The sequence below is a fragment of the Felis catus genome, chromosome D4, assembly GCF_018350175.1.
Source record: "Felis catus isolate Fca126 chromosome D4, F.catus_Fca126_mat1.0, whole genome shotgun sequence".
In the NCBI taxonomy this organism is placed as follows: domain Eukaryota; kingdom Metazoa; phylum Chordata; class Mammalia; order Carnivora; family Felidae; genus Felis; species Felis catus.
Window position 1 is genome coordinate 1,751,092 of NC_058380.1, and position 141,743 is coordinate 1,892,834.

At 48.5% G+C, this 141,743-nt stretch overlaps 2 protein-coding genes and 2 long non-coding RNA genes across 18 annotated transcripts; 3 read left to right on the plus strand and 1 right to left on the minus strand.

Annotated features, from left to right (window-relative positions):
* The first annotated feature begins 23,535 nt into the window (after positions 1-23,535).
* PTPDC1 (protein tyrosine phosphatase domain containing 1) lies at positions 23,536-97,340 on the plus strand. Of its 14 annotated transcripts, XM_045042597.1 has the most exons (14): positions 42,538-43,141; positions 43,972-44,172; positions 44,832-44,986; positions 45,636-45,780; positions 53,566-53,779; positions 65,873-65,960; positions 79,632-79,803; positions 81,597-81,677; positions 81,899-82,017; positions 82,984-83,121; positions 84,867-86,101; positions 90,056-90,241; positions 91,797-91,907; positions 94,496-96,313. In XM_045042597.1, the coding sequence occupies exons 6-14, from the start codon at positions 65,879-65,881 to the stop codon at positions 94,610-94,612; spliced, it is 2,241 nt and encodes a 746-aa protein (XP_044898532.1). In that variant the 5' UTR covers positions 42,538-43,141; positions 43,972-44,172; positions 44,832-44,986; positions 45,636-45,780; positions 53,566-53,779; positions 65,873-65,878; the 3' UTR covers positions 94,613-96,313. The 14 variants fall into 14 exon arrangements, 13 of the variants coding, with proteins under 13 accessions (XP_044898534.1, XP_023098977.1, XP_019671223.1 ...); XM_045042598.1 differs by lacking the exon at positions 53,566-53,779; XM_045042600.1 differs by lacking the exons at positions 45,636-45,780; positions 53,566-53,779 and adding an exon at positions 76,214-76,344 and having other exon boundaries at positions 42,542-43,141.
* Positions 97,341-102,599: 5,259 nt separating this feature from the next.
* On the minus strand, positions 102,600-106,977 carry LOC111557586. Of its 2 annotated transcripts, XR_006588956.1 has the most exons (3): positions 105,801-106,977; positions 104,669-105,448; positions 102,600-103,472 (listed from the first exon to the last, which is right to left on the minus strand). It is a non-coding gene; the product is annotated as an uncharacterized LOC111557586 (long non-coding RNA). The 2 variants fall into 2 exon arrangements; XR_002737771.2 differs by lacking the exon at positions 102,600-103,472 and having other exon boundaries at positions 104,649-105,448.
* Positions 106,978-111,210: 4,233 nt separating this feature from the next.
* On the plus strand, positions 111,211-125,092 carry LOC123381650. The gene is made up of 3 exons (XR_006588930.1): positions 111,211-111,884; positions 113,047-113,221; positions 124,124-125,092. It is a non-coding gene; the product is annotated as an uncharacterized LOC123381650 (long non-coding RNA).
* A 5,901-nt stretch (positions 125,093-130,993) lies between these two features.
* Positions 130,994-134,421, plus strand: LOC109493659 (translation initiation factor IF-2-like). Its single transcript, XM_045043591.1, has 3 exons — positions 130,994-131,217; positions 131,325-133,637; positions 134,248-134,421. Exons 1-2 carry the CDS (start codon positions 130,994-130,996, stop codon positions 132,370-132,372), a joined length of 1,272 nt encoding a protein of 423 aa, XP_044899526.1. The 3' UTR covers positions 132,373-133,637; positions 134,248-134,421.
* Positions 134,422-141,743: the final 7,322 nt, after the last annotated feature.

The following is a 141,743-nucleotide window of genomic DNA, read 5'->3' on the forward strand; positions in this document are numbered from 1 at the left end:
ACCGGGGGACAGGGGCCTCCCTGAGGTCAGGAGGTGGTTCTGTAGGCCTGGAAATCGACTGCTACGTGGTGAGGGCCCTACGGAGGGGCCAGGGGACCAGGACCCCAGGGGGGCCTCCGGGAGCAGAGAGCAAGGAGGTGAGTGATGCCAACAGCCCGAATGAGCTTTGAAGTGGGTCCGTGGTCAGCTGGACCTGCAGATGAGGGCAGCCCGACCAACGGCCTGGGCGCCTTTGTGGGACCTCCAGCAGAGAACCCTGCCTGCACCCCTGGCCCACAGACACCCCGAGATAACGAGTGCATGCTGTTTGTGGTGATTCGTTAGGCAGCAGTAGAAACCAATTCGGTACGGAGACCTGTGCTGTCAAATGTGACTTCTGCTCTGGAGTAAAAAGAACACAAGAGGACAGGACACTCCTCCACGCCCCAGGGGCAAAGCGGGGGGGGGGGGGGTCTGCCCTGCCGAGAGATCACAGCATGCCGGTCCCCACACGCCTGCTGACACCCGGGGAGGCCCTTTGGCAGGGAGCTGGCCACAGTGGGCAGGACCTCTGTGCTGCTTGCTGGCCTGGGGCAGAGAACAAAGATCATTCTGGTCACCCGGTATCCAGATACCATCCTGCTGCAATTAAGAGTTGAGTGCAGGAAAAACCCTGCCCAGAGAGGGAGGCTGCTGAGCTGGCTGGTGGTGCACACAGGCAGGGGCGAGGGTGTCCAGTTCCTCTGTCTCCATCCCTGCTTGGCTCTTCTGGGCTCTGGGAGGCAAGACAAGGTAGCAAGTAGAATTTAACCCTCTTCTGAGACCCGGGTCTGGTGTCTGCACTGCCCCACCTGCCATCTGGAGCTGGGTCTGGGTCAGGTCACAACGCTCCCCTCCCCACTGCCCTGCAAACGCACTGCCCACAGGAGTCCTCCCCTCCCTCGTGGTGACAGACCCCAGTTGCGGATGCCAGTGTTTGCGTGAGCCTGGCACCGTGCCCTCGCTTCTCCTGTTCCCTGACAGGACCCTTAGGTCCTGGCAGGAGTAGGTGACTGGTACAGCCGTGCCTGGTGGGGGGTTTGCCTGCTCGGTGAGTGTGAACAAATGGGGCGTTGGGAAGGGTCTGAGTGCACCGGGGCCATACCACTATCTGGATGCTGTGGGGAGAACCCTGAGCCTGTGACCAGCTGGGCAGGCCAATTCTGTCCTGGCCCCCTGACACCACTGACTCTCCCAGGGTGGGGCCCAGACCCTCCCTGGAGTCCTGCAGCCCTGCAAGGCTCCTGCCTCCCTAACCATGAGGCTGCAAGGGCCTGACTGCCGCAGGCTGCTGTGGTTCCGCAAGTCCCTTCATCCCTTGTAAGCAGCGGCAGGCGTCACGAGGGTGGGGCATCGGCTGTGTTAATAGCCACCTTGTCCCTGGAAAGCCTTCCTCAAAGGGTGGGTGTGGGGGTGGAAAGGCACGGCCGGCTCTCCCGGCCTGGCCCATAGCAGGTGCTGAGTGAGCACAGCTCTTGCCCTGCGCCCGAGTCCCCTGCCAGAGCCTGTCCACTGGGGCGACCCCCTAGTCTCCTTCCGCTCGGGGCTCCCGCTGCCCTGGATCCCCACTCCGCTGGCCCTGCCTTCTGCTCTTCCTTCCTGTTGTCCCCAAGTCCCCCATCCTCAATCTCTTCCAGATCCCGATCTCCAGCCTCATCACTGGATGGGCGGCTGGTATCACCCCCGCACTCCCCCAGGGAAACTGAGGCTCTTCCAGGACCCTCCTAGTCTGACATTCTGAGACAAAACCAGTCCATGCTGCGTTTCCATGGTGGATCATAGCTCCGCAACAGCTCTGGCTCCCCAGCACTAGCCTGGGATTGTGGGCAAACAGTAGGACTTCTCTGAGCCTCAGTTTCCCTATCTGCCTGGGGGGGACGGTAACGTTCGCACATTGAGGGGTTACTGTGGATAAAATGAGGTGCTGTTTTCAAGGTGCTTAGCAAAAGGTCAGGTTCAGAGTAAGTGCTCACAAGACTGGAGCGAGGAGGTGGGTTTAGGAGCCAGTGGTCACTGTGGGAGCGAGCACAAGCCCGAGCAATTAGTACGATTGTCTTCGTCTTTCTGACGAGGAAGCTGACTGGAGGCATTCCCAAAATAGACCAGGGCAGCGAGTGAGGGCACAGCCAAGATTTGAGCCCTGTGCTAGGAGATCAGCAGGTGCCCAGGTCTGGGAGGGGAAACGAGTGGTCCGGCAGCAGAGAGGAAGCCTGTATATACTGGGAATAAGAGATGGAGAGAGGCCCCGACGGGCCCAGTGCAGTGGGCAGGGGGGAGGTGCGGGCGCTGTGCATGCGTCTGGAGAGGCCTGTGCGCAGAGATGCTGTAGGGGGTTCTCGGCACAAAGGTGGCGTGGCCTCCTCCCGCCCGCATGAGCCCCTGTCCGCGTAGGCCCCCGCCTATAGATGGCTGTGTGCTCACTGCCCAGAGCCCCTGGCCACTTGCTGTCTTGCCCTTGCCCCCCTTCTTGTGCAGGCCCAGCCTTGGGTTTCAGATCTTGGGGTGAAGCCAGGTGCCTTTCCAGGACAGGTGGGGACAGAGGAGATGCATGTGCCCAGGCTGGACCCTCCCTGCCTCTCTCGAGCCTCAGCTTCCTCCCCACCCCACCCCCATCCCCTGGAGAACCAGGGACCCTACGGGACAGGGGTGGGGGGCTTCCCCTCCTGTGGGAAGAGGAGGAGGAGCCCTGAGCACAGCCTGCCATCCACCCAGCAGGTTCTCAGGGACGCCAGGCCTGGGGCCCCTGCAGGGTGCTGGCACTGACCGCATGGCCCAACCGCCCTCTGCTGGCTGCTCGGGGAACAGCAACTTGGCCCGAGCCATCTTCTCTCCAGCCCTTCCCGCTGCAGACTGAACGTTTGCGGACGCGGTCGATGTGTATTGTGTCATCTTTGCCACAGGCCTTTAAGGTCCTTGAGAACAAGACTCACCGACCCCCACCTCCACCCCTGCCGAGGACTTCACGTTTCCAGGGGGACGGGGAAGGTCTGATCTTTAAAAATGCCGACAAGGAGGGTTCTAGAACAGGGCCATCACTGCCTGTGTGGCTTTCCGGGGCTCCTGCCAAAGCAGCCCCACACACGGGGCAGCTTAGAACAACAGAGTCCAGGGGCGCCTGGGGACTCAATCGGGTAAGCGTCGGACTTCAGCTCAGGTCATGACCTCGTGGTTTGTGAGTTCGAGCCCCACGTCGGGCTCTGTGCTGACAGCTCAGAGCCTGGAACCTGCTTCAGATTCTGTGTGTGTCTCTCTCTCTGCCCCACCCCCACTCACGCTCTGTCTCTCTCAAAAATGAATAAACATTAACATTTTTTTTTAAATAAGAAAAGAACAACAGAGTCTATCTTCTAGCTGTGCTGGAGGACCCCCAGATCGAGGGGTCGCAGAGCCTCGTTCCCTCCCAACACCAGGGGAGGACCCTTCCTTGTCTCTTCAAGCTCCTGGAGCCAGCCCCTGCTGGCCTCCGTGTCTGCCACTGTGGTCATTCCCATCCACGTGTCCAGGTCTCCCTCCTCACAAGGCCTGCAGTCATTGGGTGGGGGCCCACCCTGATCCAGCCTGGCAGAATCTTAACAAGTTATATCTGCAAAAACGCTTATTTCCACAGCATTACATTCACAGGGGATGGGGAGTTAGGACTTCAGTATGTGTCTTTGGCAGTCGCGATTCACCTGACACTGCCCACATAGCATCTTTGTACAAATTACGTAAAGACCACCCCTCGTGCAGGTAGGCATGGCGGCAGCAGCAGAGCACAGGCTGGGTTTGAGCCCCTCACATGCCCTCAAGCCAGGTACCCTTGTGCAGTGAACAATCTGCACAACTGGAAGCGGCAGCTCTGTTCTGGAACCTCTCATTGAGAAGCTTAACATCCATTCCAGATAAAAAGTCCAGACTGGAATTTCAATGTCAACCAGGGCCAGAAGGTGCTATGAAGCCCAAAGGGAGAGGCCAAGGCGGGGTCTGCAGCAGGCAAGGCCACAGGGGGTACATTGTCTGCGGAGAATTTAAGAACGATAGCAAAAGCTCGGTAAAAGTGGATCTGCTTTTTATTGTCCCCATGCACCCACGACTCTAAACAGTGTAACTCAAATCTCCTGTTGGTCCTAGTTCTAAGCGACCGCTACAGAGTTTTCAGATTAGTGCACGCTTATTACTTGTCTTTTCACGAACACTGTGGCCGGCACAGAAGTTGCTCAGATAACTGGAATTCTGCAGCCAGGCCAGACATTCACATCCATCTTGAGTGTGGAAGGCTCGGGACCACTGGCAGTCATGGCCCTGTGGGACTGCACACCCCTGAGACCCAGGGTAGTCAGTGTCCCTCGGGAAAGCAGAGCAACCACAAAGACAAAGACAGACAGACCCCCAGCTTCTTCAAATCTGCCATTCCGCAAGACCCCGGGAAGTTTTGATTAGTTTTTAAACCCTCCGACAGTGAGACGGAGATCCAGTGGGAGGTGAGAGCTAATAGTGCCATGGTCCGGAACACAGTGGTCGTTACCACACGAGTGATAAAATGGCAAGAACAGCACAAACATACCAACATCAACTTCCTGCTTTTGACGCTGGTTAACCCTAGTTAATTAACCTAGGATGTCACCGGTGGCAGAGTGGGATGGAGAGTACACGGGGACCTCTCTCTACGACCTTTGAATCTGTGATATGGTTCAAAATAAAAACTTAAAAAAATATGTATATAATGGCGGAGGGGCACCAGGGTGGCTCAGTCGGTTAAGTGTCCAACTTTGGCTCAGGTCGTGATCTCACGGTTCATGAGTTCGAGCCCCACATCAGGATCTCTGTCCTCAGCACAGGGCCCGCTTTGGATCCTCTGTTCCCTTCTCTCTCTGCCCCTCCCCCCCCTCACAAATAAATAAATGCTTAAGAAAAGTATAGGCTTAAAAAAATATATATATATATACATATACATATATATGTGTGTGTGTATGTGTGTGTATATATATATATAAAATGGTAGACAAGAATGATCTCAAAAACAAAAAACAAAAAAACTCCAAAACACCATGACGGTGCAGATTGTAGAGTGTAATCATTTTGTTTGTGAGTGCAAATTTATTTTGTACCTGAAATATTTTACTGAATTTGGTTATCTTTGAAATTAGAATTTATTATTCTTTTAAAATTATGCCACTTAATTAATTTTTATTTAATTGTTATTGGGGCGTCTGGGTGGCTCAATTAGTTAAGCTCCAACATCGGCTCAGGTCGTGATCTCATGGTTCATGTGTTCAAGCCCCGCGTCGGGCTCTGTGCTGACAGCTCAGAGCCTGGAGCCTGCTTCGGATTCTGTGTCTCCCTCTCTCTCTGCCCCTCCCCTGCTCACACTCTGTCTCTGTCTCTGTCTCTCTCAAAAATAAATAAACATTAAAAAATTAAACTGTTATTAAACCACAATAGACCAATGTGTAGGTTTAAGGTTTTCCCCTTTCAAAAACACTCAAGTAAGTCGAGGGTACTAACCTATTGGTTTCTTCCTATTTTGTACCATATGTATAGATAGATAGATAGATAGATAGATTTTTTTTGTTTTGGTTTTTTTTACTGGCATGAAGTTCGGTAAAAGTTTACTGTCTGAGTCCCTTTACCGCCATGTTGGTGGTTGATTCATGTCATTTCATGATTATTCCTGAAAACAGTTTTGTTGTGTCCCGGAGAGGGTGCTAAATAATGGAGCACAGGCATGCTGTATGCACTGCGGGGCCCAAACTGACCCTGTTAACTGCTTGGGGCCTGAACCCAGCTCTGCCCGGCGCCCTCCACCCTCCGACCTGTCTGCACATCTGTGGCTCGGCAGCACAGGGTAAACACAGGTGCCCCTGTGGCCCTGAATGTCAAGGACAGGCTGACTCTGCATTTGGTTCTTAGGAGGGAAGCAAGTTTCAGGAAGCTTTGTCCCCAAAGGCGACGGCTGCACAGTTCAGGTGTAATTATAAACACACCCTGTTAGGGGTGCTCTTGGTCATTTGGGACCCAGCACATATGGACCCCTGGGGGTCAGGCCGGCGGGCCAGAGTCCTTAGAGGAGCCATGTTCCCCCCGTGGCCTCCCGTGTAAAGGGGCCCATCGACAGACACTTGTCTACATGCTGCTGTAAGGAGCCAGTGGGTCACATGTGGGCGTGCTGTGTCCCTCCATCCTTGCCACCACATACATGTCACTCTGCTCAATTGCTCTCTACACTGCTCAAGGGCCACTTCACCCTCTGGGCCTCAGTTTCCCCATCTGTGATTGGCTGGCTCTCCAGGCACCTGCCAGCGCTGATGTCATTTTTGTCCCAGCTCTCATTGTCCAGGACCTATTTATTCCTCCAAGTGGCTGCTGGGTCCATCAGCCACTTAACCCACAACAGTCCTAGGGGTTAGGCATGGTCTTTCCTCCTTACAGATAAGGAGACTGAGGCTAGCTACGTTGGTAACTTGCCTGTTTACTCTGTAGTGAGCGTGGAGCTGGGGCTTGAACCTCAGCTCTCACAAAGCACACTAACCACTAGGCTACACTGCCTCCATTGCAGGCAGAAATAAACCTCAAGTTCCCAGCACCAACTGCTGCTGGTGAAATTGAAAGCCTTGTGTGGTAGTGAGCTCACTAACACTGCAGGTGTGCAAGCAGAGACAGGCCAATTTGTCAGGGAAGTCGCAAAGGGTCAGAGAGAGGATTCCTTAAGACCTGCATGCTTCAGTGACAACATTGTATTAGTATGGGTAGTATGGACGTTTTAACAAGATTAATTCTTTCCATCCATGGACATGGACTATCTCTCCACTGATTTGTATATTTTTCAATTTTTTTCATCAATGCCTGATAATTTTCAGGTTAAATTTATTCCTAAGTATTTTATTCTTTTTTGGTGCAATTTTAAATGGAATTGTTTTCTTAATTTGTCATTCTGATAGTTCATTATTAGTATATAGAAACACAACAGATCTTTGCATATTGATTTTGTATCCTGCCACATTACTGAATTCATTTATGAGTTCTAGAAGGCTCAGGGTGGAGTCTGGAGGGTTCTGTGTGTGTAATGTCACGTGTCTGCAAATGTGACAGCTTCTTCCTTTCCAATTTCGATCCTTCTATTTCTTGTTTTTTCCTAATTACTCTGACTAGGAGACTGTGGTTTTACATTTAAATGAATTTTTTGTAGACAACACATAATTGTGTTTTTCTTTTTTATCTATCTCTGCCTTTTAGTGTGAGCATTTAAGCCATTGACATTTAATTTTTGTTTGTTTATTTTTGAGAGAGAGAGAGAGAGAGAGAGAGAGAGAGAGAATGTGGGAGAGGGGCAGAGAGAGAGAGAGAGAGAGAGGGGGAGGCACAGAATCCGAAGCAGGCTCCAGGCTCTGAGCTGTCAGCACAGGGCCCAACGCAGGGCTCGAACCTACAAACTGTGAGATCTAGACCTGAGCTGAAGTTGGTCACTTAACTGACTGAGCCACCCAGGCGCCCTTAAACCATTGACATTTAACGTAGTTATCCATACAGTTGGATTTAAGTCTACAGTATTGATACTTTTTTTATTTCTCTTCATTCCTTTTTTTTTTTAATCCTTGCCTCCTTTTAAGGCAAATACCTTTTTTTTTATGATTTCAGTTTGTCTCCATGCTTGTCTTATTAAGTAGATTTCTTTTATTTATGCATTAGCATTATTAGTTGCTCTGGGATTTATGTTGATCACGATCTATGTTCAAATAATATCATATTTTCTCGTATATAATACATGAATTTTACAACAGTCAACTTACATGTCCTTTCCCCCCACACTTTGTGTGTTGTTATCATACACTTTAATCCTACATATGTTGTAAACTGCAAAATACGTTGTTGGTTTTTGCTGTAAGCAGTCAATCATCATTTAAGATTAAAAAATGGGAAAATGTGGAGTGCCTGGGTGGCTCAGTCAGTTAAGAATCCCACTTTGGTTCAGGTCATGAGCTTGTGGTTCATGGGTTTGAGCCCTGCATTGAGCTCTGTGCTGATAGCTCAGAGGCTGAAGCCTGCTTTGGACCCTCTGACCTCCTTTCTCTCTGCTCCACCCCTAATCACTCTCTCTCTGTTCCACCCCTAATCACTCTCTCTCCCCAAAATAAGTAAACATTAAAAAAAAATTATTTGGGGGGGGGGTTGCTGAGTGGCTCAGTTGGTTAAGCGTCCAACTTCAGCTCAGGTCATGATCTCCCAATTTGTGGGATCGAGCCCTGCGTCGGGCTCTGTGCTGACAGCTCAGAGCCTGGATCCTGCTTTGGATTCTGTGTCTCCCTCCCTCTCTGCTCCTTGCCTGCTTACGCTCTGTCTCTCTCTGTCTCTCTCTCTCAAAAATAAAAATAAACATTAAAAAAAAATTTTTAGTGGCAAAATGTATTTCAAATGTATCCACATAGTCGCCAGTCTGGATGCTGTCCGTCTCCTTCCTGTAGAAGCACAATGTCGTCCTGGCCCCATTCTCGTTCTGTTTGAAGCAATCCTCCCATAACATTTTCTGTCGTTCGGGTCCACTGGTGAGCTGCTAGCTCAGCACTTCTTTCATCTTTCTGGAAAGATGCTTTTATGGAATATAGAATTCTGGGTTGTCATTTTTTTTTTCTCTGAACACTTAAAAATGTTGTTTGAGGGGCGCCTGGGTGGCGCAGTCGGTTAAGCGTCCGACTTCAGCTCAGGTCACGATCTCGCGGTCTGTGAGTTCGAGCCCCGCGTCGGGCTCTGGGCTGATGGCTCAGAGCCTGGAGCCTGTTTCCGATTCTGTGTCTCCCTCTCTCTCTGCCCCTCCCCCGTTCATGCTCTGTCTCTCTCTGTCCCAAAAATAAATAAACGTTGAAAAAAAAAATGTTGTTTGATTGTCTTCTGGCCTGCACAGTTTCTGGAAAGAAAGCCACCGTCACTGTTACCTCTGATCTCGCAATATGCATTTCCTTCTCTAGCTGTCTTAAGTACGATGTACCTTAGTGGGGTTTTCTTTGTATTTCTGCTATTTAGCATTTGCTCAGTGTCATGGATATTTGGGCATGCAATTCTCCTCAAATTTGGAAATCTCAAGTATAATTTCTTCAAATATTTTTATGTTTTCCCTCTCCTTCTGAGACTCCAATTACTAGTCTGCCAGACCACCAGATATTGCCCCACAGCTCACTAAACCTCTGGGAGATTTGTTTGCAGTATCTCTTGTTTCCTCTGTGCGCTTTATTTTGGATACTTACAGTTGCTGGCTACGAGGTGTCTGATTCACTCTTCTGCAGAATCTCCCGTGCCCTCGGCCCTGCCCGGCTTATTGTTCACTTCAACATCATCCATCTTCCACTTGTGTCTTTTTTACACCTCCCGGTTCTTTCCTCATGATGTTCACATTCTCCCTTCTGGCCCTGATCACAGTTATAAGATTTTTAATGTAGTCGTTTAATATTTCCATCTATTAACACCATTACCTGTCACTTCTCCATCTGCTTGTATGGCCTGATTTTTCTGCTGGTCTTGGGCCATTTTTCTTGCTTCTCTGCATCTCTGCTCATTTGTGGACAGTGTAAGCTTTAGAGTGCTGTTCAGTGCTGTTATTTTTTTTTAATTTTTTTTAACGTTTATTTATTTTTGAGACAGAGAGAGACAGAGCATGAACGGGGGAGGGTCAGAGAGAGAGGGAGACAGAATCCGAAACAGGCTCCAGGCTCCGGGCTGTCAGCACAGAGCCGGATGCGGGGTTCGAACTCACGGACCGCGAGATCATGACCTGACCTGAAGTCGGACGCTTTACCGACTGAGCCACCCAGACGCCCCAGTGCTGTCATTTTTTTTTTTTTTTTTTTACAGAGTGTTACATTTTGTTCTGGCTGAAGTTATGTTACTTGCAGATGAATCCAGTCCTTTCGGGTTTTGATTTTGAGATCTACTAGACGGATTTCTGAGCAGCTCTGGTCCTACAGGTAACTGAACCTGGGACTAGGCATGGCCTTTGAGAACACACTACCTAATGCCCCAGGCATTATGAGGACTCTGGGAACACAGACTCTCCCCAGCCTCATCTAAACTCCAGGAATTGTTGTCTCCTGCTTTCCGGGATTTCTTTGCTCAGTCTGGGAGCTTCTCTGCCAAAGACTCGTTGAGCCCCTCTGCAGATGCCTGGGACTCTGTCTACAACACCATCCCCTTCTGCATTCTGTTCTGAAATTCCTAACCTTCTTGACGTCCCCAGAACTCAACGTCTGTGTCTGGAGCTCAGCGAGAGCTCTGAGTCCTGCTGGATTCCCCTGCCCTGCCCTGCCCTGCCACCCAGATGTCTGCTCCGGGCAGTGAGCCGGGACACCTGTGGGGCTCCCCTGCTTTTCAGCTTCTCCGCCCTGTGCTGCCGCTTTCCAGTGCCTGGAACTTTCTGGTGCCTGGTGTTGCAGATATTTTTCTCCGCCGTTCTATTTTTGTATGGCCAGAGGGCATCTCCCTTAGTACTCGATCCTTCACGGGCAGAAGTCGAAGGCATCCATTGAGTTCTTAATTTCAGTCATTATGGTTTTCAATTCTAGAATTTCTGTTTGATTGTTTTTAATGGTTTCCAGTTCTCTGAGAATCATTTTCCATTTTCTTATTGGATATGTCGAAGACATGAAATACGAAACTTAATTATTTTAAAGTTCATGTCTGATAATCCCAGGATCGGGAGCATTCTGTGAGTCTGTCTTTAGTCTTATTTTTTTCTCTGAACTTTTGGTCAATTATTATCTTTTTGTATGCCTTCCTAAATTTGGTTGAGGGCCAGACATCTGTGGTTTACAAACTATGAAGCCAGCTCGAGATTTTGGATTCTTTCTCAGACAGAGAGGATTTACTTTTGTTGCTAGCCAGCGGTTAGTGAGGGACAGACTCCCTCATTCACACGACAGATCGAGCTGCCAGAAGCTGCCTTTTGTCCTGGCGATCAGTGATCGGCTTCCTGTCTGTCCTCTCTCCTGGGGTGCACCCCTCCAGGGACCCAGCCGAAAGCCTGGGATGTCCTCTCCTCCTCGGCCAACTCTGAACAACGCTTGAACAACGCTGAACAACTCTGAACAACGCTTGTCCCCAAGCGCAAGGAGCCACCGACAGTGAGCCTTGGGGCCTGTGCAACAGCGGATACATACCTTGGGGGAAAAGGTACTGGAATCGGGCTCCCCTCCCTGGGCTTTCTGTCTCTCTGCAGTGCTGTTGAAAGACATTTAGTTGGAGACTGTGTCCATCTTTTCTAGTCGCTCTTGGTTCGAGGATTAGTTTGGGACATGCTGGTTCATGGTTATAGGAAATAAAACTCAGCACGGATTTCTTCATAGTAGTACTTTTTGAACCTGAAAGGGCAGCGGCTGTGGCCAGTGTAACTCACATCACCGAGAACTCCCCTGTAGTCAGGGCTGACTCCAACTTCCTGAACACCAGATCAGGGTGAACAGAACCCTCCACCTCTCCCTTGATGAAGCCAGGATTCGGGATCCTTGAATTAGGGCAAATAGTCATGGAAGAGATTTACAGCCGGGCCACGTGCAGGTGCCTCCTTAAACAGGGTGTGGTCAGCTAGGTGCCCAAAGCGGAGGGACCTGGTTATCACATTAAGGTCCCAGAAAAATCATTCAAGTGCAAGTTGCTGGCAAATGCAGGCAAAATGTAGGATTTTCTGAGGGCATGTCATAAAAATCTAGTCCAGTTCCTTGGACTGGACCCCGTTCCTCAGTTGCCCCCAGAACATCCCCCTGATGTCCAACAGCACCTTGGATGCAGGGGCCTGGGCTAAACTTGCTGTCTTCCCCCCAAATCCCTTTTTTTTTCAGAGAAAAAGTTCTGAAAGGACACAGATTAAACTATTTTTTTAACATTTAATTATTTTTGAGAGAGACAGCGTGAGCAAGCGAGGGACAGAGAGAGGGGGAGACACGGAATCTGAAGCAGGCTCCAGGCTCTGAGCTGTCAGCACAGAGCCCGACGAGGGGCTCGAACCCATGATCCGTGAGATGGTGACCTGAGCTGAAGTCGGAGGCTTAACTGACTGAGCCCCCCAGGCGCCCCTGTTGAAAACAGGGCCTCCCAGGCGCCCCTGGATGAAACTGTTTTAATGGGGCCACATCAGAGGAGGTCACCTGCGGAATCGGAGAACGGAAGTGGCGGCAACTTGCGCTTTCCACCTTTCGCTCCTCTATAGTCTTGAGAACAATTTTAAACCATGGATTGGTATCGCCCTTAGAATAAAACACACCTGTCCCTCCCGTGCTCCCTGCAATGCCCACGAGGGTAGCGCCCCCACCCATCCCCGCTCACTCCGCCCCGACCCCCTTCCCCGCCCCCCATCACGTGGGAACACGGAAGGAGGCCCACCCCCTCCCCCAAGTCCAGCTCCTCGGGTGCTCAGCTCCTGTTTAACTGACTCAAACGCCTGCTCGTCAGAGCAGCGGGTCCTCATGGCTGTGCCTACGGTGAAGCCCCAAGTCCTGGGCGCGGAGCAGAGACTCCCCTCCACCTGAACTCAGGCCTTCCCCGCTGGGTTCTCTCTCTGCTGCAGGCGGGCTTCCGGTCGGGGCGGGGCTTCCGGTCCAGGCAGACGGCTGGGCGGCTGTGAGGCCTGGCGGGTCGGAAGTTCACGAGTGCTGCAGGCAGGCCTGCGTGCGGGACTCGGAGGGCCAGGGTCCAGGGCAGGGTGCCCCAAGCACCGCTCCCTGCCTCGTCTTTCCCTCGCTGTTCTCTGGGCTGTGTGGCCCGTGCTCCCGCCGACGCCTCCGGCCATCCAGATTCCCAACACGGTGCTGCTTCTCCCGGCGATGGCATCAAAGTAACACAAGGTCTGGAACGTCGTGGGCCTGGATTGAATTCTGGAAGGTGGCTTACCACTGTGAGACCCAGGTCACTCTTCCAGAAAAGGGAGTTCCCGGAGGTTGGAGGACTAGGAAAGAAAAGGGCGAGGCCCCAAGCCCAGCTCCTGCCACAGCAGTTCTGCGACAGACGCCAGCCTGCCCCTTGTCCTCCGGGGTCCCCGTGCCCCAGCACCCTCTCCGCGCAGCGCCTCGGCCTCAGCCTCAGCCGTCAGCGCCCGACGCCTGCGTGTGGGCTCACAGCCTGGCCGGTCCGCATCCTTCCAGGACATGGGCCGCAGAGTAACTGACCCCCAACGCTGTCCTCGTCCCGATCTCCCAGACCTGCGACCATGCGACCTTCCTCGGCCAGAGGGTCCCTGCAGACGTGGTAGACTGGTCCTGAGATGAGGGATGGTCCTGGATGATCGGGGGCAGGGCGAGGCCATCACTGGGCCCCGATAATCCGGAGACAGGACAGTCAAAGAGGCAGATGCTGGAAGCCACCGTCAGAGTGATGCAGCCGAAGACTCTCCAACCTCCCAGATGCTGAAGAGGCCGGGAGACGGGTTCCCCCCCCTCCCCCCAGGCCCCACAGGGAACCAGCCCCAGCCACACTTGAGCCCATGAAACCAACTTCATGCTTCTGAGCCTCAGAAAGGTAAGATATGAAATCTGGGCTATTTAAGTCACCAGGTTTGTGGTAGTTTGTTACCAGCAGTAGGAAATTCGTGCGGGAAGAGTGAGAGCCGCACTCGGCACTGTCTCCCTACGGTTTGCTACGGGGGCAGTGGCCCATTTTTCTTAGGTCGTAGATGCATGTTTGACATCCTTGAGAAGGCAGGGCGGGGGCTGCTGAAGTCAGTGAACAGCCAGCACGTCTGAAGACTCAAGCGACACCCCACAGGCTTAGCGTGATGGCCACACGCCTCCTCCTGACCCCGGAGGTTGCTCTCAGGCCTGTGGTCCGTCACACCCGTCACACCTGCAAGGATCTTTTCTCACTGTGAAAGCGACACCTGCCCGCCCCCATGCGGGCAGCAGGAGGCGGGCCACCTCCTCCACATGGGGCCTCGTCTGCTGCTCCCACTCCCTCACACTTGTCTGCCGGTAAAGAACAGAGAGGCCCGGACTGGCTGTTCGTTTTCTGTAAGCAGAGAGTTGCAGGTATGGCCACAGAATGCATTAATTTCAGAATGAATTTCGTGAGTGACATGTGGTCCCTGGGGGTTATCTATTGCAGAATTTATTAAATCCCAGCATTACCAACCAGGGGTTTTTCAAAGTGTAGACTTTGTTAGAAATGTAAATCCTCAGGGGTGCCTGGGGAGCTCAGTCGGTTAGGCGTCTGACTCTAGATTTCGGCTCAGGGCATGATCTCACAGTTTGTGAGTTTGAGCCCCACGTCGGGCTCTGTGCTGACAGTGTGGAGTCTGTTTGGGATTCTCTCTCCCCCCTTACCCTTCACTTGCTCTCTCTCTCTAAGTAAATAAATAAACTTTAAAAAATTAAAAAAAACCCAGAAACATAAATCCTCAGGTCCCGTCCTAGAACCGTGTGTTATGGACTGAATGTTGAGTCCCCTCAAAATTCATATGTTGAACTCCTAACCCCGATGTGATGATGTTAGGAGGTGGGACTTTGGGAGGAGATCTGGTGACTTTGTAAGAGAGGGCCCAGAGAGCCCCCTCATGCCCTCCACCGTGTGAAGATACAGCAGGAAGTCTGCAACCCAGAAGAGGGTCCTCACGTGACCCACTGGCACCCTGATCTCAGAGCCCCCACCTCCAGAACCATCAGGAAGGAATGTGTGTTGTTGAGGCCGCCCTGTCTGCGGTGCTTGGTTATAGCAGCCCATGCTGGCTGAGACACCGCACGTCCCTGAATGCCCAGCGGTCACGTCTTACCAAGTCCTCGGTGAATCAGGTGCACACTCAGATTGAATACCAATCTGCCTTGCTCCTGCTGGACATGCTTCTGCAGCAATAAGGCTCCGTGTAGCCCCACTTGCATACCTTGAAAGCCAGGGGCTCACTACCTAAATTAGGTTTGGTCATCAAAAGCTCTTTCTTGTATTGAGTCAAAATCTGTCGCTGTGTCCTGAACCCGCGTCTCCATTCTGCCCCTGGGAGGCACTTAGAAAATAAGTGTATTCCGCTGATGTCCTTCCTCCAGCCACTGGCGCGCCCAGAGGGCAGAGTCCCCGGGCAGGTCTGGGGGCTCTGCCCAGGCAGCCAGAGGCCCCAAGCAGGGGTGCTGTGTGAACTTCTTGCCTTGCTGCCTATAGACTCCAGTGCCTCCTCTGAAGTGGGCAGTGATCAAAGTGGGACACAGGGCACCTGGGATGTCCACCTTTCCCCTCGCCAGCTCTCGCTCAGGTGGACATGTCCCAGTGGCTCCAGAGCTGTGCCCTCAAACCTGCCTGGGCCTTCCTTTGCTGTGTTCTCACTGGAGGCCCCTGTCAGTTACCCGATTCTGTCCTAGCACTGCTGAGGCTGAGGCTGTTTTCTCCCGGCATCAGACGGTCTTTGTGTCTTTGCCTCCGTGGCTCATCGTGGCTCGTCATGGCTCTTACGGCTGCTGGAGGTTCACACACCCTGGCTCCCAAGTGCAGGAGATGTGCAGGAGGGGGGTTCAGGAAGGAAAGAGGCTGCAGATTTGAGTGGCAGAAAGGGGCCAAGGTGGTGAGAGATGGCGGTCAGAAGGGCCTGGAGGGGGAGGGGGCCGTGCAGCATTGGGAGTGACACGAGCCAGGTCAGGTTTGGGGAGCCCCTCTGTTCGCTGGATTTGGTGACAAGTGCCAAGGGGCTGTCCTCAGAGGATGAGTGAGGAAGGGCATTTCTGGCCCAGGGAACAGGCCTGGCAACGTTCAGAGGAGAAAGGAAGGAGAAGGACCTGGTGGGAAGCTGTACCTCACTCTATGAGATTCGGATCCCGATTATTTCTTCATTACAAGCAGCTTCCAGGAGCACCGGTGTCCTCCTGCCCGGTCCACACTGGCTATGAGTGGTCGAGGCTGGACTCCATCTGTCCAGCTGGCCTCAGGCTGGAGGCGCATCCCCTCCTGGGACTCCAGACTCGGGTGGGGTGTGAGCCGGGGCCATGGTTTCATTCTGTGCCATCAACCAAAGTTCACATGACCAGCTGGCTGTCAGGGGCTCAGCTAGTGGAGATGCCAACTCTGGTCATAAAGAGAAATGAGCGTTTGGAAAAATACAACCCGCCCCAACCAGGGAGCCTGACCAGGTCTGGGGGTGGCGGGGACGAGGGACAGAGCATGGGCCTGATGGACAAGCAGACTACAAGGTCAAGTCCAGTGGCCCCCAAATGTCTTTTTTAGCTGGTTTGGGAAAGCCAGGCTCCAGTCGGACCCCAGGCATCAGAGAAGGCTGCCCTAACAAAGTGCCACGGATCGGCGGCTTTGACAACAGAAACAGATACTCTCAGTCCCGTGATGCAGGCGTGGGCAGGGCTGGTGTCCCCTGAGGCCTCTCTCCTGGTGTGTAAATGCCATCCTCTCCCCGTGTCGCCCCCTCCAACCCTCTGCGTGTGTCTGTGTCCTGATCTCCTCTCCTCAGTCATGTTGGGCTAGGGCCCACCCTCCCAACCCCATTAGAACCAATCACATCTCAAAGACCCTACCTCCAGATAGTCACATTGAGGTACCAGGGGTTAGGGCTTTGACGCAGAAATACTTTGAACTGAGAAAAATGAAAACAACACATAACAAACTATGCGAGGTGCCCCTACAGTAATGCAAACAGCATCTGATGCTCTGCAAGTGGGCATGGAGGGAAACGCATTAACAAAGTGCCACAGGCTGTGTTGATCTGCCCGGTATAGATACCGTATCTGGGGCAGCAGGTGACATCGGAGCCACCACCTGCCCACAGTCCTTCAAGAGCCTCTGCACAGGCCCAACCGCTGAGTTAAGTGGGGAGGCTTCATTCAGGGCTGTGATGGTGGCATTCATTTCTTTAGTCCCCAGGGACGGAGCACTGCTTCCCTGTTCTGCTGAGAGTGGATGCTCCAGGGGCTGCCATCAGCCCTCAGGGAAGAAGGGTCAGGGAGCTGATGTGGGGGCGGTACCGCTTGCGGGGGGGGGGGGGGGGGGGGGGAGGGGGAGGGGGGGGGTCTGTGCATCCTCCAGGCCTCTGGGAGGCCATGACTCGACCCATCACCCCGCATGCTGCCCCGACGTGTTCAGTCCCTGGGAATCAGCATCAGTACAGACACGGAAAAGACACTTCTTTTCCTCCGGTGCATGGTCACTTTAGCCAGCGGACTGAGGTCCCTTTGGGAGACGTGGGTGAGAACACGTGTGTGAATCCGCAGTATCCGCATGGGGTCTTCTCTCGAGAGATTCAGGGCCAGCGAACCGACTCTCCATTGTGGCACTTCAAGCCCGGTTTTTAGCCACCAGACCTAGAGGGTTTTTTTGGTTTTAATTTTTTTTTTAATGTATATTTTTGAGAGAGAGACACACACAGAGTGCGAACAGGGGAGGGGTAGAGAGAGAGACACACACACACACAGAGAATCCGAAGCAGGCTCCAGGCTCTGAGCCATCAGCACAAAGCCCGACGCAGGGCTCAAACTGACGAACCGTGAGATCATGACCTGAGCCGAAGTCGGACGCTTAACTGGCTGAGACACCCAGGCGCCCCGCTCCCTAGGTTTCTGACCCGCATTAGCAAAATCTTGAAAATCTTCCAGCATTCAAACTGCGTCCTCCTGGGTCACCTCCCCATGTTCCCTGCGATCATGCTCAGGTCTGACCTAAACCACGGGTCTAGAGGCAACAGGGAGTGGTTGGGGTGGGCCTTGAAAAGGATGAGTATCCCTTTTTGAGGCACTTGCCCAGGCGTCCCGAGATCGAGGGTGTTAAGCAGAAGCAGCTGTCTCCTTCGACAGCAAACAAGCTGTTTCCCTGGCAGTGGAGGCTCAGAATGATTTGTTGGTCCAGTGTTGTCAGTTTCATGTGGGTCCAACCAGATTTCTCCATTCCCAGTGTCTCCATTTCCAAGTTTCAACATTCCGTTCCTTCCCGATCAATACCCTAACTTTCACAGGGGAAGCTCGGCAAGACTGAATCTGGCTGCCGAAATCTAGCACCCTGCACAGCTAAACAATGTGCCTGATTTCCAGCTTCAGGGGCTGTCTTGGACCCTCTCTGGTTTTCAGAAAAGGCTTCAACTGATTATTTTTAATTTTTTTTTCTAACATTTATTTATTTTTGAGACAGAGAGAGACAGAGCATGAGCAGGGGAGGGTCAGAGAGAGAGGGGGACACAGAATCTGCAACAGGCTCCAGGCTCTGAGCTGCCGGCACAGAGCCCGACGCGGGGCTCGAACTCGCAGACCACGAGATCACGCCCTGAGCCGAAGTCGGACGCTTAATCGACTGAGCCACCCAGGCACCCCGACTTCAACTGATTATTAACACACCCGAGCTTCTTGTTTTCTCTCTGCAAGAGCTCAGGTGCCCCCACCTCTGCTGTAATAGTCAAGCACAAGGTCACTGGGATCATAACCCATCGCTGTGGTCCATGGTGCCTCACGGTCCATGGTGCTCCCGCTTTCCCTTGGTGAGGAGCTCAGCACTGTGCATGATCCTGAGGGTACCGCTAAACCAACCCCCGAATTCCATCTGTGCAGGTCTGCTTCCTGGGACCAGTCCCAGAACCAGTTCTGTATCAGTTTGGATCCAAGCAAGGGTCAGAAACCACACAGCGATTTCAACGGAAAGTTTAGTCTAAGGAATTATGAAGCTTTGATTAGGGAATAATATAAAGGTGGAAAGAGCTCTCTAAAGGGAACCTGTCAGCTGGATAAACAAACGGGTTCATCACAGGAAGAACACGCACGCCACATCGTTCTTGTGCGCAGCACACACAGGGGAGAGCAGACTTGGAAGGAGCCTGCTTCCCAAACCTAGGGCTCAGACATTGTCGGGGAGGTGCAGTGTGTGATTTTGCTGGCTGCCTGGACAGAGCTGGTCCACAGTCTCTGGCAGCAGGAAAAGACCCTCTGAATTTGCCTCCTCACAGACGAGACAGCACACGGTCTCCAGTGCATGGGGTTCATGTTGGAAGAGTTGCAGCCACATGGCCACCAGGCCAGTCCCCGAGGCACTAAGGTTGTGAGGGACACACGCTCCAGGGCTCTGGGCTTGTGGCTGGGGCAGAGCACCACTGGGGGTTCCCAGGAGGTGTGGCAGAAGACAGAAAAAGCTGGATACAGCATGTGGCTGTCAAGGGGAGGGACCCCTTGCCCCTGCACTGGCCCCTAGTGCCGGCTGCTGACAATTCCGGTCGTCACACCCTGCAAAGGTGAAATGCCGATGGATCCCAGGCTGTCACAGAGGAGGTGCTCCTGGGGCAACCCTGGAGCTCAGGGGCATATATAGATCTGGCCCATGCCGCAGTGTAGACACCACACCAGTGTTTATCAGCAGGTGAATGGATGAACACAGTGGGGCACGTCTATGCAGCGGGAAACACCACTCAGCCATAACAAGTATCCTATCACTGGCACACGCGCCACACGCGTATGTCGCAAGGACATTTTTCTGAGAGCCGCAGACACAGAGGAGCCCACGGCACGTGACTCTGTTTGTAGGAAAGACTCTACCGGCAAAGCGTCAGCTGGATGGGGCTCCCGGGAGAAGTCGCTGCCAAGGTGCACGCGCAACTTTCTGGGATGATGGGGATGTTCTGTTTTTACAGTTGTGCTGGGTAAGTGGATGTACCCATCTTTCAAAACTCATAAAGCTCTACACTACAGTGGGTGCGTATTTTTTATGTAAGTCACGCCACAATAAAGCTAGTTTTCAAAAGTTAGTGGGAAACTATGGCCTCTCAATGAAAGCAGGATTATTAAGAATTCAAACCGTCAGATGTTTGGGAGAGGACCCCCACCACCTGAGGGGCTGGCTGACAACAGAGTACACACACGCGATGAGGAGACCATGCAGATGTCGGCTGTGGCTTCAGGACCAGTTGTCCACACGAACGGGCTTCTTGTTGGCTGTTCTGGGGTGTGCGTGGAAACCCGGTTTTCCCACCTCCTCCGCCTGTTGTTTAGTCAGCAGCTTTGGCGGTGATTCATTTCCGTTATCTTTGGGGTCACAGAATTTCCAGTAGGACTTTGAGCCAGAACAGGAATGACCATTCAGAAGTTATTATGGGGCGTAATGGGACTTTGCGGTCCCCTCCCGGGGGTGAGAGTCAGAGGATCCCCCACGAAGCATGACTGCACCCTGTTGGAAGAGCGTGAGGCTTCTGTCCTCTGCTGAGCGTGACCGTAAACGCAGGTGGTGGGAGGTAGGGATGCTGGGCGCTACAGGGGCTGCGACGATGCTTGACTGCACGGGGCTATGGCTGTTGTCATTGAGGTCCACACCTGCCTTGTTGCGCTTTGCCTTTGGCTGCTGGAGCCGAATGTCTCAAGTCTGTGTTTCCTAGGGTCACCTGACAGCTGGCTTCTGGTCCTGAGGATGGGGAGCACTGGCAGGAGACACGAAGCTGCAGAGGGAAGCTCTGACAGCTCGGGGTAGCTCTTCGGGTGGGAGAGGTGTGGCTGTGCCCCAGGGGACCCAGGCAAGGGCGGGGGCGGGGGGGGGGGGTTGGGGCCTGGTTATCACTCCTTCCTTTTTGCTCTTCTGTACCTTCTTCGGCGTTTGTAACCAAGTCTCTGTATACATTTTTCTGTTTAAATACCTAGTAGAGTTTCTGTTTCCTTGCCCAGACTGTGACAAATACAATAATCCTAGTATCAAAAACACTGGTGTGGCTTAGCACAGTAAGCACAGCAGCCTTGCCCAGGGGGTAGGTGGAGACAGGGTAATCACCTGATACCATTTACACGGTGGTTTTAAAGTATTTGCTTAGCAGAAAGGGTGAGCGCTCTAGATAAATGAAGGAAGGGCCCGGAAGGAGGAACGGCTCAGCGAGCACCCCCAGCGTCTCCCCACCTCCAGAGAATTTATTTCTAGTCCCAAATCTGCATCCCCTCCTCAGCAAATCAAAGCCCTGCAGTTAAGGGCACCACTGTCTCAGAAGGCAATGTTTTGGCTCAGTTCCTCAGGACCCTCTCGTTCTAGGCCCTATTCAAAGATTCCTTCCCCCACCCCTGCCCTGCTATTTCCCCTGAGGGGAGATCCAGAAAAGATTGCTGTCTCTACCCTGCTGCTGCTTTCAGTGAGATTGGCTGGTCTTCCCTGGCTAAAAGGAAATGTGCTTTCTTTCCAAGTGCTCTGGAACTTTCCTGAGCCTTCTGGTGCTCCTGTGTACCTCCCCCCTCCCCGCCCCCCCCCCCCCCCCCCCCCCCCCCCCCCCCCCCCCCCCCCCCCACTGCCGCCCCACTCCTGGCTTCCCAGGGCCCCCAACATAACTGTCAGTTAGGCCATGACATAGAAGGTGCACAGAAGTTAGAAAAGTGCAGAGACAAAGGATTTAAATAAGAAACAGTGCCTCATAACATATTATGTCCAGAATATCATACAAAATCAGCAGTTAAGCCAAGATCCAGGAACATCTCCACTTCATCGAGAAAAGACAATCAACAAAAGTCAACACTGAAAGGATGCAGATGTCGGAATTATCTGGCAAGGATTAAAAAAAACTTTTTTTTAATGTTTATTCATTTTTGAGAGACAGAGCACAAGTGTGGGAGGAGCAGAGAGAGCGAGACACAGAATCCAAAGCAGGCTCCAGGCTCTGAGCCCTCAGCGCAGAGCCGGACGTGGGGCTTGAACTCATGGACCGTGAGATCATGACCTGAGCTGAAGTTGGATGCTTAACTGACTGAGCCACCCAGACGCCCTTTATCTGGCAAGGACTTTAATATAGCCATCACAAAAATGCTCCAAAGAGCAAATACGAACACGCTTGCAACAAATGAAGAAATAGAAAGTCTAAGTAAAGAAATAGAAGATGTAGAGAAGAATAAGAGGAAAATTTTAGAAGTGAAAAATACAAATGAAAACCTCAATGGATGGACACAATGGAAAATGGAGAGGAGAGGAAAGAATCAGGGAAGTTGGAGGTAGAATAGAAGAAACTACCCAACCTGAGCAAGAACAAATAGACTTGAAGAATAAACGAACAGAGCTCGCAGATCCTGTCGAACAATAACAAAAATCACACAATGAGACTTTAGAGGCTCAGAAGGAGAGGAGGAAGAAGGTGGCCTGAAAGATTTTCAAGGAAATCACTGCTGATAATTTCCCAAATTTAGCAAAAGACATAAACCTGCAGATTAAAGAAGTCGAGGATAAACAGGATCCACCCAGTGAAACCCACACCAAACACCACAGTCAAACTGAAAAGATATCTGAATCCGCAAGACAAGTGAGTGACCCCTTGCCTGTAGAGCAAACAAGCCGTGGACAGCAGAGTCGGAGTCAGAAACCACGGCGGCCAGAAGGAAGCCACGCGGCGTGCTCCAAGCGCGGACAGAGGACCACTGTGAACCCAGAATCCTACACCCCGTGGGGATAGCCCTTGGGAATAAAGAGAAGAGCGAGACATGCTCAGAAAGGAGAAGTTCAGTGGGTCGCCAGCAGACCCACTCTGAGAGAGCTGGAGACTGAAGCGACAAAGGAAAGATTTTGAAAGATCAGGAAGGAAGGGGGAGAAATACAGTGAGAGTACCAGCAACCCCGGTAGACTCTGTCTCTTACCTTGAGCCCCCGCATCGTGCTGGACAGTGGAAACAAATCAGTGTTCCCTGGAGTCTACCGGGGAGCAGGGACGCGGGGGGAGACATGCCCTGTCCTGGGGGGGAGGGTGTGGGGGGGGTTCCCAGGCAGTGCATACTTGATCAAACCGCCTACAAACAGTCCTGATACGGCAGTGAGCAATGCATGTAACTGTGTGTTAACGGAATACAAGAAATGTAAGAATCCGGACACAAAAGTCAACGGAAAGACATCCACCGGCAGAGAAGATCATAAATCCTCCTTTTTGCTCCCATTAATGTGGCAGTAAAGTACAGAGGGGAAGAGATCCATCTGGTCCACTCAAGTCCCAGGCTGTACCATCCGCCGTCAGCCAGCCGGGGTCCAGGTGGTCCCGGAAACCTCCAGGGAGACGTGGGTTCTTCCTGGTCTCCACCCCACCCCACCCCCTCGCGTTGGCCTCCACACCACCGACTCCATCAAAACTCTGGCATCTGTTTTTAGAGAAAGGTTTTCTCCCCATGTTCTGTTCTGAACATACACTTTGACCCAAGCTCCCACCTTGCAACATCAGAAAAAAGCTCTGTTTGCAGCCTCTTTCATCTGCTGTTAACATGAATTAGGTTGTAAATTAATCAACAAAGTCACTGGTTAATTGGCTTTCATTTCTTCCAGAAATGTCAGGAGAAATGATATTTTTCAGAGCTTAAAATGTATTCCCCAGCCAGAAACACTGGGCTACATAAGAAGGTTTCCTCCTAGGCCAGATGAGGGTGAAACGGGGCAGACAGATTTCTCTTGCAGCCCCCACTTCCTTGGTGGCGGTCTGTTCACAGGGACAGGGCAAGAGCCGTGCCCTGGAGGACCTGGCTTATCGCCGCGTCCTGTCACTAACGAGTTGTGGGAACTTGGACAAGTCAACGCCGTGAGCCTGGTCTGTAAAGTGCATACAAATCTACCCCATTTGGCCTTTGCAAAAAATTCCTTGTAAAATGCAGCATATCACAATGATACATTCCTTTCCAGGGGCTGGAACATATGGAGAAGTGCAGGAAGGTTGGAGAACCAAGCTGAATCACGAAGGAGGAAAGGAAAGGTGGTATTTTCGGCCAGAAGAACAAGGTGGCAAAGGTGAGGGAGGGCGGGGCAGATCCAGAAAACTGCTCCGAGTTTGCACAGCTAGGTTTAAGGACTGAGGGAAATGGGGGATGGGGGGAGGTATTGGAGCAGGCAGGGCAAGGTCACAAAGCCCTTCTGGTGTCACCCGAGGGAGTGTGGCCTTGGAGGATGTGGGGAGCCATCAAGGCATTTGGAGAGGGCAAGACCAGGTCTGTTGTGTGAGAGCTCCCTGGGAGTGGGGCACAGAGGAGGGACCTGGCACAGACTAGGCTGGAAGGCCCCCCCGCCGGGGCCAGGCATGTCAAGAACCCAACCGGGGGCTGTTGTACTGTGACCGAACGTCAGGTGGAGCGTCCAACTTCGGCTCAGGTCACGATCTCGTGGTTTGTGAGTTCGAGCCCCACATAGGGCTCGCTGCTGTCAGCCTGTCAGTCCAGAGCCTGCTTCAGATCTTCTGTCCCCCTCTCTCTGCCCTTCCCCTGCTTGCACTCTCCCCAAAAATAAATAAATATTTTTAAAAAGTGGCTGAAAACCCTGCCCATAGGAAGAGATCTTAGTTTTACAATGAGCTAAAGTAACTTTAGGGCAACTCAGGGGGCTTCTGCTCAGGCCCTCAGCTCCAACCTGGGTAGCTGCCTGTTCTGCAGAGTAGACACATTCTTTCCTTGCCTTCGTCCCTCCCTCTCCCTGAGAAGATGCTCCCAGTGTGTTACTGGGGTCGCTGCCTTGCAGCTGATATGGAACACACTGTACATCCAGTGGTTTTCAAACTCCCCACCCTCATTCCTCAGGATTTTTTATAAAAGAAAACCAAACAGGGAACCCCAATATTAAAAGCACATTTTATTTATTTTTTAAGTTTATTGATGTATTTTGAGAGACACAGTGCACTGCCAGCACAGAACCCGACACGGGGCTCGAACTCACAAAAATGCAGGCTCATGACCTGAGCTGAAACCAAGAGTTGGATGTTCAACCGTACATTTTAAAGGCTCTTCAGACAGTTTAAATTTTTTGTTTACATTTATTTTTGAGGGACAGAGAGAGACAGAGCACAAGTGGGGGAGGGGCAGAGAGAGGAGACACAGAATCAGAATCAGGTTCCAAGCTCTGAGCTGTCAGCACAGGGCCTGACGTGGGACTTGAACCCACAAACTACAGAGATCATGACCTGAGCTGAAGTCGGACGCTCAACCAACTGAGCCACTCAGGCGCTCTGGCTCTTCAGTTTAAATCTTCATCTTGCACAGTTCAGTTTGAAAAGTCTGATTCCCAATGATCTCTGCTAAGAACTCAGCTGCTTTCCAGGACGGGTCATTCTCTGCAACCTGTCCACTGCTCACAATGCTTGAGGTCAGGGATCTCCGTCCACATCCAACCTACGATCTCTTTTGTCTGGTTAAGCCCATTGCTTTTGGTTCTTGTCCTTATTAGAATCAGATCAATTTCTTGCTACAAGTTTACACAATAACAGTTTATGCCTTTAAACCTATGGTTGGACTATTTCAAACACATGGATAAAAAATTTAAAATATGGTTGTCCAGATGTTTCCAAATCTCAACCAACAATTATCATTTCTCATTGGTTTCCCCGTGCCTCTGAACTAGAGACCAAAGTTAAACTGGCCCAGCAGGTCCTGTGTGATACAGGTCCTGCCTGCCTTTTCAGCCTCGTCGGCCACCACTCCTCCCCTGCCATTCTGGGCTTCTCTGCATTTCTGGGATGCTCCAGGCCTTGTTTTCACTAACTGCTTCTTTGTGACTGTGCATAAATTGACATAAAATTCAAGATCAAGGGCAGAAGTGGGGTCACGATCTTCCACTTGGGTCTTAAGTTCCTTCATCTGTAACATGAGAAGGGTGAACCGGACCGGGTTGGACACCAAGAATGGGATCCCATGATTCCCAGGGAGCCTCAGAGACCTGCCTGGCTCAAGGAGCTAGGAGAACGGAACTTTGGCCCATGCGAAGCTACAACAGGAATAAATCTTCACCAGGCTCTCACTCACCAGGCTCATGTTTCCCTAGTTCCTTAACGAGGTAGGGGCTGTCGACCTACTTTACCATCGCCATTTTCAGGTAAGGAAATGGTCCACAGAGAACTGAGATAGGACCCTTAAAGCAGACCTGGGGATTAGAAGGCAAAATGAAACCAAAACCATGTTTCTTTGCTTTTAAATGGAATTATATGAATTTAATAATGTAACCAGGGCTGTCCAGTTAATAGGCTGGTGGCAGGGCAGGGGAAGAAGCGTATTCTTGCTTTCAGATACCTTTTAAAACATGACCCACCCAGGGAGGGGGATAATAGTATGCAGACTTCTTCTTTTTTTTTTTTTTAACGTTTATTTTTTTTGAGACAGAGAGAGACAGAGCATGTATGTGGGAGGGGCAGAGAGAGAGGGAGACACAGAATCCGAAGCAGGCTCCAGGCTCTGAGCTGTCAGCACAGAGCCCGGTGCAGGGCTCGAACTCATGCACCGCGGTGACCTGAGCTGAAGTCGGACGCTTAACCGACTGAGCCACCCAGGCGCCCCAGTACGCAGCCTTCTGATAAAGTTGGTAACCAGTGGAGTAGTTGCTTCATAAAGTACCTCAAAACCCACGAGGATCTAAGAAAACCTAACACATGGCGTGCACGGTGGTAATTAGCTGCCATGGGCGGGAGTGCAATTGTCAGAAAGCAGGAGGAGCAGGCCCCACGCTGCTGCCCTCACTTAGAACACCCTTTCTCTTTTAAAAATTCAGTCTTGGGGCGCCTGAGTGGCTCAGTCGGTTGAGCGTCTGACTCCGGCTTAGGTCATGATCTCGCGGTTTGTGAGTTCGAGCCCCACATCGGTCTCTGTGCTGACAGCTCGGAGCCTGGAGCCTGCTTCCGATTCTGTGTCTCCCTCTCTCTCTGCTCCTCTCCTGCTCACACTTAGTCTCTCTCTGTCTCTCAATAATAAATAAGCGTTAAGAAAAAAAAAATTTTTTTTAATAAAAAAATAAAAATTCAGTCTTGATTGTTCTATTTAGTAAGGACTGGCTTACTTGCACGAGTACCCACATAGAGCCCTTCCCAGCCTCCCCTCGATAACGCACATTAATAATAAAAACGGTGCACTGCAACTGACTTCCTACTCCCCACCCACCATTCTTTCTAGTACCTTCTGTCTCCCACTGTATTGGCATGGTGGCCTGGTGGCTGCCTTTTGAGCAGATTTAATAAGCAGGCATCAGGCTCTCGCTGAACTTGAACATGCCAGACCCTGTGGCCACTAGGAATCCCAAGCAGCCTGTTTAGTTAAAGCCACATGGCTGGGGAAGTGAGCAGCCCGCTGACCATCTGTTGTCTTCCTTCTCCAGGGGCCAAGTTGAAGGAATGTGGAAGGTTAGTGAGCTCTCGCTGGCCCACGTGGTCCTGCCCAATCTGTGGTGTGGGCCTTGTCCTCTTGGAAGATAAACACCCACATGAAATGTGTCAGGGGTGCACATGCCTATACGGTGACCAGAGTTTCCTGTGAACTTTCCAGGGGCTATAAGGGAATGTCAGAAAACAGCATGGGCTTTGTAATCAGACCGTTCAGGGTTTTAGACCTTGATTCCTCCACTTAATTAGGTAACTCTGGTGCGTCTCCGAGCTTCCTCTTCCTGTAAAATGAGGCAATGATAACATGTTTATCTTGTGGGGCTGTCGTGAAGATGACCTGAACTAAGTGTATGGAGCACGGAGCACAGACCGGCTGCTTTGATTGCTGGACTGTAACTGAGCTCCCTCTTCAATTCCTCTACGTTGGTTTCTTCAAACCATCAATCACTCATCCCATAAACACTCACTAAGTGCATGAGAACATGCCAGTGGCTAAGCTGCCGCCGGGGCGGGGCCGGACTGGGGGGAGCTGAGACAAGCAGGAGGATGGGGTGGGGACCCCACAGCGAGCAGGGCTCTGTGCTGAGAGCTGAGAATCGCTGGCAGACTAGCCCCAGCATCTGGATGTCGTCCTCACTTTTGCTTCTTCACTCATGCATTCATTCAAGAGACTTCAAGGCTCATAGGAGCTCTTGGAGACAGGCCAGCCGGGCTTGTGCCCCCACTTACTTCCCCCCTGCGGTGAGGATTAGCCACTTTCTCAACAGGAGCCTCCTGCCCTCAGCCTCAGTAGTACTGTTGTTTTTTTTTAATTTTTTTTAATGTTTATGTTTATTTTTGAGACAGAGAAAGACAGAGCATGAACAGGGGAGGGGCAGAGAGAGAGGGAGACACAGAATCGGAAGTGGGCTCCAGGCTCTGAGCCATCAGCCCAGAGCCTGACGCGGGGCTTGAACTCACGGACCACGAGATCATGACCTGAACCGAAGTCAGACGCTCAACCAACTGAGCCACCCAGGCGTCCCATCAGTAGTACTGTTTTTGAGAGCGATGGGGTTGTGGCGAGATCACCTGCCCTCTTACTTACGGGCCGTTATGGTTTGGTCCTTGTCCCTGGTCCTCTGATCACGTTGATTTATTTGTGTTGTCAATTCTGTCACTAAGTATATCCTCTTACATCATGTTGTTATAGCACACTTCCATACAATTTCAGGAAAAAGTGGGTACCACTGGAAATTAAATTACTCAGAGAACCACATGATGAGGACATTCCACAGTGCTAATTTGTTCTCTCTTTCCCCCAAATCTGTGGCAACGAGTGACTCATCTTTAAAATAAAATAGCTCTAGAGTTGGTCATCTAGAATAACTCAAGGGAAAAAAAAACCCCACAAAACCCTTGTCATGGCCTCCATCAAAGCAATCAATCTTACAGCACAATAAAAAAAACCAGGAAGGTTGTCAGTTGAACATGGCATTAGAGTGAAATTGGATGGCAGTCTTTGCACATATTACTCAAAAAATTGTTTTGGTGGAACACCCCATCCAAACTGTCATAGAGAAATGATGTTGACATAGTCCAGACTTTCCCCAATAGTGCTGATTTAAAATACCGAGTATTTAATTCGGGGTTAGAAAGTATGATCAAAGTAAGTAAAGAATACATCTTTCCAGGGACTAAAATACAATTATTCCTATCTAGTTCTGAGGTGTGAAAATGAAGTAATGAGACTTTATTGCATTGGCTGAGGAAAACATCACACCCATAACCCCTACCCTCGGTTGTGGTTTCCATGCAATTTTGTAAGCTTTTCATGGACCCACAAGGCATCCCCCTTGCCTGCTCTCAGGTGGGGATGTTTGAACCCCTGACTTTCTCTCTCACTGCTGGTAGATGATCCTGGCTTAGCTTGAGTCAACTGCCCGTCTGTTGGCTGGATGCCAATGGGTATCTAAATTAGGAATGGATTTGGATATTTGGATACCAGAGGGTATCTAAATGAGGAATACCACCAAGACTACACACAAAGTAAAGAAACCCCCAAATCAAGGAGGGAATGGCTGCAAGTGGCCACAGGGATGTGAAGTCCTTATGTGCATACATGACCAGTTACGTGCATACGTGACCTGTCACGGCAGGGCACCACCTAATTATTATGTTCTTTTAGTCCTCTCTTCAAACCCAGCAGTCACATAAGCGACACCCTTTTGCCCTACATACTTTTGTACTGCTATTCCCTACACTTAGCTTGGTCCTCTCCAGTTCAATTTTCAAGACCCCCATTCAATTATCTCTTGAGGCCTTCTCTGATGACTCCCTACTTCTTCCTTGCCTCCCCTCCAGATTGGATACCCTTCTCACATGTTCCTACACCACCCAGGGTTGTCCTGATGAGTTCAGATTGTGTTCTGGTCTTTCTCCCCATAGACTGTGGGCTCCCTACAGGCAGATCAATGTCTAATTTTCCCCACTAATTGTCAAAGTTTAATGCAGCAACAATATTTGAGAGGTATTTATTTGTATATTTATTTTAGAGAAAGAGAAAGAGAGAGAGAGAGAAAATCTTAATCAGGTTCCACATTCAGTGCGGAGCCTGATGCAGGGCTCAATCCCACAACCCTGGGATCATACCTGAGATGAAATCAAGAGTCAGACACTCAACCCACTGAGCCACTCAGGTGCTCCTGGAGAGGCCTTTAAACCAGTCTGGTTACTTATTAATAAACCATAGTGTGGGCACTCTTCTCCCTTGGACAAACTTGAGGAAAATCAAGTTCAAGTTTTTCAACTCTCTTTTAGACTCTACTGTTCATCAAAAACGTTTCCTTTTACAATCTCACTATATTGTTTTGGCACGGTAATATCTTTACATTGGTGTATTATGTGAGGCCTGCTTCCTGAGCTGCAGAGAGGAGTGATCTTGTCAGAGCTGGGTGGCCTTGTTGATTTAACAACACAAACTTATATTACTTGGGCCCATGTGTTTGTAGCACTGTAGAGCCGCCCACACCAGATCATCTGGTGTACGTAAAAGCCACCTGCGTTCTAGTTTGCCATCCCTGATCAGCGGTGTTGCGGAGGTAATCATGCCCACCTCGCAGGGTTGTTGAGAATTAAATGGGAAGATGTATGCAAGCATCCAGCACAAGGTCAGCCACAGAGCATGTATTCGCCTAGTAAGTTGTTCACATCCAGGAGGACTTATTTCTAAGGAACTGTGTGATATAGGACCACCTGCACCGGTTTAAACACACACAACGCACACAACACCCACCCACCCACCAGGACGTAGCATTCTTTCCCTCTTTTTTGGAAGGAGATTTCACCGCGGAGAGAAACGTGCTCAGACTCCATTTCCCGGCTGGGTGAGCTGCTAAGGTTAAGTGTGTAAGATGTGGGTAGAGGCTGTTGGAAGGGGCTTCTGGAAGGCCCGTCCTAAATCAAGAAGGTGACTGCCGGAGCTCCCCCAGATTTGCGGTCGGAAGCCAAGCCGTGAGGACAGAGCGGAGAGAGCCTGGGCCCCTGGGGTCCCGAGCTCCCCTTGCTCTTGGAGGGGAGGCAGCCTTGCGATAAGGCTCGGGGTGTTGGGATTTGGGGTTCTGCTACACGCAGGCGAACCCCATCCGCCGCGCGCTGGCGGAGCAGGTGCGGGCCCCTTGGGACACTCGTGGGCCGGTCGCGGCCGTCGGGGCGGGGTAGCTCGGGGGCGGGGCCCAGGTTCCGGCTCCCCGTCCCGCGGGCACAGGCTGGCCGAACCCGGGCCCTGCCTTCCCTTCCCGCTGCCGCCGACCTCCGAGTCGGGCCGGGAGGCGGGATCCTGCGGCCTTCCCGCGGCCCGCCGCCGCATCCCAGGCCGCCTCGGGCTGCCATTGGCCGGCGCGCGTCACGTGTGTCGGCGGCGGGGGCGAGGCGGCGCGCGCGGCCCGGGAGCGGCCCAGAGCGCCTGCGCCGGCCGCGGCCGAGGTGGGCGCCGGCGGTTGTGTGGCGCCGGGCGGAAGCTGCCGGGCGGCTGCGGCGGCGTCCTTGGCGGGCGCGGGCGGAGCGGTGAGTGCGGGCGGGCGGCCGGCCTGACGCGTCTCCTCCAGAGGCGGAGGTCGGCCCTGCGCTGCCGCAGCCCCGATCCCGACGCGTCGGCCGTTTGTGGGAAGCGCGTGAGGAGAATGGGGACCGGGCGGGGGGCGGGGGGCGGGGGTCGTTCCGCCGTCCGCGCGGGGAGGCCGAGGCTGGGATGGAAGCCCGAGCCCGCCACGGCGGTCCCGGAGGCCCCTGGGCGCTACCCCGCCGCCGGCGACTTGGGACCGCGCCGCCTCCCGGCTGCTGGTGCGGGTACCCCCAGGTGCGGATGCCTCCCAGGTGCAGGTGTCCCGCCGGCGTCTGGGACGCCCCCAAGTGCGGGCGCCCCCCTGGTGAGCGTCCCCCAGGTGCAGGTGTCCCGCCGGCGTCTGGGACGCCCCCAAGTGCGGGCGCCCCCCTGGTGAGCGTCCCCCAGGTGCAGGTGTCCCGCCGGGGTCTGGGACGCCCCCTGGTGCGGGTGCTCCCTGGTCTGGTGCTCCCCGTCAGGTGCAGGTGCCTCCAGGTGCGGGTCCCCCAGTTGCGGTGCCCCAGGTGCCCCGGGTCCCGGGCCATCTTCAGGGGCTGCACCCCGGGCTTCGGCGGGGACCAGCTGCTGACCGGGCCTGGCGCCCTGCCTGGTCCGCGCGGTCTGGGAAGGTGCCTTGTCCTCCCTTCTCTCCTCCTTTCCAGTGTAGCGCTTCCTCCTGTGCTCCTCTGACCCTCATAACAAATTCAGGCCCAGGACAGTTATTTTAAAGGTAACATTGGACGCTATGAAAAGGGGTCTGAGAAGCACAGTTTCCCCCAGCGCAACCAGTGTGGCAGAATCACTTCCACACCCTGCGGAATCCCCTACTGATGATGAAGTCTCCCCGGTGCTCCTCGTATGGATTGTTCAGGGTCCCAGCATTTAGGAAAATCTTCGGAGAGAAGGGGCTTGCACTTCAAAATTCCACTTGGAAATCTGGAAATTATCCTGAGGACAAACCTTAACTCACAGTTCTCTTAAAGGCACATCTCATCCTTTTTCCGACTAAAACTGCCTCAACATCTGAAGATTTTCTTTAGCTTTAAAATAAGCATCACGGTGGGTGTGAAAACGTGTACGTTGGAATGTTTCTTTGCTGGTGACTTTATCCGTTCTTTCTCACATCACTTCGGCCTCACCTAAAGATACATTTGATTTTTTTTAGTTTACTCATACATTTCCTGTTCTAAAATATGTAAGTTGAATAATCAAAACATTTCTTTGCAAGATATATTTTTTTAAGTTTTTATTTATTTTTGGGACAGAGAGAGACAGAGCATGAACGGGCGAGGGGCAGAGAGAGAGGGAGACACAGAATCTGAAGCAGGCTCCAGGCTCTGAGCCATCAGCCCAGAGCCTGACGCGGGGCTCGAACTCACAGACCGCAAGATCATGACCTGAGCCGAAGTCGGACGCTCAACCGACTGAGCCACCCAAGCGCCCCACTTTGCAAAATATTAACTGTGTCATTTAATGCACTTAATGTGTTGTTACTGAAAAAAGTGGAGTATTTTTTGGTTCCCGTGGAGGCAACTTGGGGCAGAGAAAATAAAGTGGGTTTTGGTTTAAGCAAGAACTCGTATTTTAACCCCAGTTCTAACACTTTCCTGACCTTGGGCCAGTGACTTCCTGGCTGAGTCTCACTTTGCTCATCTTTAAGATGGGGACAGTGCCTCCAGGGTTTTATTTGGGACAGCATATGGAAAGGCCTGGCAGAGTACTAAGCACAAGCAGTTTTGTCCTGTTCTCTTTCACCTTCCCTGTTTTCAGAGATTAGTGCGTTCCCATACTGCTGTAACATTCCAGGTCATTTTCATTTCCAAAAAAGATGCAATTCATTTTTGAGGACCTACTGCATGCAAGGCATAAAAAGAAAAAATCGATAAAAATAATAACGAGCCGTGGGGCGAGTGGGTGGCTCAGTTGGTTAAGCATCCGACTTCGGCTCAGGTCATGGTCTCATGGTTCGTGGGTTCGAGCCCCGCGTCGGGCTCTGTGCTGACAGTTGAAGCCTGCTTCGGATTCTGTGTCTCCCTCTCTCTCTCTGCCCCTCTCCAACTCGTGCTCCTTCTCTCTCAAAAATGAAGACATTTAAAAAAATAACAACGAGCCACCTTTTAAATATTTTTGAGAGATCTGTGGGCACGGGCTATTTATTTAGCTCCTAATCATGCTTTCCTTTCTATGACTAAACTCGTCCATTTGTTAATTCAGTAAATATTTATGAACAATTATTGGTGCCAGGCTTTGTGTTAGGTGGAGGGGATATACCAGTGAGGAAGGCAGACAGGGTCCCTGATCTTACAGGAATTATATGGGAAAAAAAATACAAGCAAATATAAAAACAAAGGTAAGTACAGATTGTGATAAATGTTTGAACAGTACAACTACAAAGTCTCTGAATGTTAGCATGATGAGGAAATGTGTTTCTGACTGAATTTAATTTGTAACAAAATAGTGGTTGGGAAATTCTCTTAAACTCTTAAAGTCTCAATTAAAAGTACATTGTGCGTTAGAAAATAGGAAACTTCAAGAAAATAAACGAGCACAGTTGAAGATTTCACAGGTCTGAAATACTTTTCACAGTTGATCCAAGAGATGTAACTTAAATTTGTTCCATAAAAATGTCAGTGCTTTGACAGTTCTTTGGCTTAAAGTTATAATCGTATTTTTTGTTGGAAATCATTCCCTTTAATGGCAATTAGTATGGGCACCTAGTTTTGTAGAAAATTGTGTCCCCATAAATCTTTCTGCATGATCTCGAAAATGTACTGATCCTCAAGCCCATGAGACTTTTAACACGAACAGTGAGTGTGGACTGACCATTAAACAGGTGTCTGAGAGAACAACTAGCCCATGACCTTAGACATCGCTTATAAGGTACATGTTTTTATTTTTCTAGTTGATCAAACAGCAATAGATCTGATGACAGCAAATTGAACAAATTGGATTTTTAAGGAAACTGACTTTTGCAAGTGACCAGTTACGATGATGAAAATCTGAAACTCCCTAACTACTTACACTTGCATGAAACAAACTAACAGAAATATTAACAGGCATTCTGCTTATCATTTTCTCAGTTCGTTATTAGTCATGTTTCCTGGGCTGTCTAGTTAAGTATTTGGACATAACTTTTTTGCCATGGTTTAAAACCTAACAGTTGTCCTCTTGGTGGTAAACCTTATGATTTTAGTCCATGATCTTTTTTTTTGTTTTGTTTTGTTTATTTTAGAGAATGAACAGAGGGAGAAGGGCAGAGGGAGAGAGAAAGAACCTTAAGCAGGCTCCATGCTCAGCGCAGAGTCCGACATGGGGCTCGATCCCATGACCCTGGGATCATGAACAAGTTGAAATCAAGAGTTGGATGCTTAGCGCCTAGTCCTTAACCTCTTGATTGGCAGGTTCCCCCCCCCCCCGCCCCCCCCGGCCATCAGCTAGCCTCCTTGTAGTTGCTATGAAAGAGCACTTCTGCCCTTTGTTCTTTCTCTGTGGGCACGAACACCTGTCAGTCTCTGGATCAGACCTCTGTGTCTGAGTGCTGTCCCGCTTATGAGCATAGGAGCCGGCCAGGTGGAGTAGGTGGAGACCAGCTAGGAGAAAGCCCGCTAATAGTTTCTTGAGGGAAATAAAAGTCTTTTTGGTCTGGGAGTCATTTCTTTTCACTATAGTTCAAGCAACACCATTTTTTTTCTGCACAGTCGGTATAGTAATTTGTGGCGTTCTACCCTTCAGAAGGAAAGATGTTTGGCCCTATATGTGAACTCAAGACTTTATTTCATCAAAAAAATCCTTTTAAGTTTATTTATTTATTTTGAGAGAATGAGAGTGAGCAAGCAGGGTAGGGGCAGGGGGGTGGGGGGAGAGAGAGAATCCTAAGCAGGCTCTGCACTGTTAGTGCAGAGCCGGATGCAGGGCTCGAACTCACAAACCGCGAGATCATGACCTGAGCCGAAACAAAAAGTTGGACGCTTAACTGAGCGAGGCACCCAGGTGCCCCAATTCTAGTTCTTTTTAAGCAGATGTTTTATTGCTAGAATAAGGACCAGAAGAATCCATTTATTGAATTGCTCTACAGGATAAATTTGGAAACCCAAACTGCCTGTCCAGGAACAAAATCAATTATCCGCTCCTTTCCTTCCCTAACCCTGGCCTCTCGGCCTTACTGCCCACCGGAGGGGTCTCTGTCGGAAGAGGTCTCTGAAGGAAGATTTATCCTATTGGTGACAGGTAGCACCTTCAGTTCTCTTCTTTTCAAACTTTGTCAGCCAATCCTTTAGAATGTTTATTTTTTACTTTATTTGCTAGAGGCAGAGCATGAAGAGTAGACTTGAGGGGATTAGGGTCAGTGTGGAAAAGTAAAATCACATGCTGGAACTTTTCCTCAGAATTGTAGGGAAAGGGGAGATGGCTGACTGAAAATATGTTTAGAGTTGAGTAATAGATATTCAAGTTTAAAATTTTTGTGTCCCCAAGAAAATGGCCCAATTTAAAAATTCTTTCTAGCCTTTTGTATATTACCTCAAACTTGGTAGCAATTTTGTTGTGTCTATCACTGATGGGCAAATATATTTGACTATTACATTGTGGCTGTTTTGAAATATACAATAGTTTTGTCTTTATCCCCCAATGAGAAACTGTGTATAAATTGACTCAGGCCACAGGTTAAATTTACAGCAGATATTAGAAACAATGGCAGGAATATATTGTAACATGTAGCACGAAAGTAAATAACTAAGGCTGTGTGTAATGTAATAACCATTACAACTATAGGATCTTTTGAAAGTCGAATTGTATTCCTATAAAAGTAAAACATCATGGAGCATAAAAATTTAGAAAATACTGATAAGCCAAAACGAAAAAAAACCTTGCAGTTCCAGCAGCGTTAGTATCGTATTAGTTGAGCTCGCCTTTGTTGATCTGCGGTGGATTTACTCGGGATGGTGGTAGACAAGCCAGCTGTCCCGTGAGCGCTGGACGCTGCGTCTCCTGCGAGCGCGTGTAGTGTGTGCTCTCTACTCTGGCTGTTGCGTGAATGGAGGCACTTATTCTAAGGTCAACACCTTTTGTCCACTCTTTTTTCCAGACTGTGACCTCTCCGGACGTCTTCAGACCTCTGGCTCCTCGGGAATCTTTAGGGAAGGGCCCGGTGAGCTAGCGTTTCAAGTCTGTGGTGGCCACCTGAGTAAGAACTGAAGAGTGGCCGAATATGTACTGCGAGTAATAACGGAAGCTGTAGGAGCGGGTCAGGGGAAGTCAGCCACCTGGTGTCTCTCAAGCGCTTTCTCTCCGCCTTTGTGGACGTACTGTGTGTACAGTTGTTGTGTTTGACTTTGCTTAGCGGGAATGCCTTTCCGTTTCCAGCCAGCTCTCTGCATGTCCGTATGGCCCGGAAGTGCTGTCCTGCAGTTCTGTCCCTGCAGGCCAGGCCGTCCCCTGCCACGGTCCCTCCCGACCCGCGGGCCTCCTTGTGCTCACCGCCGTCAGTGCTGTCGTGTCTTGAACACATCTCGGGCTTCTCGCTTCATGTCATCGGCCCACCTGAACACGCTCACCTTCCCCGTGCCCTGTGAACACTGGCGTCACGCTGTGCCCTCTCCTGCTGGCCCCCGTGGTTGAGCTCCTGGTCTCTGCCCCGAGCTGACTCGTGTCCACACGCCCTCCATAAGCCTGTTTTGCAAAGGTCCTAGCACGCACCCAGCTTAGCCTGTGTTTAATTTTGTGAGTATAAACCTGTACAGAATCAACTTTTCTTTCAGCAAAAGCTCATTGGGAGCAGAGGTGATAAGCAGGGGCTTTGGGGAGGCTTTCTCCTCTCAGTGGTCAGTTGTGTGTGTTTCCTGGTACATGTGGGAAAGCATTCTCATCTGGATAATTTTCTTCTCTTCCCTCTGATGCAGCCATTCCATATTTCAAAACAGAGAAACAATGTTAATTATGTGTGGAATTTTAAAGCGTTCATGCCCTTAATGGTCTAAAGTTCTATAAAGTGATCGTGGAGTATTTCTGCTTGTCATTTTGTGCTGTCCAAAGTCTTATTTTCTAATTGCCTATTACTTGGATCAGTGGTGGCCTCCTTGAGTCAAAGTACAGGACTCCCCCATTCATGTAGACAGAAAGAAAACTGAACAGTTTTTCTGCATGTTAAGTTTTAGACTTTTAAGTTCTGTACTTCTAAAACGCTAATTTCTCTAGTTGATTATAGCAATATAGAATGGAAGTAATATCCTTTTGTCACATAAGTGGTGAAATTGACTGGTGTCAGTAGAGTGAGTCCTGTTGCATTGGGCATTTGGGGAAGAGATCGTAACACATATTAATCACTTACTTGGTGCCAATGTTGACTCCAACTCAGCCCGTGAGGGTGTCCTGAGCCGTCCCTCAGGCCACGCACCTCAGGAACTATTTTGTCTTTGTACTCCCCCATGTTCTCAGAGCTCTTGGCACCTCGTAGGGGCTCAGATATTTACTATATTGAACTGGACTGTTGTTCGTGTGACTCCCTAAGCATTCTGGCATCTTCCCCTCTAAGGCATACTCTGGTTTGTCCCCCTGCCTTCCGACTTTGGGAAAAATATACCTGCACGGTGACACAATTTTGTATTATTGAGCATGTCAGAGGTTTCTGTTCCCAGGTAGATATAACTGAAAAGTGCAGTATTTATTTGTTGCTCAAATTGTTCCAACTTTACCATTAATAGCTCTTTCCGGTGGTTTCTGTTTGTGTTTGGAGCACTTGCCTACTTTCCGGCACTACAGGATGCTTCAGATTCATCTAGTGTATTCCCTGTTCCAGCCCTAAAATCAGCCATTTCAACAAGGATCCCTGGATCCTGGTATTAAAAGCCAGGATTTGCTCTGATGTGCTCATCGCTACTGGGGTGTCCTTGCTTTTAGGTCCTGTGAGTGAGCAGAGCTAGGAGATAAATATGTGGATATTTACTTACCTGTGTGTGCACACATCTCTGTAATATTTCCACTTTGAGTCATCGGTTTCTGTATTAAGCTAAATAGGAGTTCCGGCTGATGCCTCAGACTCTAATTCAGAACCCCCCCACCTGGTTCATTCTGGCCTTTTCCCCGGTGCTTACTTGTTATCTGTACCCTCCATCTGCGACAGCGAGAGACCCGGCTTCTGCCATTCACCATGTTTCTACTTAACTTCTCCATTCCAGGATACGTGTGCAGGAGTATTAAGATTGTTAACCAGCCCCTCCCTGAGAAGTCGCATTTCCAGCTACAGTGGAGTGTGTGGTTCCTTTTGACTTTAGTCTCCGGTCATTTCCAGAGTTACTCAGGTCCCTTTCTGCCATCCCCCGTCCTCCTCCCCATGAGGTTATTCACACATTTGTAGTACAATTAAATTCTTTTATCTGCATTCCCTGCTGCGGTTCCCCACTCTCCACCCTCCTAGTTGATTTTTTTTAGTTTGCATTTTAAAATATTGCATAAAGTTTATTCTTTGTGCTATAAAATAGTTCTGGGAGGGCTGACAAATGGATAACATACGTATCCATCACTGTAGCACTAGACAGAATAGTTTCATGGCCCTAAAAATTTGTGCTTTACTCGGTCGCCCCTCTGCCCTTTTCAGACGTCTTGCAAAGACTGTTTTGTCTCTTTTCCAGAAAGTCCTATAAATGGAATCTTACAGTGTAATCTTACATTGGATTCTTTTGCTTAGCGTGCTACATGTAAAATTTATCCACGTTGGTGCATAGAATAATGATCCTTTCCCTTTAATCACAGAACAGTGGTCTAGTAGGTTTTGTGACAGGTGGGTCATTTCCAGATATTGGCGATTACAAGTGAAGCCATCGTGAAGATTCACATATGTGTTTTTGAGTGGATGTGTTTTCAAATTAGTTGGGTAAATAGCTGAGAACAGTTTCTGGGTCTTACTCTAGGGCTGTGTTGAGCTGGCTGAGAGACCGCCACACTGCCTTCTACATGGCTGTACCGTTGCCCTCTCTCCCACCAGTGGTGAAAGAGGCTTCCTCTTGCCCCCCATCTGTGCCAGCAGTTGACATTGCTAGGTTTTCTTGTGTTTCTGTGTTTTGCTGTTCTGACATAGAGTGGTATATCATTGTGGTTTTAAGTTGCACTTCCTATACGAAGCATCTTCTCATACGCTTTATTTTCATCTGTCTGTCTTTGGTGAGGTGCCTGTTCACATCTTTTGCCCATTTTTTTTCTTTCGGCAGAAACTAAAAAGTATAATATAAAGGTTTTATTTTTAACTTCAAAATAAAGCTCAAACAATACAGAAGTGTATAAAGGGAATAAATAGGACAAATGCTCCCTTTTTTGCTCCAAATGTAAATCTCTTAAAACTGGTATTAACAGATTGACACATATGGCGCCAGTTTTCCCTTATGTTTCTAATTCACAAATGCATTTTTCTATAATTTTGAAGTTTTTTTAACACATAAATGTAACTTAACCCAAACTATTACTCTGCAACTTGCTTTTATTTTTTAACTTACTGCCATATTGCAGTCAAGTTCCAGCTCAGTGCATGTAAACATAACTTGGTGAGAATGTAACTGGCTTGTGTTCCGTGAGAAATGTATGCTAGAATTTGCTCAACCATTTCTTACTCAGAAGTATTCAAATTCATACCAGTTTCTTTTCTACAAGAAAAATTCTGCAGCAACCACAATTTACACACCCTGATGGCCTTTTCATTTTTTTCTTAAATAAAAATGCAATATGTGGGGCGCCTGGGTGGCTCAGTCAGTTAAGCAGCCGGCTTCAGCCCAGGTCATGATCCTGCACTTCGTGGGTTGGAGCTTGGCGTCGGGCTCTGCACTGACAGCTCGGGGCCTGGAGCCTGCTTCAGATTCTGTGTCTCCCTCTCTCTCTGCCCCTCCCCTGCTTACACTCTGTCTCTCTGTCTCCCCAAAATAAACAAACATTTAAAAAAAATACAATATGTAAATACCTATAATATCTCCAATTAACCAACATATGAGCAGGAAAGAGTAGTTATCAGTCATCCTGGGAACCTGTCCTCCCACCCCTGCCCTCTCTCCTCCCTTTCTCATTTTGCCAGTTTTTAGGAGTGCTTGGGTGGCTTGGTCGGTTGAGCGTCCCACTCTTGATTTCAGCTCAGGTCATGATCCCAGGGTTGTGGGAATGAGCCCCACATCAGGCTCTGCGCTCACAGCATGAAGCCTGCTTAGGATTCTCTCTTTCCCTCTCTCAGCCCCTCTCCCCCGTGCTCGCACATGCTCTCTCTCATTTAAAAAAAAAGAAAAAGAGTTGTCCTCTTATTCAACCTTTAAAGTTGTTTGCATGTGTTTGATGCGTGTCCTTCATCAGACATGGGATTTGCAGGTACTTTCTCCCAGTCTGTCTTTTCATCCTCTGTGGCTTTTACAGAGTTTAGGGTTTTCATTTTAATTAATTTCAACTTAAAAGTTTTTCTTTCATAGATTTGCTTTTGCTGGTATACTTAAAAACTCATCACCAAAACCAAGGTCATGCAGATTCCCCCCTGTACTTTCTTCTAGAAATTTTATAATGTCTGCATTTTACATGTAGGTCAGTGATCCATTTTGAGTTAATATCTGTGTGAGGTTCAGTTTGTTGCATATGTACTCCAGTATCTGGCATCACTTGTTGAAAAAGCTGTTCTTTCTTTATTGAATGGTCTTTGCACCTTTGTCAAAAACTGTTTTTGTGGGTTTGTTTCCAGGCTCTGTTATGTTCCATAACATGAGTTGGTTCTTTCACCGGTTTATAGTTAGTCTTGAAATCAGGTAGTGTGAATCCTCCAACTTTGCTCTTTTCCAGAATCAAATTGGCTATTCTAATACATTTACTTGTTCATATAAATATTAGAATAAACTTGAGTGTGTTTCCAAAATGCTGGCTGGGATTTCAGTAGGAATTGCATTAAACCATCGATCTGCTGACATCATTACTACATTGAGTCTTCCAAATACAAGAACATGAAATTCTAAATAAATTTTCAAGGAAAATTTATTTAGATTTTCCTTGATTTCTTTTGATCAGTGATTTCTGGTTTTCTGTACCCACATCCTGTACATATTTTGTTACATCTATACCTCAGGACGTCATGTGGGGAGGTGCTGTTATAAGTGTATTTTTTAAAATTCAAATTCCAAGTGTTCATTGCTGGTATATAAGAAAGCAGTTGTCTTTTTTATCTTGATTATGTCCCTTTCAGCTGTGCTAAATTCACTTATTATGTACAGGAGTTATTTGGTAGATTCTTTGGGGTTTCTGGATAGAGAGGTATGTTGTCTGTGAATAAAGATAGTTTTATTTCTTTTTATTTTATTTTTTTCTTTTTATTTTCTTTATTTCTTTTCTTTTCTTTTATTTTTCTTTTATTTATTTTTATTTCTTTTTATCCAATTTGTATACCTCTTCTTCTTGTGTGATTACACTAGCTAAAACTTTTAGTATGAAGGTGAATTAGAAGTGGTGAGAGGGAACATCCTCCTTCCTGATCTTGGGGAGAAACTTAACATCTCACTATTTAGTGTGATGTTAGCTGCGATTTTTAAAAATAGTCTTATTAGATTAAGGGAGTTCCCTTCGAAGTTTTCTGGGTTTTTAACATGAATGGATGTTGAACTTTGTTTCTCCTGCATGTATTAATATAATCATATATTTTTTCATTCATTCCATCAATATTATGAATTACATTGATTTACAGGTGTTGAATCAGCCTTGCATTGTTGGAATGAACCCCGTGTTACCATGTATTACCCTTTTTATATAGTCAGTTTGCTGGATTCATTTTGCTAATATATCTAAATTCATGAAAGATCTTGGTTTATAGTTTTCTTTTTTGTAATATATTTATCTAGTTTTGGAATAAAAGGTAATGTTGGCCTTACAAAATGAGTTGAAAGATGATCTCCCTTCTGATTTCTGGAGGAAATTGTAAAAGTGGTATTGTTTCTTCCTTAAATGTTTGGTAACATTCACCAGTAATACCATCTGAGCTTGGTGTTTTCATTTTGGGGGAAGATTTACCACTGATTTAATCTTTTTCAGGTGTAGGGCTGTTCATATTATCTGTATTTCCTGGGGTGAGTTTTGGTTGGTTGCGCCCTTCAAGAATTGGTCCATGTTATCTAGATTATCAAATTTAGGGGTGCCTGGGTGGCTCAGTCAATTATGTGTCTGACTTCGGCTCGGGTCATGATCTCACAGTTTGTGAGTTTGAGCCCCACGTCGGGCTCTGTGCTGACAGCTTAGAGCCTGGAGCCTGCTTCGAGTTCTGTGTCTCCCTCTCTCTCCCCCTCCCCCGTCTCAAAAATAAATAAACAGCGAAAAAATGAATTATCAAGCTTATGGGCATAGAATTGTTTGTGCTATTCGCTTAACTAACTTTTTGATGTCTGTAAGATTAGTAGTGATGACTCCTATTTTACTCCTGATTGGTAATTTGCGTCTTCTCTTTTTTTCTTAGCTCTTGGTTTGGTTTATTGTTTCCTTCCTTCTACTTGCTTTAGGTTTTGTTTTTCTTTATCTCATGTTTGAAGTTGGAAGCTTATGTTACTGATCGTCCTTTCTGTTGATCTTAAAAGTAAAACTGCTAGTTATTTTACTCTGTACAGGAGTAGAAGAATTGCAATCTAGGACGTTCAGGTTACTACAAACCATAGGTAAACTGAGAGAACAAAGCAGAAGAATGCACTTTTATGGATGAAAGGGGGATTTGCAAAGGCTGTTCTGCACAAAAGTCCAGTGGAGGTAAATGAGAGTTTCAGGGTGGTGCCCATCTCTCATTGGCTGGGCTGTGATAGTCTCTCATTGGCTGGGTTGTGACCTGTCTCTTTGGCTTGGCTGTGATCATCTCTCATTGGCTGGGCTGCGAACATCTCACATTGGCTGGGTATTACCATCTCTCATCTCTTATTAGCTGAGCTGTGACTCTCTCTCATTGGCTGGATATTACAGTGTCTCATTGGCTGGGCTGTGACACCTCTCATTGGCTGCCTGTGTTCGCTGTCATTGGCTGGACTGTTGCCAGGTCAGGAGAAAATCTTCCTTCATCTTGCAGGGGTGGTAAAGCGAACTTGGTCCTGACTGAATGCAAGGTAGGTCTCTTCCTGTTGCGTCTGCAAAGGCTGCAAGCAGTGGGGGAGGGGGGCATGAGTGCTCCCCCGTCTGACCCCCAACTCCACTCTAAGTAAGGTTTCCTTTACTCATTTTCACATTCCCCCTTTTAATCAAGAGCTTTCCCCAAAAGCAGCACCTGTCCCGAGTCAGGTTTTCTGTATTTAGTGGTTTAGTCCCTCAGTGGCAGGGAGGACCTCTGCTGGTTGTCATGTCCTACATCAGAGGGAAAATGCATAGCAGTTGGAAACCACTTCAGGCCACATTTGAGTAACGAGGAAGGTTAGGAGGGAGAGACTCTCGGGTGGTTTCCAACTAAAGTTTCTGTCTTCTCAACGTTGTAAGTGTTGGAAATCACCTTGAAGCATGAGCTAGAATCACCTTATTGGGTACATCGTTTTTACAAAAGTTTGACAGGTAATAAAATGCGAAACCTAAAAATAATTATACAAAACAAAAAAAGTAGTATGACAATAACAAATTACATTATAGTCTACAAAGTTTTCCCGTTGAGACTTCACGATGCCGCGAGTGAGTGTGACAACTCTGAGGACTGAGCATGGCGTGTACACAGTGCAAGTGTGGTAACATCACACGGCCGAACAGTGCACGCCTAACTAACAAAGCACCTGAATGGTGAAGTGGGTTTCCCGACCACCATGATGTGTGAGAGGGGCCCCCAGGTAGGAGTAATCTTCTTTAACAGAATTTTAGCCACAGAAGAAGCATTGGCCTGTCTACAAGACGAAGCTTCGGTCCGGTGGCAAAACATACAGACCACGACAAGAACATGTTTCTTTCCCTGAGGTAGGGAAGCCATATGAGATCCATTTGCCAAACCTCAAATGGTCCGTCGGACGGTTCAGAGTCTGGGAGAAGTGCGGTTTTCCCTGGATTATACCTTGGATGTGGGACGAGCGAAGTAGGCACCCTGTTATCTTTTCCGCACCGGTATTGGTCCACGAATGCCATCACCGTGTCAGGAGACCAGTGGTTGAAAGCACGTACAGTGGTGAGCAGTGGGGATTTTGGAACTTCTGTGGGCAGATTGTTATTTGGTCCAAACCAGAGTTCTCTCTTACTATCAAACCAACGATGACTAGATTTCTAATACTGTTTTTCCTTTTCTGGGGCCAATTTTTGGGGTCTCTGGTCAATTTTTCCAAATTATCATTTGAGAGAACATCCCTTTGGACCAGGGCAGAGGTCTGGCTGTTGGCCTCCGAGAGAACAGCATTTGGGGCAGAAATGTCAGTGAGGTGGTTTCCTTTGGCCTCCAGGGTCTCACGTCTGGAATGCCCAGGAACCTTGGTAATGGCCAGAGCAGCCCTTAAAAATATGGCACGTAATATATTTAGATACAGCCATTTAAAATTTTATCTCCATGGAGGTAAACCTCGCTGTTGCCATGCTATTTCAAAGTCCTGAGTTACTTACTGGAAGGGGTACCAGCTCTCGGTATAAATGCCTGTGGTTTTACCCTTGGCCAGGGTATCCAGCTCGAGTCCGGGCACGTAACTCAGCTGTCTGGCTGAAGTAGGCAGAGGTAAAGGTGCCCCCTTAGTGACTTCAAAAGGGGTTCCAGTAGCACTCCCAGCATGATATTTACCATTTTCATCCTTTAAATAAGAACCATCAGTGAACCATTAAAAGTCTGTATTTCCTCTGCAGAGAAATTCCTGTAACTTGTCACAGGGCCTCAAAAGGTGATGTGTCAACATCAAGCAGTCGTGAGGGTCTTGTCAATGAGGGAGGAGAGAGGAATAGCGGGGTGAAGGCTGTTGCAAAAAGGAAGAGTCACATGAGGAGCAGTTAGCAGGAGGATGGTAAGTGAGGCGACTGGCTGAAGAGTATTGAGTGTGGGGAGAGTTCAGGAGGGCTTCCACTGCATGGGGCACAAGGATGGTTAGAGGGGACCCCGTGACTATTTCCGCAGGGGCCTCAACCAAGAGGGCAGTGGCAGGAATGGCTGGGAGGCAAGGGGGTGGGGGGGGGGGGGGGGGACATCCCTGAGCCACAGGTTCAAGTTGTTGGGTATAATGCCCTACGGGACAGCAGTGGTGCCCGTGATTTTGGGGTGAGCGCTCCAAGGGCATTCCCTTCCCTCTCACATACCAAGAGGGAAAAGGGGAATTGAAAGGATGTCCAAAGGCAGGGGTCGTATTAGGCTTTTCCCTAAAGTCCCAAAAGCTGTGTCATCCTGATCTTTCCAAGTAACAGGGTCAGGTTGGTTGATTTTCAGGAAAGCATGAGGAGGTTGAGCTGTAAGAGAGTTTGGAGTCCAGTTTTGACGCAGTCAGCTAGGCCAAGAAAACCTCGTAATTGGTGCTGGTTTTAGGTTTAGGGATGTTCAGGGTGCCCTGAAGTCGGCCTGGGTCCAAATCTAGCCCTGGTTCTGAGGTCAGGGGCCCTAAGTATCGAACCTGAGTTTGAGCAAACGGCAGTTTTCCTTTGGTGACTTTATGTCCGTTTAAGGCCAAAGCTTTGAACGGATGAACGTTGCCTTCCTGTGAAGAGATCTGAGAAGAGGGGCAGAAGGGCGAATCCTCTGCGTATCGGAACGAAGTAGAGCCTGCAGAACACTTTCTATCGTCCGAATCGGCTTTTAAGTTTGTGAAAAGTAAGGACTCTGAGAAACCCTGGGGCATGACTGCGCAGGTGGATTTTAAGTCTTCCCCAGTGAAAGCAAAAATATATTGGCTGTCCTTATCTACTGGAATACTAAAAATACACTGTATGCATCAATCACAGTGAAAATTTTGTTTTCAGTGGGATTGGGTGTCGGTATGGATGGGGGTTAGTGATAACAGTGTGACATATGGTGTGGAGATCCTGGACAAACTTTCGTCCTCAGCCATTGAGTTTTCTCGCAGGTAAAATAGAAGTATTACAGAAACTAGTGCAGGATCACTGAGGCCCTGAGCCTTGTAACCTTGTGTTATGGGCTTGATGCCTTGAAGGGCTTCTTTATTTAGAGAGTATTGGTTAATTCTGGGGAGAGAGTTTGGAGGATCTGTTCGAATCTTGATGGGAGGTGCACTGTGGGTTCTGCCAGTTTCAGCTGAAGGTTTTGCCCGTGAGGAGAGTGGTAGCTGATCTAACAGGGACAAATGATCAGTGTCTTTGGACTTAGCTCTAGTTAGCTCGGAGAAGGAGCAAACAGAAGACGTTGAAGGGTCATTTTACTTACCAATTTGGCTACTTTGATTGCTGCTGTCAAATTCTAGGATTATTTCCCCCTTTGGGGAGGAAGGAGTCGCAGCATGAAATTTTTCTAAGACACCTCAGCCCAATAAGCGAATGGGCAGAGGAAGGAAGGAGAAAAGGGCGTGTGTCTCTCAGAGGGCCCAGACGGAGGGAGTGGGTTCAGGGACGGAACCTGCTGAGGTTTATTGGAGACCCCGCTCCGTGAGCTGTTCCAGTGCTCCGAGGGGAGGGCTGCTTGGTGGTGGCGGGAGGAGCACCGAGAGTCCAGACGGGCAGAGATTCACTCCCAGTCTGGAGAGTGGTTCCTCCAGGTCGATGAAGAGGGGGGATTGGGAAACGCCAGGAGTTCCGTGGACCCCCCCTCCCTGGGAATGAGGAGGATATTGGAATAGGTTGGCTAGAGGGTCGAAGGTGCCTGGATCACTCCAGTTGGCAACGGTCTTTCCGCAGCGTCCTGGCCCTTTGCACTAAGAGCAGAAACCATGAGGTTTTGGTTTTGTTTCGGGGCCTCCGTTCGCTGGAGCTGAAAATTGAGAATTTTGTGGTCTTCCTTTTAGCAAGCAGGTGTGCAATCCAGTAGTATTAAGTATATTCACATTGTTGTGCAAGATAAGTTGTATTTTCGTTTTCATTAGTTTAAAATATTTAAAGATGTCTCTTGAGACTTCCTAACCCACGTGTCGTTTAAAAGTATTTGTTCAACTTCCCAATATTTCTAATTGTTGAGCCATCTTTCTATTACCGATGTCTGCTTTGGTTCTGATATGCCACGAAGCAGGACTTTGTGTCACTCCTATGCTTTCACGTTGTTAAGATGTGTTTTATGTGGCAGCAGTGGTCTGTCCGGTGCTGTTCCATGTGCACTTCTGTTGGTGGGTGAATACGTACCAATTAGACCAAGCCGATTGGGAGTGCTGTTCAAGTCACCTGTATTCTTACTGATCTTCTGCCTGCTTGATCTATCAATTTTTTGGAGAAGCGTGTGGAAGCCTCCAACTATACATGGTGGATTTATCTATTTCTCCTTTCAGTTCTGTCAGTTTTTTCTCATGTTTGTAAAGTTTATGTTTTTAGTTCTTGCATTTGGGTGTATGATAATTTTGAGTTAATTTTTACATGAGGTATGAGATGTCATCTGAAGTTCACGTTTTTTGCACATGGATTTTCAGTGGTTCCGGCACACTTTGTTGAAAAGAGCATACTTTTTCTACTTACTTGCTTTAGCATCTTTGTCAAAAATGAGTTGTCCAGCGGGTGTGGCTATGTTTTTGGGTGTTCTTTTTTGTCCCATTGTCCCATTTATCTGACTTTAAGCTACTACCTCACTTTTTATTACTGTTGTTTGAAAGTAAGTAGTGTTAGATAGACAACTTTTTCTTCTTTTTCAATGGTGTTTTAGCTACTCTGGATCCTTTGCATTTCCATATGTTTCATAATTGGCTTTCAGTTTCTACAAAGTCCCCATAGGATTTTGGCTGAAATTGTGATGGCTCCATTGGTCATTATGGGGAGAATTGATATGTTAACTAGACTTTTCAACTATGAACACAGTAGATCTTGCCCTTCCTTTTAGGTCCTCTTTAATTTTTCTTAGTAGTGCTTTACAGTTTTTAGTATTCAAACTTTTTACCTTTTTTATCAGATGTAGCCCTAAATATTTCTTACTTTTTGATGTTATTATGTTTTCAATTTTAACTTCATTACTTATCCTTATTATATAATATGTGATTGGTTTTTATATACTGATATGTATACCACAGTCCTGCTAAATTGACTTATTGTTTCTAATAGATTTTTTTGTAGATTGTATCAGATGTTCTACATAGATAATATGTCATCCTTGAACAAATATACTTTTTCCTTTTCAGTATGAAAACCTTTCACTTTTTTGTTTTTCTTGAATTATTGCTCTGGTCTCCATACTGTGTTAAATAAAAGTGACAAGTGTGGATGTGCTTGTCTTGGTAGAAAATACATTGAGTTGAGGGGTGCCTGGGTGGCTCAGTCGGTTGAGTGTCCGCCTTCCACTCAGATCATGATCTCATAGTTTGTGGGTTGGGCCCTGCTTCAGATTCTGTGTCTCCTCTCTCTCTGCCCCTCCCTACTCATGCTCTGTCTCTCAAAAATGAATAAACATTAAAAAAAATTGTTTTAAAAAGAAAATACATTGAGTTGAATGAAACCTCAACGTACCAAAGTTTGTGGGCCACACCTAAAGCAGTGAGAGAGGGAGCAAGGCTGGTTCAGTATTTGAAAATCAGTCAGGGTAATCCACTATATCAACAGGTTAAAGAGACAGAAATTATACATTTATATCAGTTGATGCAGAAAAAGCATTTGAGACAATTAAGCAGTGACCATTATTAAAATTCTCAGAATGAGGTGTCGTCTGGGTGGCTCAGTCGGTTAAGCATCCAACTCTTGATTTCGCTTCAGGTCATGATCCCAGACTCATGGGTTCGAGCCCCTCATTGGGCTCTGTACTGAGCATGGAACCTGCTTAAGATTCTCTCTCTCTCTCTCTCTCTCTCTCTCTCTCTCTCTCTCTCTTTCTCTCTCCCCCTCCAGTCCCCCTATCCCTCCCTCCCCACATATGCACTCCCTCTCCGTCTCTAAAAAAAAAAAAAAAAAAAACAAAAAAAACCTACCAGAAAATTAGGAGTAAAAGGGAACTGCCTTGACTTGAAAAAGAGCATTTTTAACAGAATTTATAGAACTAAAACTATAATTCAAGCTTATAGAAATAAAATTGTTTTTGTGTATCATTCTTGTATCTTGCCAACTTGCTGAACTTGCTTATCAGTTCTCTGGTCTTTTTAGTGGATTCCTTAGAACTTTCTAAATATAACACCCTATCTGCAAATAGAAATAGTTTTACTTCTTCCTTTCCAATATGTAAGCTTTTTATTTCTTTTTCTTGGATCATTGCACTGATTGGAACCTCATTGCAATGTTGAGCAGACATGGTGAGAGTACATATCCTTGCCTTATTCATGATCTTAGGAGAAAGCCCTCCATCTTTCTGTAGATCATGATGTTAGTTGTGGGCTTTTCATAGATGCCCTTTATCAGGTTGAGAAAATTCTCTTCTGCTAGTTTATTGAGTGCTTTTACATTGAGAGGATGTTGGACTTGGAAATGCTTTTTCTGTGTCTATTGAGATGATCATGTGGTTTTTGTCCTTTATTATGTTGATGTATTACATTAATTGATTTTTTAATGTTAAACCAGCCTTACATTCCTGAGATAAATTCCACTTGACCATGGTGTATATACTTTTCTCTATGTTGTTGGGTTCAGTTTACTAACATTGTTTAAGGCTTTTTGTCTCTGTATTTGTAAGGGATGTTGGTCAGTGGTTTCTTGTGATATCTTTCCCATTTTAGTATCAGTGTAATACTGTACTTACCGAATCAATTATGACAGTCTTCTGTTTTTGAAAGAGTTTGAAAAGGTTAGTGTTAATTCTTTAAATGTTTGGTAGAACTCACCAGTGAAACCATTTGGGCTTGGTTTTTCTTTGTGTGAAATTTTTGAAATAATTTCTTTACTTCTTGTAGGTCTGTTCAGATTTTTATTTCTTGATGAAGGTATTCTTGGTAGTTTGTGTTTCTCTAGTAATTTGTTTCATCTCACTATTTGTTGGAATATTTTTCTTCTTAGTGTTCTTTTATAATCCTTATTTCTGTAAAGTTAGTTATAATGTCCCTTTTGTTATTCTTTAAGTTTATTTTGAGAGAGAGAGAAAGAGCGCGCGTGCAGGTGGGGTAGGGCAGAGACAGAAGGGAGAGAGAGAATCCCAAGCAGGCTCTGCACTGTTAGCACAGAGCCCGACACAGGGCTCAAACTTACAAAACATGAGATCATGACCCAAGCTGAAATGAAGAACCAGACGCTTAACCAACTGAGCCACTCAGGCACCCCATGTTATTCTTGATTTAGTACTTGAGTCTTGGTTAGTCTAGCTGAAAATTTGTCAATTTTGTTGATTTTTATAAAGAACCATATTTTGGGTTCATTGATTTACTCTTTTATTTTTGTTTTTCTCTATTTCATTTATTTCCACTGTGTTCTTTTTCATTTCCTACTTTCTGCTTGCTTGGGATTCATTTTTTTTTTTTCCCCAGTTACTTAAGGTGAAATAGTAGGTTATTGATTTGAGTTCTTTCTCCTTTTGTTCCCCCCCAGCAGACCATAATCTTTCCCTTTTTTTCATACATGCAGTTATATCTCTAAATTTCCTTTTTTTTTTTTCTCCTAATTTTTTTTTTCAACGTTTATTTATTTTTGGGACAGAGAGAGACAGAGCATGAATGGGGGAGGGGCAGAGAGAGAGGGAGACACAGAATCGGAAACAGGCTCCAGGCTCCGGCCATTAGCCCAGAGCCTGACGCGGGGCTCGAACTCACAGACCGCAAGATCGTGACCTGGCTGAAGTCGGACGCTTAACCGACTGCGCCATCCAGGCGCCCCTCTAAATTTCCTTTTTAAGCACTGCTATAACTGGTTACCCCACAAGTTTTGATATTTTGTATGTTTTCATTTCATCTCAAAATATTTTATATTTTCTGTTGTATTTTCTTCTTTGACTCATTGGTGGTTTAAATATATATTTAGCTTTTATATATCTATGACTTTCTTCTGTTATTAACTTCTAATTTAATTTCATTGTGGTCAAAGAAGATATTTTCTATGATTTAATTCATTTTTAATTTACTGTGATTTGTTTTATGACCTAGGATATGGTCTACTATAGAGAATGTTCTATGTGAACTTGAGAAGAATGCGTGTTCTGCTTTTGTGGACTTGAAGTGTTTTGTAAATGTCTGCTACAACTAGGTAGTTGTGGTATTCTTTAAGTCTTCTGTTTCTCTGTTGATCTTCTGCCTCATTTTCTCTCTGTTACTGAAAGTGGAATATTGAAGTCTCCCAACTATTTTTGTTGAATTGTCCCATTTCAACACAACCTCTTCAGGTTTTCAGTTTTACTTTGTGTATTTTGGGATTCTGTTCTTATGTGCGTGGATATTTAGTCATTATATCTTCCTGATGAATTGATTTCTTTTTTTTTTTTTTTTTTAATGTTTTTGTTTATTTTTGAGACAGAGAGAGAGCGTGAGTAGGGGAGGGGCAGAGAGAGGAGGAGACACAGAATCTGAAACAGGCTCCAGGCTCTGAGCTGTCAGCACAGAGCCCGATGCGGGGCTTGAACTCACAGACCTTGAGATCATGACCTGAGCTGAAGTCAGACGCTCAACCGACTGAGCCACTCAGGCGCCCCTGATGAATTGATTTCTTAATCATTGTAAAATGTCCTTATTTTGCCTCAGATAACAATTATTGTCTTACAGTGTTCTATGAGGTATTAGTATAGCTATCTCAGCTGTATTTCGGTTACTGCCTACATGGTATATATTTTTCCATCTTTTTTTCTGCCAGCCTGTGTCTTTGAATCTAAAGTGAGCCAGGTGTCAAGGGGTATCTCACTGTTTTCATTTGCATTTTGATGACATATGATGTGGAGCATCTTTTCATGTGCTTATTTTCCATCTGTATATCTTCTTTGGTGAGGTGTCTGTTAAGGTCTTTGACCCATTTCTTAAATCAGATTGTTCTCTTATTGTTGAATTTTAAAAGTTTTTTGTATATTTTGGGTAACATTTCATCATCAGATGTGTCTTTTGCAAATATTTTCCCCCAGTCTGTGGCTTGTCTTCTTATTCTCTTGGCATTGTCTTTCACAAAGCAGAATTTTTAAGTTGAGTCCAGCTTATTTACTTTTTCATGGGTCATGTCTTTGGTGTTGCATCTAAAGAGGCATCACCACACCCAGGGTCATCTAGGTTTTCTCCTGGTTTATCATGGATTTATAGTTTTACATTTTATGGTTCGGTTTGCCATCCATGTGAATTAATTTTTGCAAAGAGTGTAAGATTGGTGTCTAGATTTTTGTTGTTGTCGTTATGTGGATGTCCAGTTGTTCCAGCACCATTTGTTGAGCAGATTGTCTTTGCTCCGTTGTTCTGCTTTTGCTCCTTTGTCAAAGATCAGTTGATTGTGCTTCTGTGGGTTTGTTTCTGGACTCTCTCTGTTCCATGGATCTATAGTTTTGTTCTTTTGCCAATTCCACACTGTCTTGATTACTGTAGCTTTATAGTAAGTCTTGGAAGTTATGTAGTGTCATTTCTCCAGCTTTGTTCTCCCTAAGTATTGTGTTGGCTATTCTAGGTCTTTTGCCTCTCCCTATAAACTTTAGAAATATTTTTAATGATATCCATAAAATAACTTACTGGGATTTTGGCTGGGACTGCCTTGAGTCTATAGACCAGGTTGAGAAGAATTGACATCTTGACAATTTTGAGTCTTCCTAGCCATGAACATAAGTATCTTTCCATTTATTTAGTTCATCTTTGATTTTGTTTATGAATGACTTGTAGTTCTCCTCATGTAGATCTTACCTGTATTTTGTTAGATAGATCTTTTAAAAAATCTGTTCTGCCATTCTTTTACTTGGTAGAATATCTGATCCATTTACATTCAATGTAATGTAAATTACATTAGTGATAAATTACTGATAAATTGGAATTTACACCTACCGTTTTTGTATTTTTTTGTATGTCTGAGGTCTTTTGCATTTCTTTATTCGTTGATTCTTGCCTTCTTTCATGTTACATATTTTTTTTAATATACATTTTCAGTTCCCTTTTTGTTTCTTGACTATGTATTTTGAGTAATCTTCTATGTGTTTACCCTGGAATTACAATTAGTATCTTAGCTTAAAACAGTCTAATTCAAATTAATACTAGTTTAATTTTAGTAACATACAAAACCTTTGCTCCAATATACCTTCATTCCTTTCTCTCTCTTTTGTACTATTACCGGCATTCAGTTCAAATTACATCTTTATACATTATAAGCTCTTCAAGTCATTTTCATAATTAGTACTTTATGTAGGCATCTTTTAAAACAGATAAAGAAAAGAGTTTTATTTATATGTATTTTTATAATGCTTATTTTGTGAGCTTTTTTGTTCTTTCTTTGTCTGGATTCAAGTTACCCTTTAGTGTCCTTTATTTTGGACTGAAATACAGTATTTCTTGTAAAGCAAGACTGATAACAAATAGCAACAAGTTCTGTTTTGTTTTTTTGAAGTTTGTTTTTAAATCTGGAGATGACTTAATTTCTCCATTTTTTTCAGGAAGAGTTTAGCTGCATGTGGAATTCTTGGTTGACTGTCTATTTCTTTCAACACTTGGAAGATGGCTACCTCCCTGTTCTCCACCTTTCTGAAGAGACACAGCTATGTGTTCTGCAGAATATGCATGGGCATATTCTGGGCTACAGCTTCCTCACCTCTGGTTTATTGACCTCTTTACTTCTACCTGCTTTCTTTCCTCTGGGAGCTTACTAAGGTAACTAGTTCACCGATAACCTCCTCCTGCTTCTTGCTCTGTGGGGTTATTCTTTTTAAAATTTCTTTGCATTGGGGTCTTAGGAGGAAGAGAAAGCTAGAGTATGAGAGTGTAAGAGAAAGCTAGCTTAGTCCACTACTTAAACCAGAAATTCTGTGTATCTTCCTGTAGAAAGTTTGATCTAAGCCTTTGAAGATCCAGGAGCCACACTCCCGCTTATGTTTTAAGTCACCCAGACTTGTCACCCAAGTACTGAAATATGTTTCACAGAATAGTTTTTTCTTAGGGGCGCCTGGGTGGCTTAATTGGTAAAACGTCCAACTTCGGCTCAGGTCATGATCTCACAGTTTGTGGGTTCGAGCCCCGCATCAGGCTCTGTGCTGACAGCTCAGAGCCTGGAGCCTGCTTTGGATTCTATGTGTCCCTCTGTCCCTCCCCTGCTTGTTCGTTCTCTCTCTCTCTCTCTCTCTCTCTCTCTCTCAAAAATAAATAAACATTAACAAATTTTTTTAAAAAGAATAGTTTCTTTTAGAGAAATAGTTCGGGAAGTGAAGAGGTAGAAAATCATGTTATCTTCTTAGTCTATAAATAAGGATAGAAAAGTGAATAACAAACTGTTTTCCTCATTATTTTAAGCTTTTCATGTTGAACTACCTGAAATTGAAAAAGTTGTAAACAGCATGTCATATAAATGTATTTAAATGTGAACATAATTTTATATCCACGCTACTTATATATTTACTAAAAAGGAATATTTAGTTAATGAACATCTGTTGGTTAAGAATCCAAATTAGGCTGAGCAAAGTGGTGTGGTATCTGGTGGCTGCTGTGGAGAGTGTTTCTTCCTGTGGATACCACCGGCATAGCAGTGACCTGATTCCAGGTGATTGCTTGGTCCAAACTAGGATGTTGGTGGGAACATTAGTACCCAGGGCTCACCCAGGTGTGTGAAGCTTTTTCGAGGTCTGGTTGATGCGGTGGGGCTTCTTAATGTATTTTGGGATTTTGTGAAGGTTGGTGGAAGAACTGTAAAAGGAAGCCTTCATTATGTGACTGCTAAACAGAACCCAGGGGCCCTGCATTCACAGTAGCCTCCATGAATACCTGCTGTTATGTGAATGCAAGCTGCTTGTCTAATGCCGCATTCTCAAAGCATCACTGGAGGGGCACCTGGGTGGCTTAGTTGGTTGGGCGTCTGACTTCAGCTCAGGTCATGATCTCACAGTTCGTGAGTTCGAGCCCCGCATCGGGCTCTGTGCTGACAGCTAGGAGCCTGGAGCCTGCTTTGGATTCTGTGTCTGTGTCTCTCTCTCTCTCTCTCTCTCTCTCTCTCTCTCTCTCTCTCTCTGCCCCTCCCCCACTCATGCTCTGTCTCTCTCTGTCTCTCAAAGATGAATAAATGTTAAAAAAAAATTTTATAAAAAAAAAAAAATAAAGCGTCCCTGCAAACTAGGCAGAAATGCAGATTCTCAGCCCCACCCACACCTACCAAGTGGAAATTCTGGGAGTGAGGCCCGGCCGCTGGGCTTTTAAGAGAACCCCTCTGATGGGTGTTGAGTCAGGAAGGGTTGACATCTTGATGAGTTTAGAAGTACCTGTGGTGGTGACACTGATGTGAGTGAGGTGTGTTCACATCTGTGGGGATGATCCTGGTGTGGCTGTTTGTGGGAAAAGGCTAGGAGCGTGGGAACCCTGCTTGCGAAGATCTGCTTCGCCTGTTGTTAACGTCGCACCCATTGCCTTATCATAAGGTGTTTTCTGGAGCATCTGAACCAGACAGCATACTTCTTCAGATGATGCAGCGGCAAGGGTCCTGCTGTGTGTTGTTTTCCCTCATCAGTGATGAGTCTCCTGAGAGCCCAGGGACCTTCCCAAAGGTGCAGTGCAGGTGTGAGATCACAGCAGCCCGTGAGGTTCAGGCAGACTGCCAGCTCTTTCCCAGAGGACCTACCTTGCCAGAAGGTCTGGAGGGGCTTCAAGAAGGAAAAGGCACCTTTTAAATGTTGCCTGCCTGCCCCCAGGTGATTTGAGGAGAAAAAGAATTTCATTCAGTTTCCTCATTTTGTTTGAGTTTGCAGTTTCAGAAGTGAGGATGTTTCCATTTAAAAGAAATAGGGTTTTTCATTTGTTTTACTACATATAGACTCATAAAAAGTGCTATAATTCTTTAAGGACAAAATACAAGTGTGGTGTCAGGAAGCATCCGGGCCCCTAGGTAAATCTGCAGTCGGCCCTGCGTGATGAAGGGATGTAATAAAATATGTAATTGGTGTTAGGGAAAACATCCTGAAGGAGAGGAAGTTGAAGTTCAACAGACCCACCCCTCCGGGAATTAGAAGGGACACCCATCTGTCAGGTTGAAGACCAGCAAGGGGTTGGAGATGTAAATGTGATCAGGAAAACTAAGATAAGGAAACAGTTCCTTGTGTTTGCATGTGGTGCTGTAACCTGAGACAGGTGAGGCATAGCTGCTATTTCCCCTTTACAGCGACGTCAAATGACGGTGGTGCTGGTGGTCATGACCTTTGAATGGTTATTCGTGTATTCATTCACTAAATCTTTATTGAGCATGTACTGTGTGCTGGGCCCTGTTGTATACAGTAGTTGACAAAGCAGACAAAACTCTGCCTTCGTGGAGCTGACCTCCTAGTGGGGAAGGCAGATAATAATGTAATAATAGGGATAAATCAGTAAATTTTGTGCCATATTCCATGTTTTCTTCAGAAGTCCTGAGGACACGGAAACAGAGGGGAGCTGGTTTAAATTGTAAACAGGGTGGCTACGTGGGTTTGAAGAGAAAGGTGGTGTGACCCGGGTGACCCTGGCTGCTGTGTTGAGGATAGACTGAATTATGAGTCGGGCACGGAATTAGGTCTGTATACAGGCTCGTGGGGCATCTTTACGGTGACTGCAGGGCAGATGTGAGGCTCAGAGGTGGCAGTGAATGTGCTTACGGTCGCAGAGCTGGTAAGTGCCAACAACCCTCCATCGTGGAGGAGCCCAAACATGTGAAGGAGGTGTGTGGTTGACACCTGTCTTTGGGACAGCAGTGCATTGAGATTTGGATGAAGGAAGGATCAGCCAAGTGTCTGCACAGAGCAGAACGAATGTGAAAGTCTTGCTGTGTGGATAGGGAGGTCTGAAAAGTTTCTTGGGAGCCAAGGAATTATCAGCGCCACAAAGTTAGAATGCATACAACATTGCATTCATTGCATTGCATGCAAACAGGGGAGTTTCCTTTATTCAGTGCGAGGTCTTTACTGTTGAGAGGCTGTGTGTGTATGGTGGTGAAGAGAACAGACTGTGGAATGAACGGTGTGAATTCAGATCCCAGCTCCACCATTTAATAGCTGTGTGACTGCAGGTAAGTTATCTGACTTCTCTTTGCCTTGGTTCTGTAATCTGCAAAATGGGAATAATATATGAACCTAAACATGTTTTTACCATACGGTCCTGTGGTCGTGGTCCGTGGTGTTTGCCCACGGGAGCTGAAAAACCCATGCCCGCACAAACATCTGCACGCAGATGTGTACACAGCTGTATTCATAATTGCCAAGCCTTGGTAGCAAGAAGAATATCCTTCAGCAGGCGGCTGGATAAGCAGACTGTGGTCCGTCCAGATAATAGAATATTACTCAGCACTAAGAAGAAACGGACTGCTGGCCACAGAACACGTGGAGAAGCCTTAAATGTGTGTCACTAAGTGAAAGAAGCCAATCTGAAAAGGCCACATACTGTATGATTCCAATTACTTGACATTCTGGAAAAGGTAAATCTGTGGGCACGGTGAACAGATCAGGAGTTGCTGGGGTGGGGGTAGGGGTGACTGAACGGGGCATGGAGGATTTCCAGGGCAGTGAAGATTCTCTGTGTGATCCCATAATGACAGATACGTGTCCTTATACATTTGCCCAAATCCGTAGAATGTCCACCACCTGGAGTGGTACCTTAGGCAAGCCGTACATCTGGGTGACGATGACGTGTCCGTGTGGGCTCATCGGTTGTAGCGAAGGTGCTGTCTGCCAGGGGTGTCGACAGTGGAGGCCGTGCACGTGCAGGTGGGACGGGTGTGCAGGGATCCTCTGTGCCTTCCACGTAGTTTTGCTGTGAACCTAAAACTGCCCTAATAATAAACTGTGTTTCTGATTGGAGTAATGGTAGTACTTCCAAATGGTGTAGTGGCGAGGGCTCCGAGTTACAACAAACAAGGCACTTGGAAGGGTGCCTGGCTGGAGTCAGCCTACGTGTTTATTATTACTAACAGATTATTCACAAGCATGAAAGTGTTTATGCAGCTGTCCTGTGTTCACTCATATACTTGGAAATGTCTATTTTTGCCCACACAGACTTAAATTTCCAGCCTCAAATTCTTCTACCATGATTGCTGTGTAGAAGGTAATCCGTTGACACGTTTCTTTAATGTGGGCAGAGGGCCTCTTACATCAGGAGGAGCTGGACGGAGTGTGGGCGGATAACGTGTTCCGTTCCTCAGACATCCTGAGGGTGGGCCTCGGACTTGCACTTCCCACGGGCGCCCGAGAGGACTCCGAGCCCCAGAACAGGTGGGAAGGGTGACGCCACACCCCCGACCTCCCGACTTCTCAGGGCTGTCCCCGTCAGCTCTCCCAGAAGTACACACGCAGGCTTTTTGTGCGGAAGGCGGAACGGAAGGCAGTGACCTCAGAACCCTTCAGGCTGTCACGGAGCCTGGCTCTTGGGCCAAGTGACTTTTTTTATGAAGTAGAACATTCTTTATGTCAAACTCTTACTCGGTGACGACTCTTCCTAACAGTATGAGTAATCGTCCATTGCTGTTCTGAGTTTTAAGTATTAGGTACTAATTAGTGAGCCTGTGATTAATTCTGAATTTTCAGTCATTTCGAGGGACTTCTTGAGATGAAAGCAAATTGCAGGATAGAGTGAGCAAAATATCTGTTATTAGCAGCAGGAAATGAAATTAAATAAGAGGATTGTGCAGTGAAATGACAGATTACTCTTCAAACCCTCTTTCTCCTGACTCTACAACCAGGCACACAAAATCAGTCCAGTTGTGGATGCAGCTAATGGTTCATAAATCTTCTTCAGAAGGTCAGCCATTACCAACTGCTGGCAGGACTGTTTTACACGTCACGAAGGCAATGCTTTACAGATTCTTATAAAATATTCCGATACTGGTTTGCAAATTAAAACAACAGTAATATATCGGATACCTATATGCCAGACATTGTGTTAGAAACACACACACACACACACACACACACACACACAAACACACACAGTTGTTTTTTATCCTCACAATAAGCTAGGAAAGTAGCCTAATAATAATCCCCATTTTACAGGGGAGAAAATTGAGGCTGAAAATGGTTCCTGTGGCCAGCAACGAACAGAGTCAGGGTTTGTTTGTTTGTTTGTTTGTTTGTTTGTTTGTTTTAAATATGAAATTTATTGTCAGATTGGTTTCCATACACCCGGCGTTCATCCCAACAGGTGCCTTCCTCAATGCCCATGACCCACTTTCCACTCTGTGCCACCCAAGAGTCAAGGTTTAAACACAGAACTTGTGACTGCACAGGATGGTCCGGCCTAGTTGAGCTGTATGTAATTGGTCAGCAGTTCCTCTAGTTGGACTGGACATCAGTGTTTTCACACAGAGTTAATCCACAGTGGACACTCCTGCAGAGTCCCCTAGGCAGGGCCAAGGGGGTTTCTGCTTCCAGCCATGGTGAAATTGCGGAGAGCAGGGTTACCTTCTGCCTTAAACAACTAGAAAACCAGATGAAATATACAAAAATGGGTTTGGGACAGTGGAAAGCAGGCAGCTCGGGACCATGATCTCTGTGAGAGACAAGAAGAAGACGTGTGTGAGCCCAGGATTGGACTCCCGGGAGGCAGTTCCCAGGCTGCCTTGTGGGACGGGGACAGACACAAAGCTACCTTGGATATTCACTGAGAGCTGAGGTGGCTGGAATTTGCGGTGAAGGGCCCTGGCGGGAAGGAAGTGGCACGGAGAGGGCCATGGACGTGTGCAGAGGGCCTGCTGGGCTCCGCTGACCTGTGTTTGACTGAATACTGACCATGCGAGCTACCCAAGGCCAGGGGTGGACACAGAAGGAGTGGACAGAATACCTTCTGGGGCTCTCAGACAGCTGGAAGGAGTTCACGTTCCCACCAGCCAGACAAGAAGGGCCTCACGATACTCAGAGCAGCAGGTGGGGAGGCCTGGAAAGGTGTCAGCTTAGCGATGGGACTAAATTAGCCTGAAACGAAGGCTGCTGTAGAGCTGCCGTCCTGATTGCATAGAATTCGTCTAATGAGATGAGGACAAGAGGTTAGGAACTGAGACCTGTTGGATGAGCAGTGGGGATTCCCTGGAGGAAGCTGGAAGGTGAGGCGGGATAGAAGAAGGACTGGCGTTCAGGCAAAGAGGAAGGTCGCTGAATTTGTGGAGCCGGGGGCCACCGGACTTTGTGGATAAAGGTAGTGATGGGCAACTGCATGCATGGAAAGGGCCTGCGTGGATGCCCTTCATTTTCTCCTTTAACTCTCAGTCTCAGAAAGGTCTTGAAATATACTCTTTCCCAAACTGATGTTGATTATATATCTCAGATCTCTGAAAATTTATAATTTAGCACTAAGTATGTATAGTAACTCTCAGGTAATTAGACCAATAAAGAAAACACTCCATTTGTTGCACCATTTTTCCTTGGTTAAAAGGATTACTTTTAATAAAAGGCACGTATTCGTGTTGTTGGCAAAAGCACAGTATTTAAGGACTGCCTGGGTGGCTCAGTTGGTTAAGGGCCTGACTCTGGATTTCAGCTCAGGTCACGATCTCACAGTTGGTGGGGTCAAGCCCTGCATCGGGCTCTATGCTGACAGCATGGAGACTGCTTAGGATTTTTTTCTCTCTCCCCCACTCTCTGCCCTTATCCTGCTTATGCTGTCTCTTTCTAAATAAATAAATAAATAAATAAATAAATAAATAAATAACACAGTGTTTAAGCTATATAAATGTAGGTGATTTACAAAGAGTTTTATTTTACTGTTCTGTTCTTTTTTATTTATATTCTAATTAGTTAGCATATAGCGTGATAATTTGTTTCAGGAGTAGAATTCAGTGATTCAACACTTACATATAATACCCAATGCTCATCCCAACAAGTGCCCTCCTTAGTACCCATCGCCCATCCCCCACCCACCTCCCTCCATCAACCCTCAGCTTGTTCTCTATTGTTAAGAGTGTCTTGTGGTTTGTTTCCCTCTCTTCTCTTTTTCTCCCCCTCCCATATGTTCATCTCTTTTATTCCTCAAGTTCCACATATGAGTGAAGTCATGATATTTCTTTCTCTGATTGACTTATTTCACTTAGCATAATACACTCTAGCTCCATCCACATTGTTGCAAATGGCAAGGTTTCATTCTTTTTGATTACCAAGTAATACTTCATTGCATATATGTATACCACATCTTCTTTATCCATTCTTCAGTCTGTGGACATTTGGGCTATTTCCGTAGTTTGGCTGTTGTTTTTTTGTTTTTTAATTTTTTTTTAACGTTTATTTATTTTTGAGACAGGGAGAGACAGCATGAACGGGGGAGGGTCAGAGAGAGAGAGAGACACAGAATCTGAAACAGGCTCCAGGCTCTGAGCTGTCAGCACAGAGCCTGACGCGGGGCTCGAACTCACGGACCGCCAGATCATGACCTGAGCCGAAGTCGGATGCTTAACCGACTGAGCCACCCAGGCGCCCCAGTTTGGCTGTTGTTGATAGCAATGCTATAAACATTGGAGTTCACATGCCCCTTTGAATCTGTATTTTTGTATCCCTTGGGTAAATACCTAATAGTGCAATTGCTGGGTCATAGGGTAGTTCTATTTTTAGTTTCTTGAGGAACCTCTATATTGTTCTCCAGAGCGGCTGCACCAGTTTGCATTCCCACCAGCAGTGCAAGAGTGGCCCCCTTCCTTTGCATCCTCCCCAACACCTGTTGTTTCTTGTGTTGCTAATTTTAGCCATTCTGACTGCTGTGAGGTGGTATCTCATTGTGGTTTTGATTTGCATTTACCTGATGGTGAGTCATGTTGAGCATCTTTTCATGTGTCTGTTAGACATCTGGATATCTTCTTTGGAAAAGCTTATGTCTTCTGCCCATTTTTGAATTGGATTATTTGGTTTTGGGGTGTTAAGTTTGGTAAGTTCTTTATAGATTTTGGATACTAACACTTTATCTGATATGTCATTTGCAAATATCTTCTCCCATTCCACAGCCTGCCTTTTAGTTTTGTTGATTATTTCCTTCACTGTGCAGAAGCTTTTTATCTTGATGAGGTCCCAATAATCCACGTCTGCTTTTGTTTCTCTTGCCTTCGGTGATGTGCCTAGTAAGAAGTTGCTATGGCCTAAGTCAAAGAGGTTGCTGCCTTTGTTCTCTAGGGTTTTGGTAGTTTCCTGTCTCACATTAGGTCTTTCATCCATTTTGAATTTATTTTTGTGTATGGTGTAAGCAAGTGGTCCAGTTTCATTCTTCTGCATGTCGCTGCTCAGTTTTCCCATCACCATTTGCTAAGGAGACTCCCTTTTCCCCATTGGACATTCTTTCCTGCTTTGTTGAAGATGAGTTGACCATATAGTTCTGAGTCCATTTCTGGGTTTTCTATTCTGTTCCATTGATCTATGTGTCTGTTTTTGTGCCAGTACCATACTGTCTTGATGAGTACAGCTTTGTAATATAACTTCAAATCTGGCATTGTGATGTCTCCAGTTTTTGTTTTTCTTTTTCAGGATTGCTTTGGCTATTTGGGGTCTTTTGTCATTCCATACAGATTTTAGGATTGTTTATTCTAGCTCTGTGAAAAATGCTGGTAGTATTTTGGTACGGATTGCATTGAATGTGTCACTTGCTTTGGGTGTTATTGACATTTTAACAAGGTGACTTATAAAGTCACGTTAGGATACATATGATAATTCTTTGAAGATGGGCCATCTTTAATTTTGTCGTTTAACTATTATGCTTTAGCAATACTGTCATGCTGCAATAGGAACAGCATTTATCACTCCAAAATGGGAGATATTAAATCAGGATTTACATGTTGTATTGGAGAAGGTTTTCTTATTGTGGCAGAAAAGTTGAAGTCATAGGAAAAATCTTACAGGTTGGACTATATAAAACAGGACTGCTAGGCAAAACACACCATAAACATATGCAAGACATGATAAACTGTAAAAAAAAAAAAGTGGTATTTTAATTAAGTTTTTAATTTTAATTCCAAGTAGGTGACATTCAGCGTTATATTAGTTTCAGGTATTCAAAAATAGTGACTCAGCACTTCCACGCATGGCCCTGTGCTCATTGCAACAAGTGCACTCCTTCACCTGCATCTCCTATTTCCTCCATCCCTTCGCCCACCTCCCCACCAGTAACCAGCAGTGTGTTCTCTTTAGTTAAGAGTCTGTCTCTTGGCTTGTGTCTCTCCTTTTTTATGTTTATTCTTTGTTTTGTTTCCTGAATTCCACATGTGAATGAAATCATATGGTATTTGTCTTTCTCTGACTGATTTCACTTAGCATGATACTCTCTAGCTCCATCCACGTCATTGCAAATGATAAGATTTCAGTCCTTTGTATGGCTGAGTAACATTCCGTGGTGCCTGTACCACATCCTCTTTATCCCTTCATCTATCAATGGACACTGGATTCCTTCCAGAGTTTGGCTATTTGTCAGTAGCGCTGCTATAAACATTGGAGTGCATGTGCCACTTCAAATCAGTATTCTTGTATCCTTTGGGTAAATACCTAGTAGTGCAGTTACTGGATTGTGGGGTATTTCTATTTTTGAGGAACTTCCATACTGTTCTCCAGAATGGCTGCACCAGTTTGCATTCCCACCAACAGCACAGGATGGTTCCCCTTTCTCTACATCCTCACCATCACCTGTTGTTTCTTGTGTTGTAAATTTTAGCCATTCTGACAGGTATGAGGTGATATATCTTCATCATTTTGATTTTTATTTCTCTGATGATGAGTGATGTTGAGCATCTTTTCATGTGAGGGCCATCTGGATGTCTTCTTTGGAAAAATGTCTGTTCATGTCTGCTGCCCGTTTTTAAATTGGATTATCTGCTTTTTGGGTGTTGAGTTGTATCAGTTACTCATGTATTGGATACTAATCCTTTATCAGATATGTCTTTTTTTTTTTTTTTTTTTAGTTTCTATATCATTTATTTCTGCTGTAATGTTTATGATTTTCTTCCTTCTACTATTTTTGGGTTTTGTTTGTTATTTTTCCAGCTCCTTTAGGTGTAAGGTTAGGTTGTTTATTTGAGATTTTTCTTCTTCTTTTTTAAAAATTTTTGTTTATTTTTATTTTTCATTTATTTTTTTAATTTTTTAAATGTTATTTATTTTTGAGACAGAGACAGAGTGTGAGCAGGGGAGGAGCAGAGAGAGAGGGAGACAGGATCCAAAGCAGGCTCCAGGCTCTGAGCTGTCAGCACAGAGCCTGACACGGGGCTTGAACCCACAAACCGGGAGATCATGACCTGAGCTGAAGTCGAACGCTCAACCAACTACCCAGGCACCTCTCTTATTCATTTTTTTTTTAGAGAGTACAGGGGAGAGGGACAGAAGGAGAAAAAGGAAGAGAATCTTAAGCAGGCTCCATGCTTCATGCTTAGCGCAGAGCCTGATGTGGGACTCAGTCCCATGATCCTGGGATGATGTCCTGAACCTAAATCAAGAGTTGGGCGCTCAACTGACTGAGCCACCCAGGCACACTGAGACTTTTCTTGCTTCTTGAGGTAGGCCTGTATTGCTATAAACTTCCCTCTTAGAACCACTTTTGCTGCATCCCAAAGATTTTGGACCACTGTGTTTTCATTTTCATAATTTTTTTTTCTTCTTTGATTTCTTGGTTGACACATTGGTGTGTGATTTTTTTTTAATGAAGCCTTGATATTCTTAATATAAAAAGACATCTTGTAAGTCAATAACAAAGGGGCAGATGTCCCCATAAGGAGAAGAGCTAAGCCCTGAAGCAGGAAGTGTATTAATACATTTATTTAAAAAAAATTTTTTTTTAACATTTATTCATTTTTGAGAAAGAGAGAGAGACAGAACATGAGTGGGGGAGGGACAGAGAGAGAAGGAGACACAGAATCTGAAGCAAGCTCCAGGCTCTGAGCTGTCAGCACAGAGCCCGACATGGGGCTCAAACTCACAGACTGCAAGATCATGACCTGAGCCGAAGTCGGACACTTAACTGACTGAGCCATCCAGGTGCCCTGATAAATTTATTTTTCAAATTGAGTGTAGTTATATTAGTTTTAGGTATATAGCATAATGATTCAACATTTATATATGTTATGAAATGATCACAGTAAGTCTAGATACCATCTGTCATCATACAAAGTTATTACAATATTATTAAGGCTTTTAGGCTTTCACCATTGTGTGTGTTGTTAGCTGTCAGTTTGTCTCTGTAATATCCTTGCCTTGTAGATAGCACTGTTCACTGGAATATCATGTGAGCCTTGGGTTCAGTTTTAGATTTTCTAAGAGCAACATTAATAATAAGAATCAGAACATTAATTTTAATAGTGTATTTTATTTAACTCAGCATATCAAAAATATTTCAATGTAAAATCAGTGTAAAAAATTATCGGGGCGCCTGGGTGGCTCAGTCGGTTGAACGTCCGACTTCAGCTCAGGTCATGATCTCACAGCTCGTGAGTTCGAGCCCCGCGTCAGGTTCTGTGCTGACAGCTCGGAGCCTGCAGCCTGCTTCGGATTCTGTGCCTCCCTCTCACTCTGCCCCAACCCACTCGCATTCTGTCTCTGTCTCTCTCAAAAATAAATAAATATCAAAAAAAAAAAAAATTATTAGTGAACTATTTTAGTCTTTTTTGTATTAGGTCTTCAAAATCGTATTTGACACTGACAGCACATCTCACGTCTACACTGTCCACATTTCCAGTGCTGGGGAAACACAGAGCTAATGACTATTAGCAGCAGAAGTCCAGCACTTTGTAGGTGATTCATAAATGCACATCCCATAAGCAAACTCTCAAAAAGTAATCTGTTTTTTTCTCAACAGACTACCATGCCTGCGGGAATCTTGCCTCAAAATGAAGAGCCATACTCCACTTTGGTGAATGACAGTCCATATGCTGCCAACATGAAGGGTAAGTTCTTTGATACACTTTTTGACGCTTTGTGCAGAGTAGCGTCTAATGAAACAGTATGAGTAGACGTGATGGAAAAGGCTCGAGGCCTCACACTAGAATCCCAAGTGCAGTCACTGCTTATGGCTTTTGTTTACTTCTGCCTCCCTGTTTTGACCTGTTAAAACTCCTTTTCAAAATCTTGAATAAGCGGTCTCTTGAGAAGGAATGGTGAAAACAAAGTTTGCCTCCTGCATTATCCTTAGACTGAAATGACCTCTTCCTCTCATTTCTAGCCTCCTTGTGAGGCAAGCTCTCTCTTCCATCCCTCGCAAGTGTCACTTCGAAGCAGGTGCCCCTGCTCCTCCCAGTTTGTTTCTTCTCCATTCCATCCCACACATTTGATTTTTCCCATGGTAGCCCTGGGAAGAAGGGTGCTGTGGCGGGGACCCTTGCTGCTGTCGCAGCTACTAGGCTGGCGACTGATTTCCTGCCATGAGCCATCAGCCAGACGTCAGGTCATTTTTTTTTGGCAAAACCTTTGCATGGTTTTGGTCCTGCCCTGTTCACGTTAGGGCTCCTGTATCGGGAACCTTGAAGGGCTTCCCCCTGCGTCAGATGAGGTAACGTACAGAAAGTAAAGAGGCAGGGGTCTGAAGGTATTGGAGTCCCGCACTTGCCGGGAATAATGGGCTCTGTTGACTGTTCTCTCGTAGGACTCTGACCACCCCACCAGGGGGAGCCCTCTGTCATCAGGAAACCAGTGTCTCCCTCCTCTTACTTGTCAGAATTCCCCTCTTTGTAGTCCCTCCTGCAGCTGTCTGCTCCTGTCTGACTCAGTAGGGACCGGCCTATTGGTAACCACCGTTTGTGGACAGCGTCTGAGAGCTAACTTACTGTTAGTTTCCCTGCTTGAGAAAGAAGCGCTATCTAATGCAAGGGCGGCAGCGGTGCCTACTTGCTGCTTCCTTTGTACGGCATGTTTTTTGCCTAAAGGACGCCCCAGCTAACAACCCTGAGTCAGACCTTTTTCCCTCTCCCTTCTTCTGTCGAAATGTCCCCTCTTAGCTGGTGTTTCCCATCAGGGATTTTCTTGGCTTCTGAGATGGGCAAGTCTTCATCGTACAGGAGAGCCAGGTGACGGCATCCCTGACCGAGTCCCGTGATGTCCCCAGACTGCGGTGACAACCAGAAAACCTGATGTGTTTTCAGATGCCCTGGGGGAGGTCGTCATACCCATGTTGTGATCCTCTAGAGAAGCTGGTTTTACCTCTCCTAAAGCCATCTCTTTAATTGAAAATCTCCTCGTGTATAAAATGTAGCTAATTTTTAATTAGGAAAAAGTCTGGAGAAATAAGAAACTTACTTTATATCTAACTTTTTTAGAGTGAGTCTCATCTCTAAAGGTAGTTCTACCTATTGGGTTAACATTGGGCTAGGAAGCATTTTTTTTTTTTAATGTTGGCTAATGAACCATAAGGAAATTTAATTAGGGGGTCAGTAAGTAAAGCATTTAAATTATTTTTAAAGGAAAATAGAAAACTCAACAAGAACTAGTTTTAGAATGAGACAAACCTAGATTTAAGTATTCTACTTTTTGGAAAAAAAATTTGTGGGGAAATTTCAAACATTCACAAAAGTATATAGAATACTACAAAGATCTCTGTGGAGGTACACCTGTATGGGTGCCAGTGGAGACCCCACCCCCAGGGAGGTCCCCTTCCCCGAGAGGTACCGTCCCCCATCTTTAACAATTTCGGCTCACTCACTTCCTCTACTCCTTTCCCTGCTTCCATATTACTTCATTTCGTTCCTTAACCATATCACCATCACCATAACTAGAAAAATTTAACACCGGTCATCTAATATCCTCAATACCTGAACATTGTTCAGATTTCTAGCTGTCTCATAGACGTATGTATGTTTGTTTGCATAGGGATCCAACAGAATCCGTATTGCATAATTGGTTGATATGTATCTTACATCTGTTTTACATGTGGATTTCTCTCTCTCTTTCCTTACAATTTATTTTTGAAGAAACCAGGTTTTTTGCCCTATGGAGTTTGCCACAATCTGTATTTTTCTGATTTTATTCCCACATTATTTCCTGTAAACTGGATTAGTGGAGGGATGTAGAGCCTAATCAAGTTTTTTTTTTTAATTTACAACCATGTTTCATGGATGGCACTATATTCTTCCATCAGAATGCCTGTGATGTCTAGTTGTCTCTTGTGATGTTAGTTCTTTCATTTTGCAAGAATTTCAGACTCATAGAAAAGCATTAAAAAATCCCTAAATACTGTTCACCCAGAGACCCCCTCTCAAGTTTGGTCAGCTGTGCCAGTAACATCCTTTAACAGCAAAAGGATACTTGTCATGTTTTTCCAGTTTCTTTCTGTGACCGCAGTCCTGCCTTGATGTCTGTGAAACTTACAGGCCAGGTACTTTGCAGCATATTCCTCACTGGGGGGTTGTCTGCTGTTTCATCGTAACACCGTTAAGGTTTTGCGTTTCTGGCAGGAACATCACAGAAATGACTCCATTCTCTTCTCACGGCATCCCATCAAGTGACCCAGAACGCCATCTTGCCACATCCCTGGGGTGCTCAGTTTGGTCCCATCAGTGCAGTGGTGTCTGCGGGCTGTAGCCACTGTAAGTCGTTCCTTCTCCCTTCGACTTCGTACTTGGTGGAGAGGCGCTGGGAGGCTGTGGGCACCTGGTCTTCACCCAGCTCTCTCCCAGCCCCGCAGCATCCGCTTGCGTCTCTTGCCCGAGTTAAGTATTGTCATGACAGATGACGGAGGGGAGGCTTCCTGACCCCATCACTGCTTCTGCATTTCTTAGCTGGCATTCTCCAGGAGCAGTTCCCCTTCCCCTTGGTTCATTCAGTTATTCTCCGTTCCGGCGTAGATCCTCATCTGTGCAGGGAGTGTACTCTTTCACTGTCCTTTGTTTTCGCACTCCGCTGTCCCCCATTGGGCCAGAAGAGCCTCTCCAGCCTGTAGCTGTGTCATCTGGACACGTCCCTGCTCCCTGCTCCCTGCTCCCTGCCTCCTAGCCCAGCAAGGTCTTTGGTGTCCTCTTGTACCTTTCCTGGTCCAGCCCTGAAGTCACCCGTTTCTGCCAGGAGCTCTGGTTCCTTCCAGTGCGGAGTGGTGTTGGGAAACCCAAAATGTGTCCCCGAGCTCCCTGCAAGGCAAAGCCGGGAAGTGTATGTTATAAGTGTGCATAGATATCTACCCGCTTTTATACACATACTTGTTTTTATATATTGAGAACTATGAGTTCATATTGGTACTTGCTGTTGTCTCATCCATCACTGTACCATCGTTCCAGCTTTTCCCCTTACTGAGTTTATAATTCCCTTCTCCAAGAATGAGGAACCTTGCTCTTATTTAGTGAGTCCTCCTTTTCATGACCTGTCTCCCAGCCCCGCCCTGCCATCACTTACCTCCGCTCGCTCTTCCACACAGGGCCGGTGCCCTGCTGGCTCGAGTGCCACAGACTCTGCTACAGCTGACCCTTGAGCAGGCGGGTTTGGACCCTGACCACCAGCACAGATGAAAATCCACATATAACTTTTGACTCCTTGAAAACTTAACCACTAATAGCCTCCTGTTGACTGGGAGCCTCACCAACAACCATTGATTAACACAGATCTTGTGTGTTATATATTGTATTTTTACAATAAAGTAGCTAGAGAAAAGAAGACGTTATTAAGAAAATCCTAGGGAAGAGAAACTACATTTACAGTACTATATGGTATTTATCCAAAGACATCTGCTTATATGTAGACACATGGAGTTGAAACCCATGTTGTTCAAGGGTCACCTGTGGTTGCCTTCCTTGTGTGGGGCCTGACCTTTGCTAAGTAGGCCTGCTTTGTGGCTGTTTTTATCTTGATTACGTGTACACTTTTAATTAAAATATTGAGATAATTATACAGTCACATGCAGTTGTAAGTCATATACCCTTTACTCCGTTTCCATCAGTAGTAACATCTTGCGCATCCGTAGTTCAGTGTCCTGGCCAGGATGTCAACATTGTTGCGGTCGAGATACAGGATGGCACTGTCACTGCAAGGATCCCTCCTATTGCCTTTTGTAGCCAGACCCACTTCCTCCCATGAGCCTGGCCCCTGACAAGTACTCATCTGTTCCCACTTCTATGATTTTGTCATTTCAGGAATTGTATATAAGTGAAATCACACAGCATGTAGCCATTTGAGTCAGCTTTTTCCACTTGGTGTCATTCTGTTGGTGTTGTGTATCCACGGTGTACTTGTTCTTAATGCCAAGTGGCCTTGCCTGGTAGGGGTGCACCACGGGGTGTTTATCCTTTCACTCCCCCAAAGGATGGCCAGGTGGTTTCCGTTTGGGGCTCTTGTGAACACACATGAGCAGCTTTATGTGTGAGCGGGAGTTTTCCTTGCTCTGGGGTTAGGGGTCAGGGGTCAGGAAGGAACTTCCTAGTTCACACAGTAGTCGCATGTTCAGTTTTATAGGAAACTGCCAAAGTGTTAACCAAAATAGCTGTGCCATTTTGTGTCCCCCAGCAGTGGACGAGTGATCAGCTTTCTCTGCTGTTTCACTGTCCCAGCAGGTGCGTGCTAGTGTCTTATTGTGGTTGCTCAGCTCACTCACTAGGTCTAGGAGGCTTTTGGAGATTCTTTGCGATTTTGTGTGCAAACAATCACATCAGCAAATAAGAGCAGTTTTATTTCTTTCCTTTGCAATCTGTATGCCAGTATTTCTCTTCTTGCCTTACGGTAGTGGCCTAGCACGTCTGCTGAGCAGAGAGAGTTCGGAGGGCCACTGGCCTTGCCTTCCTCCTCCCTCAGGGAGAAGACCGTGTTTCACCTTTCAACATGATGCTTACAGATTCTGGCAGGTTCTCTACAACAAGTTGAACCAGTTGCCCTCTGTTGTTAACTCACTGAGATTTTTTTGGTCATGAATGGCTGTTGGAATTTGTAGAATGCTTTTTCTGTGTCATTTGATAGAATTATTTTTTCTTTAGCTTATTGCTATGGTAGATTTTATTGTTTTTCAATATTTAACCATCCTTACCATACCTACAATAAATCACGTTGGCAATGGCATATAATTCTTTCTGTGCATCGCTGGATTTGGTTTGCTGCTATTTTGTTCAGGATCTTGTGCTTAAGCTCTGGAGAGACGTCGGACTATTGTTCTCTTCTTTTGTACTATCGTTGTCTGCTTTGGTGAAAGAGTAATCCTAGCTTCCTAGAGGGGGTGGAAATGTTCCCTCCTCCCCTCTTTTCTGGAAGACACTGAAAACTGGTGCTCATTCTTTAGATGTTTGGTGGCATTTTCCAGTGTCTCAGCAGTAGTCTTGTGCCCCAGGAGCCTGCAGATTTTTTATCACACAGTATTTTCGAGTAATACTTGAAATTACTTTTCTGCCTTCAAGGTGCGCAGGTGCCCAGACAGGTTAGAACAAGCACATACAATAATTTTCAAATAAGGTTTTCTCTGCTCATCCTGGAATTAGAGACCAGGGTCCCATACTGGGACGCGGGCTGCCGCCATCTTGACAGCTGCCAAGCTGGGGGGGTGGGGGGCGTGGGGCAGGGACAGGCAATCAGTCATCAGAATGGTGTGGTTCTGGCATAAAGACAGACATAAACCAGCGAATAGAGTAGGGATCCCAGGAAAAAAACCCTTGCATGTGTGGTTAAATGACTTTTGCCAAGGATAACGAGTCCATTCATTGGTGTAAAGACAGTGTTTCCATCAGTTGGTGGTGGAAAGACCGGGTGTACATGTGCAAAAGAGTGATATTGGGCCCTTACCTTATGCCTTGTGCAAAAATTAGCTCAAAATGGATAAAAATCCTAAATGTACGAGGTGAAAGTATAAAACTCTTAGAAGAAAACTTAGAGGAAACGCCTCGTGATGCTGGGGTTGGCAATGATTTCTTGGCTGTGACACAAGAGCACAAGCAACAAGAGAAAAAAATAGGTAAATCAGTCAGACTTCATCAGAATTTAAAACTTCTGTGCTTCAGAAGATGCTGTCAGCAGAATGAAAAGTCAGCCTACAGATGGGAGAGACTGGAAATCACAGAGCTGTCTAATCAGGGACTAACATACAGAATGCATAAAGAACTCCTGAAGCTCGACAACCAGAAACAAACAACCTGACTCAGAAATGGACAGAGGACTTGAGTAGATGTTTCTCTGGAAAAGATACACAGATGACTGATAAGCACATGAAAAGCCTATTTTAACTGTTACGGAAATGCAGATCAGAACCACAGTGAGATAGACTGCGTATCCACCCGGATGGCTGTTACCAAAACAAATGAACTAACCAGAAGTAAGAGGTGTGGGTGAGTGAGAGACTGGAGTCCTTGTATGTTGCTGGTGTGGTAAATGGTTTTACTATGGAAAACAGTATGGCAGTGTCTCAACAAATAAAAAAAAATAAATATATGATCCAGCAATTCCACGTGTGGGTATATACCAAAAGAATAGAAAGCAGGGACTCGAGCAGATATTCGTAGACCCACGTTCATACAGCGTTCGCCATAGCCAGAAGTTGGAGACGAGCCGTGTATCCGTCGGCAGGTGCACGGGGAAAACATGGTGTGGCCCATACACACAGTGGAATACGATACAGCCTTAGAAAGGAAGCAGATTCTGACATCTGCTACAGCATGGATGAACCTTGAGGACATTATGCTGAGTGAATAAGCCAGACACAGAAGGACAAATACTGTGTGGTTTCTCTTACACAGGAACTGCAAGAGTCAATTCCATAGGGAGGGCGCTGGGTCGGCCGGGGGGGGGGGGGGCGCGGAGTTAGTGTAATGGGGACAGAGTTTTGGTTTAGGAAGATGAAGGTCTGGAGATGGTTGGTGGGGACGGTTGCACAATGTGAATGTACTTAATGCCATTGTATACTGAAAATTGACTAAGATGGTCAATTTTATGTTCTGTATATTTTACCACAGTTAACAAAAGGGAAAAAGGAAGGCACTCTCTCTTCCTCTTCTTTTCTCTTCCCTTCCGGAACAAATCCGTGTAAAAGCCACTGGCAGGGCCACGAGATGTGGGTGAGGGCAACAGCAGGATGGCGAGCGTGTGAGAAGCTAACCTGACTCAGGGAGTCAGAGCCTGCCTGGGGTTAGCAGGGCTCCTGTGTGTGGCCAGGTGGCCCCGTGTGGAGCATCAGAACACACACAGGGCCCGGGCTTCCCTGAAGGTGGTGGCAACAGCCGTGAGGGGAGAAGGGTCACACAGAGGGTCCTGGTTAAGGATGACAGAAAAGTAGAGGGGCCCTGTGTGTTGGATTGTAATTGATAGTACTAGGGTGAACTCAGTTTCCAGTTGATGATGCATGCACGTAGAAATAGACGTGGCTGGGGCGCCTGGGGGGCTCTGTCGGTGAAGCGTCCGACTTGGGCTCGGGTCATGATCTTGTGGTTTGTGGGTTCGAGCCCCGCATCAGGCTCTGTGCTGACAACTCGGAGCCTGGAGCCTGCTTCGGGTTCTGTGTCTCCCTCTCTCTCTGCTCCTTCCCCACTCGCGCTCGGTCTCTCTGTCAAAAATGAATAAACACTAAAATTTTAGAAATAGTGTGGCTGCAAACATGTGGAATGTGTGCATGCGTGTACATATTTTTTTTAAAGTTTATTTCAGAGAGAGAGAATGATCAGGGGAGGGGCAGGGAGAGAGGGAGAGAGAATCCCAAGCAGGCTCCACACTATCAGCACAAAGCCCAACCTGGGGCTCAAACTCACAAACTGTGAGATCATGACCTGAGCCAAAATCAAGAGTCAGACACTTAACTGACAGAGCCCCCCAGGCGTCCCACATGTTCATATTGTTTAGCTCTGTGTGCTGAGCAGGCCCGCAGGCGGCAGCATGCCCATAGCCACGAGCACACCCAGCACCCAGACTTGGTTCCTAAATGCTGTTCTTCACCCATGAACCCCCCAGGCTCCGTGGGTCTAATCATGAGGAAACAGACACATTCTGCAAGCTAAGCGCCTGTACTCCGCAGAAATGAAGGGCGTTAGAGTCCAGCAAAGACTTTGGAGCTTGCTCTAGAGTGAGTGAGAGACAGGACAGCGGGTACAGCGTGTGGTTCTGATGCTGTGGCGTGGTTTGCCGTGAGCAGCACTGAGGTCACCAGGGAAGCTCCAGTGAGGTCTGAGGGATAGCGGCGACTGGTCACGTATCAGTCGTCATCTGATCTGGGGGAATCTAGAGGTTGTCTTTGTCGAAACATACGCTACATTATTTGGCGTATTGGGCGGCATGTATGCAGCGTATTCTCAGACGGTTCAAGAAAAAATATTCTTTGTATTGTCTTTTTATTTAAGTTTGAGATTGCTTCAAAATAAAAGATAAAGTCTTTTCCAAAAAAGTTTTTAAATTGAAACTAAATTGCCCGACTGTGTGGCATGCTGCTGAGCAGTCCGAGACAAAACTCACGAAGAGGCCATCGGAGACCTTTGCTGGAACAACTTTCCATGGATGGTGGAGGCCAGAGGGATACGGGTGGAAACTGACACACGCAGCGGCCACCGCAGTCCACTTTTCAGAGTGTTGGCTGTGAAGGGGGACGAAAGGGCCTTGGAAGCGGGGGGCTGTGGGGAAGGGTCTGGACACAGTGACATGTGCTTGGAAAATCCGGAAGCTGCAGCCCAGGTAGGGCAAGTTTTGGAGAAGTTCTGTCTTCAGATATTTGAGCATCTTGCAGAGTCAAAGAGATGCTTCGTGTTAACTTTTAGAGGAAAGAGGCAGAGCCAGAGTTCACAGAGCAGGTGGCTCGGACTGGACGTCGGAAGACACGCTGAGCTATCCAGCAGCTGGACGCTTGTGACTCCTGCGAGAAGCGAGCCCCCTGGGGTAAAACTTGGCAAGCAGACACGGCGCGGTCGGCGTCCTGCCCGACTCCTGGATGTGACTTCCCCGGTGATCGGGGGCTGGGGGCTGGGGCCCCGTGGATCTGCGGCTCTCACCACGCTCTTGGGCCCACGGTCACGTGATGTTGTTCAAGTAGGAAGTTCCCAGCCCTTTCTGAAACCTTGGATGTGAGAGAAGTGACCGGTTCTTGGAGCTCCACGTCTGCTTTAACCGCCACGTGTGGGAATTGAGGAGAGGACAGTGGCGTTCTCTGTTGCTTCCTGCCCTCATCACAGGGCTAGACAGTTTCACATTTGCAGTGACCAGGACATCCCGGTTCCATAAACATTATTCTGAACTGGGGAAGGTCTGATTGCCCACCTGCACACAGGCCATTGGCCGGGAGATGGCCTGTTACGGCGTGGAGATGGGCACCTGGCACCCCCATTCTTCGTGCCTTGAGGGGCCGTTTGTGCGTTGGTGATGACAGCAGCTTGGGGCACAGAGGGTTGGTCGTGGGGATTATCCTTTATTGTTTTCCTACTTCTTGGAGCCTGGTTTCTTTTTAGACACAGCATATTTGGAAGTGAGGAGAAGGTAAGAATAGTAGCAAGGTAGGGTCCCCATGAGTTTATATTTAGGGAATGTAGAAAACTGACATTTTTTTATTATGTATTTAGACAAATATGTTGGCAGAGCAGTGAAAACAAATGAGTTATTAGCAGGTGAGTGGGAAGGCCCTTGTGGCAAACAAATTAGAACTGTGGGCCAACAAGGAGCTTATGATAATGGTGTTTTCTCTGTGGCCACCAGGAGAAAACGCTCTTTACCTCTTAAGTGTCTGCTGACAGCATGGCCCTTCACAAAATTCTGTTTTATATATAACGTAAAATAGGAATTAAAAGTCTTTTTGCTTCTGTTTATTTAAAGAGAAGTCTTCTATTTTTTTTTCCTATTGGGGATTTAAATATTAAAATGTTATTTCTAGCCATCTATAATTCATCCCAATTATAAGTTATAATAATTTAATAGAAATAAATTCATAAATATAAATTATAAATTAAATTTTTTAGTGGATTTTTAGGCTGTACAAATATGCTTTCTTAATGAACACAAAAGAAGAGATCAGTTTGGTACAAGTATAGTATCTTCTCTTCCAAGACTTTGAAAACAGTTTCTTTTGAATTGTTGCATGATTGATTTCCAGTGACTTTCTGTGAACAAAAACGTGGTTTTCGCAGGCCACAAATTAAGGAGATGTGAGATTTCTGAGGTGAGGGAGGCGGAAACAAAGCATCTCTGAGATGGCTTTCCTCGATCCTATTTTAATGTCGTGTTTCTCTCTGACCTGAGAAAAAAACCTGTGTTGAGTTTTTAAAAATATCTCCCCTTCCAGTGTCTTCACACGTGGTTGTTGAAACGGGTGAAGACTCAACCAAATGGAAGTCTGAGCTTCGGTGGTGAAATCTGCTCACCAGCCACCTTACCCCTGGGGGTTTGCTGAAGGAGAAACGTGGAAATCAAAAGGTCCTGGGCCTGAAGTGTTTCTGTCTTGTTTGTAAATAAAGTCGGGGGTGGTGGCCTGAATGTCCGGCAGTGAAGACGGGAGTGGGTCAGTGGCGATGCACCTGTGTGTGCATCCCTGAGTGAGCGCCTGGGCGGGTGTGTAGAAGGGCAGGAAATGGCTTGTGGTGTGCTTCCAGACTCACCCAAGGCCCCGTGCAGACAGCGGGAGGGGGGCTGTGAGGTCTCAGAGGACAGGCGGGAGAGGGGTCGTGCAGTCTCGGTGGGCGGGAGGGGGGCAATGTGGTCTTGGGGGACAGGTGAGAGTGTGGTCTTGGGGGACAGGCGGGAGGGGTGCCCTGGGGTCTCGGGGGACAGGTAGGAGAGGGGTCGTGCGGTCTCAGTGGATGGGCGGGAGGGGGCTGTGTGGTCTCAGGCAGGACTGAGGCATGCTCCCTACCAGAAAGCCGTTTGGCACAGGTAAATCCAAGTTTTCAAACGTGGATTTGGTCGCGATTTGGTCATTTTGCCAGCGGGTGGTTTTGGAGGCTGAGCCTGCCAGGCAGTGGTGCTGTGCTAGGGGAGTGGGGGTGTCCAGGCGGGCCCCTGGGTGGACCCCAGTACCTCAGGTGTCCTGGGTGAGCCTGAGGATGCGCTCGGAGGAGGGCCTGCACTCAGGGTTCCCCGGGCGTCCACTCCGTGCTGACTCGTTCAGGTGAGGTCGGCCCACTTCTGTGGATTTCACAGCAGAGATGGTTCTTGAGAGAACACGTGAGCCGTCCCTTCCTTCCTCAGCTTCGTCCAGACAGGTACTGCCCGCAGCAAAGCCATTTTCATTTTTGGAAGTGTTGAGAGCAACGTCGCTTGCACCCTCGTCTGGGGATGTCCTTAGTGCCGTAGAAGTGAGGCATCCCCTACTCCCCTACTTGAGGCTAGAGGCTTCCCAGCTGCTGCTCATGTGCCTTTCCAGTCCAGTGGAACTGGCCTGCTGGGTCTCCCCACCCCCAGCTGCGGGAACCTGAACCCTGGCTCCCACCTGTCCGCTCCTGTCCACTCGCACCGCTGCTGTCCCAGTAGGCCCCTGGTTCTCAGCTCCCCACCCCGTGAACCACCGCCTGGAGGCTGGCTCAGACCCCCAGCCCCGAAGAGCAGAGGCTGTCTGCCCAGCTGAGTTAGAAGCCCTCAGACTCCAGCTCACCCCTGGTGCAGCCCCTTGTACTCTGAGCCCTCCTGTAGAGCTCTGTGGAACTGTGCTTTCTGGTCACTCACAGTAAGACGTTCTGGGGGCCTCGGTGGCTCAGTTGGTTGAGCACCTGACTCTTGATCTCAGCTCGGGTCTTGATCTTGGGGTCGTGAGTTCAGACCCTGCGTCAGGCTCTGCGCTGGTTGTGAAGCCTACTTAAAAAAAAAAAAAATTTCTTTTCCATCACTGTATATGAAATGACAAGGTCCTGGCACTATACGCAGAGTAGGAATTTGGGTGCCAGCTTAAGCTTTTCTGTCTCTCTTATTGGACAAAGTCTGTTGGGTTGGGGAGTTAGGCGTGCACTGTAGAAGGAGTTGCCGACAGCATGACTGATCATAGAAATAGAACAAACACACAAGAGCTCGTTTCTCTGTGCACGCGGCTCAAACACCACCTGGAGAGACAGAGAGACGCAGAGAGACGGGGCAGGCGCAGCCCACATCCCCGAGGGAGGAGGCGGACATCAGTGCTGGATTGTCTGTTCTCAGCTTGAAGCCTCCTCCTCACCCAGCTCCTGACAAGAATGTGGTACTTAGTGAATTTTTGCTGCACGCCTCCACCAGGACATTCCTGAAGCATTGTCCTCCCCGCCCCCCCGCAGTCAGTGACAAAAGGCACAGAATTGCATCTGTAAGTTTCTGAGAGGCCTGGCTGTTGTCTCAGCCCAATAAAGGCATGACCAGGGATTGCATTGTCACGTCCTGAAAATAAAAATACGAAAGTAAAGGTCTTCTGATTAAGACATCAGCGCTACACACGTCTTTATTTGTTCTGTCCCAGTATTTTTTAAAAAGTTCAATGGAGAAAATTACAGGGGGCTTTGGTTTTGAAGAACTGAATGGTGTTTTTATAACGTCACGAGCTGTACTGCGAATCCTTCATTATGGTTCACTTCTCTGCCCTGTGCACAGAGGGGTGGAAACGGAAGGGTTTTCAGAACGTTCAGAGAATAGATACGAGAAGAACAGCAGAATTTAAACCTTTTAAAGTGTGTATAAAAGGCAGGGTTTGTGTCATAAACACATTTTTCTGAATTCATCACAATGTGTTGTTAGATGTAATTCTTTGATCTGTCAGGACTTCCAGCTGAGTCTGAGAAAAAAGAGACTCGTTACAACTTGGGTATATAATCTACTGAAAATACACGTTCCTCTTCCCCCTGCTCCAACAATCCCTCCAAACTGCAGTCCATTCATGTGGGATTTCGAGGATGCAGCTCTGAGTGGGAATCAGTAGTTTCTTTGTTCGTCACCATGGCAACAAGCCCGCCTATCCTGAGCGGCTGGTGGATCTCGCAGGCTGATCGCAGGCTGATCGCAGGCTGGTGCTCTGGGCTCAGTGAGTGAGTTGGTGGCGGAGCAGGCTGGCGCTGCCATCCCCGGCCATGCAGGACCTGCCCCGGCGGGGCTCTGCCCTGCCCTTCCTCAGCGCCTTCCTGCAGGGCCGCCGGCACTCGGCCTCGGACCCTGTCCTGCAGCTGCAGCAGGGCCGCCGGGGCTCCGCCGCCCAGACGCTGTCCTCGTCCTCTCTGCAGGTGATGGTGGCCGTGGCCTCCGTCCGCCGCGCCGACAGGGACTCAGCGTGCCTCCAGAGAAAAAGTAAAGCTCTTTTCCTTCTTTCAGATTGCCACAGCTTTGAGTGTGAACTGAGACTGCAGGTGGCATGCTGTGTTGAGACCGTCTAGGTTTTGACTGTTAATTCTGCGTTCCGCTTTTTACCGTCTGTTGCACTCAGGGCTTCAGTGGACATGGAATAGGAGATAAAGTGATCGGATGTTTTGTGCTTTTTCACGAAAACATAACTTTTGAAAAAACCCATGCCCTTGTAAAAGGTCTGCTTTTACGGTTTCTTCTTCTTCGCCACCAGTGTGACACGTGGAGGTGATCATGTGCGAGCGCCTCTTCTGTGTCGGGAGGTCCTGCTCTTAGAGCACAAGGCAGCGGTTTCACTGTGGCAGAATGAGGGGGTGCGGCAGGGCCGTCGTCTCCAATCCTGGAGGGCGTTCTCACGCTACTCTTCCATCTGGAGACTGGGTTTTGAATCTTCCCTTCCGTGTACATTCTAGGAAACCCAGGGCGTCCAACGCCAAAGTACACAAAGGTCGGAGAGCGGCTGCGACATGTGATTCCTGGACACGTGGCCTGCTCCGTGGCGTGTGGCGGCAGAGCTTGCAAGTACGAAAACCCGGCGCGCTGGAGCGAGCAGGAGCAAGCCATTAAGGGGGTCTACTCGTCCTGGTGAGTGGTCCTGGGCACCCGCGCTGAGCGGTGGGGCTGAGCAGCCTGCGGGCCTGGCAGCTCCAGGAGCGGTGTGAAACCTCGTTTCCTCGTCGGTGAGATGGAAATAATAAAACCACCCCATAGCGTTTTTTTAAGCAAGTGAAATGACGTGTGTAAAGTATCTTAAAGAAACGGTGACCGGGGAGGTCTTACATGTCAGAAGTTACTGGAAATAATGGATTCGGCTGTAAGTTTGAGAAGTTACGAGGTGCGTGTGTGGTTTCCTGGTCTGACGCAGGTACCGTTGGCCTCCTGTTTGCTCCCGTCTGCCGCGTGAAAGGGCGCGCGTGGGTGCACACGCTGCCCATCTGCCTCAATGGGGAGCCGTGCGCCATGTAGGCTCAGAATGGCGTAAGGCACACGCCTCGTGCGTAGTACGGGATGCGGCTCGCTCAGCATTCGGTCATACCGCTTTCTGTTCTTAACAGTAAACTGTCAAGTATGCCTGTTTTGATGTAGTGATACCTCTGAAAACGTCTGGTAATCAAGCCACATCATGTCTGAAACCCACTAAGAGTTCACCGTTTAAAGAACTCTAGCAGTGAGTCATTTCTTGCAGCGGGAATCCCACTTCCAGGTCAGACATTTGTCGACCCGCTTACCCGACTGCACCCCGCGCTCTTGTGTCCTGGGCTTGCTGGTATGCGTGTGGTGGTGGAATCGGGTCGGCTGTCCCCACTGTTCCCCACAGATCGCATTCCAGCCTGAGGAGTGTTGTGAGAAAGCAAACAATGTTCCTGAGATGTGGTCGGACCCTAAATTTCTAATAATGCAGCTCGAGGCCACATTAATATTTTTGTTTCACTGTTGACTAAGCCATCTGAGTCTTTCACCTCTGATGCTTTCATGGTCCTTCTGTCCTCACCTTGGTCTAACTACTGCTGAATTTGGGGGGTCCCCGTTAAATGTCAGGACTTGCCCTGGGGGAGAGTTGCGGTATCCTTCTGGACCCTGATCAGCTCAGTCGACGTCTCTGTTACTGCTCAGGTTCATGTGGCCCACAGCCCCCGATGGACTGCCCGGTGTTTCTCACTAGAGCTCTAAGCAGGATCCACTGTCTGTCGGGCCTCTGTCCATTCGTACATTCCATAAAAATCCATTCGCCTACAGGCCAGGCGCTCTGCTAGACACTGTCACATTATAATGTCATCTTCATGAAGCGCTGGAAAAGTAGACATTGTTAATGTCCTTTTAGTGATGAGAGGATTGAGTCCGGAGCAACTAAGTAATCTACTACTTAGCTAGAAAGCAGAAAAGCCAGCGTTTGAAACCAGACCCGGCTGACCCCAAAGCCCAGATGTTTCGCTAAATCACAATAAGTCGGCATTTATTCATAACCACTCGCCAGGATTTGTGCTAAAGACTTTACACCCACACCTTGTCGAATTGTCGTGCCAACCCCACGAGGCAGGCGTTATCCCTGCCTCACACAACGGGTGACTGGGGGGCAGAATTGCCTTTGATGCCCGATGAGGTGGCTCTGTCACGTCTGCTAGAATCTCATGAGAGTCCTTGAAAACACTGTGCTGCAGTCCACAAATACTTTACGTCCTGGAATTTTTTCCAGGCTTTCAGGGTCTCTTAGAGCCCTAATTGTGATGCAAAATTGAAGCCAGAGCTGTATGAGAAAATTGTTCTACAACTGTTGAAACCATAGAAAAAACAGGGACTTGATAACTCGTTCTCTCAGTACTTAGAGCTAGAACGTTCCAGGTTTTGTGCATCTCACCAGCCCCGTCCTCCCACCTCAGGGTCACTGACAACATCTTGGCCATGGCTCGCCCGTCCACTGAGCTCCTCGAGAAGTACTGCATCATCGAGCAGTTCCGAAGGTAAATGCTGCACGCTGACACACTTCGATAAGCCAGCTCGCGTCTTCTTGTCTGTCACTTTTGACTTCAAATAGTCAAAGAGTAGGCAGTGAAGGGCTTCTTTCACCTAGGAAGTTAAGGTTTTGAGAGTTATTAGTAATGTTTATTAATGCCAAAAGATGGTTGATTTTTTTTAAAACTCTAGCTCTCAATATGGTAACTTCTTTCTTTTCTCCGGTAAGCCATGGCATAAAAACAATCATCAACCTGCAGCGCCCTGGGGAGCATGCCAGCTGCGGGAACCCCCTGGAACAAGAAAGTGGCTTCACGTATCTTCCTGAAGCTTTCATGGAGGCCGGCAGTAAGTCCCCCACTTCCCCTCCGTGAGTTACCAAGGACAGCACCCAGGCTTTCGCCCACTCCGCTCTTGGGTCAGAGGGTGATGGAATGAACGAACGCTTACTGTAGGCTCCCAAGGGGGGAGATGAGCTGATTGATTCTAGATAATGCGACCATTCTTCTCTGGCGTTGCTATTGAAAGTACAGGATTTCTTTTGTCCCGTGCGAGCGATCTTGGGAGGAGCCCTGTAGAAACAAAGCGTGCATGAATTGCCATCATAGTGCTCCAGACCTGTCCTACCCATCCGTCCCATCCCGTGGTACTGCTCTCTGTTCGGACTCAGACCACATGGCTTACTCATGGCAGCGGGACTGGAACACAGCGCTCACTCATGCTGTTACTGAAGCCCAACTCTGCCCCTGGGTGGTACTCAGGGGTTCTTTACTGGGCAGTCCCAGGAGCCCAAGTCCGGGAGCCTAGGGATGGGGTCACTCAACACGTGCCATTCTCACCAGGCTGGAAAGGACCAGCCCAGGCCACTTTGGGGACTTGTTTCTAAGAAGCGTGTGCCTCGCTTTTTTGTCTCCACTAGGTGGAAAATCTGTATGCACCCAGCTTGTGCCACTTGCCAGTCCTTTAAACGCATTTCCACGCTTGAACAAGATGGCGTGCTGTCCTTCTGTGGCTGAGTAATTTGGGTGAAGGTCGTGGCCTTTATTAATCTGCAGTCCTGTTTCTCCTTAATTGTTTCTGGCTGAGTTTTAGCAGGAAATGTCTTGAGTAATAGAGAATGTGCTTTGTAAGAAATGCAAACAGTGAATTTACCGGAAATATAAAGAACCTATTATTTTAGCCTCTGCATGCGGTGCAGCCAGCCTGCCTCACAGCTGTGCGCTTTTCACGAATCCACGCGCTTCCTTCACACGGCTGCTCACGTACTGTCCTTTATGTTGATTTTTCTTCTCTGTTCTCTGTTTCATTGTCCAGTCTATTTCTACAATTTCGGATGGAAGGATTACGGTGTGGCATCGCTTACCACTGTCTTAGACATGGTGAAGGTGACGACATTTGCCTTACAGGAAGGGAAAGTAGCCATCCATTGTCATGCAGGGCTTGGTCGAACAGGTAAATTCTAGGAAGTGGACTTACTGTCTTAGAGCATATCTAAACCTGGACAGAGCGATGCTTCCTAATACGAGGAGAGAAGAGAAGTAGTTTTCAGAATCCTGTCGGAGTTTTGGATTCAAATGAAAGAACCCACTGAAAGAAATTTGAACTATCTTTGGAAAAGACAGTTTCAGTGACCATTTATTTGTGAGAGTATTTTTGAAAGACCTAGGACTGAAAACTCATCATATTTAGTAAACAGATGGGTTTCCACGGCTCACTAAGTGATCCGTCTGGTTTTTCTTCTTCAAAGGAAAAAAAAAAACCCAACACTTTAATAGTTAATGTATTTTAAAAACGGCATTTTCCTTAACCAAAGTAATGAGAATAGAAAGCATTGTTTTGTTTGGTGTGCTCTAGGCATTTTACACTTTTGTTTTTTTAAGTCTTGGGCAACAACCTGCACGTTGAAGGAGGTTAAGTAGTTTGCTACGCTGAGTAAGTGGCAGAGCCAGGATTTAAATTCAGGGCTGGAAGGATTTGGGTGGTGACGGGAGTCTATCTGTGCTTCAAATTCTATGTAAAAATCAATGATTTTACTTAAAAATGCAGCAAATCTCAGTGTAGTGCTGATACTATTACAAAAGCAAATACCATAAGGTTAGAATTTTAATTGTAGCCTGGTCCAAGCAGACACCTGAGCTGTGCGCCAGCCCCCGGGTCTCCACGTGCCTGGGAGCGTTGGGAGGGCAGGGGCTCTGTCCTGCTTGCTTAACAGACTTGGCGAACCACACGCATGTCTTCTGATTTGCCTTTTATCTTGATATCAGTCAACTGTTATTGTTGGATTAATTGATCAATTATCACCAGTATGTTATTCATTTTAATTTGATATTAATTAATGCAAATGTATAATGTTTGTAATGTTAAGTTTGTTTTCTTTAATAACAAGTACTTACAGAATAAAGTTATATCTTGGTTTGGAGAAAAGTACTATTAGTATAGATGAAAAGTCCAGAAATAGACTGAATATGAATAATAATCCTCAGGCAAAAAATACCCAGAAAGGAAAAATGCGAGGCTGGGGATGTGGCAACAACTGATGGCAAAGCTGGCAGGGGTGGGAAGGAGGTGTGCAGGGAGGGGTGATAACGGAGGGATTGTGGTCCAGCCTCTGATCCTCCTGTTCCCCAGCCCCACGGGGGCCACATCAAATCCACGGTCTGCTTTCTGCTCTGAACACCCTTAAAATATCCCATCCAGTCAGTCCACACACCTTGGTGGACCTTGCCGTCACATCTCCCTCATCCCCTCTCACTTCCTTGTCCCCCCCACCACACTCCCCCTCATCCCCCCACCACACTCCCCCTCGTCCCCCCACCACACTCCCCCTCATCCCCCATCCCCTCACCACACTCCCCCTCGTCCCCCCACCACACTCCCCCTCGTCCCCCCATCCCCTCGCCACCTCCCCCTCGTCCCCCCGTCCCTTGCCACACTCTCTTGGTCCCCCTCACCCCCTCTCACTCCTGCATCCATCCCCATCACCCACACTGTCCTTCTCTGGGTAGAGAGATGACTGGATTCTCAGGGGAAGACGTGACATACAGACAGGGAATAAACACTTGTACAAGAAGTCAGTAAGTTAGAGTGGCTCTTAAAATAATTCTTAATATGCTTTCCTAACATATTCAAATTTTAAATCTTAAAGAGTGATAACTAAACGATAACCTTCTTCATACCAATCTTCTCTTTACCTCTAGGCGTTTTAATAGCATGTTACTTGGTTTTCGCCACGAGAATGACTGCTGACCAAGCAATTATATTTGTTCGGGCGAAGCGACCCAATTCCATACAAACTCGAGGACAGCTCCTCTGTGTAAGGGAATTTACCCAGTTTCTCATCCCTCTCCGCAATATATTCTCTTGCTGTGACCCCAAGGCACACGCCGTTACTTTAGCACAGTATCTGATTCGCCAGCGGCATCTGCTTCACGGTTATGAGGCCCGCCTTCTGAAACACGTGCCCAAAATCATCCACCTCGTTTGCAAACTGTTGCTGGATTTAGCTGAGAACAGGCCAGTGACGACAGAAGAGGTGGCAGAGGGGCCCAGCCTGTGTGCGGAAATCGAAAAGACTGTTTCTGAGGTGATCACCATGCAGCTGGACAAAGAGTTACTGAGGCAGGGCAGTGACGCCTCAGACTCCTTGCCGCCCGCTGCAGTGGCCGTGGATTTTGAGAATCAGGATGTGATTCTTTCCAGCGAACAGCAGATTGACCCTCTTTGGAAGAGGCGGAATGTTGAGTGCCTTCAGCCCCTGACGCCTCTGAAGAGGCGATTCAGCTACAGCGACTCTGACTTAAAGAGGGCTGAGTCACTTCTGGGGCAGGGGGCAGCTCCGTGCACGGGGCCTGCCGCAGCCTTGCTTGGCCATAACCCCAGACAGCAGAAGCCCATAAGCCACTGTCACACCCCCCAGTCTCCACAGCTTGATCTGAGTAAGGAAACGCTGGTCCGAAATACATTCTCTTTCTGGAATCAAGCTAAACTTGGAGGCCTGGAAGGACTCAGGGATGAGGGGTCACCGGGTTTCCATAGGGAGACTGCTGCGAAGGAAGTACAGCGGAGTAGAACCTTCTCCTCGGGGGTTTCAGGTCCCTACAACCCTGGGGATCCAGTGAGACCCAGCTTTGCGGATGTCCCTCGGGAACCGGACCGTTGTCCCCAGCAAGCGCCCCGTCTGTGTGGAGCTCCCGCCGCTCACTGCTCTGAGACTCCCCGCAGCCCCGGGGACCGTGACTTCCTCTGCAAAGTACCCTCCTCGGTTGGACCCACAGCCCAGGAAGGCAAAGACCTGCCCGAGGTCGCCGCGCACGCTGCTTCGCAGGCCGAACTGAGTGCCGAAGCCAGGAGAGTCCTGGCTGCCAAAGCCCTGGCAGATCTCAGTGAGCTTGCAGAAGAGGAGGGAGTGAAAAGGAAGGTAGAGATGTGGCAGGTACTTCTACTTCACTTAACTAACGTGTGGGAAGCACTTCGGTCGGGGCCGAAACAGCGTCTTACCAAATTTAAGTGCGACAGGAATCTGAAGACCTGTTTGTGTCACACTTAACTTTGGAACTTGAGGTTTCTCGGTGTCTGTGTGAAAGAAAGGGCTCAGCGCCTAGCACTTCGGGTGCTTGAGTGAGCAGGGCGTGGGTGCTCGTTGACGGGTCGGGCGGGGGGCTTCCTTCTGGCTGGGCCCGTGAGACCTGGCCTGGGGGCCACTCTGAGCATCTCTAACCTGAACTCAGGTCAGGGAGCTGCACCTGGAGAACCACGGAGAGAGGTTCTTTCCCCGAGTCGTGGGCCCAAGTGCTGAGTGAGGTGGGGGGTGGGGGGGGGGTGATTCCACAGAGCAGACGGGAGCAGCCATGGAGTGCCTTTGTGCTGTCACTTTTTCTTGACCTCGGGTCTTTGGGGTCCATTTCTTGGCTTTTAAGTTGGAATGTGGAATTTTAACCCCTTTCTGTGGTGCGCTTTCATTAGAAACACAGTCTTAAATCAGCTGTACTCTTCACCCGGCATGAGCAGCTAGTGTAGACAAAAGGCAGGCCTTCCCACGTAGTTACCAGAAGCTAGTAAACCGCCCACGTGTGGAGCTGACAGGCCCGGCTCCGTGGGATCTAGACTCCTTAGCCCATGATGTCCCACAAATCATTCGCGTAGCTGCTCCTGCGTATTCTAAGTTAATAAGCAAGGCACGTGCACTTTCCAGGAGGGTCGGAACCTTCCAGGTGCAGAGGTGGGAACTGAGGCAAGGAACCTCGCACCCGCTTATGGCCGTGTCACCGCAGAGCAAGTGCTCGTTGTCATCAGAGCCACGGGTGTTTGCCGAGTGAATACCTAACACACACGGATTTCCCACAACATGAAGTCTTTTCTTTCCGCTCCAAACTGAACAAGCCTTTTGCTCAGTCTGTGGGCCCCTCTTTACGTGGCCGTGGGCCACAGAGCTCGTGGCGGGACCCCTCGTGGGCCAGCCCTGCGCGGCTGGACTGTCATGTGAAAGCATTTCCTAGAGGTGAACACAGCCCCTTGGTTTAGATAGGCTTGCCCTCTGTTTCCTTTTCTGGATTTCGTCATGGGCCTTTGAGCAATAAGACCAGTTAGTTGAATTCTGTGATTTGGACCACACAGTGCTGCCTGTTCCCTCTCATCTGCTGTTACGTCACCTGCTCTCGCAGGAACCCGTAAGGCAGGGGATACCCCACAGATTCTTTGTTAACTTAACAGTCCTCATGAGTTAAGCATCACAGACCGGGAAATCAAGGGTCACAGGGGTCGGGTCATGTGGCCGAACACAGCTGCGCTGGTGCAGCTCAGAGAACTGCATTCTGTCGTGTCAGAGAACGTGACAACGTGACGGCATTTTACTGGGCGAGCCTTTGGTTCGTGCCGTCCCGCCCAGCCTCTGGTCACACTGCACACCAGATCTGCCATGCGCGTGATCGGTGGGGAACGGGGCCCCCACAGCCGAACTTCATGGCCTCTTTATGAGATAACGAAGAGGGACCTGGAGCCGGGGGACCCGGCAGGAGCGCGGCAGGAGCCTCACGTGTGGGGTCCAGCCAAACGCGGGGAATGCTGTGTGCCCCCTTCTCACTTCGGGCCTCTGAGCGAGGGCCCCCTGCCCTGGGCTGCACGTGTGCCCTTTGGGCCTCCAAGGACGGTGAATGAATGCATGTGGCAATTATTATGCATATTACTGTTGCACACACGCACCGTATTGACTGAAACCTAGGTCTGAACCCCGTCAGAAGTTAAAACTCTTCTTTTCCCTGCTCTCTGTGAGGTCAGCATTTAAAGCCGCCTGCAGGCGTTTGGGGTGTGGGCCAGACTTCGGGTCACTCCCCCATCGGATCTCAGGACGCGGGCTTGTCCCGTGTTCACACGGGACTCCGGAAGGGAATTGGAAAGAAGTGCATTTGCCCCGCTTGTCGCCTTCTAAGCTCTTTGCTGGGGCCGTCTTGGGGGGGTTTAGTCGGAGCTCTTCTCACCCAGGGTAACGCAGATGTGCTCTCAGTCACGCTTTTTCCTCTGCCGTTCCGCTTCGTTGCGGTGAGCATTTCTGCTTTGTTCCAAGCACCCTGAAAAGGAAGGCTCCCTCTCCCTCTTCCTGAACAGTTTCTGTGGTTTCAGGGTGGGGTGCAGAGCTTAGCGCTGAGGCCAGCCCTCCCTCTGTGGTTGGGGGGGGGGGTGGTTCTTGAGCAGACCTTAAGCTAAATCTGCCCAACATGCAGGGCCCCCAGCTTCACAGACCGAAACTGAGGCTCAGAGAGACTCAGTGTCTCAGCCCAGTGTGCCACCTGCTGGTGGGGGCACTGGGAAGGTCCCGGTCCACAGCCTGGAGCCCTGTGGAGCCCGGGACTGTCACTCGTGGACAGCCCGAGGGCCTTCAAACCTCAGTGGTGCTGCCTCTCTGTCCCTCCCTCTCCCCCTCCCCTTTCCCTTCTCACCCCTCCTCCTCCTCATTTCCCTCTCCTTCCCCTCCCCTCCCTCTCCCCCTCTCCCTTCTCACCCCTCCCTATTCCTTTTCTCCCTCCCCATCCCCTCCCCTCCCTTTCCTCCTCACCTCTCCCTCCTCACCTCTCCCTCTCCCTTTACCCCCTCCCTCCTCCTCTTCCTCACCCCTCCGCTCCAACTCCCCCTTTTCTCCCTCCTCTCCTCTTCCCCCGTCCCTCCCCTCCTCTCACTCTCCTACCTACCCCTTTCCCCTCCCCTCTGTCCCTCTTCCTTCTCTTCCCCTCTCTACTCCTCCCCCTCCTCTTCCCCTCCCCTTCCCTTCCCCTTCTCCCTCTCCCCTTCTCCCTGTCCCCTCCTCTTCTCCCTGTCCCCTCCCCTTCTCCCTCTCCCCTCCCCTTCTCCCTCTCCCCTCCCCTTCTCCCTCTCCCCTCCCCTTCTCCCTCTCCCCTTCTCCCTCTCCCCTTCTCCCTCTCCCCTTCTCCCTCTCCCCTTCTCCCTCTCCCCTTCTCCCTCTCCCCTCCCCTCCCCTCCCCTCCTCCCTCTCCCCTCCTCCCTCTCCCCTCCTCCCTCTCCCCTCCCCTTCTCCTTCTCCCCCTTCTCCCTCTCCCCCTCCCCTTTCCCTTCTCACCCCTCCTCCTCCTCATTTCCCTCTCCTTCCCCTCCCCTCCCTCTCCCTTCTCACCCCTCCCTATTCCTTTTCTCCCTCCCCATCCCCTCCCCTCCCTTTCCTCCTCACCTCTCCCTCCTCACCTCTCCCTCTCCCTTTACCCCCTCCCTCCTCCTCTTCCTCACCCCTCCGCTCCAACTCCCCCTTTTCTCCCTCCTCTCCTCTTCCCCCGTCCCTCCCCTCCTCTCACTCTCCTACCTACCCCTTTCCCCTCCCCTCTGTCCCTCTTCCTTCTCTTCCCCTCTCTACTCCTCCCCCTCCTCTTCCCCTCCCCTTCCCCTTCTCCCTCTCCCCTTCTCCCTCTCCCCTTCTCCCTGTCCCCTCCCCTTCTCCCTGTCCCCTCCCCTTCTCCCTCTCCCCTCCCCTTCTCCCTCTCCCCTCCCCTTCTCCCTCTCCCCTCCCCTTCTCCCTCTCCCCTTCTCCCTCTCCCCTTCTCCCTCTCCCCTCCCCTCCCCTCCCCTTCTCCCTCTCCCCTCCTCCCTCTCCCCTCCTCCCTCTCCCCTCCTCCCTCTCCCCTCCTCCCTCTCCCCTCCCCTTCTCCTTCTCCCCCTTCTCCCTCTCCCCCTTCTCCTCTCCCCTTCTCCCTCTCCCCCTTCTCCTCTCCCCCTCTCCTCTCCTCTCTCTCTCCCTCCCCTTTTACCCTTCTCCCTGTCCTCTCCATCCCTCCCCTCCCCTTTCTCCCTCTCCTTCTCCCTCTGCCTCTCATTCTTCCTCTCCTTCTCCCTCTCTTTCTCTCCTTCCTCTCCCTCTTTCTCTTCCTCTTTCTTTTCTTCTTTTTAGAAAGAACTGAATTCCCGAGATGGAGCTTGGGAAAGAATATGTGGCGAAAGGGACCCTTCCATCCTGTGCAGTTTAATGTGGTCTTGGGTGGAGCAGCTGAAGGAGCCTGTGATAACCAAGGAGGACGTGGACATGTTGGCTGGCAGCCACACCGAGGCCGCAGAAGCGTTGTTTTTGTTAGAGAAGGTAAGAGGCTGTTGGCCAGTTGATAAGTTAACCAAGGCCCACAAAGTGCTTCGTGCTCAGAACTCTCGCGGAAAAGGGAACTCGTGCCGAATCCCGTATCTGGGGCTCATTTAGGTTTTTCCAAGGCGGGAAGAGATGCACACCCAGCCTAACACTTAGAAGATGCAAAACCAGGGGCGCCTGGGTGGCTCAGTCGGTTAGGCGTCCGACTTCGGCTCAGGTCATGATCTCGCGGTCCGTGAGTTTGAGCCTCGCATCGGGCTCTGTGCTGACTGCTCAGAGCCTGGAGCCTGTTTCGGATTCTGTGTCTCCCTCTCTCTCTGACCCTTCCCCGTTCATGCTCTGTCTCTCTCTGTCTCAAAAATAAATAAATGTTAAAAAAAAAAAAAAATTAAAAAAAAAAAGATGCAAAACCAAAAAGGGAAAATACCCATGATTCTAGGAACACCACTTTGAACATTTTCAAGTCCTTTCTTTCAAACATTTGTTAAGAAGCTGCAAATCCTTTCAGAAACAACTTCATATTTCATGTTTCAGACACACACGCTCGCACGCGACCTTATAGATGAGAACGCCCCGTGTCTGGAGTCCATTTGCCAGGCTGCCCTCTGAGCAGCTGCCTGACAGATATGAACCTGGAGGGGAGACGGGGGGAGGTCACCCCTGGGGCGTCGGCCAGGCCCTCGCTGGGTCATAATTTCTGTTTTCAGCTTTGTTTGCCTCCACGGCCCAGACAGAGTGCAGCCCCGCCTTACAGGGAAGAGGGGCAGCGTGTGTAGAGCAGGACTCGAACTCTGATCTGGCACAAAGCTCGCGCCCATCTGTCACACGGCACCCGCCCCGGGTTCCACGGCCTTCACTGCCATCCCCCATGCAGGGCACTTATGTTATTTCAAGTTGTTACCCCTCCACACAGCCCTGTAACGTTGAGTTCTGCTTGCGGGTCCTCTACGTTTCAGATCAGGTCCTTACAGTAGATTTCAGAGGCCACAGCAGGGGCGCCTGTACTGGGCGCAAGTTCTTCCAGTGCTGAGGTGTCTCCTTTGCTTCTCTGAAGTGAACAGCGCCCGGGGGGTCAAGCCGGACACCCCCCGTCCTTCCCCTGAGGTTCCAGCTGGCGCACTGCTGGAGGCCACAGCACTGTCTGTCTGTCCCCCATGCTGGTCCTCCTGTCTATCCCAGTGCTAAGTCAGCATTCGCTAGCTGCACAGAACCAGTTTTGTCCAGAAATAAGCGGATCGTCTCTGTTCACGGCAAGGAAGACATTTGATCTGCAATGACACTTGCGTGCGTATTCAGTTTTACTCTGTATAATAACTCCGCAGCTTGGATTTTATCTCCTGAAAGCTTTTCAGATTACACTAACACCCAACAGTGAATATCGGTAGAGCCCTTGGTAGGTCGTTCAGTATCAGAGGTTATGAGTACTTGGTCACAACCAGTTCCTGGCTCTGCAGTTGCTTTGAGTTTATTTCTTGAGGCATTTTTCAAACCGCTTGTTTGATTTTGATTTTGATTTTGATTTTGATTTTGATTTTGATTTCCGCAAACACAGGGCCAGCACCAGACCATTCTCTGCGTGTTGCACTGCATTGTGAACCTGCAGCCCATCCCTGCGGATGTGGAGGAGGCCATCCTTGCCCGCGCCATTAAAGCCTTCACCAAGGTGGGTCACACGCTGCAGGGGGCATAATCCAGAGGTCACTCACCTGCTCTGAAATAAAACTTTCAGCTCTGTTTTTCCTTAATGGAAGTGTGTTTGACATTTCTCAAATGTAGTTTGTAGACTTTAGCCAAAATATATTAATTTCCCAACAGTGCTATCAGAAAGAGCTGAACTTTTTGAAGAACGTTGGAACAGAGAGCTTTGATAGAGAAACACTTGGATGTTGAGAAAATACTTCTAAATCACATGCCTGGTAGGAGTCAGAGAGTCTTTCTGGTAGAGGAGTTCTGCCTTGGGCATAAACAAGTAACCGGCCCCTGAGAATCCAGCATCCGCCATTGATGGCCCGGTCCCCTGTCCTGTTAGCAAATTTAAGCAGAAAGTGAAAGAGGGGCACCTGGATGGCTCGGTCGGTTAAGCGACCAACTTCAGCTCAGGCTATGATCTCACGGCTCGTGAGTTCGAGCCCCGCGTCAGGCTCTGTGCTGACAGCTCAGAGCCTGGAGCCTACTTCAGATTCTGTGTCCCTCTCGGTCTGCCCCTCTCTCGCTCGTGCTCTCTCTCTCAAGAATAAACATTAAAAAAAAAAAACTTTAGGGGCGCCTGGGTGGCTCAGTTGGTTGACCGTCCGACTTCGGCTCAGGTCATGATCTCACAGTTCGTGGGTTCAAGCCCTGCGTCGGGCTTTGTGCTGACTGCTTGCTCAGAGCCTGGAGCCTGCTTCAGATTCTGTGTCTCCTACTCTCTCTGCCCCTCCCCCGTTCACACTTTGTCTCACTCTGTTTCTCAAAAATAAATGTAAAAAAAAAAAAAAAAAAAAAACTTTAAAAAAAAAAGAAAGTGAAAGAAAAGGTTCCTTCATATATACGCCCTTTTGGCTTACAGCAGTGCTTCCTGGCTGAAGCAAAGCCAGGTCCATGCCAGGGGAAAAGGCACCCCTTACCCTGCAGCCTCTCATAGGCCATGTGGAAACGTCCTTAAACAAAGAGCCCCGCTTTTCAGTGACAGCATCTGTGGTAAATGTTAGTGATGACACTAGTTATGTTTGTCCGCGTTCACAGCGTCTTCCCCTCTGCTCTCCAAGGTGCTGTCCTTCCTGCAGCTTCCTCGTTACCCACGGGGTCTTTGTGGCACTGACCACCCTGGTCTCCTGGTCTCTTGTTGACAGTTTCCAGAGCCAGTGGCTCAGACCCAGGGTGCATGGTCCTTCACATCTGCATTCATGTCTTCATGGACCGTGAGGCCACCTGCCCTTGGGGAGGGCTTAGCTGGATGCTTAGCAAAGTGAACAATTCAAACCACTACTAAGGTTAATGAGAAGTTTTTGCAGGTAGGATAGACAATATGATTTCACTTCTGAATTTAACTGAAAAAAATTATTAGTGTTTGTTTCTCTAAAAGTGGTGGGAATTCTGTACAATTTCTGTTGGCCTTTTAGAGGATCCTAATGAAAAGTTAAACATAGCAGCTCTTCCAAACCCAAGTGTAAAGAGGTTGGGAGATGTTGGGTGTCTCCCCGGGTGCATGGTCTTGTGAGCAGAGGCCCCGACCGCTCTTGTCCAGGGCTGGCTCTTTGAGGAGAGCTGTGCAACAGCTGCGGCCATATGAGGAAGGTCCTGGTACCCTTTGGCCAGAGCTTTCCAGGCCCGCTGCGGCCCCTCATCAAACACTGGGGTCACCTAAGCCCGGAGTCATCGGCTGTGATGCAAAGCCCTTGTGTGCGCGGCCTCCGCCTGGGCCACTGCGCATCACCCCGACCTCGTCGAGGATGGGGATGTGGGGGGCAAGGGGACCCCGTGATTGGGACGCACACGCTGTCCGGAGTCGTAGACTTGTTTGTCTCTGAGCCGGTGGTCTTGTGTCCACAGATGTGCTAGCCGGGCACAGCCTTCCTGCACCCCCTCCGGAGGAGGGGTTACTGACTGGGTGGCTCGTTTCTGTAGGTGTGGGTGTGGGTGGAGGTGTCCCGTTCTGTGTCCTGCCATCACTCGACCCTGTGTCCCGGTGAACGTGGGCAAACAGTCCACGAGCACGGACACGGTACCTCCCCACCAAGGGGTGAGCTGGCTGGCTTCTGGGACAGTTTTCTGTGTGGCAGATGAAGCCGCGAGCCTCTGCTGACTCCTCCCGGAAGTGCTAAGGCGGCGGGGGGGGGGGGGGCCAGTCCCATGTCACGGAGGTCGGCTGTGAGCTGACGCAGCATGGCTGGCAGGTGGAAAGCCGGGCTCCCAGTCGGGTGGCTGCGGTGCGGCCGTGCGGCTGCTGTGCTCTTCCCTGTGCCACCAGCAATTAGTGTCAGATTCACCACTCCGCCCTCGTGGCTGCCCTGCCTCAGGACAGCCTGTGAGTGGACCTGTCCAGGCACTGGATTGAATCTTTTGTTTTCGTTCATAAGTTTGCCTTTGGCACAGTCGACAGTTCTAATACAGTCTCTCGGTTATAATTAACGTGGGACGTGAGTTGTGTGTGTTTAGTTGAATATAACTGTGTTGTAAGTCAGGTTTTCTCCACCCCCTTTCTTTTCTCCCAAAACAGGCTGATTAAAATTCTGTTACGGTGTCCTGAATCCACATATTCTTTGTCACCAGGTTAATTTTGACTCTGAAAATGGACCGATAGTTTACGACACCCTAAAGAAAATATTTAAGCACACACTGGAGGAGAAAGGGAAAATGACAAAAGATGGCCCTCAGCCTGACGTTTAGTGACGCTTCCCCACGGCGGACACTCCAGACCCGGAGACCCAGGCGGCGTTCGTGCGTACAGATGAACAGGAAGGGGGGTGTGGAGCCGTTTCGGGTCCCAGCACTTTATCTCAGACGCTCTTGGTTTGTGCAAAGAACACTCATTTCTGTTGCGAGCGATTATTTATTTTAAAATACCCTTGAGCTACATTTTTGTGTTGAAAAATTGCCATAATGTTGGTGCCACTTTCTTGTATTTATTTAACTGAATTCATATTGTGTTAATATGTTAAGTACATGGTGTTTACATCTTTATTCTTTTTGACATTTTGGAAAAAGTTGTAATTCTTCTTTCCAAAACAGTTATTTTGTTGATGGAGCTCTTGCTGGAGTTTTTACCAAGCAGGTAATTTTAGCAGTAAAACTTCACTGTGGGTCCGTGAGCCTGATCCATGACCTGAGGAAGTCACAAAGTGTCTTCAACTATTTTGTATTTGTTAATAAGAAGGCGATTGATAACATTTTTAAAGGATTTTTTTAATTTGGAAATTTTTTGTTTTTTCTTTTTATAAATGTGTCAAAGGGTTTCAAAGTATATTATTTTTTGGAGTGATTTAGTTTTGTGTTAAGGGTGGTCGTGAGGTGGTTGGGATTTTTTTACTGTAGGAAGTAGACTCAGGCCTCCAGATGGCCTTGCTGATCTCTCCGCACATCCAGCCTTACTCTCTCCAAACAGTGTCTTCACAGGAACTGGTCAGGCAGACCCTGTGCTGACAGTGTGAGGTGTGAGGGCCGCACGGATCAGGCGTCAGGCCCAGGCAGGCACTGTGCTGACGGTGTGAGGGCCACACAGCCCGTACCTCCCACCTCCGTCCTTCTGCAGACCCCGCTGCCCTAGGGCCCTGTCATCTGCCACTTTTCACTAGGAAAATTAAGATTCTTAAACTGAAATGTGAGCACGTAGCCTGCATTCACCATATGGGCTTTAGTTAAGAAGTAAACTATTTGTTGCCTGACTAGTAACTGCCTAACGGGTTCTTTGTGGACCGAGCTGTCATTCAGCAGTTGAGGCTGTAACAAGTGTGTGCAGTTATCAGAGGCCAGGCCGCACAGGGTGATCGTTTTTCCCAACAGATGTGATACTAATCAAACCAGTTTCACACTAAAGCTGTCACGCTATTTTAGAGACAGAAGCTTGGGGGAAGCGAGACTAACCTTGGATGAGATTCTCCAACTCCTGCATCTCTGACTCCGGCACTGGCACATCAGAAACGTTTTAGTCATCATGGGTCTCACCGACTCTGGCGGCAGATGCTGAATGCCGTTTCCTCCTACACTGTTTGAATTTTCTTGGGAAACCAGATCCAGTGAATTTTAATGAACTGGGTTGCCTGTTGCTGAGATTTCTCATTTTTAAGTGCCTGATCTGGGAAAGAAAGGGAGAAAAGATTACATTTTATCCAAAGGTACATTATAAAAATATGTTTTTTACCCAAAAAGATGTTTACCCACATGTCTGTCAGTGTCACATGGACAAGGGCCAGCAGGCTTCATTCGACAAGTGGCTATTGGCCTGTGTCTGCGATGGTCAGGTTAGAGGACAGATCCCGCACAGCCACAATGTGACCACAGCCGCACGCCAGCCTGAGGAGGCCGGTGGGACAGGTAAACCAGGCTGTCTCCAGGTTTTGTATTTATTCGAATAAAAGTGCAAACAACAAACCATAAGGCTCGTATGTCTTTAGCTTGGAGCTCTTGAGACCCTGACGATACGGAGGTGCCCTGGGAGGAGATGACCCTGTGGGCTGTGGTCAGCCCAGACTTTGCTGGTTCCAGACGAGCAGGTGGGGGTGGGAGGGGAGCAGGGCTCCAGGAGGAAGGAGTGAGGGGAGTCTTGAGGTCAGCGGGGCTCCTGCCTTTCCTATATTGGAGTGGGTGAGGAGTTCTCTGTAGCCCAAAGGAAGGACCTCCGGGGTGGGGGATTCAGCTCCAGGGCCAAGAGCCCACACATCCAGAACTGACTACCATGGCCGTGCACGCGCACTGCCTCAGGCCAGAGAGAAGTATTGTTCACACTTGCCTGATGAAGGAGTCCTGGTCTGACGGACTCCAGACCCCGTGCTCTTCCCCCCAAAGCCGCCTGTGTGTGGCGTGCCCGGCAGGGACCGCAGGGCCCTTTCAGCATTGGGCTCTGTGGTGGCACCATAGAGCATCGTGTTGTTTGTGACTTAGCGATGGTCTCCATCCTCTGGAGCAGGCTGGGCTGCCGTGGTGCTGTCATGTGATCTCAGCATATCACACTTAGGAAGCGCGGGACTTCCTGTCCAGAGCTCGCTGGTGCTGCTGGTTTCCAGACCGTTCTATCTGTTTGCAGAACTCAGAGACACCCTGTGATGTGCCGAGTCGTGTCTTCAGCCAGCTTCCCGGTCTTAACCTCAAGAAGACCGGGGTCCACAAGAAACCACGTGTCATACGTCAGCGAAGTTTCTGTTTGCTCTTGAATGGGGGACACCTGCTCGTGCACGTGTTTGTGTCCTGTTTCAGCCAGTTCTCTAGACGTCCAAAGAAATCTCCAGAGCCAGTACGCAGCAGACAAGGTGCTTGCCCCAAGTTCTTGATGTCTGAAGGCCCCCAAGTAATTTTGGGAATTGATGAAAAGTGATTGTTTCCTCAAGACCTCTTTGTTCTTGTTGTTGTTCCAAATGAACAATATTGATGTATTTTCAGAGCAAGTAAATCAAAGATGATATTCCCTTTGGATTTTTTATTTTTATGAATGTGGCTCAAGAGTATCACCTTATTTAAAAGAGTCTACTCGATACCAGATGGCTGAAAATTGTTTACAGATAACATGGCAAGAGAAAAATGCAACAAATCCTGTTATGCAGGTGTGCATTATGTTTTACGTATGCTTTTAGGCATGAGCGGGTCTCTGATTAGCCCAACACTGACACTAAGACTGATTTGTAAATAATCACAGTGGAACCATTGAGTAGTGTAGCTTTGGGAATCCTTCATTCTCAGCCATCGTTTAAAACATCCAGACGTGCCTGGGTGGCTCCGTCACTTGAGCGTCCGACTTCGGCTCAGGTCATGATCTCACGGTTTGGGAGTTTGAGCCCCACATCGGGGTCTCTGCTGTCATCACGGAGCCCATTTCAAATCCTCTGTCTCCCTCTCTCTCTGCCCCTCCCCTGTTGGCTCTCTCTCTTTCTCTCAAAATAAATAAATAAAACTTAAAGAAAAAAAAATCCGGTCACTGAGGCACCTAGATGGCTCAGTCAAGTGTCCAACTCTTGATTTCAGCCCAGATCATGGTCTCAGATGGTCTCGAACCCTGTGTCGGGCTCTGTGCTAACAGCTCAGAGCCTGGAGCCTGCTTCTGATTCTGTATCTCCCTCCCCCACTCGTGCTCTGTGTCTCTCTCTCTTTCTCTCTCTCTGTCTTTCAAAAATAAATATTAAGAAATTCTTTTAATAAAAAATAAAAATAAAAAACTTAGACATTGAATTAGATTGAACCAGGTAGAAAAGCCTGCAGGTTAAAAATGATCAAATACGGCCATTTTATATAGTTCAACCTAATATTAAATGTAATGTTCCTGAGACAAGTAGGTGATATTTCCTGAATTATTTTAACAAAGTTTAGATTAGATGATCAATTATTTTCTAGGAATATTCTATATTCCCCCCAGTGGACTTCCAAAACAAGTGGGAGAGACCAGTGTGAAACTCGGCGAGCCTGTGCCCACTCAGTGCTTGGCCTCCGCTGTTGCCAGGGACACACAGGAGCCATTCAGTCTCTCGCCCTCCATCAGGAGCCACGATTAGCGCATGTTCTTAACTAATGCTGGAAGCCTAATTCTCAGCACTGTGACTCACTGAATTCTAAATGTCCTTCAAAACTCAGCTCTGATTCCTTGGAACAGAATATGTTAACTGTAGTTAAATTCAGCTACCTGACTACACAGCCCAAGAAGATGGAGGGGTATCACAGGCTGGATTCATGTGCTGAAGTGCCGACCCCCCAAACTCCCGAATGTGACTTTATCTGGAGATGGAGCCTTTACTGAAGTGATTAAAGTAACATGAGGTCATATGTGTGGGCCCGAAGACGGTGTGACTGGTGTCCTTACAAGGAGAGGAAATGAGGACCCAGACGCACACAGACAGATGACCCATGTGAGGACACAGGGAAGATGGTGTCTACACGGCAGGAGGGAGGCCTCAGGGGAGACCACTGAGTGAGTGAGGGAGATTGCCCACGCCTGCATCCCGAATTCCAGCCTCCAGGACTGTGACAGGATAGTCTCTGTTGTTTAAGCCGCCGTCTCTGTGGTCTTTGTTACACAGCCCAAGCTGACCAGTATACTCGATGCTCCCACTGCACCTCGAGTGTGTTTCTTCATCCCGTTACCTCAGGCAGCACTTGGCTTGGTTTTGCTGGTGTCTCCACTTTATATAGATTGAAGAATGCAGTGTATCGTCCCGTGACTTGCTGATTTTGTTCAACATGCTCCTCAAGTTTATCTGTGTTGATGTGTGATGCTACAGCTGCGTGGCAGCCCGCTGTGTGGACACCCCACGCTTCATTGGAAGTCTTTCTGGGCTGTGGAGTTTTGAGTGGAATTTATGGGCTGTAAGGCACACATGGTTTCCTACGCAGTGACAAAGTGTTTCTAAAAACGATAGCGTCCACTTATGAACGTTCCCATTGCTTGGCGGCCTTGTCGACACTTAGCACTGGCTGCGTTCCTGGTTTTTGCCAGACTCGGCAGGTGTGAGTTATATTATCACGTGTTCTGGGCCGTTTGTAGTTCCTCTCAAGTGCCAGGGCACATATGTGAGTGTCTCCTACAGCATTTAAACACATGGTGCTCTGCCTGTCAGTGTTCTTTCTTCTCCTCCATGATCCTGCCACACCCTGTGTGCCTGGCACACAGAAGGGATCAGCATATGTGGGTAAAAGGCAGAATAGGGTAGCGGACAGGAGGAGAGCACAGTGGCCCTCAGACCAGGAACAACCCAGGGAGGGCTGCCCCCAGCCTTGCCCACGCTGTGCTGGCAGATCTGGCTGTTGTGATCAGGCAGGGAAAAGAAATACGAGGCGTTCAGAGGGAAAAGTAAAACTGTTTTTATTCTCAGACGTGATCCATGTAAACAACACGGTGGAATCTGTGGAAACAGCTGTGGGAACGTTCCGCGAGTCCAGTGAAGCAGACGGGTGCCATATTGGTTCACGAAAGCCACTGCATCTCTGTGCACTGGCAGCGAAGCACCTGACCTAGAACGGTGACAGGTACCTGGGCATCAAATGCCGACAGATGAATCGGACAGAAAAGTGAGCCACCTGTTGTGTCCGTCTCCCAGCGCCACGACAGCACATCATCACAAGCCGGGAGCTCGCGGCAACAGAAACTTGTTCCGGCTCCGACAGCTCCGGAGGCCAGGCGTCTGAAATCAAGGTGTTGATGGGGCATGCTCCTTCCAGAGGCTCTAGGGGAGTGTCCTTCCTGCCTCTTTCAGTATCTGCCAGCCACGGGTGTCCCATGGCGTTTCGTGGCTTGTGGCCACATGATGCCCATCTGTGCCCCCATCTTCACACTGCCTTCTCCTTTTTCTCTGTCCTCTGTGGAGCTCTTACAAGGACTGTTGTCAATGGATTTAGGCCCATCAGGATAGCCTAGGATGATCTCCTCATTCCAAGACCTTCGAGTACAAGTGCAAAGATCTTTGTTTCCAAATAAACTCATGTTCTCAGGCTCCGGGGACTAGGACATGGACATAATGGGGGGTCAGGGTGAGTGGCATGATTCAACTCACTACACCTGCACACTGAAAACAACGGAATATTTCCAAGAGAAACTTCAACAGACCAAAAACAATGGAGATACACCTGTTTGTGAGTTGGAGGACTCAAGATTGTTAATATGTCCATTCCATCCAGGTTGATCTCTAGATTCCATACAATCCTAATCAAAGCCCAAGCTAGGTTTTCTTGTAGAAATTGACAAACTGATTCTGAAATTCACATGGGAAGGCAAAGGACCTAAACAGCCAAAAGAACTTTGGAAAATAACAAAGTTAGCAGGCTAACACTAACTGATTCAAGAATTATCATAAAGCTGCACTAACCAGAACTGTGTGGTGCTCATATAAAGATAGGTAGTTACATCAATGGAATAATGGAGTCCGGATTGAGACCCACAGGCACATGGACACCTGAGTTTTGACAAAGGTGAAAAGGCAGTGCAGAGAAAGGACAGACTCTTAACAAAGGGTGCTGGAACAATTGGGTATTTATATGCAAAACAACAATTTGGAAAAAAAAACAAAACAAAAAAAACCTTGGGGGCACCTGGGTGGATGAGTCAGTTAAGCACGGGACTTCGGCTCAGGTCATGATCTCACTGTTCATGGGTTAAAGCCCTGCGTCGCTCTGTGCTGACAGCTCAGAGCCTGGAACCTGCTTCGGATTCTGTGTCTCCCTCTCTCTGCCCCTCCCCAGCTCATGCTCAAAATAAAATAAACTCTCAAACATAAACATTAAAAAAAAAATTAACATTGGATCCATACTTTGCATTATCTACAAAAATCAACTTTTGTCATTTTATTTATTTTTTTTTTAAGTTTATTAGAGAGCATGTGCACGAACAGGGGAGGGGCAGAGAGAGAGAGAAAATCTCAAGCAGGCTGCACCCTGTCAGCGCAGAGCCTAATGCGGGGCTCAATCCCATGAACCATGAGATCATGACCTGAGCTGAAATCAAGAGTCAGATGCTTAACTGACTGAGCTACCCAGGCACCCCTTAGAAAAATCAACTTTTAAGTGTAAAATCTAAAACTATAAACTTCCTAAGAGAAGATCTGTGATCTTAGGTTAATCAGAGATCTGGTGAATACAACAGCTAAAGTACAAACCATTAAAGAATAAGTTGATAGATTAGACTGTACCAAATTAAAAACTTCTCTTCAAAAGGCACTGTTAAGAAAATGAAAAGACCAAGCCTATAGACTAGGAGAGACTCTGCAAAGCATATATCTGATGAAGGACTATCTGAAACCTCTCAAAATGCAACAAGGTAAAAGAAAAAATAGTCCAAAGTTATAAAAGTGCTAAAGATTTGAATACGCCACCAAAAATACATAATTGGCAAATAAGTCAATGAAAAGGTGCTAAGTATTATTAGTCATAGAAAGGCAAATGAATCTGTACAGCAAAGGAAACAACCAACAAAAACTAAAAGGCAGCCAATGGAATGGGAGAAATATTTGCAAACGACCTATCGGATAAAAGGTTAGTATCCAAAATCTATAAAGAACATGTCAAACTCAACACCCAAAAACCAAATAACCCACTTAAGAAATGGACAGAAGATATAAATAGACATTTTCCAAAGAAGACATCCAGATGGCCAACAGACACATGAAAAGACACTCAACATCACTCATCATTAGGGAAACACAAATCAAAACCACAGTGAGATAACCACCTCACACCGTCAGAACGGCTAAAATTAACAACACAAGAAATAACAGGTGTTGGTGAGGACGAGGACGTGGAGAAGGGGGAACCCTCTTGCACTGTTGGTGGGAATGCAAACTGGTGCAGCCGCTCTGGAGAACAGTATGGAGGTTCCTCAAGAAACTAAAAATAGAAGTACCCTATGACCTAGCAATAACACTTCTAGGTATTTATCCAAAGGATACAAAAGTACAGATTCGAAGGCACACATGCACCCCAGTGTTTATAGCAGCACTATCAACAATAGCTGAACTATGGAAAGAGCCAAATGTCCACTGACTGATGAATGGATAAAGAAGATGTGGTTTATATATACAATGGAGTATTACTCAGCCGTCAAAAAGAATGAAATCTTTTCATTTGCAATAACATGGATGGGGCTAGAATGTATTATTTCTATTATATTCACCTAGTGAAATAGAGAAAGACCTATGATTTCATTCATGTGAAATTTAAGAAACAAATGGGGAAAGTGGGGAAAAGGCAAACCAAGAAACAGGCTCTTAACTATAGAGAACAAACATGGTTACCAGAGGGGAGGTGGGTAGGGACTGGGCTAGATGGGTGATGGGGATTAAGGAGGGCATGTGTGATGAACTCCGGGTGTTGTTATGGAAGTGCTGAATCTCACCACATTGTACACCTGAATGTAATATTACACCGTATGTTATGTAACTGGAGTGAAATAATAGCAATGTGAATGACAGCCACAGTGAGGGGTCCCTGCACACCCCGTAACATGCTGAAATGAGCAAGACCACACCAAGTGTGGGTAGATGGGGAGAAAGGGGAACCCACATACACTGTAGCAGGGGCACAAAACGGCATACACTTTGGAAAGCAGTTTGGGAGTGGCTTCAGAAATGAAACGGGTACCTACCGTGTGATCCAGCCATGCCATTCCTAGGCATTTGTCCCCGGGAACAAAATGTACACGTCCCCGCAGACACCTGCACAGGCGTCCCTGCAGACGATGTGCAGCAGCTCTGTTGGGAACACCACACCCTGGAAACAGCACACTTGTCCATGAGCAGGTAAATGGAAAACGCCACGGTGGTAGAGCCACACGAGGAGTGCCACGCGGCAGGAAAAGGGCGTGAACTATCAGTGACTCACAGCGGGAATGACTCACGGCGCCGAGTGGAAGAAGCCTGACAACAGGAGTTCGCACCGTGTGCGATCCCGTGTACATCCAAGTAGGAGATACAGAGTAACCTGTGGTGACCGGGCACGGATGCGGCTGCCCCGGGGAAGAGATGCACTCACAACAGGGACTGTGGTGTGGGTTTCACGGGTGCGTTCGTGTCACATGTTCCCCAGGTGCGCTGTTCACACTGATCTCCCCTCAGTGAGGCTCCTACAGAAAATACAGAAAATAGACCGTATTTGTCAGAGGAGGGAGGAGCGTTGGAGCGGCCACGTGAGTGTTCTCTGGGAGGGACCGAGACATTCTGTTCCAGGCACGCTGGGGCTGCAGCTGCATTTGAACGCGGACAACACGCGTGTGCCCACGTCGTGGCTGTGCTGCTCTTCAGAGTTACAAGGAAACAGGCAGCTCGAATGCTCCGGGAGCCTCCGTGGGTGGCAATGTTTGTGCAGCCAGTGCTTTGTTTCCACAATCTGAACTCTTTACATGAATTGAAACGCATTTCTGATTTTAAATGTTCCCCGCCCCGGGGATTTCTGAGGGATGATTTGGGAAAATCTGCTTGTGAGCAGATGTCCCACATTCCCTGCTCAGTTCTGTCTCTAAACATTACTTGGGAAGAGTGAAACACTGTTTTGCTGGACTCTGACTCACGCGGGGATTTTGTGGCCACCGCCCATTCGGAGCAGGGCCTCCCCCACCACACGCCTGTCTTCCTGCTTCAGGAGATTTAGCCGCGCTAGGCACACGGCTATCTTTTCAGCAGTTGAGAGCTTTGACAACTGGCATTCGCAAACTAACCCGACGACACAGAACCCTCGAGTTAATCACAGAGTTTCAGAAAGGGTTGGGCCTGTCACCTCCCGCGAGGGCGCCGCTGCTGTGCCCGGAAGTCATCCCCCGGGAATTCTGACAGATCCTGGCCGCCACCCCGGGCCTGTGAGTCATGAAGAAACCCCGTGTGCAAAATAAACCCTTGGCAAACAAGAAATGGCTCTTTGGAGAGTGTGTGTCCGCACCAACAAAAGAGGAAGCTGAATGAAACACGGGACTCAGTACATTCTTCACCCCTGGAGGCGCTCATTCCGGCCTCGCTGCGGCACCTTGTGGCCCTGGCCCTAGGGACAAGGACGCACAGCAAGTCCCTCCGAGGAGGCAGGACAGGCTGTCGCCCCTCGGGGCCCTCACAACCAAATTCCTCTGGGAGGAGGGAGGACGTGGGCTCAGCCTACGGAAAGTCCGAAAATTCCGGACAAAGGAGCAGTGTGCCGGGCTGCTTCCGGCCCGTTGTTCTGAGACCAAACCCTTCTTTGTCCCGGGGTCGCTCTGGTGCCACATTGCAAAGAGCCACCCCCCAGCCCCCAGTGTTAAATCCACAGACACAGGTGGGCGAGAAACGGCACAACCTTTACTGTCTTTCTTCGGTGCAGACTCCAGGTCCCCGTTTCCCCCAGGCTGTGTCTGAGATGTCAGACCAGCCCGGGTCCTCGGTGCCCCCTCCCGGCTGCCACAGTGGGCCCGGCAGGCCTGGAATGCGCGCACGTCTCTCCTGAAGATACAGAAGTGTGCCCTGAAGGGGCCGCGTGTGCTGCGAGCGGGGCTCCCAGCAGGTGGGGGCTGTCTGCCATCAGGGATCTGACCCTGAGCCCAAGGCCGCCCAAGGAGGAGGAGGAGGAGGAGGAGGAGGAGGAGGAGGCCGGGTCAGGGCCCCTGGTCACTCCTGGGAGAGGCAGGAGGCTTGCTGAGGCGGTTTGGGCCCGGAGCACAGACAGGGTGACCAGGAAGAGACGGAGCACCGAGCCGGGTCCCTCCCCGGCTCCCAGGACCACGCTTGTCTGGAGGGCCCCTCCCCACTGTCCCCCAGAGCGGCCCAGGGTCCGGCCTCTCCTCAGCCGCCACCCCGCTCCCCTTGGGAAGGCCTCCCCATAGGGGCTGCTTATTTCAAAGTCGGGTTTATTGACAGAGTGGAGTCAGATGCTCCACTTTCCACATTCTGCCCCCACAGTGCAAGTTCCCTGCTGTCCCACGCAGCCACCGCTCTGTCCTCTGGGTTTGCCGCCTCAGCGGGCCTCTGTTGGCTGGCCCAGATGCGCCCTCACTGTCCTGTGTGTCAGGCTGTGGCTCCGGAGGTCCCGCCATGTGGACTGGCCACGGCACGTGGGTCCCTTCTCCCACGGACGCTCGGGCTGTGAATAAGGATGTGATGCGCCGGTGGGCTCTCCCGTGGGCTCAGCCCTGATTTCTGTTGGTGAAAAGCCAGGGACAGGCCTAGGCTGCCCTCCAGAGACTGTGCCTCGCCCCTCGCCCCTCGCCCCTCGCCCCTCGCCCCTGCCCACACCCACCATCTGTTCTGCTCCGGCTCCCGGGTGGTGGTCTTTGCGCTCCAAGTCCCACGGGCTCTTGGGGGCCCAGGACCCCCCACCTCTGAGCCCCCTCCTGCTCTGTCTCCACCCATCCCAGGGACCCCCTCTCTGCACAGCCTCCCGGGCCCCAGGCCAGGTGCCCTCCCTGGGCCAGTTCTGCTGGGACAGCACTCACCTCCACAGCCGAGTCTGGGGGCTGCGTGTTGGTGCCCCCACCAGACTGCAGGTGCTTGGAAGGCAGGGCGGCTTTCAATTGAAACCGGACTCCCAGACCCAGGGGCACCTGGCCCTGCAGTGGTGTCCTAGGAGGACACAGAAGAAAGGGGCCCGTGTAGAGAAGGCAGAGGCCGTGAGCCCGCAAGGTGGCTGTGACCGTCGTTTGGACAGGCAGCACCGCAGGCCCCACGCGGCCGTCACGTGGCCCTAGCATGTCCGGTTCTCAGCCTGTGCTTGTCGGATGGAGGCTGAGGGCACACGGTGAGTCTGGTTCCGTTCTCCCTGCTGCCCGTGGTCTCCTAAGCTCGTCTAGGAGTGCGAGGAAGCCGTGCGTCTCGCCAGGAGTGCTCACGTCTGCAGGACCTCGTTAGTGAGCCCATCGGGAGCGGGAGTGTAGGGAGAGCCGCTCCCCGGGTGTGGAGACACCCGAGAGGGGATGTGGCAGCTGCCTGGCCCGGCCTCGTGCTGCCCACGCCCCAGCTTGAGGCTGCCTGATCTCCCGAGCCACCCGCAGCCAGCTGGACGCATACACCTGCCCGCTCTCTGCAGACACGGTGCCACGCCGAGGCTGTCATATGCAGGAGGACAGGGCTGCACGGGATCCCAGACACGCCCCGCACCCACAGCCCCTCCAGCCGGAAGGAGCTGACCGTGCCCACGAGGTGGGCGGGGCTCCAGCTGTCCATCTGCTGCATTCGAGAGGCCGGCAGACTTTCGGGACAGAGCTGGACGGAACACACGGTCTCCGTGACTACTGTGTGTTTGTGTTTGTCAGTTTTCTTCCTTCCCGCCTCTTCACGTAAAACCCACTGGCGTCTGGTGAGCTGTACACGGAGAAGCTGCGGCTGGCACCCCGGGCGTCTGTGGAAGTGCCCCTGTTCCTGGCGTGAGGAAAGCCTGGCGTGTGCATCGTGATGGGTCTCACGGGGCTGTGTCCGCGCCTGTTCTAGAAGCAGGGCGGGCGGGCAGGCGCTGCTGAGGCCGTGGAGGCTCCTGGGAACGTGCTGTCCCGCTCCCACAAGCAGCGTCCTGGCCCGTCCCCGTGTCTCTCGCTGCAGCCCCGCCGGCGGGCGGTTCTGTGCCGTGTGTCGGACGGTGGAAGAGGTTCGGGGCCCTCTGCTGAGGTGGCAGGTTTCTCTCCGGTCAGCACACGTGGGTCGGAACCTGCCCCACGTCGGGACTGGGGACACGGGCCGGCCAGAGGCAGGCTCAGAGGAGGGGGGACCCAGGCCGGGAGCCACGGGGGTCGTGCCCTGGGGCTTCACTCTGTGGGCACCTGCACCCCGGCCCAAAGACGCACACGCGGGGCGCCCCCCCAGCAGAGGCGGTGAGCTGGGAGGGTCCTCAGAGCAGGGCCGACACGGGTGGAGAGGGCATTCCGGGATGAGGGAGGGGGTTGGGGCTGGTGTGTATGCAGGTGAGAGACCCGGGAGGGCTCTGCCTTTTGTCCCAGGGGCAGTGGGGGCCAGCAGTGTGGACCTGGAAACCGTTTCCACACCACACGTCCTGTGGGACCCAATCTTGTGTGGTGTCTCCCCGAGCTGGAGGACAGGAGCCACGACTGGAACTCACCCAGGCCCCTTGGCTATTTGTGGAGGGAAGGAAGGAAGGAACGCAGACTGGACGGATCACGGGACGAGGGAAGCTGCTCGGGCCCGGTGGGAAGCAGGGTGGCGGACGGCAGAAGGGCCAGGCCCACCCCCACCATGGTCCTCAGTTCAACACGGGGGGCCAGTGATGGGGCCGCAGTTCAGAAGCACCAGATGCTTGGATTTATTATGCTTTTCATTTTGCAACTTGGAATTTTCACGTATTTGTCTATTTGTTCTAAAGTCATGTCAAAGGAACACACCAGGTTGAAAGGATCAACCTTAGGAAGGGTCGATGGGAATGCACGCTGGTGCAGCCACTCTGGAAAACAGGATGGAGGTTCCTCAAAAAACTAAAAAATAGAACTACCCTACGACCCAGCAATTGCACTACTAGGCATTTACCCACGGGATACAGGTGTGCTGTTTCGAAGGGACACGTGTGCCCCCATGATTATGGCAGCACTACCGACAATAGCCAAAGTATGGAAAGAGCCCAAATGCTCTTGGATGGATGAATGGATAAAGAAGATGTGGTATATCTATACAATGGAGTATTACTCGGCAATCAAAAAGAATGAAATCTTGCCATTTGCAACTACGTGGATGGAACTGGAGGGTATTAAGCTAAGTGAAAGTCATTCAGAGAAAGACAAAAATCATATGACTTCACTCATATGAGGACTTTAAGAGACAAGACAGATGAGCAGAAGGGAAGGGAAACAAAAATAATATAAAAACAGGGAGGGGGACAAAACAGAAGAAATTCTTAAATATGGAGAACAAACAGGGTTACTGGAGGGGTTGTGGGAGGGGGGATGGGCTAAATGGGTCAGGGGCATTAAGGAATCTACCCCTGAAATCATTGTTGCACATATGCTAACTAATTTGGATGTAAATTAAAATTAAATTAAATTAAAAATAAATAAATAAATAAATAAATAAATAAATAAATAAATAAAGGAAAGATCGAGAGGAAAAGCCACGGCCTCGGCTCCATCTCCCCTGCCCCAGGCCCCCAGGGACAGGCCCTCAGAACTTGTTCTAGAGAGTTCTTCCTGTGGTGGCCTCACAGTGCTAAGTAAGAGGCTCATTCTGCCTGTTTCTTTACTGCCAGCCACGGACATGGCTGGAGTTCACGTCACGCCACCCCTGGTCTCCCCAGCGTGGTTCTAAGTCACACACTTAAACGTAGGGATGAGAGACTCTCTGACTACACTGTGAAACAAGGCTCATGTGACATCCCTCCTCCCACACTCAGGGAAGTGAGCTGGCGGCCTTGGGCTTCACGGGTGTTCCCAGAGGAAAGGGCGCGTGCAGCAGGTGCAGCCGAGACAGGACGCCGTGGGTCGGGCTCTCCCAGCAGTGCCCAGCGGAGAGGCCAGCGATGGCAGGGGCCGCAGGAGAGGCAGGACCGGCCACCTGGGACACACCAACACTCCCTCACTTCTGTTTGAATAGAGATAGGGCCCACATCCCAGGTGCTGGCATTGAGGGGCCTGGCTGGTTTATTCCCCATGGAGCAGTCACACCCCTGAATTTTGGAGGAGACTCCCACAGTGAGTGCTGGGAGGTACAAGCCCAGGTCCCCCCAGCGAGACCACCCGGCAAGCCGGGATCAGCAGCTGGGACGGACTGAGCAGCCCCGTCCTCCGTCCAGAGAGAGGGACAATCCAGAAGAAGACGCGAGGACATTTGCCACATCGGGATTCCCGGCAAGACATTTCTAAATCCAGCCCTGCTCACATCATAGGGCCTCCTCGAAAGCCTAAATAGGCACTTTCTTCAAAGAAAGGGACAGAAAATTCACTTTCAGAATATCAGCAATAGTAGCCCCTTTAAATCTGCAAGCATGTTACTGCTAACGAGCAACCCCAACAGCAGACCGAGGGGTTCCAGACACGGAAGCAGGCTTAAAATTCAAGTCACGATGTTTGAGTTCACACAGCTGACTTCCCCTCAAGGCACAGGAAGCGCACACAGTGTGTCTCCGTAGGACCCTCCCAGACCAAGACCATGCAGCCAGCGGTCCCCAACGCCCACGAGACCCTCCCCTTCTTTCGTGGGGCGGGGGAGGGTTGTGCCTAAATTATAGAGATGGAACAATACGGTATATATTATTCCCACCTAGTTTCTTCCACTCTACATAATTTCTCGAGGTTCACTCATGCTGTATGTACCCGCCGTTCACGTTTTCTTTGCTGTTCCACTGTATGTGCTCACATACCCACCTATCTACCGTTGTCCTTCCGCTTACCTGGGGGAGTTCCCAGTGTCACGAAGATGGGACTTAAATTTGGAGCTTTCCCTTCAGACCCTGGGCTCGATTACCACGTGTTTCCCCCCCAGAGTAACATGCAGCTATCTTTTCTCGCTGACCCCAGAGCGGCACGGAAAAGACAGGTTTAGGTTAACTGTCTGGCCGGACATCCAAAGATGGAGCCAGAGTGGTGGCCACGGACATCTGTGTCCCCCTCCAGCGTTCAGATCCCCGAGAGGGACCAAGTGTGTCTGTCCCGTTCACCCTCACATCCCCAGCATAGCAGGAGCTGAATAAAACTTTGTCAAATACATGGGGCCTCCTGGGTGGCTCAGTCGGTTAAGCATCTGACTTCTGCTCAGGTCATGATCTCATGGTTCGTGAGTTCAGGCCCCTCATCGGGCTCTGTGCTGACAGCTCTGAGCCTGCTTGAGGTTCTCTCTTTCTCCCTCTCTCTCTCTGCCCCAAGCTGCTCATTCATTCTCTCTCTCCCTCTCTCAAAAATAAATAAATATTGGGGCACCTGGGTGGTTCAGTTGGTTAAGCATCCAACTTCAGCTCAGGTCATGATCTCAAGGTTCGTGAGTTCAAGCCCCGACGTTGGGCTCTGTGCTGACAGCTCAGAGCCTGGAGCCTGTTTCAGATTCTGTCTGTCTCTCTCTCTCTGTCTCTTTGACCCTCCACCCCCCACTCATGCTTGCTTGCTCTCTCTCTCTCTCTCACACAAAAGTGAACATTAAAAAATAATAGTTAATAAATAAACAAGCATAAATAAAAATTTGTCAAACGTGGATTTGGGGATGGACCGTACAGTGGGCCCTGGTCGTGTATTTACTAGTGTTGAAAATGCAGGTTTTATTATTATCCAGGTGTGGTGGCGGCCAGCAGATCAGAACACAGCTTGTTCCCCGCAGTCCCCAAGCGGGGACCTGCCATGGGGGGCCACACGGGGAAGCACCGGGTCGGCCGGTGTGGGAGGGCTGCGGGCAGGATTGCTGTCCTGATTCCCACCGTAAGAAAGGTTTGGGACCAGCAGTGTGCACGAGCTCAGCGGGCTCTGGGAACAGGGCCCCCACGGGGAGTCTGGCACCTGGTGCTGGGTGACGGGGAGGTTCGCAGGTGAAGGCAGCCCCCAGGTGAGTCCTTCCCCGTCTCCACGCCTTATCCCATCCCTACGGGGCTGCAGGGCCCCAGATGCCAGAGCACCAAACACAGTAAACGAAAGATGTGGTTAATACACTTGAGTCCTCAGTGCCTGGTTCGGGCACCCTCTTCTCGGTGCTGCGGCCCTGGTCTGCGCTGTCACCCCGGAGACCTGGTTCCTCCTTGCCTGCGCTCCCCTGTGCGTCATTGTCACCTGTGGGCATCCCTGGGGACAGGCAGGCACGCAGGCCACCCGGGAAGCAGGCTGGCGGGCCCTATCCCCTCCCCGTAGCGACGTCACGGTTGGGGATGGGGACCTGCCACAGGCTCGCGCCTCTCTGTGTTCCAGTTCGTCTCTCTGGGGGGGGGGGGGGGGGGAGGGGAAGGAATGGGTTGCGGAGAGACATCCCGGCTGAAAAGGTGCTAGACAAGTTTGAGGAGGCCCCCAAGGCCCTTCACCCCGCGGCGCACAGTCAGCTCGCCCGGATGCGCGAGGAGCGCCGAGAGGCCGCGAACCCGGCATCCAATTAGGAGTTTCGGCGGATTCTCGCCGAGCTAGCCAAGCTGCCGGATCACTCGGCAACCTTCTGGCTGAGATCAGGTGTTTGCTCGGGAGGCGAGCAGAGGAGCGCTTGCGGAAGACGTTCCCGCGCCGACGCCCACCGCGTCCTTCACTCCTCACGCCGGAGCCCGGCCACGGGACGTATGTGGTGTCGGCCACGCGGCCACAGTGGGTGTGCAGCGGCCCCGCACAGAGGGGCCCGACGGGTCACAGTGAAACGGCAGCGCATTCGGACCCCGGAGAGAGAGAGAGGGTGGGTGAGGTGGGACCAGCCGAGCGGCCGTCCCTCCCCCGGTTCCCGCTCCTCTGTCTAGACAGCCGAGTCTGCTTCTGCGGCTGAGGTCGGGGAGTCGTCCACACGGCGCGTCGCAGGAGCCCCCGCTGCGTACGTTGTTGCGTACACGCACGTCTGCAGCGGGCTTCACGCAAAACCACGTCCTCTGCGTCCCGGGCTCCAGCTAACGGGCCCGCGAAGGCCAATTGAGACAGGTAGGCCTCCCTTGGCCCTGACTTTAGGATGATCCCGTGTCGGGTGTAACTCAGGTGCGAGTCGGATGTGACGCCCCTGGCCTGGGGGACGGGCCCTCGGGTTCACAGGTCACGCGGCCCTGCCCGCCAGCCGCAGGCTGCTTTGCAAACCGAGGGCTGGAGCTAAGCCGGTGACTGCTCCCCGGTCGGCGGGACCCGGCTCCGGCTCCAGGCTCTGCGGTCACTCCGGGTGCGCAGCCGTGGCCGAGAGCCTTCCGGCCCCTTGGTGTGAGCACCAGGGGCCCGTCCTCGCGGGCCAGCGTGTCTCCGGGCCTCCCTGCCTTCAGCCGGCCTCCCGGGCCGCCAGGCCACGGCGGCCTCCGCTCTGTTCCTTCGGCTGCCCCCCTCCTGCGAGGACTCACGGTGCTCCCGGGACAGGCCGGACAGGCCGGCGACAGGGCGCAAGAGGAGAGCCTGCGGTTCGCTGTGGTCGGACTCTGCCTTCCAGAATCAGTTTCATTTGCCACAAATCCGCAGTGGTTCTGCGTCCTGGCTGGTGGTTATCTCGCCCCCAGGCATGAGTGCTGATCCCAAGGCCCCCCAGTAGTGGAGGGAGGGAGAAGGGTGCCCCCTATCACTTCCACTCATGCGGTGCCCAGCTTGTCGCGGGCCTGCAGTGGGCTGGACACTGTGGGGGCCCCGTGAGATCCTTGGTAGCCTCCCCATGTGTAACGTCTGCCGAGTGGCGGGCACCACACCAGGCCACGCTCACCACAGTCGGTCCTGCTCACGAGCCCCTGGTGGCCGTGGCGTGGCTGAGTGGAAGGGACCTTGCTGTTGGTGTCAGAAAGCCCTCTTCTAATCCCAGAGCCGCCCCTTTCCAGCAGCGTGTCCCTGCGGGCGTCACCCAGCGTCTCGGCAGCTGCCCGGCCACCTTGCACAGTAACATCTGAAGTGGTCGTGGTGAGGGTCCCACAAGGACCCAGCGTGTGTGCTGTGCTTTTGCTAAGCGGCCGGTCACCCGCCACTGCCACGACCTCTGTCCGCCCGCCAGGGTGTCCTTGATACCTGCTCAAGAACATATTCCGAACATGCCACTGGCCTGCGGCTTGGCGGGTCCTGAGAGCGTAGAGCAGGGACATGAAGGGAGGCAAGCATCATTGACTTTTCTTTTGTCAATCAGAGGTGCCTCAGTGATGAAGAACTGATTCGTGGGATGCGCCAGCCCTTTGGGGACCACACGTCTCGCCGGGACCAGGTGGCCAGGACTTCTGATGTCTGTGCAGAGAGGAAGGGGAGCTTTGCTGAGGACACCCGCCCGGTGCTGCCGAAATCCCAGAGTGTGGTGCACAGCACAGGTATGGCTCACATGGCTCGGGTGGTTTCCCCGCGTGAATGGCAGGGCCATGTTTGAGTTTAATTCAAATGGTTTTCTCTTCGGGGCACGAGGCTGATAGCAATGATGCAGAAATTACACGATGCATTCCCCAGAGCTTGACTGGGCCCAAAACTAGTCAAGATCTGAAAGGCGTGCCTTGAGACATGGCTGAATTCCTATTGCGTGGAGGGCTTCCAAAAATAGTCACTTAATGGTGACATCGGTTACCCTCTTACGAGATGCACAAATAGAGCGCATCCTAGCTTCTACAGCCTATTTCTCTTATTTCACGACTTTCCCCCCTGCAATATAGGTCTTGGGAACTAATCTCTGTATACATTTTTGTCAAGAGAACAAAATCCTCTAAGTCACACAGATACACAGACACACGCTGAAGACCAGATGGTCTTTCAGAGACAAATTCCAGGGGTGAGCTTTCAGTTCATGTAGACGAGAGACGCTACGGAGGCCCCTGGGGACCAATATCTGGGCCCCACCGGCCGCCTGAGGGCTGGCGGCAGGCTGGGTTCTGCGGAAGCAGAAGCTGAGACGGGGTTTGGGGTAGGAGACGTGGAATGGGAAGAAGTAGATGGAAGGGGGAGGGCGGACTGAGCAGCAGGCCTGACACGGCCCTGACGCAGGTGGGGACTCGAGCCAGCGCTGCCCCTCACGGTACCCCGTGTAGGGCCGAGTCGGGCTGCTGTATGAGGGGCACAGCAGAGAGCAAGCGTGTGAACCTGGCCGCTGCCAGCCGGCGTCACCAGAGCAGGCAACACGTCCTCCCTGGGAAGGGGGATCTGGGGAGAACATCTCTGTGTCAGCCACATTTTCATAGATCTTCTCAATACCAACGAATGCTTGTTAAAATTGGTTTTATCACTTCCTCATCTGGCCAAGATGGGGCTACGGGGCGAATTTATCCTTCTCCCTGAAACGGTAACAACAAAGTAAACAGAAAAACGTGAAACGATGGTTTTCAAGACACCGGACCTCAGGCAATGAAGGATGATAATTCCTAAGGGATAGAGACCTAGTGGCCTGCAGAGGGTTCCGTGAGGGTCCGACAGACACCCGGGAAACACTTGTTTGTGGGAAACTCACCTCAGGTGGGGGAAGGAGCCACAGGGAAGGATTGAGGGACAGTGCCAGAGCTCAAACAGGCCCAACAATGACACCTGTTCCGACAAAGGAGACTGGAGAAGGTCCCACATCATGAGACCTTAGGACAAGCACTCTGGAGGTCTCAACCCCAGGCCCAGCTCTGCTCCAGACCCATCCAACAGATGATGAGAGCAAGAACTGACAGGATCACACTCAACTGTATTCAGAACACAATTTAAGACTTGTAGAAGTACAAAAATATTCAACATCCTACAAGGTAACATTCACCCTGTCTGGCCTCCGATCAAAGATTATCAGGCAGGCAATAAGCAGGAAAATATGGCCCACGTTGAAAACGAGATCCAAATCAAACCAGAATGGAGACAGATGTTGGCATTCGTGAAGACAATAAAAACTACCAGGAATCCTGAATGGGCTGAAAACACAGCGGATCAGGGTTAGGGATGCCACTAAAGCAGCGTTAGTGCGAAACTTACATTAGAAAAGAGTAAAGATTTGAAACTACCACTTCAGCTTCCACGGTCAAAAAGTACAAAAAGAAGATCAGAGTAAGGGGCGCCTGGGTGGCTCGGTCGGTCAGGTGTCCGACTTGGGCTCAGGTCACGATCTCACGGTTTGTGGGTTCAAGGCCCGCATTAGGCTCTGTGCTGACATCTCAGATCCTGGAGCCTGTTCAGGTTCTGCCCCTCCCCTGCTCATGTTCTGTCTGTCTGTCTCTCTTTCTTTCTCTCAAAAATCAATAAACATTTTAAAAAATGTAAAAAAAAAAAGAAGAGCAGAGTAAACCCAAGTAAGCAGAAGAAAATAATTTAATAAAGACCAAAGCACAAAACAAGGAGACAGAAAACCAAAACAGCAGAGAAAATCAATGAACCAAGAACTAGGTCTTCAAGAAGATGGATGGAATCAAACCTTTGGGCAGGCTACCCAGGGAAAGGGCACAGAGGGCAGGAGGAACACAGTTTTACCCACATCGGGAATGAAACTCAGCGTCACTACACATTCTGCAGGCACTGAAAAGACAATATAACGAAAGGGCAGACTCCATGCTTGATGTCTGACTTCTGAGAACCTGTAAGCTACAGGTCCCCCTCCCTCCCACCTCACATCTGGGCAGCTGGTAGACAAGCCCAAGTCAGCCCGGCCTGTGCGTGGGAGCCTTCAGACCAGTCCATTTCCCTGCTTCCTCCAGAAGGCGGCCCTGAATGAGGAGGCAACAGATAATGAGGGACTGTTGCAGACAACTGTATGTCGATAAGCCCACGACTCAGGTTAAATTCTGTGAAGGGCACCAACTATCAAAGATCTCCTTGGGGCGCCTGGGTGTCTCAGTCAGTTAAGCATCCATCTCTTGATTTCGGCTCAGGCCATGATCCCAAGGTCGTGGGATGGACCCCCAAGTAGGGCTGGGCACTGACAGCATGGAGCCTGCTTGGGATTCTTTCTCTCCCTCTCTCTCTGCCCCTCCCCTTCTCTCTCTCTCTCTCTCTCTCTCTCTCTCTCAAAAAAAAAAAAAAAAAAATCTCCCAAGAAGAAATCAGCTGCAAGAATAGCTATTTGGTTGGGGCGCCTGGGTGACGCAGTCGGTTAAGCGTCCGACTTCAGCCAGGTCACGATCTCACGGTCCGTGAGTTCGAGCCCCGCGTCAGGCTCTGGGCTGATGGCTCAGAGCCTGGAGCCTGCTTCCGATTCTGTGTCTCCCTCTCTGCCCCTCCCCCGTTCATGCTCTGTCTCTCTCTGTCCCAAAAATAAATAAACGTTGAAAAAAAATTTTTTAAGAATAGCTATTTGGTTATTAAAGTTAAATTTGTGAACACCGTCCCAGGCCCACACAGGTCCACTGGGGAATTCTACCCAACACTCAAGGAAGAAGCAATAGCAAATATACACAAACTTCCCCCAAATCGAAGAAATGGGGATATGCATCCATTCATTCTGTAAGACCAGCATTGCCCTGAAACCAAAACCAGGCAAAGAAAGCCACAACCAGTATCCCTTAGGATCTCTGATGAAAGAATTCTTCTCAAAATTTTACACGTCAAATCAAAAACTATATGAGGGAGCTAATACATCATATTACATATATAGCTTTTATATATATATATACATGCGAAGACAAATTTTTGAATCACACTAATAGGACACCTTAACATACCATTTGCAGTACAAAAAACTAAGGCTCCAGAAGACCGACACAATGTAATAAACGCGCTAGAGCTTATTGAAATATTTATATGACACCTCGGTAATGGAAAACATTCTTTTCAAGTACACAGTGAATAGTCACACAAATTGGTCTTATTTTAGGACACAAAAATTATATCACTGAGTTTCATAAAAAAGAAAAAATATTATAAAACTTTCTGATCAAAATGCAGTTAACATAGAAATTAACAACAAAAGGGGCACCTGGGTGGCTCAGTCGGTTGAGCTTCCGACTTGGGCTCAGGTCATGATCTCACAGCTCGTGAGTTCGAGCCCCGCATCAGGCTCTGTGCTGACAGATCAGAGCCTGGAGCCTGCTTCGGATCTTGTGCCTCCCTCTCTCTCTGCCCCAACCCACTCGCATTCTGTCTCTGTCTCTCTCAAAAATAAATAAACATTAAAAAAAATTTAAAAAAAAAAAAAAGAAATTAACAACAAAAGTGCAAGAAAGCCTTCTACCTGGAAATTTTAAGAATTTAGTTAAACAACTGAATGAAATGGCACATACAAAACAAACTTAACAGAATCTCTAAAACATAACGATAATAAAAACACTGCATATCAGAATCTATATAATACATTTTATTTTTTTTTTAATTTTTTTTTCCACGTTTTTATTTTTGGGACAGAGAGAGACAGAGCATGAACGGGGGAGGGGCAGAGAGAGAGGGAGACACAGAATCGGAAACAGGCTCCAGGCTCCGAGCCATCAGCCCAGAGCCTGACGCAGGGCTTGAACTCACGGACCGCGAGATCGTGACCTGACTGAAGTCGGACGCTTAACCGACTGCGCCACCTAGGCGCCCCTATATAATACATTTTAAAGAATAATCAAAGGAAGCTACACAATCTTAAACACATGCCAGTAACATGGAAAGAAAATAAAGGAATTAAATTCTCACCTCAAAAACTAAATAAACTAAAAGGAAAAACAAGTGAATTAATAGATATAATAGCAGAAATGGCTAGAATAGAGAAATAATAGATATAATTAACAAAATAAAATCTTGATTTATTAAAGTGATACCAAAATAAACCACTAAATAAAATAATCAAGAAAGAGAGAAAAGATAAAAACATACGAAATAAGAAATGAGAAGGGAAAAAGAACTATTGAATCAAATGAATATTTTTATTTATTTTTTTTTAAATTTTTTTTCCAACATTTTTTATTTATTTTTGGGACAGAGAGAGACAGAGCATGAACGGGGGAGGGGCAGAGAGAGAGGGAGACACAGAATCGGAAACAGGCTCCAGGCTCTGAGCCATCAGCCCAGAGCCTGACGCGGGGCTCGAACTCACGGACCGCGAGATCGTGACCTGGCTGAAGCCGGACGCTTAACCGACTGCGCCACCCAGGCGCCCCTCAAATGAATATTTTTAAGAAAAATTTTTTTACATTTATTTATTTGTGAGAGACAGAGAAAGACAGAGCATGAGTGGGGGAGGGGCAGACAGAGAGGGAGACACAGAATCCAAAGCAGGCTCCAGGCTCTGAGCTGTCAGCGCAGAGCCCGATGCGGGACTTGAACCCACAAACTGCAAGATCGTGACCCGAGCCAAAGTCGGACGCTTAACCGACTGAGCCACCCAGGCGCCCCTCAAATGAATATTTTTTAATATAAGACTACTTTTAATGAAATGTAACATCTAGATGACATGGAAAATTTCCTAAGACACAATAGCTTAACATAACTGATGCCACTGGAGAGAGAAAGCTTAAGCAGAATAGTTTCCGTACAACAAAATAAAGTTATCAAGAAACCATCCCACCCAAAACCACCTGGCCCCGTTGTTTCCAAAGAATTCTACCAAATCTTCCACTTGCTTCAGAGCGCAGAACAGGGAAGACTTTCAAGTGCCTTTTATGAAGCAAGTCAGATGATGAGACATAATCCTGAAAAGACAATATCGAAAAAGGAAAATTTACAATTATTACTTGTAAATAACCAGTGCGATTACAGTAAATATACTAGCAGAGAAACCATAACACCACATTAATATAATAATATACCAGGGCCGAGTGGGATTTTTTTCAAAAGTGAACACACTGATACGGAAAGTTCATATGGAAAAAATTTTTAAATGCAAGAATAGCCAGGAAAACACTAAAATGGAAAGGCTCTGAGGGAGGATTAGACCTACCAGATATTGGAACAGACTATGAAGCCTCTATAATTGCGGTACTGGTACCGGAACAGACAGGCCAATTTACAGAACAGAAAGTCCCAAACCAGACCTGAGAATATGTGACAGTGCAGTATGCGGTGAGGGTGGCACCCACATCACTGGGCCCAAGGTAAACTTTCCAATAAATGGCACCAGAACAACTGGGTGGACATTTAGAAAAAGAGAAAATCAGACCTATGCCTTATACGTTACATTAGAATAAACCCCAAATGAATCAGATATCCGAAAGTAAAACCAACAACAATAACAAAAAAATATATAGTTCCCTATAAGAATAAGGTAAGAAAAAAAAATCATATGGTCATAACAGAAAAAAATTGAAAAAATTTAACATCCATTTTGATAAAAACTCAGCAGTTTAGGAATAATCTCATATTCTCTGACTCTCTGACACCAGCTAGGTGTCCGACGCTAACTAAATGCTGACACTAATTACCCGGAGTTAGTTCAGGCCTCATAGGCTAAGCACTCAGTCCTCCACGACTACCCCTACTTTGGACACCAGTTGAAAGTCTGAAGTCGCCATAACACCCCTCCTCATTTTTTTTTTATGAGGAAACTGGTGTCTTTTAAAAAAAATTTTTAATGTTTATTTATTTTTGAGAAAGAGAGAGACAGAGCATGAGCAGGGGAGGGGCAGAGAGAGAGGGAGACACAGAATCTGAAGCAGGCTCCAGACTCCAAGCTGTCGGCACAGAGCTGGATGCGGGGCTGGAACTCATGAACTGTGAGATCATGACCTGAGCCAAATTGGACGCTTGACTGACTGAGCCACCCAGGTGCACCCCCCTCAGTTTTAATAATTCACTAGAACAACTCACAGACCTCAAGAGAACGCTTGATTTGCATTCATGAGTTTATTGTAAGGATACAATTCAGGAACATTCCATACAATGGTACGGGGCAAGGTAAGGGCTGGGGCTGAGGGGTGGGACAGCGCAAAGCTTCCACACCTTCTCTGGGTGCACCACTGATGTGTTCACCAATCTGGAAACTCCCTGAATCCTGTCATTTAGAGGTTTTTATGGATCTCCTATCACATGGGGGATGAATGATCAAATCATTGGCCACTGATGATGGACCTCAGTCTCTGGTCCCTCTCCCTTCCCCAGAGGTGGAGGGGTGGGGCTGGAAGTTCCAACCCACTAGGCAAGGCTTGGCCTTTCTGGCAGCCAGTCCCATCCTAAAGCCATCTAGGGGTCCACCAAGAGTCACCTCATTAGCGTAAAGTCAGATCTGGTAGAAGGGAGCTTGTGAATAATGAAGATGACCTTATCACACCTATTACCCAGGAAATTTCAAGAGTTTTAGGAGCTCCGTGGAGCACTCAGGTGGCTCATACATTGAGCGTCCAACTCTTGATTTTGGCTCCAGTCATGGTCTCACGGTTCATGAGTTCAAGCCCTGTGACAGGCTCTGCGCCGACAGCCTAGAGTCTGCTTGGGATTCTCCCTCTCTTTCTCTCTCTCTGCTCCTCCTTCACTCACTCGAACACACACACTCTCTAAACAAACAAACAAACAAACTTAAAAAAAAAAGAGTTTTAGGAGCTTCATGCCAGGAAGCAAGGATAAAGACCAAATATATATTTACCATTATACCACAGAATACCACATTATACCACAGAATAAAGCAACAATAACAGGCATCTACGAAACTTTCCACCAACATCATACTTAATCTTGAAACACTGAAGTTTTTCCTTCAAGACTAGGAACGAGACAGAAATGTCTGTTCTTGTCACAGGTGCTTAACATTGTACTGGAGGTTCTAACCAGTGCAATAAGGCAAGAAAAAGAAATTTTAAAACCAGATAAGAAAGGAAGAAGCAAAACTGTCTTTCTTCATAGATAATGTCATCATCTGTGTAAAAAAATATGGAAATACAAGCTACTAGAACTAATCAGGAGGTTTAGCTATGTTGAAAGTTACGAGATCAATATACAAAAATTAGCAACAAACCATTAAAAATTTTTTTAATTTAAATATTTATAATAGCATCAAAGAAATGAATATAAAATGCTTTGTGGAAAAATCGTATAAAAGATAGGTGACATCTTTACCCTAGCCACTATTAAATACTGCTGATAGGAATACAGAGGACCAAAATGAATGGAAGCATATGTGGTTTGTGCACAGGGAGACTCCGTATTGTTGAGTTCAGTTCTCCCCGGACTGCTCTATAAAGTTAATGCAGTCCCATTTAACACCCCAGGGTGTTTCTAAGACAGAGTTATTCTAGTGATCAAATGGAAAAGCAAGGATTCTAGAATAAAACCAAAAATGTTTTGGAAAAGCAAGTTGAAGGGCTAACATTGCCTGGTTCAAGAATTATTATGAAGTGAGGGTAATCAAAACAGCATTATATTGCATAAAGATAGACAAGTGGGCCTCCAGAAAGAGACCCACACATATATGGACAACTGAGTTTTGACACAGCCGCAAAGGTTATGCAGTGGAGAAAGGATGGCTTTTTTAACAAATAGTGCTGGCACCATTGGCAATCCGTATGCACAGAGGTGGAAAGAAAGAGGGAAGGAAGAAGGGAAGGAAGGAAGGGAAAGAGGAAGGGAGGGAGGAGGGAAAGAAAGAAGGAGAGAGCACAAGAAAGAAAGGAAGAAAGAAAAAAAGAAGAAAGAAAGAAAGAAAGAAAGAAAGAAAGAAAGAAAGAAAGAAAGAAAGAAAGAAATGAACCAGTACCCATGCATACTACATGCAAAAGTCAACCCTACATAGGTCGTAGACCTGTATATAGAAAACACCGGAAACTATACCACTTGTAGAAGAAAACAGGAGAAAAAAATTGTAAAGCACATGTCTGGCAAAAGATAAATAATATATATAGAACTCTTGGGGCGCCTGGGTGGCACAGTCGGTTGAACGTCCGACTTCAGCCAGGTCACGATCTCGCGGTCCGTGAGTTCGAGCCCTGCGTCAGGCTCTGGGCTGATGGCTCAGAGCCTGGAGCCTGTTTCCGATTCTGTGTCTCCCTCTCTCTCTGCCCCTCCCCCATTCATGCTCTGTCTCTCTCTGTCCCAAAAATAAATAAACGTTGAAAAAAAAGATAAATAATATATATAGAACTCTCAAACTGAACAATAAGAAAACAAACAAGTCAATAAAAACAATCTAAGTGTTTGCACAGACTCTTCACCGGCAAATAGCACATGAAAAGCTTCTCAGCGTCACTGGTCATAGGGGGAAATGCAAACAGAAGCCACAGTGAGATCCCACTTGCACCATTAGGAAGACACCAAGTGTTGGCGAGGATGTGGAGGAAGGGGGGCTCTCATACCTGGCTGCTGGGAACGTGAAAAGGTATGAACACTTTGGGAAAAGAGTTTGGCAGTTTTTTTAAAAAGTTGAACGTGTGATCCAGTCATTCCGATCCCAGGTTTCAAAACCCAAGAGGCAAGGAAACCTACATTCATACAAAGACTTGCACACGAATATTCATAGCAGCTTTCTTACAAGAGACAACAACTGGAAACCACCCAAACATCCAGACAAATGCACAAACAAATGGAAAGACACAGCAGCCTGTAAATGCACCTGAAAATTGCTCTGTGAAAGAAGCCAGACAAAAAAGAATACGATCCCATTTATATAAAATCCTAGAAACTGAAAAGTAGCATGCAGTTAGAGACCGAAGGGCGGGGACTGCTGGGGGAGGGCGGGTGGAGGACGGGCGGACGGGCAGACGGGAGGAAATTACAAAGGTACAAGCATAGATGTGTTCATGATGGTGGTTGTGGTGATGGCTTCCACTCATCAAATATGTTTTGAAACCTATCAAACTGGATACTTTCTGCATGTCAGTTACACTCAGTAAAGAACTGGGTTTCCTGCACTCCTCTGAGCCTGTCGCATTATCAGTAAAGAAAGCATCACCTCCCTTATTCGTTCATCTCGGTGTTTGCATCTGTTGGGTGCCCGTTGGGTGCTCGACACTGGGCATCCAACAGTGAGTGAGACGGAAGCCCCGCCCAGTGAATTCACGCCCCTGATGCCATGCCACAGACACATGCGCTGACCACCGGGTGTTTGTCAACCAGTAGCATCTCGCTTCTGTTGGAGGAATAGCGATGTTTTAAGCTGAAGTTCGTTGGTGATGGACAAACACCAATAGGTCTGGGTGCTGGCCACACGGTACACATGCCAAGTGGTCCCACTCCCAGCTCACTCCCGGCGGGAGAATCCAGTTGTATTTTTTTTTTTAATGTTTATTTATTTCTGAAAGAGAGAGCAGAGCATGAGTGGGGGAGGGGCAGAGAGAGAGAGAGAGAGAGAGAGAGAGAGAGAGAGACAGACAGACAGAATCCGAAGCAGGCGCCAGGCTCCGAACTGTCAGCACAGAGTCCGACGCGGGGCTTGAACTCACGAACTGTGAGATCATGACCTGAGCCGAAGTCGGACGCTCAACCGACTGAGCCGCCCAGGTGCCCCAAATCCAGTCGTATTTTAAATGAGATAGGGGTTGGGGACATAAGTAAGCAAGGCTGTTCTTTCGTGGGCTTCTCCTTGGGAGTTTTGGTCTGGTTCCAAAACGATCTTACTGTGTCGCCTATTCCTTATCATAAACACAGAAATTCAGATGACTCATTCAGTGTTGGAATCCGTGTTACATTTTTTATTGTTGTAGTTGTGGCTCTGTTCTCTACACGGAGCCTAAATTACTTAGAAAATACATCATTTTATATTTATCACAAAATAGATCATTTGACAAGTGTAAGAAAGCCCACCACTTGTGGCATTTAATATTTCTTGTGTAGGATGGAACTGTAAGTTTTCTGGAAGCGAAGGAACTACCAAACTAATATTAAAAAGTCAAGAGAAACAGAAAGAGGGATTTAAAATCTTACAAGACCCAAGTGCGTGACGGAAACAGATGAGATCATTGGCCTGCTCTTTGCCCACTGCTTTCTCTCTGGCCTGCGAGAGCCCCCTCCCCACCCAGGAAACCCTCCTGTCCATGGCCCTAGCACTTTCCAGACTGGTGAGAGTGGGCACGGCCGCTTGGCCTCTCCCGGCTGTCCCCGCTTCTGTGGCTCGCCTCTGCCGCTGCCCCAGCAGTGCTCCGGCCTCGCTGCGCCCCCTGTTCCCTCACCAGACATGTCCCCTCCCCGGCAGCCCACCCTCTCTGGCCCGGACACTGCAGTGACTCCCACTAACAGCCGGCTTCTGCCGTTCCCACGTTCAAAATCCCCACCTGCTGGCGGGGTGGGGGGGTCCACATACTGCGAATGAATCCACAGTCTGGCCCCCCTGGCCCTCCACCCTCCACACCCGCCCTCTGAGCCGGGCCGCGTCTCAGCCTCATGGCCTGACGGCTCCCTTTGTCCCCGTGGCCTTTCTGCCTGGACAGCCTTCCCTCAGACGAGACCACTGCTCGACCATCGTTCTGTCCTGTCTTTGGTGGACAGCATCTCCGAGACGCCCTCCCAGAGCACCGCAAGCCCAGGGCCGCCTCCTCCCGGACCTTCTGCTGTTGCCCCCACTGGCTGCGCATCCTTCCGTCTTTCTCCAGGTCCGTCAGCACCCGGGACCCGTGTATACATGTGTACGTGTCCTGTCTGTCCACGTTGGTTGCCCTCAGGAGGATCAGCCCAGTGGGGCAAATAAGACCCCTTGGCACCGCGGGGCAGGTGACGAATGGCGAAGAAGGATGGCAGGCATATCTGTTTGTCCGCCCGACGGGCAACCTGCAAACGGCTTCGGACCGGCGACTCCTGGTGTGCTCTCAGCAGGGGAGAGTCATGTCATTTCCAGGTTGGCATATGATGTTAGGATGTGTGACCAGGGTGACCTACGGTGACACACAAGACCTGTAGCAACGTGTCAGGTGCAAGAACCCGCCACTGCCGGAGTCAGGGGGAGGTGCGGGTAGGGCGAGCTCAGCATGTGTGGCGCCCATCGTGTGCGGTGTGGTCGGCAGCCCAGGGAACCGTCCTCTGACGCCGTTGCCTCCAGAACCCATGATCCCTTTTCCACGAGCAGGAGTCTCAGACACTGGACTATGCAGACATTAGATCCCAGATGACGCCAGGGTCTGTAGGATGTCACCACGCCTCCTGCAAGGGAAGACTAGTCCCAGAGCTGACCCGGGGCTGAGGTTCACAGGACCAGCGGGTGACTGACAGGGGGACCAGACAGGGAGGCGCTGTGGCCGCGGACATCCCAGAGCAGGAGATTGTGACTGTTTCCAGAACTATCACAGCGGGTGGGGCTGAGGTTCATTCCCCTCAAAATTATTTGGGCGCATTCTTCTATTTTTTTGCCACTCTTTCAACAAGGATCTGCATTTGATTATAATAAAAACCCATGAGCCGTGGCTTTTGAAAAGTGAGGGTTCTGTTTTCTTACGGAGACATCCAGAGGGTCCTGGGTGCTCTGCCCTCTTGTTCAGTGCTGGGTGTGCCCTGTCACACACGGTCACAAGGTGCTGCCCCACGTGGGCACCCACGTGGGCATCCATGTGGGCACCGACACGGCCCGGCGGGACGGATGAGGAATGGGAAACAAGGGTGAAGACTGGCCCTGCAGGCACCCGCCCCTCTTTAAGCCCTTTCCCAGAGGCCCCACCCAATGACTCCTACTTCTGCTTCTGCTGCACGCCTGGTCACCCCTAACTGCAAGGGAAGCGGGAAGCCAAGAGAGTATTTGTAGTTGTCTACACATTGCAGGCAGGGCTCAGGGTTCTTCAGGTAGGAAACGGGTGAAAGGTGGGTGCTGGGCCGGTGACCATCCGTGCCAGCCACACCCGGGAGGGAGTCCCTGGCTCCGGGGAGGTCAAGAGGCCGAGGCGATGCCACGAAGCAGGTGCCCAGGCTACGGAGAGGCTCATCCGGGAGCTCCGGGCCAGTGCCACCCACACGCGGGCCACGATCGATGCCGCTGGAGACAGCCTGCTTACGTGCTGGAGAGCCACCTCGGAAAGGCAGCCGGTTGCCCGGGAACTTGACGCACCCCGGCAGCTAGGCCGGCGGATGAAGACGCTCCCCTGGCAGCACTCGAACCCGGTGCGGTTTCTCCATGAGCATAAAAGGTCAAGGTGGAGATGCAGAGGCTCGTGGAGGGCTCTGTGTCCCCCCAGGTTCCTCCCCACCCCCCACACCCCCACGGACGCTATTTCCATCGGGCGTTATTCTCAAGAGCTCATCCAAGGAACAGACCTCGCTGCCTCTGTCGCCCCTGACACTGACCCAGTGCTGGCCAGCTCCTGACCCGCCACTCCTCTCAGCGAGGGTGTGAGGACACCGTGCGAGGCCACGTCAGGCACGATGCCAGAACCAGATAAAGAGACCGCCCCACCGGCGTGTCCTCGGCACGGGGAAGCGAGGCCACATCTAGGAACCAACTGTATAACGTGGTCCTTCGGCCTCAAAATGTCGGCTTTTATCATTTTGGCTGCAGCTTGAAGGTTGCTAGGCTTTATTTCTTAAGAAGAAAGAGAAAAGATTGTTTCCACATTGTGGTTTCTCTCTCGATTCGGGGCCTCATGTTGCTAACTGACCATCCAAAACTTTTCCTTTTCTTGTTTTTTTAAATAGAAATCTGCTCTCACAGCTCGTTGTCTGGAGCTGACTCGGGAGGTTTCGACTTGTGGGGGCCGCTGGCGTGGCCGTGGGGTGAGTGCTGCACGAGGGGGTTCTAGGCACAGCTGAACAGAACGGCTTTGTGCTCTGATGACTTTCCTTGCTCACTTGGGCCTCGGAGACTAGAAATCTCAGTGGCAGTGATTCCCCACGAGTGAAGCCTTTGGCTGGCTTGCCCGGGGTTTTTACACGTCCACCAACATAACTACGGCTTGTCGAAGGCTCTGCATAACTATGAGGCACACTTTCTGCTAATGAGTTAATTCCATTCTCAAAATAACTGAAAGAGATGAGAATTGTTATCTCCACCTTATAGGAGCAAACTCAGGGTCCAAAAATTTATTTCATTTTACTTAAAAAAATTTTTTTGTTTATTTTTGAGAGAGAGACACAGAGCGTAAGCAAGGGAGGGGCAGAGAGAGGGAGACACAGGATCCAAAGCAGGCTCCAGGCTCTGAGCTCTCAGCATACAGCCCGACGCAGGACTCGAAGCCATGAACCCTGAGATCATGACCTGAGCCGAAGTCAAACGCTTAACCCACTGAGCCCCCCAGGTGCCCCATGAATTTAGATAACCAGCCCAAGATGACACAGTCCTTAGACAGGGCATGGGGCAAATCCCAGTCCTTTGGGCGGAGGCCTGGGGTGGAGTCTTCCAAGGCGGCACTGACATTGAAATGTCTCTTTAAAGAACACTGCTACCTTCTTCAGGAGGGAGGGGGCTCTTCTTCATTCTAGCCCACCAGGTTTTAGCTAAACATTGGCCATAAAATTCAGTCTTTGTGGAATCCTTTTATGCACAAGCATCGCATTTAAGCTTCCTGCACATGACATTATCAGAGCCCCATCCACCTCAGGGGGTTAGCAGTGGAGCCCCCATGGGGCAGATGAAGAAACTGGGAGGGAGATCTGAGATTTGTCCAAAATCACAGCAACACGGGGTCCGAGTGTCTTTCTCAAGCCCCCTCCTTCTGCTACCTCTTTACTCCGGACTGGCTGCAAACGACAGAAACCACCCCCAGGCTGGTGTTGGGAACCAGAAGGGAAACACACAGGGGCAGGATGGCATGGCCTTGGGGATGACGGACCCGGGACTCGGCCCTGTCTCTCTTCTCTGTTCTCAATGCTTGTTTCGCTTGTTTTCTCCCCTCATCGTAGCTTGGGGTATGAAGCTGGGGGGGGGGGGTCTCTTCACTCTCTTCTTGTTTTAATACATTCCCAGGAAAGGATTCTGCTCGGCCTAGACCCAAGTGGGGCCGGCGCAGTGCCCCAAAGAGGAGGTGGTGAGTGCATAGATGACCATGGAGCCAGGCTCATAATGAAAGTGAAGCAGGCGGGATGGGGGTGGGGGTGAGGGGACTGTGACAAATAGCAGAGCCCACGCTGCACATAAAGGAAAGATTGTCCTGTTGGAATGTAGGCTGAGTGTAGCCAGAGATCCCAGTTTTTTTGAGAAAAGCAAGAAATCCAGATTTTTTATGTTAAATGTCTTGATTCTTTTGAAAGCTGTCAGCTAATTAAAAATAGATTTAAAACATCGCGTGGGCGGAACAAAGCCCTTCTGTGAACCAGATGGGACCTCCCAGCTATCACCAGTTTGCAGCCTCTGGTGGAGGTGGACCATATAATAACCGATATGACTGGCCCTCCAGCCCAGGGACGCTGAGGGGCGTCCACCAAGCCCAGGCTCTCCCCCACCCGCTGTGACTCCCCAGGCAGGCACTTTTCCAGCAGGCATGCAAGGAAAGCGGGAGGCCCCTGGAGCCTCAGGCAGAGTGGGGAGTGGGGGGCCCCCTGGAGGCACTGCGCAGACATCTTCCTCTCGCTCATCCTGATCACCACACCCTGGAACTCGGCTAAGACCTGGGCCCACCAAGGCGGGGACCCAGGAGGAAGGTTGAGGAGTCTGAGCTTTGAGAAGCAGGGAGGCCCACGGGCAAGCTGGGCTGGGCTCTGACGGCGTCACGCGATGCTCCCAGGAGTGTGTTCTTTTTATCTGGAGTCTAGGCCACCAGCAAATGAGGGTGGAGAGTGGGTTCTGTCCTGAGGCTGCCTGCAGAGAGGTGTGGACCAGCAGTGGGATCTGGGACAGCAGGGCCTCAGGGACACTGGGCCTCTGGGGTCTGGTGGGAGTTTGCAGGTCTTCTGAGGACTCAATGTCCCCTGCTCACTCTTCTTTTCCACGTTGTCTACTGGTCATGGTCCTCACGACCTGGACTCCACTGTGACCTCTCCACCATCGGTGTCCTTCAGCTCCAGCACTGTGAACAGCCCTGTCTCTTCCCTTTTAATTCCACACTAAGAGACTGGGCACCTGCTGTGTGCCTGGGACCCTGTTCTAGGAGATGGGGACACTGTGGTGAAAATGCAGACACACAGGCCAGTCTCAGAGACACCTAGGTGTGATCAAAGCGTGAGGCTCAGACTGCATGGCGAGAAAAGGGCTCTCTGAGAAGGTCAGGTCTAAGTGCCATCTGACCGATGAGGACCTGCCAGACAAAGAGGGGACAGGCATTCCAGGCAGCCGTGCCCCCGTGAGCATGGGGAACAGGCGGGGAGGCCGGGGCCAGGCTGTGGCACAAACTCCACCTTGAACCCAAGCATCACTGCAGGCTGGCCTGCGTGGCCAGCAGGTCCTTCCGCTCGTGCCCAGGGATACATGTCCTTCCTGCTGCTTCCCCCTCTGTTTGCCACCCAGCCCTTCCAAAGCACTTCCCTGTGGCCATCTAATTGAACATGGCGTCTGTGCCCCAAGGGTATGTCCTGGGAAACAGAAGCTGGGACTTTGGCCCACGTTTGCGCTATTCCAAAAGCTGTAAGGTGTTTCCAAAAAACGCCCTCTGCACCTTCTAAGGCCCCACCTGCAGAATGAGAGCACAGTGTGGGCATCTTCCTGTGCAAGTGTCCACACATCAGGGGCTCAGATTGGATGGAAGTCATGTCTGTCACCATCTAAGTTTTTGTGGAGGATGCCCTCTGATGACCCCAGGGACTGGGGTTCACACCAGGTGGCTCTCCACTATACCCCATTCCCCCCAGGGCCGCTGGGCACCAGAAGAGGGAGAGAGGAGGCAAGCCCTTTCCCTGGAGGGCAGAACCCAGAAATCTCACCTGTCCGTCCTCCTCACACCTCAGTCAGAGCACAGTCACACGGCTCCATCCCAGGACCCTTTACTTCTGTTGCCTACAAACCAAGTTCCTGTTTACTGCACAAAAATAAAACTAACCATGTCTGGATCACTTTTATCTTCATTTTTCTTCTCTGATCATGAAAACAGTACATACTCAGTGCTAAGAATCCAGAAATAGGTAAAGACCATAAAACCACCAGGAATTCCAGAGCTAAGTTTAAGACTTACAGGGTGGGGCAGTATCGACTGGGTGGCTCAGTCTGTTAAGCATCCAACTTTGACTCAGGTCATGATCTCGTGGTTCGTGTGTTCATGTGTTCGAGCCCCTTGTCTGGCTCTGTGCTGACAGCACAGACCCTGGAGCCTGCTTCTGTGTCTCCCTCTCTCTCTGCCCCTCCCCCACTTGCACCCTGTCTCTCTCTCAAAAATAAACATTAAAAAATTAAAAAAAAAAGACTTATGGGGTCATATCACACACATAATTTTGTAACCTTAGTTCTTGCATGGCAGTATAATCCTGGTAACCTCCCATATCAATAGTGACCTATGTTACCATCATAGTTGTTTGTGACATGTTTAAGTGATGACCATGATGAACTTGGAGATGGCTATGATTTGTATTTATTTGACTACTGAGGGTGAACATTTTTTCACATTTATTGGCCGTTTTTATTTTGTGTGTGTGTGTGAATCGCCAGTTCATATCCTTTGACCATATTTTAATGGACTGTTCACTTTTTTCCTATTGATTTGAAAAGAAAATCCATGTTACATATGAAGGATAATATATTAGCACTCCTATAGTGCTTATGTGCACTAAGTCCTTGTAATGTATGTTCATTTAATCCTTAGGTTGGTTCTCTAAGGGAAGTACTGCTGTAATCCCCACTTTACCCGTCCTAGGCATAGGAAGAATAAGCAGTGTGCCCAAAACTGTGTCGTGGTATAGTCCAGGGAGTTAGAACTGGGATTTAAACTCAGCATTCTGGTTCAGATTCTCGCTCTTAACCACTAGACATTTTAATTCATGTTTTGCCAGCTATAGAATTTTACAAAATTGGTTTTTCCAATGTGTCATTGGTCTTTTCATTGTAAGGTTTTTGTTTTAAATTGGTTTTTAACATATATGGTCAAATCCATTAATCTTTTCCTTATGGACTTTGGAGTCCCTGGGTGGGCACTATCTGGAAAGTGGGGGGCAAAGTGTTTCACATGTACTTTTCCAAACTTGCCGAGAACTTTTTGGTAAGTGGAGAAAATGTCAGAAAGGCGCATGATGCTACGGGGCCCCCAGCCCGGGCTGGGTGGGTGAAGCCCATGGCACCTGTTGCCCAGGTATGAGCTGGCCTCCTCGCTACCCTTTCCTCCCCCCATCGGGGCAGCACGACTCGGGCCACCCCTGGCTGCTGTGCAGATGCCAGTCATGGGTGAGTACTCCATGCGCTCCACAGCAAATCTGGCTTCTCGGCTCCTTTCTGAGCACCTCTTCCACCCAGAAGTCCTCCCAAAATGCTGCCCCGCTTCCAGGCCCAAGCTCAAGTTTACCCTCCTCTAGTTTCTTGCTCCCTTCAGCCCTCCAAACGACTGTCTCGACTCTGGCATTTGTGGCAGGTGCACCGCGAGAGCTGGAAGGGCAGTGCACCTGCGACCGTGGGGGCAAACGCTAGGCGGTCAGCGCTCGGGGCTTTCTTTCGACTTCAGCCCTTGAGTACGGAGGTGCAGCGGCCTGCAGAGTAGCGCGGACCCACCCGCAGGGGCCCGGCCCCGGGGCTGCAGGGAGCAGCGCGGACCCACCCGCAGCGGTCCGGCCCGGGGGCTGCAGGGGCCTGGCCCGGTAAAGTCGCAGCGCGCCTGAAGGATCTACGCTTGAGGCCGACTTTGAAGTGCAAAGACTAACGCTCGCTTTGAAAAGCGTTCGAAGACAAAAATCTCCGAAAGCTGGGGCAGCCTGCATACACCGCGCCGCCGCCACAGACGGCTACACTGAGGCACCGAAGCAGCCCGCCCGGCCTTTGCCCCGCACACCGCCGCCCGCGCGCTCTCGGTGCCACGTGACGGCGCCCCTCCATCACGCGCGGGGGGCGGGGCGCCGCCGCCACTCTCTCGCTTGTCCAATAGGAAACGGGGAGCGGGTGGGGAAGGCGGGCCCTCCCGCCCCTCCGCCGTCCGCCCAGCGCGGGGCGGGCCCAGCCGCCACCCACCAGTGGGGTCCCGACGAGCCTGGCTGGGCCGCGGCGAGGGGGCGAGGCGCATGTCAGTCAGACAGTCCGGCCAATGGATTCGCGCGCTGCCCTTGTGCCCGCCCCCGCCTCGGCCTCCCGGCGCCCGCGCTGCCTTCCCTCAGGCCGCCACGGCCCGCCCGCCCGCGCCTCCATCCGGGTCCTCGCGCGCGGCTCTCGGGCGGCGGCGGGCGGTGGGCGCGAGGGCTGGGCCGTCCCCGCGGAGGGCGGCGGCGGGCGGCGGCCTCTCCTGTGAGCTCGAGGTGGGTACGAAGATGGACGGCGAGCGTGGGCCTGTCGCCATTTTCCTTCCCTCCGAATCCTAGGGCGGTAAAAGAGGGCAGCGCTGCGGGCCGGCCGGTGCGGGCCTGTGGCCAGGCTGGGCGGGTAGCAAGCGGGGGCCGTGGCGGCGGTGGCGGCGGCGGCGGGCGGGCGGACGGGCGAGCGAGCGGGGGATGGGCGCCGCGTGGCGCGGACTGGCGGCCCCAACCCCCTCCGCTTCCCGCCCAGCGCCTCACGGACCGGGGGGAGGGGTCATTCTTCACATTCTTCACCCCGCCCCTCCCCCTGCTTCAATCAAACTTGGGCGGGGGAAGTCCCGCCCCCGGGCCGCGCCCATTGGCCGACGCCGCCTCCCGCTGTGGCGTGACTGGCTCTGGGCACAGCTAGGTCTCCCTGACGTCACCTCCGCTATCAGGTTTGTGGGCCGGGGAGACCTTGGCCTTGGGGGCTGGGATGCAGGAGGAAGGTAGGAAGTGCGGGGGGAGGGCCGGCGCGGGCGGGCGCAGGCGGGCCCTGGGCTGGCTCGCTGCCCCTAATCCGCCCGGCCGGGCGCCGCCTCGGTCCCGGAGCAGCTGTGCGGCCGGCTCCGCTGCGGCGGCCGTCCTTGGCGAGGGAGCGGGGCGGGCGGCGGGAGGAAGCGGGCTCCCGGGAGACGGGCTCGTGCGCGGCGACCTGGGCCACCGCCAGCGGCCGCAGCCCTGAGTCGGGGCTGGTCGCCCTGCAGGCGGGCCGGCCGGGGCCCGTCCCCGGCGCGCTCCGGTGAGGAATGCGTAACCTTTCTGTCCTTGGCCAGCAGTGGCCTTCCGTCTCCAACTTTTACAGTAGGGCCTGGCCCCCTGCCTTCCGTGTCAGGGGAGGGCGTGTGCTCCTTTCCAGCCCTTCTTTCTCGGATAGACTTCTCGCTCGCGAGAGGCTCGGCCGGCGGGAAGAGGCGGTGGGAGGCCGTGAGTGTTACGTTCCTGCCGCAAATGAGGAGACGATGAGTTTTCCTTTTTTAGCTTTGCTGGTAAATACTGCTGCCTTGGTCCTCGGTTCCTAAAGTGAAAACCTCGTTTAGCAGTCCCCCGCACTTCCTTCTGTCGGCCTGAGAATCATGCAATAACGTAAGGAGATTTAGGGTCAAATTTTAGATTTGTATGTAGTTTAGAAAATAATCGTATCCAGGTTTTTGTGCTGAATGGAGTTTAGGTTCATTTACAGTATGTTCAGGGAGTGTGTAGTTAAGGAAGTAAAAACTTGTAAGATACTTCGGGATTTGTGAGGGTGTTTGATTTATTATACACAGTTGCTAAAAGTGTTGTCTTGAAACTTGTGAGTTTTTTGAGGGACGAATCTCTCCCATTTCTCCTGAACTCGGTTATAATTAAATAGTATTTTTAAATGTGTTGCTTGGGTACAGGCAATTATGGTTGGTAGTGGGAAAAGTAATGCGTTTGGGTAGTTATTTTGCAGTGATAGCTAGAAGATCCTTTTCTTCATGTTGAAAGGGGCTGTGCGTCCTTCCCTCTTCACTAAATTGAAGCTCTGTTAAATTTGAGAGACTGGAGAATTATGCAGGTGTGAGGGAAACAAAACACCTGTTCAGAAATGAGAGGAAATTTGCAAACGAGGGAATCCAGACTTCTAGAATGAAGAGATCAATATTATACAAGGTAGTCTCAAATGGTTAACTCCTTAAGGGCATTTTATTTTTATCATGAACTAGTATTTCTTGCTTTAGAGTACAGCACACTAGATATTTGTGCTTTTTTTTCAATAGCTAATACAGTAATAGCTTTACTAATAGTGGGAATTGTTTTGTATTAAGAGCTCTACACCATTGTTTCAAACTGTAGGTCTTGACTCCTTGGGTCATGAAACCTCTTCAGCGGCTGGTAGTCAGAATTTTAAAAAACTAGAATAGAAAATATTAGTGTGTTACATGAAACTTGATTCAGTTCTGTGCATATATATATTTTCCCCCCCAAATCTCTTTTTCTGAAGGTGTCAAAAAGGTTTGAAAGACAGTACTTCTCAAAGATATTTTTCTCCCTTATAGGACTGGTCTTCTGCAAGGAATACTAAAAGCCCTGTTCATTTATATTTGGTGGAGGGTGGTCCCCTTAACTCTTACTTTCAGGAGTTAGGAAAATAGATTTGTCACCAATGACCTGATACGTTTTAATCATTCAGAATTTTTAATATTCTGAGAAGCTTTTATTTAGACAGTAGGATCTCAGGATATTAATTCCAGTGATTTTTTTTGTTTTTTTCCATGTCTAGATGAGAGTAGAAGAATTTGGATCCCCAGTAATGAGTTGTCAACATTGCCTCATGTGACCTCAGGACTGGAGTAAAAGGAGGCCTGGTCACTCTTGCCCTTTGCCTGTATGGGTGTTCTAAGCATTGCACAATCACTTAAGAGTGGACTTCATTAAATAATCAGATAAAACTAGACTCCTGACCCCTTTTTTTGGTGCCAAATCTTTGAAATCTAGAGTGTATTTCCCGGTTGCAGCACGTCTGGGCTAGTTGCATTATTGTGCTCAGGAGTGACAAGTGGTTGATGGCTACCGAATGAATAATGCAATTCTAGTGGATTGTCTATCTGCTTTTTAAAAATTAGCTTTCTCTAGCTGTTTGCAGTTTCATATCAGGAGAAATGTTCCCTGTCTCTACAGCTTCATCTCAGATGTGGGGAAATTGCATTAGGTGATTTCTTAGGCTCTTTCTAGGTCTAAGATATACGTATTCTGAGTCAGCTGACAACTACACTTTTGTGAAGTGTTACTTTTGTTGCTCTAGGAATATTTTAAGAGACTTTTAGATGATCTGTTTTAAAATGACATGTTGATGAATATGATTTGGAAGTATTTTGTTCTGTTAAGTAGTCATTATTTTTTGCTTTGTGTCAGTATTCATTATCAGGAAGTTATATACCAGCTTTCTGTTCACTTAGGAGGTGTTCTCTCCTCCCCCAGTAGTTTTTATTTGGTCAATTACATGATAACTTAATGTATAGGAGGGAGCGTGTTTTCTTAGAATTCACTTTTGTACATTGTAGACTATGAATTGTCTATCTTAAATATAGATAATTATAGGAGACTGGAATCTAGATTTAAAAACCAGAACCTACCAGAACCTTTTCTGACTTTTGTGGATGTGTAAAGAATACAGTGATTTTTCAGTTTGGGAACATATCAGTATAATGAAAGATAGGAAGACAGCAGATTTTAAAGGATTGAGAAATAATGGTGTATATATGAGGACTGTTGAGCAGAACAAGTCACCCAAGTGGAACACTGCCTCACCCTTAATATTTGCATAACATTGTAGGACTTATAGCAGAATTTTTGTAAGTATACAGGTGTAGCATAGAATGCAGTTGTGGTAGCAGGGAGCTTGGCCCCAAATTAACACTCTGCATTGGAAAATTTACAAAGGAATACCAGGAATTGAGGTAGCATTAGTTACCTTTTTAAAAAATTTCAGAAAATGAGATATTGCAAGAAGAAGATACAATCAAGAACATCTATGTACCTGCTATATATTTAAGTGAATGAAAAAAGTATTGTTTTGGAAAATAAGACCAAGTATTTTGCTACATAGAATTTGACATGGATCCTCAGTACAGTGTTTGGTAGAATAAAAAATTGAGATGTTAGATTAGAATTAGGTTAATTTTCTTTTCTTTTTTTTTAAATTTTTTTTTTAACGTTTATTTATTTTTGAGACAGAGACAGAGCATGAACGGGGGAGGGTCAGAGAGAGAGGGAAACACAGAATCTGAAACAGGCTCCAGGCTCTGAGCGGTCAGCACAGAGCCTGACGCGGGGTTTGAAGTCACAGACCGCGAGATCATGACCTGAGCCGAAGTCGGCCGCTTAACCGACTGAGCCACCCAGGCGCCCCTAGAATTAGGTTAATTTTCATTAGAAAAACATCTCTAAAAACATCTTGTCAATTTCACATGTCAACTTATGTTGATGGAGTGATCCCTTGCTAAATCCTGCGTATGCTCTGCCAAAGGAATGGAAATAATGTTTTTACTATTCAACCAGTATCATCAGATAAATAGCTTCATTAATATTCAACTGGATATTCGAAATCAAAGGAAATCTTTATGAAGTAGCCAGTATTCTATTTGGTTACAAGTGTAACTGAATGATGGGCGTGAAGGAAATGTTTTACTTTATTTGTATGGAGGTTTGGCAAAAATGAAATGTATACAACTGTAGATGGCATCTGAATAAAAGTTTTTTTTTTTAATATGAAATTTATTGTCAAATTGGTTTCCATACAATACCCAGTGCTCATCCCAACAGGTGCCCTCCTCAGTGCCCATCACGCACTTTCCCCTCCCTCCCACCTGCCATCAACCCTCAGTTGAATAAAAGTTTTTTAAAAATAAACTTTCTGAGCTACTTTGATAGTATGTAAATTAAGGTCTGGGAAACTAGACTTTTAGAAAGTCAACTTTTTTTTTTTTTTTTTTTTTTTTTTAATATTGTGAGAGAGCGCAAGCAGGGGAAGGTCAAAGAGGGGAACTGAGGATCCGAAGCAGGCTATGTGCTGACAGCACAGAGCCCGATGGGGGGCTCGAACTCATGAACCATGAGATCATGACCTGAGCCAAAGTTTGTGCTTAACCGACTGAGCCACTCAGGCACCCCAAGAACATCAACATTTTAGCTCAGGTTCAAATTCTTAATAGGTATGAAGTATGTCAAAGGTAGAGTAGGCCTGTTACTGAACTGAGTTTAGCATATTTTAAGAATTTAGAAGCTAGTTTGTTTAAAATACTATATTTGTAAAATTGATAAATGCAGAAGTGAAATTTATATATTTTCATTAATATGTAGCCTTCAGAATGTGTATTCAAATGTGTTTTTCAAACTATGATGCTTAACCTTTTGGTCGTACACTTTAAGAGCTATAGATTATTGCAGAAAAATTGTATATACAATTTCTGGGGGTTACTGTAGCCCTTTTTGAAGCCTGTTATGGGTGCAGGTTAAGAACCCTGACTTTAGGCTGTTGACTATACAAGTAGTGTGTTAAATAGTATGACATAATATCATACACTGTCATTTACTGAAATAAGTGGATTTTAAAAATAAGTATAGATATAGGCAAACAAGCTTATTCATAATAACTAGACTTGCCTCTTCATAGCACATTGTAAATTGACAAAGCAAGTTTTACATTGAACATAAGTATTTCTATCACAAGTGTATCTAGCAAAGGGAACTTTCTCTGAGACAGTTTCTCAAATTGATACAATTTGGTAAAAAGGAAGAGTTACTTGTTGAGTACTTCTGGGTCATTAAGGTGCTTTGCACATGTTCCCAGTTCGTAAAACAACCCCCATGAAGTGTGCATGTTCGTTCTCTAACCTGAGATAAGAGAATTAAACCTTGAGGAGATTACGTAATTTACCCAAAAACACAGTCACTGAGTACCTGCTTGACCCCAAAGCCATTGGCCTGAATTCCTTCCCTATACTGCTATGTTGTGCTAAACTCAGTTTCTTAAAATACATTTTGTCCAAGTTCAATTGTGACTTTTAATCATAATTTTTATTTTTTAAAACTTTATATTTTGAGAGAGTATGTGTGTTAGCAGGGGAGGGGCAGAGAGAGAATCCAAAGCAGGCTCCTCACTGCCAGCACTGAGCCTGATGTAGGGCTCAAACTCCCAAAACCATGAGATCATGGCCAGAGCTGAAACCAAGCCTGATGCTCAACCGACTGAAACACCCAGATGCCCCAATCACAGTAATTTTTAATGGGTGAGGAGTATCAAGCTACAGATTGAGATAGTATGTGAATAAGCATAGAAAGTGGATATATAAGTGTTACTTCCCCAAAAATTTATCTGAAAGATCAAATTCACATAGTTTTAGCTAATAGCATCTTGTCCAAGAATGTTTTAGTTAACAGTCCAATAATAGGTAACTGAGCATCCATTATGTCCTTGGCATTGTAATTGGTGCTTTTTGTATTTTATTTTGAACCCCTCTTAACAGCCATGTAAAATTTGGCAGATTTTTGTAAGTTAAAGTAACAAAGCCTCAGAGATTACATGATGTAAATAAATATATGGGGAATAAAGAGCCAGGATTCAGATCAGGTCTTTGATTCTGAAATACACTTTACAGAAGGAAAAGTTTCAAGAGCTGAAAATATGCTAGCTGCTTACCCAAACTCCTTTCTCTTTCCTGGTAGCCAAGCATTATATAGTTGTGATTGTGTACATGTTAGGGTTTTTACTTAACCTTATTTCTTAACGAACGTTTCCATGGGTCCTGATAATGTGTTAAGTTCTAGTATATGGATTGTGTTCTGTGTTTCTGAAAGCTTGCTTAATTAAACACGGCCTCCTCTCAGCTGTCAGATTTTAGTTTCCAAAATTTGCTCTTATCCATGCTTTCTGGAAAGCTGAGGCTGAGAACCATCAGTGGATCATAAAATCAACTTACTGTGTATAATGAAATAGAAAACATAAGAGTAAGAGATAGTGTTGATTTGTGAACGTAGACAATTTATTGTATTGGTAATACTTAGGTATAGACATGTATGAATACTGTTTATTTTTTATTTTTATTTTTTTTAAATGGCATCAGGTGACGTTCCCATTTTTTTTTTATTTTTTTTTTAACGTTTATTTATTTTTGAGACAGAAGGAGACAGAGCATGAACGGGGGAGGGTCAGAGAGAGGGAGACACAGAATCTGAAACAGGTTCCAGGCTCTGAGCTGTCAGCACAGAGCCCGACGCAGGGCTCGAACTCACGGACCGTGAGATCATGACCTAAGCCGAAGTTGGCCGCCTAACCGACTGAACCACCCAGGCGCCCCTGTGAATACTGTTTAGAAACATGAGATGTTTTTCTTGCTGTAGGTTGTGGAAAGAGGGAAACCACTGCTGTAATGAATACTGATGCTACATAGTAGATATGTTTCCCCTGCCCCTTGTTCATAAACATCCAACTTTATGTTGTGTATATTTTCCCACAAAACTGAGGAATATTTTAGTAGTCCTTGGTATGTAAATTGCCACATTACTTTCTACCAATATGGTACTGGATTTACATTGCTGGATCAGGAAAAATAGTACAGAGTAAGCTAGATTGTACATTTATTTCATTTTTAGATACCTATGTTTGAGGAGGATTCAGACATGTTTTAAATGAGAAAATTATTTGGAGTTGAGGGTTGGGGTAAAGGTACCAGCCAGTTTTACTGCTGGCTGTCATTTCTTTTAAAAGAACCATGCGGTTCTGAGAAAGGTTTTGTCTTATAAAGGCTTGACTTTTTAGGAACAGTTGTCTGCATGTTCATACCTTGGATCTTCTGGCCATGTAGAATGTAAACGAGCTCAGCTGTAGTAACTTTGGAGATGCAGTGCTATCATCTGTAATCTGGGGCAAGTTATTAAATTTAGCACCAGTTTCCACCTATGGAAAATAGAGATGGTGGCTATTAAATAAGATGGCACCCGTGAAGGCTTGACAAATGGGGCCTTATGTATGTCGGCATGGTAAATCTTTCCCCTATTCTTACAGATCATTTAGTCCAATGTACTGAAGTTACAGCTAAGAAAGCCGAGGGACTAAAAAGGCTGAATTACTTGTACAAGGTTTTGGTTGCAGTGAGTGACCTGGGCCAGGATTTGAAGCTTGGTTTTTGACGATTCTGAATGAATATTGCCGCTCTGAAACATTTGTGTACAAGTGTTTGTGTTTAATTTTCTCCTGAATATACCTATGACTTGGAATTGCTAGGTCAAGTAGTAACTATTTAACTTTCTAGTGAACTGCTAAACTTTTTCAGAATACCTGGTGCCATTTTCCATTCCCACCAGCAGTATATGAGGATTCTAATTTTAATTTCTCCACATCCTCATCAACACTTTTGTCTTTTTGATCCGAGCCATCCTAGTGGATTTGAAATTGGCATACCTTTGTGGTTTTGGTTTAGGTTACCCTAATAACTACTAAATCAGGTTGAGCATCTTAGACACTTGGCCATTTGTGCGCTTATTAATCGTTGGAGAAATGTCTGTTTAAATCCTTTGTCCTTCTTTAAGTTAGGTTGTCTTAAGTAACTTTTACATATGTTGTGAGGTAGGGGTCTAAATTCATTCTTTCAGGGGCGCCTGGGTGGCTCAGTGGGCTGAGCGTCCGACTTCAGCTCAGGTCATGATCTCACAGTTCGTGAGTTCGAGCCCCGCATCAGGCTCCGTGCTGACAGCTTGGAGCCTGGCGCCTGTTTCGGATTCTGTGTCTCCCTCTCTCTCTGCCCCTTCCCCGCTCATGCGCTGTCTCTCTTTCTGTCAAAAATAAATAAAAAAAATTTTTAATTCATTCTTTCATGTGTGGATATCCAGTTGTCCCAGCACCATTTGTTGAAAAAACTACTCTTTCCCCGTTGAATTGACTTGGCACTGTTACTGAAAATCAGTTTTCTCATTCTGTGGGGTTTATTTTTAGACTTTCAATTCCATTCCATGTTGAGTTGTATTGTCAAAGAGTGTTTTTGATTACAGGTTTTGGTCACTAAGTCACTACTTAGTAACTTTCTTTATCATTAAAATCAGTGTATGCCTTAAAAAAAATAATCTGTAGTGGCTACCTCTCAAGTATGAAGTCTGTATATTGAAGACTAATATTTACTGTGATTTAGACTAATTTGGATTTTAAGGTTTTGATGATAAAACTAAAGCGATCATATTGCTTAGTTCAAAAGTATTTTGCCAAGGTGTTAGATAGCTTGGTCCCTACCTTTGACACCATCACAGCACCTTTCCATTTAAAGGAAGGATCCTGGTGAGATCCAGTTAATTGTCTTTCACAAAGACCACGTAGTGTTTGTTGGCATGGAATTACGTGCATTACATTAATTTAAAAATTACGTTCTCAAGGGGTACCTGGTGGCTCAGTCGGTTAGGTGTCTGACAGCTCAGGTCACGATCTCACGGTTCAGGAGTTTGAGGCCCACGTCGGACTGTCTGCTATCAGCACAGAGCCTGCTTCGGATTCTCTGTCCCACACTTCCTCTCAAAAATAAATATTAAAAAAATTTTTTTAATAAAAATTAGGTTCCTTTTACATTTTTTATATCCTCCCTTTGTGTATAAATGCATTTAATCATAGATTATGCAAGCTGTACAGCACTTCTGGGTTTTGAGGGCATAAGGATTCAGTAGAGGTTCTTGTGTTCTTTTATAATGGATTTTGTTTGTGTCTCATGGAAGGATATGTCATTTTATGAATTTTCATTTGTGGCAACTGTAAAAAACCAAAAGTTGATAGTAGTAAGTGATTTCTGAATCTTGTAAATATATGGTATATTGGGAGCACATTCGTATAACAAAGCATTTATGACTGTTCAGTTATAATGGGAAATGAGAGCACCACATAGATCATACATGTAGCTATAACTTAAAATGCTGATTTCAGGTTTGTTCAGTTACACTTAGTTCAAGTTGAGTGAATGAAATTGTTCTAATACTTTTCTTTTTTTCCTTTAATCACACAGGGGAACCAGGGTTACTGAGGAGAAAGCCTTCCTGTGGTGCTCAGCTGTGGTCCCTTTCCAGCATTTACCCTGGACCTTGTCTTCACTGTGGGATGAGGTAGTAGGTTGTATAGTTTTAGGGTCACACCCACCACTGGGAGATAACTATACAATCTACTGTCTTTCCTAACGTGATAGAACAATCTGCATCTCAGCGACCTCCTAGAAAGTTAATAACTGATTGTACAGTGTTTTAAAT

What these genes read in the sequence shown, in the direction of transcription:
- LOC109493659 (XM_045043591.1), top strand. Translation starts at nt 130,994, where the DNA reads ATGCTGCCCCGCTTCCAGGCCCAAGCTCAAGTTTACCCTCCTCTAGTT. An exon ending in GAGGTGCAGCGGCCTGCAGA is followed by an intron (nt 131,218 to 131,324) that starts GTAGCGCGGACC and finishes GGCCCGGTAAAG; the next exon opens with TCGCAGCGCGCCTGAAGGAT.
- PTPDC1 (XM_023243211.2), top strand. Translation starts at nt 78,951, where the DNA reads ATGCAGGACCTGCCCCGGCGGGGCTCTGCCCTGCCCTTCCTCAGCGCC. An exon ending in AAGGGGGTCTACTCGTCCTG is followed by an intron (nt 79,804 to 81,596) that starts GTGAGTGGTCCT and finishes CTCCCACCTCAG; the next exon opens with GGTCACTGACAACATCTTGG. An exon ending in AGCTTTCATGGAGGCCGGCA is followed by an intron (nt 82,018 to 82,983) that starts GTAAGTCCCCCA and finishes TTCATTGTCCAG; the next exon opens with TCTATTTCTACAATTTCGGA.